This window comes from Hydra vulgaris, chromosome 11 (genome assembly GCF_038396675.1).
Source record: "Hydra vulgaris chromosome 11, alternate assembly HydraT2T_AEP".
NCBI classification, from domain to species: domain Eukaryota; kingdom Metazoa; phylum Cnidaria; class Hydrozoa; order Anthoathecata; family Hydridae; genus Hydra; species Hydra vulgaris.
The window spans coordinates 17,030,527-17,174,705 of NC_088930.1; the positions used below are offsets into that span (position 1 = coordinate 17,030,527).

Below are 144,179 nucleotides of genomic sequence, written 5' to 3' on the forward strand. Positions count from 1 at the left end.
CTACCAGCTTATAATTCAATACGCCAACCAAAAATAAACGGTTATGCTGGGGGCGTATGTATTTTTTATCTTAATGACGTTGATTGTAAGTTATTAACAATTGAAATTATCAACCAAAAACTCAAAAATATTTTTATAACTACTCTTTACAGACCACCTAATGGTAATTTACAGACCACCTAATGGTAATTTACAGACCACCTATTAATAATTTTACAGACCACCTAATGGTAATTTTAACACATTTGAAAATACTTAAAAAAATAGATTGTTAAAATGTAAAAAAGCACATTTACTTAACTGGTGGTTTTAACATAGACACTCAAATAATAAATAATGATTTTTACGCTAAACGGATTGTAAGTACTCTACTTTAGAACAGCGTAGGATAAAGCGGGGCTTATTGAGAATAGGGGCAAGATGGATGGATGAGCAAGATGGGGAATTAAAATACTTTAAAAACTATGCATCGCATTAGAAAACAATAAATAAATGATTGCTGTTAAGAAGATGTTAAATAGACACGCTATTGTAATAAGTTTTTTTGAGAATCCTTAAACATTGGGATGCTCTTCATATTTACATTTTCCAGCCTTATAGATAAAGAAGTGGTACGAAGCAGGCCAACAGAATTGTTCCGCTTACCCCAAAAATTTTTGCCTAAGAGTTTTTCTAGAAAACAGTTGTTAGATACAGTTAAAAGCTGCCCAAGATGAGTATTGTTATTAAGACAAAACAAAAAACCAAATAGGTGTTTGTTTGGAAATAATATTATATTATTTTAGCAATAATAAATTCATGTAATAAAATCTTGAATGTTGTTTTTATTAGATTTTAAAAGAAAACAATGCATTTTTAAATACGCTTTACTTGTAAAAAAAACGCAGTCAAAAAAACCTATTCGTGGGTTATCTTTAAATGACTAATTAAATTATTATTATACAAAATCCTTTCACTTAAATATTATTTTGAATTTGAATTATGTAAGAGTCAACCTTAGCCCCTATATTCATTTTGTGAAATTTTAAATATTGTTAATAGAAAGAGCAAGTAAAAATATCTCAAAAACGTTCAAAGTAACCCGGTTCAAAGTAACCCGGCTTACGGTACTGTCTTTGTACTCATAGTACAAACCACTAAACAGGATTTTAAACTTATAACCTATAACTCAAAAGCGTTATCTGCTGTTGAACAACGCTACTCTACATTGAAAAGAAAATATTTTGCTATAGTATATACGGGAACAACAAAACATCCTTGTTTAGACACCTTATCAAAATTTACAGCAATCACGAAGCTATTGTAAAGACGTTAAACAACTCTAATGCTACAGTACTACTCTGCATTGAGTGTAGGACATCATAATTGCGGGGATAATTATTTGAAATACATTGCATCCAAGAATAAAATAATTTATCTGATTATCCTAGTCAACAACTAGCTACTTGATATTCAAAGAGAAACCAAAGCCGATTTTATTTTACGGATAATTACTAAGTTAATAGCCACTTATACCTAACATTTAAAATATCCTTCTGAAATATAAAAGTTTCAAAAAGAGTAACTTACTTACCGTAATTTTCTCCAAGAACTTACAGTTAATCAAACTTCAGACATTATCTTAAAAACAAATCGTATTGCGCTTCCACGTACTAGAAAATGGTTATACATCGCGAATAACAGTAACATCAGACTAGAGAAAACTAAACTACACTACTACAGAAAAACACGTCACATACAACACACGACGGGTTTACTTTCCTTGATATAAGTATTAAGTAAAGCGATATTAAAGGCTGCGCAATTTATCAAACACTTGTTTAGTAAACAAAATCTAACAGCCTAATAATAACAACTAAAGCATTGGGAAGTTGGATATTGATTACCTTTGTCCTTTACGCAACGAATTTTACTTAGTTGTGCTCTAAGTAAAAATAAGATCAAAATTACATAGTACTATTAAAATAAAAGCAATCAAAATAAATGGAATACCAAAACAATTGTTAGCGATAAAAAGATTACATTCTACTTCATTCTAGATAAAAATATTTTTTAACAAACAGAATTCTCAACAAAAAGAACTGTGCTATGGCTATAGGGAAACTTACCAGCTGAATCTTTAATAAAATCACTAACTAAAACAATACAAGCAGTACACATTGAACGAAAAGACTGGAAGAAGCAGTTATACAACATCCTGTTGTTTTACCGTACCGCACCCAAATGTACGACCCAAATGCCACTATCTGATTAATGTACGTTAATATTTATAAAACGCTGGTTACGATAAAAAGTCCACTCGTCAAGTGTGAAAAATACCTTGGCGAATTTTTTGCTGAAGTCCATAACAACCTTCTGTGTGCTAGTGGGTTATTTAGGAACATCATATCCGCGCATTATTAAACATTTTCTTAAATCGTCTAAAGTACAAAAAATGTGAAATGATACTCCGTCTGAAGCGGCCATTCTAGATATTACTGCAGCAAAACTTTCGTCTACTTTTGAATAATACAAATTTTTAAAAGTTTTGCTTTTTCTATTTAAATTAACAGCATTCGTACCAGCAACACCTAAACTATTATCAAAATTGAGAAGTTCTCTTTGGATACACCTACACAAATTTTTTCTTGCTGATTCGACATTAGGGATTGCAATCCCGGGATCCCGTATCCCGGGATCCCGGACGTTTTTGGGTCCCGAAAATCCCGGGATTCTAAACACAAAATCCCGGGATTTTCGGGATTATAGCAGGAATGAACTAATTAAATTATTCTGTAATACAAAATGTTCAAAGTTGGTAACTATACTGAATTATAACGAGTTATATAATGCTGCTTTGCAGGTTTATCCTGTTTATGCTTTATCCTTACAATAAATGGAACAAATTTTTTAATAGACCTTGGTGTTCGGGAGTTTATCATTGAAAAAAGTTTCACAAACACAAATTAAGGCAGGTTTGTTTGACTCAACGTATAAAAAAACAATCGTTAAGTTTGTTGGCAAGACTTTTGAATATTTGCAAGATTCTGAAGATAAGATTTTGAAGTTTTGCAATGACTTTGGAATAACTGAAGAAATTAATTTTAATATAATGCTGCTTTGCAGAAAGAATGAAGATGATGAAAAAGAAGTCGCTTAACCCAATAAAACAAAGAAGAAAGCTGCTTCGTGCACAACGAAAAGGTTTTACAGATATAGTAAATGAAAGTAAAGGTGCATCTTATGAAGCAGGAGTGTTTTAGATATTGGTTTTTTGTTGTTTTATATGACCAAACCTTAAATGCTCTACTATTCCTCCGGGCATATTTTCAGACAAAAAAAGAAAGTTTGTAAATAAAATATGCATTTAATATGAATTGTTTTTTTGTTTTACATTTATTATTTAGCTACCATTTATTTATAAATATAAAATAAAGTTTTTCTTTAATTTTTGTCTCTCAATATTAACAAACAACTTATTATGTTATTTTTTACAAAGTAGCTTGTTGCTACAGCAGCTACATCGGTAGCCAAATTTAAGAAAGTTTATGTTTACAAATTTATTTTGAAATTTTGATTGTTTAGTTACTTTAGTCAAATACACTTTAAATGTTCAAATGTTATTTACATATCCAATTATTTGATGAAGGTTATTCTGTAAAGTCTGTAATCTTAAAACATAATATGGAAGGTACCGTATATATATTTCTGCATTATTTTAAGATCTTTATATACACCTGCTGCCTGTTACACAATTAAAACAATTTAAGGCGCCATAGAAAATTAATTTCAGTCATTAAGGCATAATGAAATTAAATAAAAAATTGATAACGTCAAAAAGTATATTCATATATGCAGTATTAAGTTCTGTTTTTTAGCAAATATCTCACATTATATAAAATCCCGGGATCCCGGGATCCCGGGATTTTATTTACTTCAATCCCGAAATCCCGGGATCGTAATTCATGCCCGGGATTGCAATCCCTATTCGACATCCAAGAGATTAAAATTGAGTATACACAATAAATATAAGCCACATTAAAACCGATAAAACTTACCTAATATGTTTTGAACTGGGCTTATATAATAAATGTTATATAATAAATGTTATTAAAACTAGTGCAAACTCGCGCAGCCTGATTAATTACAATTTCATAATAAAATTTTTTCGCTGTTATTTCAATAAAAACAAAATTTGTTACAGTTTTTTACTTTTCGCATTGGGTTACACTTTAAAGCAAAACAACAAAAAACTCGAATTCGAAAAAACCTAACGACATAAAAACCCTAATTATCTTCGGTTACTTTCTAGGTCGAAGTTTTTGTTCCGACACCGGATCCGAAAGTAAAATGGCCCTTCTTCCGACATATGCGCGTGCATCTAATTTTTCCTTAGTTGTACGCGCGTATTTAAACGTAAGTTATTATTAAATATTTTGACGATTTCACTTAGAATTCTTGTTTAATTTAACTTTATAATTTTTTTAATACATATTAAAATAATTTAAAAACTTAATTTAATTAAATAATAAAATACTTTTCTTTTGTTTTAAAGAATACCAGCCCCCTCAGTAGATGTATGTACACTGCGCCTATCCCTATTTAAGTCAGTAAATGCATGTACACGCTACTGCGCAAATGTCTATGTAAGTCTGTCGATGTATTTACACTCCACAGTGCCTATCCCTATTTGAGTCAGTATACTCCACTGTAGCTACATTTAAATCAGTCAATTTATGTATTCATTGATGCACTTATTCTATAAAACTTTGAAAGATGAAAATAAATAATAAATAAAACTACAAATAAACAACAACAATACTTAAAAAACATAAAACTTCTTAGAAATAAAACACGCTACCCTGACAGTCGCGCCTCAAAGAAGCAGATTTTATCACTCATTGCACTACATCAATATATTCCTACTAGGAAAAATTAAAGTATACAAACATTTTTCACCTACAAATAAGAGCTATTATGTAAGCCTTATTTGATCAGCAAACATGCGTATTGATATTGCGCATGTATTTCGGAAGAATAGCCACTTTACTTTGGGATCCAGTGTAGGAACAATAACAACGGCCTTCATTCTATTCCGCACTTTCAAGTTTAATAAAAACAAATGAATTTCAGAATTCCGAAATTCCAAAATCGGGATTTGGAATTCCGAATTGAAACATACTTAAAGACAAACAACTTCTTATGATAGAATGGGAAAAAGTAAGAATGTAATAAAAAGAAATTATTTGAAGAAATTAACAAATTAAAATAAAAAATAAATGGTTTAATACGCTGAAAAGTTTGTCGTTCATGAAAATACAATATTACAACTTAAAAGTAACAATAATAAGTAATAAGAATATTGTTAATTAAAAGTTCTTTTTCTCGCTTTTGCGTTTGCAAAATCATTGACAAGGTCTGTATTTTTGCTGTCTCTTTATATTCAATAGCTAGTATTGCAAGATTGCGTAACCTGCTTTGGCCAATAGAATTTCTTTTGTAATCCTTTATAATTTTCAATTTGCTAAATGACCATTCAACTGTGGCTACTGTAACTGGAAGTGTAAAGAACAACATGAAAGCAGTAAAGATTTCAGAAAATTCACTTCCTTAGCAGTTGTACTTTGTGAGAAGCAATTCTGAAAAAGTTTTTTAGACATTTTTTCATTTAATTCTTTTTTTATTAGAGAAATTGCATGTAGAAACTGAGTTTGAAACTCAGAGGATATCACTTCTGGGTAATTGTTTTTGAGGTTGGCCCATAACTTTAAAAGCTCTGCTTCTGGTAAACTAACAATGTTTTTGTGTTCAAGAAATCCAAAATAGTTTGTAATTGTTTGCATCCCTATAAAACGCTGCTTAATATGAGCATTTATTTTGTCCAAAACAAAATAAAATACTTCAACTTTGAAAAATTGTTTCTTTTCGTAAACGCAATAACCTGAGGCCAACTCATCAAAATGTTTTTTTTTGTGTGGTTGTCTTTTTTTGCCCGAAAATTAGTGTCAATTCCCCACTTTTTGGCTTGTTCTTTCGCTCGACCACTTCATCATTGTTTTCTGCCGTTGACATATTTGCGACACTGTCTTCTCTTTCTGTGCAAAAGGAATTAAGTTTTAGTAAATTTTTCAATTCTTCTTTTTATTTTTTAAGTTTTCTTTTATATGCTCCACTCATTGTTTTTGAATTTTTTTAAACCATCCAAATTTAAGTCCCCTACTTAGATACAATTATCGTTTTATAGTTTACAAAATTTTGATTAAGAGTTATTAACAAGATACAGTGGCTACGGTTTCGGATGTAAATAATTCATAATCTAATTTTAGCAAGATGCAGTGGCTACAGTTACGGAAGTTGATCACTTGAATCCAATCTATATCCAATATATATATATATGTATATATATACATATATATATATATATATATATATATATAAATAGACATCGCTTATAAAAAATTCTGAATCTAAACCAGCCTAACTAAATATTGTAGCAGATCTTTTAAAACATAAATTAACTAATGGTTTTGCCAGCAAAAGCAATATAAGAAAAACATTTTTTTTAATAATTCACAATATGATAAAATAAATTAGTTTATAAACTATAATTCATAATATATGTTTTAGTACAAAAAATGATCTGGTATTTTTTTTTAACTTCTAAATCAAAACTTCGATAATATAGATAAATTTTCTTTAGTTAGGTAATTATTGGGGCATTTAATAAGGTAAATTCATGAGAGAATCAATTTAAAATTTTATAGTAAGCATGGTTTTTTTAAATAAGCATGTTTTTCAGACGCCAGTAGATAAAGTTTGATTTGTAAATAAACAAATCAAATTAACTTTATCTACTGATAACTATAAATAGTTTTTTTTTCTGTGTATTTTTAAATGTGTAAGTCAACCTTTCTTAGTAAATATTTATTTTATTTTTTGATTGTTCTGTATTTGAAAGACCCGTTTAATACTTCGTATTACATATAATACATAAATCACCAACTAACACAAAGATAATTGTACAACTTAAATATAATGTGTTTTTTTGTTGGCAACGTCTAAAAATCAAAAAATCATTACGTTTTAATTAAGAGTTTAATTTTATATTAGACAATATTTTGTCTAATTTTTTTAGGGAAAAAAACTTTAATTTTTCGACTTTTAGTCAAAACATGAAGTTAGTCTAATTTTAGCGAGTTAAAAAGTTATTCGGCTATTTTTAGTTATGCTAAATGGTAAATCAATTAATTTTATAGTTGACAAAATTTTTGTTAAACTAAAACTTAGCTTAACTCTCAACATTTTTATATAGTTTTTATTTTTCTTAAAAGATTTTGTGAGACCTTTTGTAATTCATGGACTTAGTAAACTTTAAAATAAATTAGGCAAGTAGTTTTGTTTTATAATATGTTAATATTTATGCAAATATGACTTCAAATGATGTATAATTTTTAAAACAAGTTTAAAACAAAACTTTTTACAAATCTTGAGTGCAACTGAGTTTTTGCAAATATTAGGAAAGTTACGTTAGTGATGGATACGCAGGATCATATTTTAAAAAACTTTGAAATGACTTTTTAATGTCGTCCACATTGTCCAAAAACAGTTGTAAAAAAGTAGATTGATATGGTGATTTTTCTCCCATAAACTTGATAAAATCCAGTTTTGCTTTAAACACTTAAAATACAAAAAATATAAGTTCAAGTAATTGGAATAAAACAATGAAATATAGCAAATAAAGCATAACAAATCTAGCATATAAAACAAATCAACTTTGCAAGTATTCAGTAATCACTTGTATATGTGCATATGTATAAACCCTTTTTTTCGACTACTATTTAGCAGCAGCAGCAGCAGCAGTAGCAGCAGGAGTAGTAGTAGTAGTAGTAGTAGTAGTAGTAGTAGTAGTAGTAGAAGTAGTAGTAGTAGTAGTAGTAGTAGTAGTAGTAGTAGTAGTAGTAGTAGTAGTAGTAGTAGTAGTAGTAGTAGTAGTAGTAATAGTAAAATGCTCAAAACAAAAAGTCGGTTTCAAATATAAATTTAAAAACTGAATAAGTAAAAACTACCGTTTGTGATTTGATCAATAGTTGGTAAACCATTATTGGAGGAAATAGCTACGTCTTCTTTTACAAGTTTGTTTTTGGCACACTTCTAAATTACAAGTGGAAATTTTTTTCAACACTTACATTTGATCCCTCTATAGAACTTGACACTGCAACAATATTTGCAACAGTTGTTTAAGTTAAACACTGCAGCAATATCTACAGTGGATCTATATTTTTTTATAAAAATGATTAAATTAAAGCACTTATAAAACTCATGAATTTTTTAATTAACAAAATAATTTATACTACTTTACTTATTTAAAATCAATAAAAAGGCATACCCCATTCATTATTTTTATATCGCAGTCATCTTCTTTTACTGGTATAGAGTAACAAAATAAGAAACTTGCAAAAAGTGAAGCTAACATAAATAAAAACCTCATTTTTTAATTAGAAACAACCAGCAAGTTAAAATGTTAATTTATAAAATAAAATGAAAGATCTGTAAAACATCTGTTTAAACTTGGTAAGCCTAGTTAATTATGTTAACAAAAATCTGTTCAAACTTAAGGCTTAACCTAATAAGGCTAGTAAAATATTGGTAAGGCCAGTTAAATATTTATAAGTGTTGTTATCAACTTCAAGTTAACCGATTAAACTTGACTAAAATTAGTTTAATCGACTAAAAGTCAATTTAGTTAAGTAATAGTCTTTTCATTCAATTTAACTTTTTCAATCTTCATTTTTTGTTTGTTTATATAACAACAATACATAAACTATTATATTTTAACAACGTATAAATGCAACTAAATACTCACATGAATAACTATTATAACTATAAAATACTATATTTGTTTATTTATATTTGTTAATTTAGTTTTTTTTCAGACTCTTTTCTTAAGTTTTATCTTATTAATATTTATTAATATTTATATTAATATTTATATTAATATTTATATCTAATTAAACTTGTGTTTTGTTAATGTTTTTTGTTTATTCTGTTTAAGTTTTTGCTTTTCATGAAACTCTCATAAAAAGCCGCTCCAAGACCATGGGAAAAAATTAAATTGTGAAGCTCCGAAAACTTATCTACACAACCAAAGTCTCAACTTTGCATTGTAAATGTGATTGAACAGGCTTTTTTCTTTTATCTCTGTTTCATATTTGTATGTGTTTATGAACCTGGTTGTATTTTTATATGCAAGTATGCATTGTTATTATATATGTCTGAGCGTATAATTATATGTATCAGTGCGTATGAAAATATATGTGTACGTATAATACATCTACTTAATAACATGTGTTTATTTGTTACATATATATGAGTATGTTTGTGTGTATGTATATATGTATACGTGCGTGTCTTTGTGTGTGGGTGTGAGTATGAGAGTGACTGAATGTTTAAATGCAGGTATAGTTTCTTATTTATAGCACTTCCCTAAACAACCACCCTTATGTCTCTATTGTTATTGTTTAGGCATTAATATCTTTATAATTAACATAATTATTTCTATTTGTGTTATTGTTGTAAACTATTACGGTATTGTTTAATTATTATTGTTATTACAACTGCTACTATTAGCATTAGTATTTTTGTTATTATTATTACTGTATAATTATTATTAATTTTATTATTAAATATAAAATAAAAACCGTTATAAAAAATACAAGTTTAGCGTTGCAACGGCATCTGATGTCAAGTATACGTGATCCGATATTTGCAAATCGCCAGAATCAAAGTTAGATTGCAAAAAAATTTCTCCTATGCCTATAAGCAGAAACCAATTCACTTTTTTTGTTAAGTAGTAATCGGCTATCAAAGCTCATAATAAAATATTTTTCATTGATGCAAAGGTTACACTTTTTTGTAAATGGGTTATAAGATTGGCATCTTTTAATTATGTTCCACTTAATTGAAGGCATGTTACCTGCGTCTTTATGTTTCTAGATTTCCTTGGAAAGTTCTGTGTCATTCTTATACCTGGTTGAATTAAATGATTGTAGATGGTTCGCAAATCTGAGCTTGAATGCGTTTTCATTAATACTGATGTAAGATTTTTCCATAAGACTGGGATAGGGTGCTGCTAAAGTGGCTTTGTATACTAATTTTTTGATAGACATTGGAAAAATACCAACTAACTTGCACACCTCCGCTCTATCAAATGCACCCATGGTAACATCAAACAAACCGCTCGATTTTTTAATCCAAACTTGGTCATTGGTAAATAATAAAGACTTACACGCTTGGGAAATTAAAGATTTATAATTAGCATTAATGGAAACGTATTGTTTGGCAAAGTTTATGGAGTCGATAAGTAGCTTTTCATTAATAGAAGGGTAAAAGTCAACGATGTCGAAAATAAGGAGTTTATAAAAGTGTTTGGTCATTGATGTTTTTGAACCAACTTATTACATTTTTTGTACTATTCCACTGATTTAATTGCAAAATATTTCTTAAGTTGGTGTAAATATCTGATGAAGTATGTTTACTTATTCTACCAACTTCATTCCTAGCTGGATTAATCCTACTGTTCTTCTTAATTAGACGAACAGTAGGATTATTTAAAAAACAAGGTTTATGGTCTTTTAATGTAATGAAGCAATTGAAAGAACTGTTTATATTGATTTTGTTAAAAACATCACAATTCTTCAGAATAGTTTTTTCTCCTTTATTAATGTGATCTTTTATTATAGGGTTCATTTTTTTATAATTTGATGTAGTAGCGTTCATTAACAACTTATTGTATTCGTCTTTTGATAATTTGTATAAATTTGATGTTTTATCCGCGTAAGTGTAACATGAAATTTATATATAATATTGACTTACATCTTTTACAGTGACATACGATTTATTTAACTTTAAATATTTTTTAAATTTCAAATCTGATACTTCGGCTCATATAGTTGAAGCTATTTTCAAACTAAAATCATTATAAAAATTCGTTATTTACAATAATGATGCCATTGCTGCATAATTTTATAAAGTTTTTAAATAAATGATTTGTTGATGCACGTTTTTCTAACACTGATAAAACAGAATCATTTTTGACACTTTAAAGTTCTTAAGACAAAGCTATTCAATACACACGTGAATACAAAAATAATGAAGGTCATCTTAAATTTTCAGATATCTGCTTTTCAACTAATCATATAACTCACAAATATAACTTTTTTATATACCGCAAGAATGCAATAACGAATGTACTTGTAAAACCGCAATCATTTATATCACCACATATTGTAATAGCCTATTACAATATATGGTGATATAAATGATTGCGGTTTTACAAGTACATTCGTACTTTTCAAAATACCTATTACTAATAGGTATTTTTAAAAGTTTTCTTCCAAGAGCTTGTTAGTTATGCACTAGTGAATATATAGAAAAAAAAATTGAATTCCAAATTAAAATTTTTACGGAACTTTAAAACATTATAAACCATCCCAATCAAAAAACGACCATCAAATGAACGCAAATAATACCTTTATTCTTCCGTGGGCTCCGAAATTAGGCCTTATTCTTAAGTTTCGAAATCTAAGCATAAAAGTAGTTTTACGTTGCGGAAGATCTCTACTGAACGTTTTAGGCCATAATAAATTAAAGCTACCACCAAAACAGTTACTTGGGCGTTTACTAACTTGAATGTACATGTGGCACTTTTTATGTAAATTATTTAATAGAATTATTATCATTTTTTAACAGAATTATTAGCACGTTGACTGTTGTATACAGAGTTATAAAACCTACTTGTTGGTTGTCCATTTCTACCACTTAAAGTATGCCCATTTGTGCAGAGACTATTTATCTATTAGTCAAAAATATTTGTTTTCCAATGTATGTAGCTCTCTTTTTAAATGATTAGCATTTTGAATTGTATACTATATTGTTATTATTGAAAGTGATATAGCTTTTATGTTTCATATAGTTCCATGATGTTTGATGTTATAAATGTATTTGAATTCTTGCAGAACTTATTTTAAATTAAACTTAAACGATTTTCTTTACATTTAAACAATCCGACTTCTTTATTGATTATTTGGATTTTTGCAGAAATAAGTCTTCTAAGTAGATTGGGTGGTTATTTAAATGCGATTACTGTCTGGATACTAGAAAACACTATTTTAAGTCTTTCATTCAAATATAGATTAAGCAAAATATTTAAAGCAAAATTGCTGAAAAAATTACAGTAACTAATATATATAATATGCTATACGGTTTATCTTATTAGCCAAAATAATAAGATAATCTCTAATTAAGCTCAGCTTTTAAAATATAAGGTTAGCTTCAGCAAAATAAAATAAATTTGTTTTAAAATGTCCTTCTTGCCATACCATTTGATATCAAATCTCCTAAGAATTTATTTGTGTTGCTTATACGACAGAGCCGTGTAGGATTATGTTAAACCATGGACTTATAATATATATATATATATATATATAAGATATATATATATATATATATATATATATATATATATATATATATATATATATATATATATATATATAATATCTCTTATACGTCCATGGTTAAACAAAAGTTTGGAATCAAAGGTTCAAATCTTTTAAAGAACATTATTGATCAAAACTATATAGCGTTTTAAAGCAAGTTTAGAGCGTAAGTATTGTAAATTTTTGATACCTTTGTTTATGGTGTATATATATATATATATATATGTGTGTGTGTGTGTGTGTGTGTGTGTGTGTGTGTGTGTGTGTGTGTGTTTGTGTGTGTGTGTATTTGTGTATATATATATATATATATGTGTGTACACATATATATATGTATATATATATATATATATATATATATATATATATATATATATATATATATATATATATATATATATATATATATATATATATATATATATATATATATATATATATATATATATATATATATATATATGTATATAAGTGTATATATGTGTATATATGTTAGACATTAATAATATAAAATCAAAACCTAATATTTTAGTTTTTGCTGATAAAACAAGCAACATATACCAAATTGCCCTAGATAATCACCACAAATTACTGCGCGATAATATTTCTAATAACTACGCAAAAGCCCGAAAAACTTAGAAAATTCAATTAATTTAGAAGGCCAAAACATCGCTAAAACAATTAATTTAGATGCTAGAATTGAATCAGTCTCACCAGCGCAAGTGTTTATCACACTAAAAGATCATAAACCAAATTTTGAAAAAAAACTCCCTTGTTGGCTACTAGTACCTTCAAAAAGTGAACAAGGGCATGTTAGTAAAATTAAATTAGATAAAATAAATAATATTATTCGGAAAAAATTAAATTTGCAACAGATCAAAAACATCACTGAAGTTATAAATTGGTTTTCTAAAATTAGTAATAAAAATGAATGCACGTTTATACAATTTGATATTAATGGTTTTTACCCCTCAATTACAGCAGAAATTTTAGATAAAACAATAGAATTTGGAAAAACCCACACTGAAATTACAGACGACACTATTCGTCTAATTAAACATTGCAGAAAAACTTTACTCTATTTTAATAACGAGACGTAGAAGAAAAAAACCACGCACGAATGCTTTTATGTAACAATGGGAAGTTACAACGGAGCAGAAATTTGCAAATTTGTAGGCTTATCTATTTTAAATTCCCTAGCTAAAATAGTTCATTTTAATCAATTAGGCTTGTACCGCGATGATGGCTTAATAATAATGCAAAAAAAATATTATAGAAATTTCCAAAAACATTGGCTTCCAAATCAAGATAAACATTAATTTAAAAATTGTGAATTTTCTTGATGTCACATTTAACCTCTCAGAAAATTCTTATAGGCCTTATAAAAAACCTAATGATGAATTATCGTATAATAGGGGAGACCGGGGCTAGTTGGCTCGGTTTTTACTCTATGAGCTCTGTACCCCTGGCAGTACATTTTTTTAAAAATATTAAAGTGTAGTCTTAAAGAGTATGGATTAGAGTATCTTATAAAATTTGCATTCATTTAAAAAAAAAAATTCTTGGGGCCATTCCGGACCCTCAAAAAAAAAAAAAAATTTGCGCCAACTTACCCCACCCGGGGGTATGTTGGCGCAAACTATAAAAATGATTATTAATGCACTATTAAGTGCAAAATTAATAGAAATTTTTTTAAAATTAATTTTTGCAACAATTTTATCCCAAAATTTAATATTACTTTTAGCTGGTACCAAATATTAGTCCGTATAAAAGGCAAACAGTAACCCACCTTTTATCTGTGGAAAAAAAAACTAAACAAAATTTTTTTTAAATTTTTTTGTAAGAATAAATATTTTCAATATTGTTAAAAATAAAAAAAATAAAAAATAATAATTTTATAAAAATAAATATTTTTTTACATAGTAAATGCTATGAGCCAACTTACCCCGTAAAAAATTTGTCAACTTACCCCGAAAGCTTTTTTTTTAATAAACAGTCTATAGATCCTGAAAAACGGCAGCTTTTAAAAAAATGTCTGACTGGATATAGTAAACCAATTGTGACTGGAACTTTTACAATTTTTGTTTCATACGACTAAATATTTTCTTTGTAAAGTAAAAAGGAAGCGATGTTCTAAAAGTTACGTTTTTGTCCAAAAAACGCATAAATCTCAATATCTCCAATGCGCATGCGCGAATACTGACAATACTACAGTGAATGATGAAATGGTCAATGAGGAAGTTTCTGAGTAATTTTTGTCACTTTCTGATGAAAGGCTCTAAAGATAAACGCAGTTCGTCAACTTACCCCTGCGGCCAACTAGCCCCGGTCTCCCCTAATATAAATTCGAATCATCCCCGTCAAATCTTAAAACAAATTCCCATTTCAATTAATAATAGACTTAATCAAAACTCCTCTAATGAAAATATTTTTAACTCTTCCAAACGCGTGTATGAAGATGCTCTTAAAAAAGCGGATTTAAAAATTTCGAGCTAAAATTTGAAACAAAAATTGCGAAAAAGCAAAATAGAAATATAATTTGGTTCAACCCTCCGTACAACAAAAATGTTTCAACAAACATTGGAAAAGCGTTTTTAAAATTGGTTGACAACATTTCCTTCCCTCTAATAAATTGCACAAAATTTTTAACAGAAACACTGTTAAAGTAAGCTATAGCTGTACAAAAAATGTTGAAAGAATTATAAAAGGCCATAATTTTGCATTGATTAATAAAAATGAATTTCTCAAAGAAAAAAATACTGAAAATTGTAACTGCAAGCAAAAACTTGACTGCCCTATGAATGGCAAATAATATATATATCAACCATAATATATTAATATATTATGGTTACAAACTCTATTACAAACTCTGAGCTAAAAATTTATTTTTATAAAAATTTTGTAATTTTAAATCAATTTTTCAAGTGAAATCTACGCTTAAAAGAAAGCATGTCCTATTAAATCAAACTTATCAATATTTTATTATCCACCCATGAACACCTAGAGCTTTAACATGCTTATTATAAAATTCTAAGCCTTTATTTACCCATATTTTTGACACTTTCTTTTTTGGAAGATTTTATTTAAAGCATTAGCAACATCAACTCCAGTTTTACTATTCAATGGAACAATCCATCCATACTTAGAAAAAACATCTATCACCATTAATAAGGATTTTATACCGTCATTGAATTTAGAAAAAGATTTCACGTCAATTAAATCAGCAGCCCATATTTCATCGATTCCATTTACAATCACTTTTCTTTTTCTGAAATGTTTTACAACTCGTTTATGAAGTTCGTTTGCAAGTTCGTCAGTCCATTTTAAGTCTTTTTCTTTGATTGTTTGTAGTTTTTTTGAGTATTTTCAACACCCATATGAATTGGGTCTGAAAGACTTAGCCCAAATTTTGCTTTAGATGCTATAATAGGTTGTATAATACCTCGTTCAATTCTTTCACGTATTGATAGATTTTTTATAGAATCCATTTCTTCGATCATAATTTTATCAGCTAAATTTCTTTTTGCTGTGTCATCGAAGTATTAATAAGCAAGATCGTGATGGTAAGCTGCATTATCAACTCTATCTATAGGTTTACTCCATTCTTTATATGCGTCAGTAGAAGTTAATCTTTCATCTAAATTAGTACCAGGACCTGCAAATTTCATTCCAGGTAAATGCATTTCACCTGGAAACTTATACCATGGTAGTTTTATTTTAGGTGTTGCTGAATTAAAAGAACTCACTAAATCATTTTGCAAGTTTAGTGTATTTGTTTGTTTTCTACATTTAACGCAGTACATTTTTATATATATATAAATTTTTATATATAAAAATGAAAAATCTTATATATAAAAAATGGATATTATAGATTTGTCATGGAATGCGAATAACAATAAGAGAAATAATAATAAGTTGTTTCCTAAGTATAAGATGAATTATTGTCGGAAAGTCGAGTTGTGGAAAAACTACTTTATTATTGAATTTACTTTTGAGACCTGGTTGGTTAGACTATAATAATTTTCAAGTTTTTGGAAAATCTCTTTTTCAACCAGAATAAAAAATATTAAAACAATCTTTTGAAAAAAAAATTGCCAAAAGAAATTATTCTTGAACTATTTAATCTACAAGACCAAATAGAAAAATTGAATGCAAACTGAGCTAATAACTGAAAACATTTCAAAAAATTTAAATGAGAAAACAGATATGGAGTGTAAGCTTTTTGAAACGGCAGAAGATGTGCCAGATCCTCAAGATCTAAATACTCATAAAAATAATTTGATGATATTTGATGATTTACAATTAACAAAACAAAATAAGTGTGAAAAATATTATATAAGAGGAAGACATAGTAATGTAGATTGTTTCTATTTTGCACAAAATTATTTTATGTTACCTAGGCGAACTATACGAGAAAATACAAATTTTATTTGCTTATTTCCTCAAGATTCATAGAATTTAAATCACATTTATAATGATCATGTTTTAATATGTTTTGATATGGAAAAAGATGAGTTTAAAATTTTTTGTAAAAAAGCATGGTCAGAGCCTCATGGATTTGTTATTTTAGATCTATCTTCTAAAAAAGATTATGGAAAATATAGAAGTGGATTAAATTGTTTTTATATACCAAATTGTTGAAAAAAAGTTTAAAAAAATAATATTATCTTCTATATAAAAACAAAAATGACATGTTTATTAGTGAGCGGAAATAGCAGTATATTAAGAACTATTTATAACCCAATAATTCAACTTAGAGAAGACAGAGAATATGAAATGGCTCTAGTTCGTATAGGTACATCTTACAGTTTTCCTAATATTAATTCTTCAAACAACAATTTTAGATATAGCGCAGATAATGGATCAACCTGGAAGGATATAAACATTCCAGTTGGATCTTATGAAGTTCCTGATATAAATAATTATATCCAATCGATTATGATAGTAAACGGTGATGCAACTTCAGCAGTTTCAAATATTACAATTGTAGCAAATAGGAATACATTAAAAGCATCTTTAACTATTGCAACTGGTTATAAAGTTGATTTTACAACTTCAAATTCAATTAGAATTGTTTTTGGTTTTGACAGTGGAATATATTCAGCAGGTTCCAATATATCAACTAATATAGTAAAAATAATAAGTGTTAATAGTGTACTAGTAACAAGTGATATAATAGAATCATCGTATGTAAATGGAGCAACTAGTAACGTTATATATTCATTTTACCCAGATGTAGGTCCTGGATATAAAATTATTGAAAAGCCGAATTACGTAACTTATGCACCATTAATACTAAAAAAAATATCAAGAATGGAAAATAGATTGGTTGATCAAGATGGAAATCTTTTGGGTTTACGAGGAGAAGAAGGAGAAGAACTATTAGATTTTATATAAGAGTAGTAAATTAGTCTTAAAATTAATTTAATTGTAATTTTTTAAAAAATTATTTTACTTACATATAAAAATGAGTAAATATACTAATATTAAAGTAAATATTTCAGAGGGACAATTGAAAAAAACTAAAAGAGCAATTGATAAAGATGGTTATGGAGCTAGTATTAATGGTGATAATGTATTAGCTGTAACAAAAAGGCAATTGAATAAAATTACGAAAGCATATGAAAATGGTATTGATGTGATAATTAATTTAAGTAAAGCGCAACTCATTCACAATTCTAAAATAGAGGGTGGATTTCTTAGAGCACTATTACCTTTCCTTGGTACAGCTGGAAGATTTTTATTATCGAGCGTTGCGCCAGCTCTTACAACAGGTTTATTAACAGGAGTAGGTTCAGCAGCTGGATCAGCTATGGTTGATAAAGTTGCTGGAAGGGGTGTTGTGTACTTAAAAAAGAATGGAAGAGGAATTAAAATGACTGCTGCAGGAAATGGTTTATATTTGAGACCATGGAGTAAAGGTGGTTCTATAGGTGATGGATTGTACTTACGTAGTGGAAATGGATATACATCAACAGGATCAGGTTTATTATTAGGACCAAATTCACCATTTGCTAATATTCCATTTTTGAATATATTTTTATGATTTCTTAAAATTTTTTTAATCTTTATAAAAAGAAATGTCATTACATATTTTAGAAAATATACCACGTGAACTTCCAAAACCACTTATTTATTCTAAAGTACACTCAAAGATATTCAAAGATTTGGAGCATCCTTCAGTATTAATAAATGATAATAAGTATGAAATATTTGCACAACACAACATTACAATAAAATCTAAATCACATCAATATATTTTTTTAAAGTTTGGTGTAGTAGTTAATGAAGGTGTTGCGTTAGTTTCATTAAAAAAAAACTTAAATTAAAAATGTTAAGTTTACAAAACTCTGTAATATCAGAGACTGTTGATGATATTATAATAAATGTTGTTAATAATTCTAATTCTGATCTATTGATTAAAAAAGGGGATAGTTTATGTTTTGTGAATTTATTGTAAATATTTTTACTTATTAAAATGGAGTTTAATTGCAAAAAGCTGTGTAATAATATTTATTCAGATATACAAAATGATAAAAATATTAATCAATTGTATCCAAATATTCCAAGTGCACCTGATGAAGAAAATAAGATTATTAGTGCACATATATATCGCCTAAACATGATAAGTGAGATTCAAAAAGAAATAGAGAGTGAGAGAGAAAAGAGAAATATGTTAAGTAAAAAGTATCACAGAGCTGTAAAAATAATTTCAGCCATTGATAATTCATTACTAGCAAGCACTATGACACTTGGAACTATTAGAATTGGGTTTTTAGCAACAATAATTGCACCGCCAGTAGCTATCACATGAGGGCAAGTTAATAAAAAATTAAATTTAAAAGCAGAAAAGCATGAAAAGATTAAAGTACTTGCTAATTCAAAACTAAATACAATAAGTGACTATATTTCTAAAGTTTTAGTAGATGGAAATATAGATGACAATGAATTTAAACTAATACTTAGTGAACTTGAAAAATCTAAAGCCATGCTTGAGTAAATTAGAACAAATTCAAAAGAATTAATGAATGAACAAACTAAAGAATCATTAATTAAACAAGGAAGAGATGAAGCAATTAATATAATACAAAGCAAATTTAGTAAAAATGTAAACGTCAAAACATAAAACGTTGTGTTTTTTTATCTTTATTTATAAAAAAAGCAAAATGTCATTTCTAAAAATTGAAGATCCTGAAAAAAGAGACAAAATTGTTAAAGATTACTTAGATACTAAAAAAAGAATAAAGCAGAATGATTTAAATGAAATTATGAGTGAAACTAATTCACAATCAGGCTTAGAAAAATTGTACAAGCCATTAATTGATAGTCAAGATGGGATAAAAGAAAACATATATAAATTGCAAGATCAATCTGATAAATTAGCACTCACTTTTTCAAATTATTATCCTGAAGCAAAAAGAGAGATAATGATAACTGAAACTAAAAAACTTCTACCATCTCATGAAGAATAAAGGTATGAGACTAGGAAAAATTGCAACAGATTATCTAAGAATATATGCTAATAGTAAAAAATCTACAGATACTACATTTGGGATACGTGATGAAGATGGTATATTTTATATTGGAAAAAAACCAATTCATATTAATGATAATAATATAATTATTGATGATGAAAAATATTATGGTACTCCTGGCCTTTGGGAGTTGATAGCAAAGTTTAATTCTAATAAAGGAGTATATAGTGAAGATGATCTTAAAAATATCGAGATATATTAATACAAACAGATGCAATTACTTCTGAAAACCCATACAAACCAAAGTCGTCTCGTAGTGGAAAATACAGAGAAATAATGGCACCTATTTGGAAAGACATAAAAGAAAATAGGAAGCGTGTATCAAAATGAAATGGAATTGGAAGAAGAAAAAAAATACAAACTATAATTCTTCCTAGCGACCCTGATGCATTAGTTGAAAAGCTTGATTTATGTATAGCTGCATGGAGAGCAGGAAACACTGGAGCAAGAAATGAAGCTGTTGCAATTTGTGATGAATTATTAAGACAAGGTATAATAGATGGTTCACAGTATAAAGCAATACAAAATAATTTATAATATATATCAGTGTATAAAAAAAATATATAGTACATAAAAAAATGCTAGTTGTTAATAATAAGAGATATATAAAGAAACATGTTGTTGGAGGAAGTGGTATATTCGAAAGCATAAGAGATTTATTTAAACGAATAAAAGCGTCAAATGTAACAAGAGTGTCATCAGCTATGTTGAAGAAGTTGGCTGCTACTGATTAAGGAAAAAATGCAATAACTGCTGCTAAATCAGCAGGAAAAGAACTTTCATCAGCAATAGAAGCTGCTAGAAATGCTACAGTTGAAAAAGGAAAACAATTAATTGATAAAGCATCTTCAAAAATAGTTTCACAACCTATAATTAGTAAAAAAAGTAAAGAAATACTTTCAAATTTGGAAGCATATAATGATCTAATGAAATCTGGATCTGAGGTAACAACAAATATAAATAAATTGATGATGGGGTCTGCAATAAGATCATGCAAAGTATCAAATAAAAATGCTATAAGAATAGAAGATCTTGTTAAAAAAGGACGTGGCCTTCGACTTGCATAAATTTAGCTTTCGTAGATTTAGCTTTCGTAAAATTTTTTAAGAATTGTAAATCAAAAAAATTTTATTTATATTTTATATAAAAAAATAAAATGATGACTTCTGAAGTATTTAATTTTACAGAAATGCCAATTATAGATAATGGAATTGAAAGATATGAAGAACATGAATATGAGCCATGGAACAAATCTAAATAGTTCAGGAGAAATAAGAATCAACATTGAACAAAAAGATTTCTTCACACTTCCATCTAAAGCGTATCTCTTATTTGAAGGACAACTTGTTAAAGCTGATGGAATAGCTTATGCTAATACAGATGCAGTGGCGCTTACAAATAATGGGCTTATGCAATTATTTAGTCGAATAGCATACTAATTATCCAACCAAGAGATAGAAGCTGTTTATTATCCAGGTCAAGCAACTACAATGTTAGGATTGCCTAATTATGCAAATGACTTTCAATTAGCGCAAGGATTAAATCAATTGTGGTATAAAGATAATATATTAACAGCAGCACTTGCTGATAGTAACCAAGGGTTTTCAGTAAGACAAGCAATGATTAAGACAAAGTTATTTATGGGCTTAAACATACAATAACTCTTGTAAGACAAAGTGATGATGACGCAATTTTTAGGCTTGCTGCTGTAGCTGCAGGAAAAGTTAATCTTAATAAAATATCATTGTTTATGCCAAATTTGATACCAGAAGATGTAGAAAAGTTTAAACTTTATGGGGAAATTGAAAAAAAAGTGACAATTCCAGTAAGTTTTCGAATGCGTCAGTGTGATACTACAACTGTTCAACAATCTACTTCATTTAATTGGCAATTGGCTGTAAAGACATCTCCTGAAAATCCAAGATACATTATTGTCGGATTTCAAACAAGTAGAACTGGTGACCAAACTGCTAATGCTTCAATATTTGATCATTGTGACTTGAAAAATATGTACATTATGCTTAATAAATTATTAATAATGACAGATATCCTGCTGTTGATTATAATTTGTCATTTCCAAATCAGCAAATTTCGAGAATTTGCTGAATTGGATATAAAGAAAAATTTTATGGAATGAATGAATTGAACGCAAACAGCCATATAAGTCCTTCTGACTATAGAGATTTATACCCACTCTTTTTTTTGATATTAGCAAACAATCAGAAAGATTAAAATCATCAACAATACAAGTACAAATCAGAGCAACATTTAGTACAGCTGTACCAGCAAATACTAAGGCATATGCTCTTGTATTATCTGATAGAATGATGGAACTTCAATCATATGGTAATAAATTGAATGTTATTTATATTTTTGAAAATTAATTTTTTTTTCTTTATATAATAAAAATGCATTATACAAAAAAAAGTTTAAAGAACTTATTAGAAGAAAATAACATGTCAAAAACATCTGACAATATCGCTACATTGCTAATGATTGCTATGGAAAGTGGATTATTAGATAAAGAATCTATTATGGCTGAAGTGAAAGAAGTAAATGAGAAAAGATCAGTTGGAAGGCCTAGAATACACCCAGTAAAAGAAGTAGATCCTTAGGATCCATGCAAAGTAAATGAGAAAAGATCAGTTGGAAGACCTAGAATACATCCAGTAAAAGAAGAGAAAAAAGAAATAGATCCAAAATACGAAAGATTAAGATCAATTAAGAAAAAACCAGCCACTATTAAATTAACAAATATGGAAACAGGAGAAGAAACAGTATATAAATCTTTATAAAGTGCAATGCGTGGAGCTGGTCATGGATATAGATATCTTGAAATGCGTGATGGGAAGATTGATAATGGTTATATGATTGAAATATCAAATTCTGAAAAATTAAAAAAAATTGAAAAAAATTAAAAAAAAAATCTTTATATATAAAAAATGAGATCTGATAATTTATTTGAAAATAAAAATTCGATTGAATTTTTAAAAAATAATTTAGATAAAGTAGATTGGTATCAGTTATCTTCAAATCTAAATGCGATTGAAATATTAAAAAAAAAATTTAGATAAAGTAGATTGGTATCAGTTATCTTCAATTCCAAATGCGATTGAATTATTAGAAGCTAATCTAGATAAAGTAAATTGGGATTGGTTATCTTCAAATCCAAATGTTATTGAAATATTAAAAAATAATATTGAAAAAATAAATTGAGATCAGTTATCTTCAAATCCAAATGCAATTGAACTATTAAAAGATAACTTAGATAAAGTAGATTGGTTTATGTTATCTCAAAATCCAAATGCTATTGAAATATTAAGAAATAATTTAAATAAAGTAAGTTGGGAAGAGTTTTCTTTAAATCCAAATGCCATTGAAATATTAAGAAATAATTTAGATAGAGTAAATTGGTACTATTTATCTGCAAATCCAAATGCCATTGAAATATTAAAAAATAATATTAAAAAAATATATTGGGATTGGCTATCTTCAAATCCAAATGCCATTGAAATATTAAAAGATAATTTAGATAGAGTAGATTGGTATGTTTATCTAGAAATCCAAATACTATTGAATTATTATAAGCTAATCTAAATAAAGTAATTGGGATGTTTTATCTAGAAATCCAAATGCTATTGAATTATTAGAAGCTAATCTAGATAAAGTAAATTGGGATGTTTTATCTAGAAATCCAAATGCTATTGAATTGTTGAAAAATAATTTAGATAAAGTAAATTGGTATTGGTTATCTTCAAATCCAAATGCAATTGAAATATTAAATTATGAAAAATTAAAAAAATTAAAATTAAAATTAAAACAAATCGCTAAAGATCGAGGAATTAAATATTATTATAATATGCGAAAAAGTGATCTCATAAGAGAGTTATCGCACACACAGATAGTTACGGAGTAGCTACTTGATGAGCCAGTTCCAGATATATCATCAACAATTTTAGCTCCGTCACCTTTTCAACCTATAACACAAATTGGAAAAAAAATAAATGAAAAGATTAGTTATATTGCAGATTGGATTGTATCATATGTTCCAGAGCCAATTAAAAAGGTTGTGAATAAAAAATTTGATGAATTAAAATCTACAGTTTCAAATTTGTATCAAAAAATTTGGAATTAGACATCCGATAGAATTTAAATTATCACAATCAGCTGTTAAGAATGTAACAAATCAGTTTTCAGTTAAAGGAATAAAAGGATATGATGCTTTCATGAATGCTGCTAAAAAAAGTGCAATTAAAATACTAACCAAAAATCAAAGGCTTATATAGTTCTCTATTGTGAAATGGAGCGTACTGATATTAAAACAGGAGAAACTATAATCACATATGCTCCATTTAGAACGAATAACCAAGTTGTATTAGAAACAACAGATTTAGATGAGTTTTATGAAACATCAAATCAGAAAATTTTAGAATCATTATCATCTTTTCAACAGTTAGGATCAGGTTGGAGATTTGTTTCTGTTTAAAAGATGGATATCAATTTAATTGAGTATAATCCTTTTAAAGCTAAATCATACACTCCACTTGGTAAAAATTTAGCAGATAAAAATGCGATAATTAATATAAAAAATGAAGATAATCAATGTTTTAAGTGGTGTATTGCAAGAGCATTAAATCCAACAGCTAAAAATTCTGAAAGAGTAGATAAAGAGCTTAAAAATCAAGCTGAGAAAATAAACAGGGATAAAATAGATTTTCCAGTATCCTTAAATCAAATCACACAATTTGAGAAGAACAATCAAGATATCAGTGTCAATGTATATGGTTATGAAAATTCAGAAGTTCATACTTTGCATGTATCAAAAAATAATGATCGCAAACATTTAATAGATTTACTATTAATCTCAAATGGTGAAACGAATCATTACTGTTTAATAAAAAATTTAAGCAGATTACTTTCATCACAAACATCTAGACAAAATAGTAAAGTGTATTATTGTAGAAATTGTTTGTTAGGGTTTAATTCTGAAGAATCATTATCTAATCATAAATCGTATTGTGAAACACATGATTTAGTACGTATCGAACTTCCACCACCAAATTCAACAATGCAATAAATTCAACTAATCACAATAAATCAATGAGAGTTCCGTTTGTAGTATATGCAGACTTTGAAAGTTTATCAAACAAATTGACACTTGTGATCCCAATCCGAATGAATCTTATACTAAACAATATCAAAAACATATTCCAAGTTCATTCTGTTATTATATTAAATATTTTGATGAAAGTTTTTATCAAAGCAGTCCAGTCACATTTACTGCAAGTAGTGAAACATATGATGTTGCACAAATTTTTGTTGATAGTTTACAAGATGATATTAAGAAAATTTGTGATTGGATTAAATTTCCAAAAAAAATGATATTTACTAATGAAAACAAGCATGATTTTAATGCAGTAATATCATGTCACATTTGTGGAAAAGATCTTGTAAAAGATAAAGTACGTGACCATTGCCATATTACTGGAAAATATAGAGGTGCTGCTCATCAAAATTGTAATTTAAGTTATAAAATTCCAAAATTCTTTCCAGTACTATTTCACAATTTATCTGGTTATGATTCTCACATATTTATAAAGAAATTATCTGGAGGAAAATTGAGTTGCATACCAAACAATGAAAAAAATTATATTAGCTTTTCTAGAAAAATTAAAGTCGATGAGTATATTAAAGAAGGTAATAAATTTGAAGTTAAACGTGAGCTTCGTTTCTTAGATAGTTATAGATTTATGCCTTCTAGTTTAAATGCTTTATCAAAGAATTTAGCAAAAGACCAGTGTAAAAATATGGGAAAATTATATTCAGAGAAAAAATTAGATTTGTTACTCAGAAAAGTTGTATATCCATATAATTGGGTTGATTCTATTAATAGATTTAATGAGACACAATTACCACCAAAAGAATCATTTTTTTCAAAATTAAACGATGAAAATATAAGTAATGATGATTACTCACATGCACAAAATGTATGGAATGAGTTTCATTGCAAAACATTCAGAGATTATCATGACTTGTACAATGTTTCAGATGTGCTTTTACTAGCTGATGTCTTTGAAAATTTTAGAGATGTTTATATGAATTGTTATAAATTAGATCCTGCTTGGTATTATACATCGCCAGGATTAGCTTGGGATGCCGCATTGAAGAAAACAAAAATAAAATTAGAATTGCTAAGTGATTACAATATGATACTAATGATAAAGAAAGGTATAAGAGGTGGAATTAGTATGATATCAAATAGATTAGGAACTTCTAATAATAAGTACATGAGTGATGAGTATGATCAAAGCAAACCATCAACATTCATCCAATATTTAGATGCTAATAATTTATATGGATGGGCAATGAGTAAACCACTTCCAACACATAGTATTAAATGGATGGACGAACATGAAATAGAAAACTGGAAATCAATTTCATGCATACTAGAGGTAGATTTAGATTACCCTGAATATCTACATGATGAACATAACGATTATCCACTTGCACCTGAAAGGTAAATATTGATAAAGTTGAAAAATTAGTCCCCAACTTGAATAATAAGAAAAAGTATATAGTACGTTATGAAAATCTAAAACTATATGAACGATTAGGATTAAAGATTACTAAAATTTATAGAGACATAAAGTTTGAAGAAAGAGCATGGCTCAATGAATACATTGAACTAAATACAAACTTTAGAACTAAAGCAACGAATGATTTTGAAAAAGACTTTTTTAAACTCATGAGCAATTCAGTATTTGGAAAAACAATGGAGAATGTTGAAAACAGAGTTGATATTAGATTAGTAACAAACAGAAATGAAGCTATTAAACTGGCATCAAAACTAAACTTTGAAAGTAGAACAATATTTGATGAAAACTTAATAGCAATATTCAAGATCAAAGTTGTATTCTTACAAAGTACACGGAAAAGATAACAAATAATGTTAAGGAGTAAAGAAAAATGTTGTTAAAAGCAATACATATGAAAAGAACAAATTTAAAATATGCTAAACCAATTTACTTAGGAATGTGTATATTAGATATGAGCAAAACTCTAATGTATGAATTTCATTATGATTACATAAAGAAAAAATATGCTGATCGAGCAAAGCTATTATTCACAGATACAGATTCTTTAGCATACGAAATTAAAACAGAAGACTTTTATTCCGATATTTCTAAAGATATTGAAAGCAAATTTGATACAAGTGAGTTTAACCCAAAGCACCCAGCAATTAATAATGTAGGATTTAAAGTTGGTCTTAATAAGAAAGTAATAGGAATGTTTAAAGATGAGACTGGAGGAGCACAAATTGAAGAATTTGAAGGACTCAGATCAAAGTTGTATTCTTACAAAGCACACGGAAAAGATAACAAAAAATGTAAAGGAGTAAAGAAAAATGTTGTTAAAAAGTATATTACACATGAAGATTACAAAGATTGTTCATTAAATAAAAGAGATTATATTAGGAAAATGAATGTAATAAGATCATATTCACATGAAATTTACACAGAAGAAGTCAATAAAATAGCATTAAGTGCAGAAGGCGATAAAAGAGTTATTTTAGAAGATGGCATACACACATTAGCATATGGACACTACAAACTAAAAGAAAATAATTTATAGGACAATAGGGGCAATAGGACAATAGAGCATATAAGACAATTGAGCAAAGAGGTCAAAGAGATCAAAAATATAAATATCTTGCTATATAAAAATGAAAAATAACAATTATAAACTTATCAATGTTGAAGGAATAATTCTACCTAATGAACCTTTAACAAATTTTCAATTGATCAAAGCAGCAAAACAATTAAAAATAAAACATTTTAGAGGTGTATTTGTAAGAGATCAATTACCAAAAATACAAAAAGAAAAGAATGTGGAATATTAAATACAGGAGATTCAAGTACGCAGGGTTTTCATTGGATTTGCTGGTACAAAGACGGTGATAAAAAACTAAGTTTTGACTCTTATGGACTACCACCTCCTGTTGAAATTGTTAATTATTTAAAAAGTCCTGTTTATTATAACAATGAAAGAGTTTAACGTGGAAATACCTCATTCTGTGGACACTTGTGTTTATATGTTTTAAAAAAACTAGATGAGGGATATGATTTTCAGAATATTATTAATAATCTATGGTAATTTTTTTATATTTTATATATAAAATGCCTGTCAATATATTCGATACTACTACTACTTCAGATGTATATTTAGAAGGTTTAATAATATCTGAAGCTAATAACTTGTTCATTCGTAGAGATGGACAAAATAATGCAACTAGTATTATTAATATGAACTAGTAGAAAGAAACCCGTAATACGGGTTACGGTCGGTCTGTTACTTAATTTATAGTGGCTGTTTTCCACAATTTAAAGTTGCGAAACCTTAACTAATACCCTGTAAGAAAAACGCCTTCAAATTAAAAAATTAAACCATCTGTAAAATTAAAATAAATTAATTTACCAATTATTTAACGTTATTTGAGTAATTTACAACTGACATAGGTCATATCAGTGTATGGCAGAACCATTTTCCTAGACATTACTAAGTTCAACACAATACGTTTTTAGTTACTGACACAAAATAATAACACTTCATCATGCCTTATATTGACGAAAGATTAAAGCTAAATTCTTGTTATATTTTTTATAACATGAACTTTAATTAATAAGATTAATATGAAGTGAACGTAAATTATTTATGAGTTATTAATTTTTTTGTATCCCCTTGATACATGTTTCTTTAAAAAAGGAAATTGTCTTTAAAACGATAAATGCACACAACTAAATAAATTTATTATAAAAAACTAAGCAATTGAGTACAAATACGTTTCAAACAAAAAAAAGTCGATTTACAATCAAACATGTGTATAACAAATTGTAAAAAATATGTAAACTTTGATCTTTTATATTGCATTAATGCGTCATATGACAAACCTAAAATAAAAATTGAAACAGATAAGTAGACATAAAAGAAAAACAAAACAAAACAAAAAAAAAGCTGGAATACAATTTACTTGCTTTTCGGTAGCCTGTTGTCATACTTAAACTGCTGTCATGATACAACTTGTCGGTGTTGTTTTATGACGTTATTTCACGATGGCTTTTAGTAAACTTTAGTTAAATTTAAAAGACATTACAATAGATTTAAAATATTTTAATTCAAAAGCAAAAAAACAAATGCTTCAAGGAGCCAAACTATAAACATTAAAGATAAAAAATCAAATAGATATAAATAAATTGCATTTGTATAGCTAAATAGTCTTGGCTTATAGTAAATTTTAAAAGCAATGTTTTCAATAAATTAAACTACCAATTAATAATTTTTAACAAATAGAATGTAGCATCATATTATGATGATTGGGTAGTGAATCAATTTAACTATATTTAAGTTTAATTGGTGAAAAGCATATAAACTTTCAATTAAATAAGACAAAAACAAACCAAATATACAACAGTATATTATAAAAAATTACAAATTAATTTACAACCTTTTGGTTGCTGTTTTTTCTTCGGTGTCTCCCAACACCCCGGTATGGATGAGCCCTCAATTTGAAAGATGGCTCATCCATACCGCCATTGAGATGTTTATCAATTTTGAAAAACAAACTATTAAATGCTCTAGTTCTTGAACATGCAACATATAGTTGACCATGAGAGAACCCAACTCTATACCCCAACTCTATCAAATGTTTGACCTTGACTTTTATTAATTGTCATTGAATAAGCCAATCTGACAGGAAACTGACGACGTTTCAGAACAAAAGGTAAATTAGAATCCGATGAAGCCAACCGAATTCGAGGAACAAAAACCCGTTTACCACCGGAAACACCTGTCAAAACCGCTGCATCAATATAATTATTTTGAAGAGCACAAACTTTCATTCGAGTACCATTGCATAGCCCAGCTTTGAGATCTAAATTTCTAAGTAGCATAATTACACAACCAATTTTCAATTTTAAACAATGAGGTGGCATACCTGAAGGAGTTAAGCTGTTCAAAAACTCAACAGGAAAGCTATCTCTTTCATTAAGGTCATCAGTATTAATTTGATCAGCACTTAAATAAATTTTGACCTCACCCGGCAAGCATTCAAGCACTTCTTCATTGATTGATAATGATCAACATCAGTTGGTGTTAAAATCACGCGTTTACAATAATCATTTTGATCGGCATCTCAAAAAATCTTTTCAACAATCGATTCATTTTCTCTAATAATGCACTAATTTGGTATTTCAATGCATCCTTTAAAAGGATCCTCCTCTTTGACAGTTATAGTTCCATTCCCAAGTTTTAGTAGCCATTGGGAAAATTCACCTTTCCCATTTTGCACTCTCATATTTTCAGTTAACGCAAACTTCTGCACCCATTGCCAATGCAAAGAACATTTTATACACGATTCTACTATTTCAGCTGGTTGTCCTCTTTTCATAACAGGCAGAATTTGCCTGAAGTCACCACCAAAAAGAATGATTTTTCCTCCGAACGGAAAGTTGTTTTTGCAAATATCTTTTAACAACCTATCAATTGCATTTAAGGCATGTTTAGGTATCATGGATGTTTCATCAAGCAGGAACAAACTAACCTAATATCATCCATTTAAACTTCACTTTTAATTGAAAGTAGTAATAAAAAATCTTAAACGAATCCTGAAGATTGCGATCTTTCCTATATAATTTTTTTCTACTCTAAATAGCACACACAAATATTTTTTATATATAATAGACTGTCATTTAAAATAAATTATACAATAATCTTATGACTTTAAAATATATATATATATATATATATATATATATATATATATATATATATATATATATATATATATATATATATATATATATATATATATATATATCAGCTAGGAGATGTTTGAAAAAATATTAGCTTAGAAAATAATAATAAAAAAAATTATTAAAAACATGCAATTCTAATAATAAACATACTGCTAACAAAGAAAAGTTAAAAAAAAAACGTGGTAAACCTTTGTTGCAAACTTAAAAATTATTTCTTCAAAAAAAAAATTAGTAAACGTTTTTTTCAAAAATTCACAAAACTTTACAATATTTTGTTCTTCTATACCCACATTAATAAGGTGGAAAAATATGTTATCTGCGCCAGTTTTTTATGAATAAAAGTTGTTAAGGAGAAATTGTTGCCAGCTTCAATTGTGAATGTAAATGAATCATACAGTTTTATCATTACGATAATTAATTATCGTAAAAGAAGCGTGCCAAAATATTCTCGCTCAAGTATTTTTTTTCGGGGCCCCGCCTTCGGTATTGTGCTAACAATGAACTGAGGGATTATTTTTTGTACTAGTTTTTAGCACTTGCGCAGTATTTTCTAACATTTTGATTAGTACTTTGCCTAAGTAGGATGGCCAACAATTGGTTAGCGAATACTGGCGCAGAACTTCGCCTGTTGTAAGTAAAGGCGTAACACAAAAATTTCCGATCGGGTTGTACTCTCGTCAATAAAAAGCGCACAAATTTTATTTATTCTAGGTGTCGTAATGATATTACCTCATTCGCTTTTAAAGGATTGTTTTTTAATTTACGGGTAACTTTTTAATTAAATTGAAGTAAAATCCCTTCCCCATCCTTATAAAAGCTAATATTTGATTCAGGGTTGTTTTCTAAAAGAATATTTTTGTTTAATAGAAAAGCTTTTTATTTATGTCATTATCATTGAATTTCTAAATAAAAGACTGCTACCTTTTAGATGCAATTTTATAACCAAATTATAAGGAAGCCCAATGACTTCTTTATTATTTCACTAAACATTTTCAAATGTTATCTTTTGACTGTACTGCTTGAATACAATCAGTCACTTATTTCACTGAAACATTAGTATAAATAATTAACCCCTTACTCCCTCTCCTCAAGGCCTGGAAGGCCGCTAGAATCGATGGGGTAATTTAATTCTGACTATATTCCTCTATCACCTCTAAAACTCTGAAACAAGAACCTTAACAAACAAGGTCACAGCATTGAGAAAGAGGTTGAGTGCGGTACTCAAAAAGAAGAATCATGTATTTATATTTTTTTTATGCTGACAATAAGATCGTTAAAGTCAAAATAATTAATCGCAATAACAAACTTGAAATTAATTTAAAGTTAGAGGAATTTGAAAAAACAAAAAACAAAAACAGCGTAAAAAAACAAAGCTCTAGGTATAATCAGCATTTTACCATTACCGTTGTAAGTGAACATGGATTTTTAGGCCTCATGAACAACATTAAAGCAAATTATTAACTAAAAATTATTAAAAAATTATTAACCAATAATATTAACTAATCTTAAAAGTACAATGTGGTGTCCATTTGGAGTCAATTGTTTCTTTTTTTAGGATTTTTATTTACATTGATGATCTTAATAAACCTCCACAAATTTTAATTGTATAATATTTGCAGATGATACAATACCGTTTTGTTAATCTATCTCTATCAACGAACTTTTGATAGAGACTTCACCAACTCCAAAAAACTTAAAACTGTTGTGCTAATAAGTTATGATTAAACGCACAAAAAAATTTAAATAAATTTTATTTTTAAAGCAAGCAAAAAATACACTTCCATCAATTCTACTCTCAATAAGTATTGATGACAAAAAATTGAAAGAACCTAAACAATTAAAATTTTTGATGTGTGTATTTGACTTTAGTTGTGTCGTTATCTTAGTCAACTGCAATAAAATAATAACTATATAGCTAGCTAAAACGCTGTAGAGTGTGTTCACAAAACAGTTTTTTAGCGATATCAACTACCAATAGATTTTTTGCGATATCAACTACCCATAAATTTTTAGCGATATCAACTACCTACATATTTATTATAATTATCATAATTATCATAAATATGACGATATAAGATTTATAGCTATTTTTTAAAAAGCTCAGTGGCGTCGCTAGTAGGTGCGGGCCGCACTGGGTGACACCATTACAACGTGACTCAAGAGGGGTGACACCGAAATCAATAGAAAGGAAATTTTTTTTCCAAATAACAACACTGGGTGACACCAAACTCAGCGACGCCGCTGCTAGTACCTAACTATTTCTTAGCTAGTCGGTAGTTGAATTCACATCGATTTAAATGTTATCACACTTTGGCCAGGAACTCTGTTATTAAATTAAATCGGTGTCAACATTTGCTTTGCAAATTTATTTACATCCACTTATGAAACAACCAGATCCAACTTGTCTAATTTTTTAGCATAAAGTACATACAAACAAACGAATTGAATGAAAACATCGCGTTTTATCTTCACCAAATGACAAAATAAAAGTTAATGAATGCGCTAGGAGAAATAACAGTTGAGTGGTCCTTTTTTTTTAGAAAAACGTAAAGATGTGTGTCCTTATAGGGTAGCATCAATGAGGTCAATGATTAAAAACTATTAATGTTGTAAACCGCCTAGTGTCAAAAATTCTAGTGTTTTCCAAAATGCGATCACAATTTAATATCTTTATAATTCCAAATGTGTTTTTAATTTAAAATGCATCAAGATCATGTGTTATATATATATGGTAGTTACATCCAATTATTCACGAGTTAAATTGAAGATTATGTCCAGAGTTGTTAACAAGGCCAAAGTAGCGAGGCCTAGGCCAAGGCTAAGATTATACGTTACAAGGCCAAGGCCAAGACCAAGAGTAAGAGTTTTAAGGTCAAGGCCAAGAATAAGAGTTTCAAGGCTAAGGCTTACACAAACATTTTCAAGACCAAAGAGTTTTGCCTCACGTTAATGCCAAATATTAACAAAACTATAAGTAGCAAGTGCTGTGACAATAAAACCACATGTTGTAAAACTAGATCATGTTTATGCGTAAAACTCAACGAAGTCAATAGGAAAATATAATTGTAGATATATATGAAAGCCGAAAACAAAAATACTCAGAAATAAAGAATGAAAACTTTTAATTTTTAAACTTTATGGAATATTTTTTGAAGGCCAAGTCCAAAAAAATAATTACCAAAGTCAAAATTTTCCAAAAAGACCGAGACCAAGGCCAAGGGCTAACAACTCTGATTATGTCACATTTAGTGGCATAACTATGTAGACCAAATTTTGTGTGCCACATTGATCATTGATATATATATCAGCAATCAACTCTTTGTTATTTTCACTTTTTCTAATAAGTTAGGCACACTCTGGATACTTGTAGGCTGCATATATCTCTCATGCTAGGTTTGCAGTTTTTATGTTGGTTACCACTACCATCTAATAAACAATAATTTGTATTTATTAAAACTATTGCTTTGATTATATTCATTTGTTAACTTAACAACACGATATATCATATCTACATTATGCAGTCATCAGAGATAAGACATAATGGGTCGGATTTGGAGACTTCAACTTCGTAATAAACTAGCGTTTTATATTTTGTTGTTATAATTTTGATCCAGGCAAACACTTTGTATTTTAAAAAACTTTCGGAAAAATCACAAAAGACAATAAAGTCATTATTACATAACTTATTTTTTAGTTTTATCAAAGAAACAGCTTCACATTTTGTCATGTGAGAATTAAGACTTTAACAAAAAAGTATTTTAAAGTTATTTCTTAAAGAATGCATAAAAATATTTACGGTCGTAGTTCGATTTACTTTTTTAAGGGTTTGCTCTGGGCAGTGATGCAATGGCGGAGTCTGGAGTCCTGAGTCCCTGTTTTTTCCCGGAGTCCGGAGTCTTGCCCGTAACAAATCTTTTAGTATTTTTTAGCCAAACTTACGTAACTTGAAACTAGTTAAAGCACGAACACATTGAATAATGTTGCGTATGGCAATCCCTCCGGCATATAAATTATTAAAAAAATCTGCATCGTTTTTATGCTAAGCATCGCCTATAGCAGCCATTTCTTTTAAGGATTATAAGAGGCGAATCACAGCATATGCTATTCACAATATTTTGTTGTACACTGATAGCTAGTTGCCAAATCATGCTTGGGCTAGGGTTGCCTTGTCCTGGTTTTTTCTTAGGAGAACACATATAGAATTCTAATTTTAGTTTAGCGCATCGCTTTTCTACGTAAAAAATAGGACAACAACCTTAGGGACATAAATTTACACTCTTAAACTTACTGCAGCCATGATGCACTTGTTTGAGTTCTGGCTCAGAATCAAGAAGTCTGAGGTTTAACGCCTGGTTTAATTCTAAAGTAAGAGAAAGTATTTTTCTAAATCGGTTTTTAATTATACTATTTAAACAATTAGATATGGTTTTACTGATCAAAAAGCTTTTAAAGTTTTTTTTAAAACAGTTAGAAAGTATCATTTTACAAGTGTAGCAATTAAGTCTATTGAATATGTCTTGAGCACGTCGTCAGAATAAAATTCGTAATATTTGAGTCGCTGTAATTTATCATCTAAATTAAATAAAAACACACAACGATATTTTGGTTTAAATACGCGTTTAGTTTACAAGTTATTATAATAGCGATTTTAATAACAATTTTTTGTGGGTTATGTAACTAATTATGTAATTTTGGGAAGGGTATAAATTAGGAGAAGACCGATGCGCGGAAAAACCAGTTGAGCGCGTTAATCGAACTCGGGATTTTTCGCTTACCAGGCTCTAGTTAACAAGCTAACAAGTTCTTTGAATAAAACATAAAAATACCTTCAACCCAAATAAAAAAGAACTTCGCAAGCCCCTGGTTCTAGGATATTTTCAATCCCAGAACAACCCATTCATAAGTAATTTACCAAACTATTGAGACTTAAAACCTTTTTGATTTTAAAGTTTTCAAATATGTCAATAGTTTTCACATATGCTTGATGTATATAGTTTTCGCATATGTTTGTGACAAACTTCTTTATTTTTTAAACCAATAGAACAACTTTTTTATCATTTAATATTGTTACTTTAATTTTTAATTTTGAAAAAAACGATTAGTAATTAGAGTAAAACCGCGTCGAACACTTATCAATAAAAATTAAATAACTTTTTTATTTTTCGTTTTTTTTTTTATTTTTTATTTTTTTTATTAGATAGGTAATAAAAAACTACGAAAGATACTATAAATATATGTTGAAAAAAAAAAAAAAAAAAATTATCAAAAATATTAAATGTTAAGAAATAAAAATTGTGCGGTTTTCGGCGATATTCTGTTAAAACCACTCACTTGAAAAAACATTGAAATTTTTAAATTCTAGCTTTTTTTTTATTTTTATTTTTAACTCAACTTATAGTTAGGAAACTATATTAAAGTTTTTACATCTTTTGCAACAAAAAAATTTAGTTCCAACTACATATTTCTTTGATAAACATGTTTCTTTGCACAACCGTTCCCGACACATCGAATTTTCGCATTGCAACATTTCTGTGTGTAACTGTACTCTACACTTTTTATATTTTGCAACTTTTAATCATTTGGCTGCTACTTTTAATCATTTGGCTACTTGTTCTTCATTATTGTTTTGCTGAGGTTGTTCAGCATTGTTATGCTCAGGCATTTGAGTACTTGGCATAAAGAGCTCACGCTTTGCGTTAAGTTTAGCAACTTTCACGGCTTCCTTTGTTGTTTTTTCTTCATCTTTTTGTTTAAGGAAATCAATCATATTTTCTTTGGTAATACATTTTCTCCCAAGTTTTTACATGTTGCACTGCTTCAATTTTTTAACATGCGGTTAATTTCTTGCTTGAAAAAAATGCTTCAACTCTATATCGATACTGTTTTTGCAACGCTCAACACATGCTTGATATCTATCAAAACTTGAAGCTGGTGTAGTTGAGAAAGGTGGTAATTGGTATGTAGTTAGAGTAGGTGCTGCGGTGATTGCTAAAGTTGATGAAGGTAGATTAAAGGTTTGTGTGATTGTTAACACCTTATGATTTATGTTGTTTTTATTAAGTGGAAATAAGCCACTGGAAAGAAATTATTACAATTTGTAATAATTTCTTTCCATGCATGTTAGACATGACAATAGACATCTCTATCCAATGGTTGTAGAACATGTGAAGATTGCTCTGGTAAACAAATAAAGATTATATTGTGTTTTTTGCATTGCAATATCGCTTCTAAAGCTATGTGAGTTGTATGCCCATCTAATACAAAAGTATAAATACCACCAATTTGCTCAGCTTCGGGTATAAATACTTCTCATAGTCATTCAATAAACGTATTGTGATACATCCAACCTGATTTTGAAATTGAATATTTTGTGCCACTGGACCACCTTTTGCCCAAGACAAAAGTTTCTTTTGGCTTTGTATATTACAAATGGTGATGCAAAATGCCCATCAACGTTGCAGCGATTGTTTACAGTATAATGACTTTTTTCATTCTTACCAGTAAGTTTAAATGTACGTCTTTTCCCTTTTTGACACACTACGGTTGCTTTACTTTGCTCACCCGAAAAACCTTTTTCGCATATTTCAAATTGTGTTTCATCACAATGCTAAATATGCGAACTAGAAATTATACCAGTCTGTTGATATTGCTTGGCGACGCATTCAAAATGACAATCAAATATTTTTGGCGTACAAGAAGCAGTTTTTTTTTCTAACGGTCTTGTCACAGAGCACCGTGGAAGTGCATTTAACCAGGAAGTTCACGCCTCCTTCCTTACCGTGACGCGAAATATGTCTAGAGCTCGTTTCGATTCTGGATCTCCTGCTTATAAAGCAGGCGCTCTAACTACTGCGCCACGGCCGCAATCTCTTTTAGATGCTTAGTTATCCGCTTTTTTTTTTGTTGAAATTTCTTTTGACCATCTTTTCATAAATGCATTAAACCAGTCTTTATCAGGCTTGCCATTTTTGAATAAATACAATTGATCTTTGCGTTTAAGGTAGCCACATACAAATTCTAGGATTTCATTTCGGGTTAAACCATTACCCCAGACACCAAGTAATTGGAACGCATGCACCATCAATCTTTCTGTTTCATTTGAGAGTACCGTTGTTGTACCTGAGCCAGGGAAGCCTTTGTTGTTGTTATTTTTGCGATCTTTGAGCGTTGAGACTGGAACGCCATGTTTAAATGCAGCTTTTCTCAGAGATGTTTTTTTTTCCTTTCATATCAGTTAATGCGGCTAGTATATCCTCTTCCTTGTATGCTTTTGTTTTTTTAGTTGAGGTGTTAAAGTGAGTGAGTTAAATTGAATTGAGTGAGTTTTGATTATATTGTGAAATAATATAACTATTGATTTTTAATGAGTAAGAGTTTATTATATTAACAAATAGCATTATATTTCATTCATAATTAAACCGGAATTAACACTAGATTAATTAGATAAAGGTATTCGCTTAGTCACTTGCGAAAAACTAAACTTAGTAATTAATCGAGTGTGCAGTTTCATCAGAAAAAAGAGTTTTTTTTTTACTTTTTTGATTTAACTTTTAGTTCTAGCCGCATAAAAATTATACTATCAGAATTAAAATTAAGTTTCCAACAAGATAGTGCTAAAATTATTTTTATATCAGTTTCGGTTCAAGCGCTATTTTGTTCGCAATGATAAAAAAAACATATAAAAAATTTTGACTCCCGGTTGTATAAAAAACGAAAAAAATGGAGTTGAATCGGCATATCATTTTATAAATTCGAATAGAGGAGATAGTTCTGTATTTGAATCTATTTTTATTTTTTTCATAGCCATATCGTTTAGTTTTTATTTGATAATTTTGATCAGTGTGCGGAATATGGTGTTCGGTTTGACCCGATTTTACTCTATTATTTACAAATTGTAATTAAACTTCAGTTATCAAGCATTATAAACTTTGTGTAAAATAAATCATAAGTATTAAATTAAAATACATGCATGTTTAAAATTGTATTTGAAATACTGGAACTCTACAGATCTTTAAAAAATATGCATAAAAAATGTTTTTTTTTATGGCTAAAAAACAATTTTGGTTATTTTACGAGGTTATTGTTATAAAACTAATAATGCAAACAAATCAGACATTAAAAAAAAAAAAAAAATTTTTTTGATGAAGTTTAATACATATAAAATAGCCCGGTCATTTCCACTAAATTTTAAATTTTAGATGACCATTATTTGATTTCTGGTATTTACTACATAGAAAAACGAAAAAATGTATTAAAATTTTTTCACTACCTCCGCCAGTCTTTTAAAACTTTTTAGGTTTTTCTTGGAATTTCCTCGTTTTTGCAAACCTTTATTTTATCAAAACATTTTTATTTACATGTGCATTTTACTTAATTTATAGTAAACAATATAATATAAACCTAATAGGATAAACTAAACACCTAAATTATTTTTAATATATAAAATCAAATAACTCATTTGGAAAGTCTCACGTGATAAAAATCTATTAATAATAAAATAAAAAATAATAATAAAACAAATTTATTACTTCCATCTACATAATGCAAAATCTAACCAACTCGTATCATCTACAAATGAGACTAGATAAGGAGTTTTAGAACTTTCGGCTTGTCAATATCTCTGTACTTAGAGATAGATTTACAAAAAAATAGAGATATGGAAAACTCCAAAATTAAAGACTAGATATTGGTTAAGAACGCATTAACTTTATAAAACAAAATCTTTGGTAATATAAGCAAAGTATATTTATTTTTTCTATAAATGAATAAGAACTGTTGCCCAAAGTTAGAAAAAAGGAAGTTAAAAGCTGGTTAACTCTGACTTTAAAAACAACATTTGCAAGCCAAAAGTTTCAGAGCAATACAAAGATGATAATACAACTAACCTGACATTATTCGTAGATGGTATGTTTATTTTTGAGGCCATTAAATTTACATAAAGTGAACTTGAAGGGTGTCAAGTTAGTTATGAGAAATGGAGAAAATTTGAGTTCTTATAGAAGAAATAAGGTTTATAAACTACGTGTATTTAATGATCTCTTAGAGTTGTTTATAATTACTAAGAAGTATTAATGAAGATTTAAAGCTAAACATTCTTTTGTCAATAGCGGAACATTTATGACTAGCCTTAATTTTTTTTTTTGGTTTACATTTGTTGGTTGTTGTACAACTTTATATAACTAATAATAAAGACAATAAAATAAACTTACTATGATAGAAAATATAACAAATATAAAAAAGGTATCTGAAAGAAGACTGCGAGGATCTTGTCATCAGAAGCTTAAATAAGCATTTAACAAGGATATTCTCTGGTTGTTACAACTTTTAAATAATTTGACGGCCAACTAATTTAACTAATTCATTATCTAAAGTCGACTTTGAATTCGACTAAAAGTCAATTCAGTCGAAATATGGGAACAAATATATTTTTTTCTGAAATATATTGTACAAAAACAATAAAGTAGTTTTTATTTATTTATTTATTTTTTGATATCATATCGTTTAAATATTAATGAAACCAAATAATTTAAAAGCAGAGCCGCATTAACATCAGAAAATTTTTCCCCCTATGCTCCAATGATTTAGAGGCCCCCTTAAATTCTGGGGGTGTTACACCCCGGATGAAGGCGATTTTCAAGTTAAAGTCGGTTTTTTATACGAATTAAGTAAGCTAGTCGGATATTTGACACAATTCAGTCGGGTAAATTTTCGTCTTGAGGACCTTTTTTTTTTAGAAGCCAGTAAGTACTTTTTGAGGGTTCAAATCTTAACCCCCTCATTTTGTTTGTAGAATCGCCTCTGACTACTGATCGTGAATGCGTTTTAGTAATCGCAGCATTGCCTAACTAATAACAAATAAAACATTAGGAATTTAATACCAATTGTAACATTCAATATAAATGCTATATAAGCAACAGATATTATCTAAATCTTTATTGTACACTTAATCTCATAAAAAAATGAGAACATGAAAGCAACAAAAACTATCTTGATTGAGACTATTTCATGGTTATGAAGTTAAGAAATCTTCTATATAAAGCATATAATAAAGTTTTAAGTTAAAAAGTAAAAAAATAACCAGAAGTAACTTAAGATTAATCAAAGCATCTAAATAAAAAAAATTAAAATAATAAAAAAATCTGAAAAACGAATTCACACTAAACGAATTTTAAGTCTAATAGTTGAAATGCCTACCTTTAACCTGAAAGAAATAGCTATTTTTTCAGAAAGTGTCGAAAGTAATAATAAATAATTTATTGCAGCATGATAAAAACTTTAAATAAACTACTCTAGCATTTTAGGGACTTTTATATCCGTAAAAGCTACGAATAATTTTTTCGTAAGTTTATTCAACAAAAACTTTTTTGGGGGTCCTTCTTTTTTGACTCCGGATTAGAGTCCGGATATACACAATCGATAATTGTTGATTTAAGTTGCTTTGTTGCTCGGTCGGGAAAAAAAAAATTGAAAATGAAAGTCGTGGTGGAAAGTTTTCTCGTCTGGAAAAGATGAAATAAATAATAGTTCAATTTAGATACTAGTTTATACATCTTATATGTAGTATGTATAAATAAGTACATATTCAATAATTTTAGTTTATGCATAAATACGTTTAAACATTAGTTTCTACTGATGATATGTTTTACTGAGTTCCTGAGAAGAACAGGAAAAAATAAAAATTTTAAATTTAAATAATCTCCAGAATTTTATTTAGTCATATAAAATTTATGGTAAGTAATAAAATACTAGAAAATATTTAATTCTCCAAGCCAAGTTTGCAAAAGAATTTATTTTTCAATTAAAACAGAGACTCTTTGATAGGCTAATTATATTTATCTAATGCAAAAAAAAAAAAAGAAAAAAAAAAAAAAGAATAATAGTAATATAAAAAAAAAAGAAAAAAAGAAAAAAAGAGAATCAAGAAAATAGGGTGTTTTAGTAGTCTTGCACAATGTTATATATGTATGAGCCTCTTCAGTCAAGGTAAAGGTATACTATATATGAGCGCTCTTTACCTAATATATTATTATTCTGTCTATACAAAAAAAGAAAAATTCTGATAAAAACTGTGGGTAAAGATAGAAAAATATCCTACTATTGGTAGTATAACAGTAAATGTACTCAGTTCTGATCTAAAATGTAAGTTGCACTTACACAATTATTAATTTTAAAAAAAGGAATACAACTCTTCTATAATGTTGCAGATAGATATAAAAATAGCATTATGGAAAACCATTTAAATAAAAAAAACAAAGTTACACTTATTATGTATGTATATAATAATAATAATTATAACAATAATAATAATAATATTGTATTATTATTATTATATATATAAATATATATATATATAAATATATAAATATATATATATGTATATATATATATATATATATATATATATATATATATATATATATATATATATATATATATATATATATATATATATATATATATATACAGTGGCAAAGGAAGGTAAAGAAAGTTGGGAGGGAGGGGGAGACTGAAACAAAATTTTAGAAGGGTTAAGGCAACAAGAATCATAATTTCAATGGAAAAAACTGAGCTTTTCCATTGAAATTATGATTCTTGTTGTCTTAACCCTTGCCAAAAGTGTGTGTGTTGGTTAAGGGGCTATTGCCCCTCTGCCCCCTTTTTGTACTCCACTGTGTGTGTATATATATATATATATATATATATATATATATATATATATATATATATATATATATAAATATATATATATATATAATAATAATAATAATAATAATAATAATAATAATAATAGCACTGAATTCACTGAAATGTATGAAGTATGAAATAAGTACATACAATGACATACAATGGCACCAAATATAGTAACCATACTGAAAAGTATGAAATAAGACTCAATAGCACTGAATTCACTTTAAAAAATAGAGAAAGACAAACACAGACAAACAATAATATTAATTATTTTTTTAGTGTATTTAATATATATTTATATATAGCTGGTTTAACAAATATTTAGTACAGATAGATGCATATAATAGTATGGAGCCAGCTTCAGTTGATTCTAAAAAAAGAAGCATGAAAGCTGGTGAAAAGAAATTATCAAAGGAGCATATAGGCTTTCCAGCAGACTTTAGGTAAAAATGATTTATAATCATTTATTTTATCACAAATTTATATAAATAGAAAATATTTTCTATTTATATAAATTTGTTTATATAAATAGAAAATATTTTCTATTTATATAAACAAATTTATATAAATAGAAAATATTTTCTATTTATATAAATTTGTTTGTAATTATCCTAAAAATAAATATAATTTTTTGTAAAAAACTAAGATTGTCATCTATTATGTTGCACTGCTATTGACTTTTATCTAATATGTTGTACTAATATGTGTCATTATCTAATGTTCTTTTATTTAATTAACTTTTATTTGTGCAAATACTAAAAGAGTTAGATAAGTTTGTTTGATAAAATTGTTAAGTTGCTGGTTAAAGATTGTTTGTGTTGTATAACCTATTTTTGATCTTTTGGTTACCCAGTAATATAAATAAATTATAACTGTTTACCCAGTAAGATAAATTATGAATCCAGTTGGGTGCAAAAATCTTTAAAATTGAAGGCAGTTAAGGTGGGCCTTATTAGAGGAATGAAGAGGTATTGCAGAGAAATGCCTACATCTACTGTCCGCAAAAGACATAATTAGTTCAGTATCAACTAATTCAGGATTTTCTTATTATGGGTTGGTTCTATATTTATCTCTAATGATTGATGAGATAATATATTTCTCATTAATTTATAGACTAAGTGAATGAATAAGTGTATAATAATTATCTGTGATATGAAACTGGTTAAAAATATGTGTAAAAAGAAGAATTGTTTTGTAAACTTTTTTTCATAAGTGTCTATCATTAATTACGTTGTAAAGTACCTTGTAATCTCTCTGTCATAATTTTCTATCATTATTTACATTGCACTTATCTTGTAAACTCCCTGTAATTAGTGTCGGTGATTAATTTCATTGTAAATTATCAAATGCTTAGTTCAGAAGTTCAAATATGAAAGAATAGAGCCGTATAAAATTTGAAAGAATAGCTGTAAAATTCGAAAGAGTAGCTAATTAAGAAACTAAATTGATCAGTAGAAATTAGGAAACTAAATTGATCAGCTTTTTACCAGATTTGAAAAAAAATGTTTTTTAAAATATCCAAAAAAAAAAAAAAAAAGAAGAAGTCTCTAAAATCATTTAGTTGTACAGCATTTTTTTTTTCATTAAATTTCTTTAATTAGCTAACAAATAAATCCATTCTCTAAACTGGAAAAATAAACATTAAAAAAATAGTGTTGCTTTTTATTTTGTCATCATTTTTTAATTTTGAGTTTTACTTTTAGACATGTCAGCCATGTTAGTTGGGATCCTAAAGGAGGCTTTGAAGTATATGTTGTTTATCTTACATTTATTTATTAAATTTGTTTTTGTTTACTACAAAATAATTTTATATCAGTGTAGCAATTTTTTAATTATTATCACTATAATTAAGTTCTCCTTTTTTTTTAGATTAATAATATTGACCCACAATGGAAGAAATTATTTGGTGCAATTGGTGTAACGGAAAAGCAACTTGAAGATGAAGAAAAGGCAAAGTTAGCTAGCGAGTTTGTGGAATCTCATGATGGTACTAAAAATATTGATAATGTTTCTATAGTTTTACAAAACTAGTTTTTCAGTGCTAAAATCTATTGGTTATTTTTATTATGTCATTTTTTGGTAATTTGATGATATTTCCAGAAATAATAAAATTTCGATTCTTACTATATTTGTTTTTAATTCTTGCAATAATCATATTGAATAATGCTTAGGAGAAAAGAAAAGTTATGGCTTTCCAAAAATGTTTGGTTTCGTGTTCAGTATTTTTATCATTATTATTTCATTGTCTGTATTTTCATGGTTGCAATTTTTGTGCTTTTTTGTTTTGTTTTTTTAAGCTGATTCTCTCTTAATTTACCACAAAAAATTTAGCTTAGCATTTCTACTAAAATGCATTAGTCTACAGATATTATCGACATTTACAAGGAATGCTTCTCAGCTAAAACTGCTCAACAGTTACACTTACACTAAATACACTTTATTGTTATTGTTGTTCTTATTATTATAAAATTCTTTAAAGGTCATCTCTAATAAGTAAAAGGAGTTAGCAATCTTGATGGCACTGCATATAATGCAGAATTCCCAATTTGTTTAAATTTCCCAAAAGTTTAAAAGATTCAAAATGTTATGCTAGATACATAAAAATGCACAGTTAGTATGTAAAAAACTCTTAAATTGTTTAAAAATGTGTTAAACACATTACTTATAGTTAAGTATGGGTGTGGTGGGAATTGAACTCAGAATCTCTTGCTTATGAAGCGAGTGCTCTACCACTACACCACTACTGCATAATTATATATATATATATATATATATATATATATATATATATACATATATATATACATATATATACATATATATATATTTAAACACTATATATATATATATATATATATTTAACCTCTCTGAAAATTCATATAAGCCTTTCAAAAAACCAAACGATGAACTATTATATATTAACATTAACTCTAACCATCCACCTCAAGTTCTAAAATAAATCCCAATTTCAAATAATAACAGACTAAACCAAAACTCCTCAAATGAAAATGTATTCAATTCCTCTAAACGAATATTTGAAGATGCCCTAAAAAAAAGTGGTTTTGAAAATTTTGAACTAAAATTTGACCTGAAAAAAACAATACAAAAAAAACGAAATAGAACTAGAAATGTAATTTGGTTCAACCCCCCATATAGCAAAAATGTTTCTACTAACATAGGAAAAGTGTTTTTAAAATTGGTCGATAAGCATTTCCCGCGATCTAATAAATTACATAAATTTTTTAATCGAAATACAATTAAAGTTAGTTACAGTTGCACAAAAAATATGGAAAGAATTATAAAAGGTCACAATAAGGCTTTGTTAAACAAAAAAGAAATCCTAAATGAAAAAACTACAGAAAATTGTAATTGTAAACAAAAAATCAATTGTCCAATGAGTGGAAGTTGTTTATCAAAAAATGTGGTATATAAATGTGTTGTTTCCTCTAAGAATGTACCTGATAAACAATATATTGGCATAACAGAGGGTGAATGGAAAAAACGCTTTGCCAATCATAAGCAATCTTTCAAGAATAAAAAGTATTCAAAAGACACCATGCTGTCAAAATATATATGGGAATTAAAAGAAAAAAATATTGATGATTTTATACTGAATTGGTCTATCCTTAAAACAGCGCCTACATATAACAATATTTCCAAAAAATGCATACTATGCCTACAAGAAAAATTTGAAATAATTACACATGCAAATCAAGAATGCTTATTAAACAAAAGATCGGAATTAATTTCTAAATGTAGGCACGAAAATAAGTTTCTCCTAAAAAACTATAAAAATAAATGAGTTCAAATAATATTTACATTAACTACCCTTTTTAAGAAAACATTAAAAAAAATAGCATAAGTAATCATTTCTAAAGAATTCTTTTTATAATAGTGTCAGCAAATTCCACAAATGTGTGAAAATTTACAGTAGTTAAGACATTTGCAACTTCCTGTAATTTAATTTTTGGTATAAATTGAAGTTTTATTAATTTGATCATCCATTTCTGATGAATCTTTGTTGATGAAACACAGTGTTAAATGGAAAAAATTTTTGTTAAGTGATTTTCTACTAATATATACATATATATATATATATATATATATATATATATATATATATATATATATATATATATATATATATATATATATATATATATATATATATATATATAAATTAGTAAAAAATACTTATCTAACTTTTTCTTCTACTTGAAGTTTCACCATTGCTGGATCATCAGGAAGAGTTACTGAATCTCAAAAAAAATTCAATTTATAGAAAAAAATATTTTACAGGAAGTTTTAATTACTATATTTTTTTGGTTAACAGGAATTTACAGAAAGTAATTATTAAATAAATTTCTTTGGAATGGGGATAGTTTAATTTGGTCATTTGTTTTTATAATTTTTTAAGAGGTATTTATTTTCGTGTCTACATTTAGAAATTAGTTCAGATTTTTTATTTAATGAATTTTCCTGATTTAAATGAGTAATTATTTCAAATTTTTCTTGCAAACATAGCATACATTTTTTGGAAATGTTATTATAGGCAGGGGCAGATTTTAGAATAGACCATTGTAAATTATAATTGTTATTTTTTTCTTTTAAATCCCAAATATATTTTGACAGCATAGTCTCTTTTGAATATTTTTTGTGTTTAAACCATTGTTTGTGGTTGGCATAACGTTTTTTCCATTCCCCCTTGGTTGAGCCAATATATTGTTTATCAGGGTTATTTTGTGAGGAAACAATGCACTTGTAAATTACATTTTTCGAAAGGCATTTTCCATTTAGAGGGTAATCTATTTTTTGTTTACAATTACAATAATCAGTGTTTTTTTCTTTTAAACGTTCATTTTTATCGTAGTTGTGGCCTTTTATAATTCTTTCTAAATTTTTTGTATAACTAGTTGTACAAAAGTTTATAGTTGTACAAAAAAGAAAAAATTTAAGGTATAAAAATATTCCATATTTAATTTGGATTTTGCTTTTATTAAAATTAGATAATTGTACTGCTAAAGAAAGGGTTTAGGTTGACTCTTATTGCATTTTTCAAGTTTTTTTCATTTGCACAAACGTAGATTGCCGTTAATAAGTTTTGACATATCTGCATCCTTTCTTATACCTGAATTTAGTGTCAAACTTCTAATTAATTCTTCTGTTACTTCTGAAGGTCTTTTAATAGCTCTTTAATAAAAATCTGATTTAAATGACCCTGCATTTTCTTAATACTTTTTTTGCAACCTTTTTAATGTTCAGCATTATTATTATTGTTATTATGGTTATATAAATATTATAATGATTTTTGTTTAAAATTTTTGTTTAGGTTCAACATTAAATTTTTATTTAGGTTCACCTCCATTACCTGTATGTGACAATGGACAACCATCATTTGTTTCTACAAAAGCAGCAACACTGCCTTCTAAACCAACAGGTTTTTTTGGTTTATTTTTAGTTTTAATTTAGGTTTTTTCTTAAAATAAATTTAAAAAAAAAGCAACTTTGATTTCATATTGTTTGAATCAAAATTTTTATTAGGTTTTTAATGTTACTTTGCTTTGTCGATGAATGCTCTCATATATGTTATTAAAAATCTTCATTAGGTACAAAATTTTCTTCTGCTCCATTAGCATGTGATGACACTCAACCATTACCTGCTTCTAGAAGTGTTACTTTGCCTACTAAACCAGTGAGAAGTGGTAACTTTCAATATTTGTAATTTACTTTCAATATTCGTTCTTTACTTTTAATATTCGTTATTTACTTTCAATACTCGTTCTTTGCTTTCAATATTCGTAATTTACTTTTACTGTTCATACTTTACTTTCAGTATTCGTACTTGACTTTCAATATTCGTAATTCATTTTTTATAAGTTTAGCTTAACTTTAGTTTGGTTAAATATCTTGATACCCCAGAGAAGTGAGTAGGTTATGTGCATAGTTTTTGTAATAATCTGATACCCGCTACATAATTTATAATCATAGTCTTGACGTGGTAGTAGATTTTGTGTAAGGTTCTTAGAAGCTATTAATGAAATATATTATATTGACATTAACTTTAAAGGGATCCCAAACCTCTTAGGTATGTTGTGTTCATATTAAAGAGAATGATATAAAAAATGTTTTGCGCTAAAAATGCCAAATGTTTTGTGCTGTTTGGGCTAAATTTTTTTGATAAAAACAACAAAGATGTTTGTATGTCAACAACAAAGATGTTTGTATGTCAACAACAAAGATGTTTGTATGTCAACAACAAAAATGTTTGTATGTCAACAACAAAGATGTTTGTATGTCAACAACAACAGAAACTATAACTATTGTTATTGTAATTTTTTAAGAAATAATAACAATAACTATGATTTACAATTTTTGTTGTATTGTAATTCATCTTTATATTACAATAACAATTTGCAAAATTATTGTAATGTCAAAAATTGGAAATGTTTTAATATTCTCGTAAGCTTGAAGTAGGGTGCAACCAACATGTAATCTTGAAGTAGGGTGCAACTAACTTTTTATGATTGGTTATTTGGCAACTTTAAATATTAAAAACTCACGAGATCAAAAAAACAGTAAGCACCTTTTTTTTGCAAAGGATTTTACAAACCAAAATTAAATAATTGAATTTAAATGTTTATGTGAATACTATGCACAGTAGTCTCTCGCTTCATTGCACAAATTGAAACAGACACTGCAGTGCGGAATTAACTAGGAGTGCGCAAATAAGAAAAAGATAAAAAAAAATTTAGCAAACTTAATTATTAACTATATAAACAAATCATTATTAAGAAATATATTATGAATGACAGAAAAAGTCATGAATCGTATGCTGATATGCATTCTGCAGCTTTTCTCTTTTAATTTTCATAATTACTGACCGAATGTTTGATGGTAGTTGTTAGTAGCTATTCATTATTTTATCGTTGTCGTCTTTTAAAATTGCTTTAGCTTTTTGACATTTTAATTGCTTGCCAATATCGATCAGAGATAAATGTATAAATTCAATACCTAAGAAGTCTGAACCATCATCTATCTCATCATTATTAGCTTCTTCTTCATCAGAATTGTTATCCATAGCAACTGCATTATCATTATTTTCTTCGAGAGACAAACAATTTTCAACATCTTCCTTGATTGCTTCAATATATGTTGGAGAATCTTCAGTCAATTGATTCAAAATTGCTGATATCTTCTGAACTGATCATATTCCCTATTCCTTCAATTTCGTTCAGCAGCAAGAGCATATTAAAATATGCGAAGTCAGCATAGTTCAGTGTTAACAGGACTGGAAATCTGAAATAATTCTGCCTTGTCGAAGCAATTTTTGAGAGATGAAGGTTGAATTGATTTCCAAGCCAAATCGACTTATTTAGCAGCATCAAGAAGATGTGTGGGCTTCTCGTATTCAACTCCTGCTGCACCTCTTTTGCACAAAAGGCTACTTTCTTTCAGACATCCCTTTGTATTTACATTGAGGCTGTAATATGACAATATGTCTGAGAGATATAGATATTTATATCGCTTTTTGAGAGCCACAATAGTCCCCATATCACATGGTTGCTTCCAACTTGTGCAATTTGGAGGGAAGAAAACAACTTTTACAAGATTACGCTCAAACGCCTCAAAATGTCTAGGTGCATTGTCTAATAATAAAAGAACAGGCAAGCCAGTTGCCTGTTCTTTTATTATTAGACAATCGTTTAACTTAAGGTAAAAAACTTCATTGAACCATTTCCAACATAAAGAGACAAAAATACAGTATAGGCCATGTTCTACTGACTATACAAGCAGGTCGTGCAGCTTTTCCAATCATAGAACAGGGTATTCTGTGAGATCCTGTTGCGTTGGAATAAACAACTAAAGTCACTCTTTCTTTAGATTTTTTTTTACCTCTTGTAGTTACTAAGCTTTCAGTAGGCATTAACAGAGAATATCTTGGCAGCAAGCGAAAAAAAATTCCAGTTTCGTCCATATTATATACATTTTCGGGTCTGTACATTATAATAACTGAGTAAAGGTCCTCAAGTTGCTGAAGAAGAACAGGATCTTTGTCAACTTCAGCTCCTTCTCCAAAGAGATGCATCGATTTTAAGCCTCAACGGCGACGAAAGTTTGCAAGCCATTGCCAAGAAGCTTTAAATTCTTATTCTTTTATATTTAGTTTTTGCGCTATTTCTTTTGCTTTCATAATTGCTAACAATGGAGACACTTCAATCTTCGAACAACGCAATGCATCAATCCAAATATATAGCTCATTTTCTATTGCTTCAAATTTTCCAGACGATAATCGAAACACTTTTTTTCTAGTTTCTTCTGTCATTAGTAAACTTCTTTTTTCTATTTGATCTCGATTATTCCAGAGAGATCGAACTGAATTTTCAGTTACATTATATTCTCTTGCAATCGTTCGTTTGCTTTGTGCATCACTTTTTTTAAGTTTAGCTATTATTTCGACTTGTTGATCTTCTGATAATCTTTTTCCTTTGCCATTAGCCATAAGAAGTAAGGATAAAAAAGTTGGAATAAGATAATTGTGAATAGACAGCTAAATTTTAAATGAAGTTTTTTTATTAAAGTTTTTCGATGAGACTTGACTGATAAATCTTTAAAACTTATTATTATCTGTTTAAAACAAGATTTATCATTTACTTTTGTTCGAATTCGAATTATTTATCTATTTACATTCTGATAAAATCATTATCTCAAAATATTTATGATAAAAACTAGTTTATAACTTAACACAGGAAAATAATAGTTACGTTTTCTGATCTAATTACAACTTCAACAAAAAACTCAGTAAAAAATTGAAACAAATATTTTGGGCTTAAACGCGCAATTAACTAGGATGCGCAACTAATTGGGTGTGCAATTAAGCGAGAGACTACTGTAATATAATGAGAAATTATCGTTTTTTAACACTATAAGATAACAGTTCAAAATAAAATATGTTTTGATTTTTCAACATTTTAATGTTACTAGCTTTTCCTAATGAACTGAGAACCACAATTACATCACAAAAAAGCTTCTTAAACTACCGCGGTTCATGCATGTAGCATACATCTCTACAGAATTCTGCATTAGGAATTACTGTTCATAGTAAAGATAATAACAGTAAAACTTTAACCCTCATCAATAGAAACACTAAACAAATCCTTTGTTCTATGCACTTTTAACATTTTGAGTGGTCATAAAATTTGTGTAGCATTAAAAGATCCATCTGCAGCATGTAGAGCAGCACTTTTTGTCTTTAAACTGTAAGCCAAATAAATAAATAAAAAACTGTATACTAACAACATTTAGTTATTATTGTTACAAGTTAACAAGTAATTATCAGAAGAACATTCACAAATGTTTCGCAGATAGGCTATATAATAGTACCAATAAAATATCAAAATGATTGTAAAATAAAAACTTATTGTTATTTAAATATGAATTTCAAATTCTCAAAATGTCTGATAAAACTAAAGTCTGTTAAATAATAAAAATTGTGAAGTTGTTTAAAAATTTTGTAAAACTAAATTTAAAATGTTCTTCTGTTATAGCATGAAACTGTTATAACCAAATTATTTTTACAGATGTTATGCAAAATAAAGCAGAAGCAACACTATCTTTAAGCATTTTAAAAAAAGGAAAGTCAAAAGCCGTAGTAAAGAGACTTTCTAAAGAGGATATTGGTTTTGCATCTGACTTTAGGTAATGATTTTGTGTATACTTAACATTACTAATATAAATTTAATTATCTCAGGCAAATTTTTAAAATTAAAACTAAAATTCTAAATCCAAGTTATTTAGTTATTTATCTATTTATTTTATGTCTTCTGTTTTAGATCTTATTTATTTATATCTTATGTCTTATTTATATCCTTATCTGTTATTTAGTGTGTGCTGTTTTTAGTTTTTTTCCTGAAATAAAAGATAAAAAAAAAATTTGAAGGCTTTAATAATAAGTTTTCATAAATATATTAAAAAAACAGTAAAATATATGTTTACCCTTACGAAAACTTATCATGGAAAAACCGTGAAAAAAAAACATGGAATTTCATTTGCAGTTTGGAACATCATAAGATAAGGTTTTCCATGGGTGTACTATGGAAAAACCACAATCTATGGATTTCCATGGTAGCTGTATATCAATAGAAATACCATTTGTTGTTTTCACGAGTTTAAACACATAAAAACAACACATGGTATTTCTTGGAAACACCATGAATTATTTTCATTTGTTATTCTCATGGGTTTAAACACATAAAAATAATCTTTTTCCTTTGCCATTAGCCATAAGAAGTATATACTAAATCTTGGAAATACTATGAGTTATTTTCATAGGTTTACCATGAAAATTGCGATCTATTTATTTCCATGGTAGCCACATATCAATTGAAATGCCACAGATCATTTATCATTGAAATCAACATCAATTGAAATGCCATAGAGTCCAAATTATCATTGGTAATTTCATTGAATGTGTTTCTATATAATGAATATTACAATGTTATGTTATTATTGAATTTTCTTGATCTATGGAATGATGGAAATCAATATGCAGAATAACAGAAATGTTGGTCCAATCAAAATCCAACAAAATCTTTAAAAAGCCAATAGCTCTAATACACCTAAAATACTATAATTTGTCTTCAGTATATTATTTAATGCATACAATGCAGCATTACTAGTTATCAAAAAAATAACTGCATCAAATGCAAATGCCACATTTCAAGTAATATACATAATATTGTAATATTTATTATATAGAAACATATTTGATGAAAAATCGAAAGCAATAATTTGATACACATTGGAATTGACAAATAAAATAATTTTTATTAATAAAATAATTTTTGGAATAACAAAGTATCATTAAAATTAACAAATTAAATAATTTTTTTGCCAAAAGTAATACAATTTACAAGTTAATATACAGTTAATATAAGTTAAAATATATAATATGTAAGTCATTAGAAAATCACTGCATCGAATACAGGTGCCATATTTCCAGTAATATACATGTATAGATAATATCTATATTTACAGTAATATACATGTATATATAATATCATTGTATAGAAACATATTTGATAAAAAATCAAAAATAAAATTTGCCTATTGTGAAATTGCAGTTAATATAAACATTTATCGAAAAGGTAACTATAAAATCTGTTTCGAAGTACAGAAGGATTATTGATACTAAAAAAGAAAATCAAAATAAGATATAAATTGCATTTTTAGCAAAATGTTGTCTTGGCTTTTAGTAAATGAATAAAAGCAGTAAGTTTTAATAATAAAACTACCTATTATTCATTTTTAACAATAGACACCAACGGGTAGGTAAGCCAAGCTGCCTATCAACACACAACATCACAACAATAACATTACAACAATGGGCATTATTATTTGTTAACAATTATTGGATAAAAATAGGTTCATTTATTGGCATATTATTGCTATATATATAAATAATTTCATATCACTTTATATGTAGAAAATTATATAGACTGTATAAAAGTTATAACACACATCACAGCTAAATATTGCTATTAAATGCATGTCCTAAATATTATTCTGATACATTTTCATCAAAGATATTAACAATTTAAAGCAATCTTACCTAAAAAACAGCAATTTTTGATGGCTCCAATGCTTGCTTTACCGCTTTGGATGTGTTACTAACCCGACCTGTCACTGAACTTTGTGCTATTTCCTTCTGCGTGAATAATAAATCCATCACTTGCCTAGATAGATGAGTTGACCTTTTAAAACTTTCACACCAAACTTAAATCAACCTAAAAAGTAGCAATATATATATATATATATATATATATATATATATATATATATAATATATATATATATATATATATATATATATATATATATATATGTATTTATATGTTTATGTATATATATATATATATATATATATATATATATATTATATATATATTATATATATATATATGTATATATATATATATGTATATGCATATATATATATATATATGTATATGTATATGTATATATTTATATATATATATATATATATATATATATATATATATATGTGTGTGTATATATACAGAGGCTTTTCTAGGAAATTAATTTGTTTGGCGATATCCCCTGTGTAAATGCCAGGCGTAAGGAAATTTGCCGTATGTAGGGATTTTTTGTAAAAAAAACAAACATTATTTCCAGTAAAAAAAAAATAAGTTCTCAACTTCTGAATTTAGATGGCACCCAAATATGGTGGACGCTGTCTAAAAAGGTCTAAATAGTCCCTTATATATATATAGGGTAAGCTATTTTTGTTCAACCACTTTTATCAAAAAATGATAAAAAAGGTTGAGCCACTTTTTATCATTTTTTAATATTTAAACCTCTAAAGTTATTGTTTAAGCTGTAAGATAAAAGAAGTAATTAGCATTATAAAAACCACTTATGAAGTTTGAATGACAATTGCATAAAAAGTTTGCATAAAAATTACGTTAGATATTTACAAATGAGAATTTTGTGCTATTTACAAAGGTAATAAGTTAAGAAAAAAGAAATCATAAAAGAAACATTAAAAAAACTTTTATCATCCTGCAAGAACAAGAATATTTAGACAAAAATCATCATGACTCATCAAGTACATTACCGCTCATAAATATAGAAAGATCTAGATTATTACAATAACGATTTGCTGAAAAAAATTGAGTTTTATCTGAATTAAAGTTCACCAGCCACTGCGAACTCCATGCTGTAGCAGAATTGCAGATCTTTTTCAAGCTCAAATGCCCTCTTCATGCAATCAGAAAGTGTTGGCTTCTTATTAAGACAAGAATAAATGGTAGTATTATCAGCAAACAATGCACCTTAGATGTGAAAATAACTGGAAGGTCATTAATGTAAATTAAAAAGAGTATAGGGCCTAGATAGAACCTTAAGGAACTCCTGAAGTTACAAGATATGAAGAAAAGTGCTGTCCATTGAGGTCAGTTTTTATATTATGATTGGTAAGGAAGGATTTAATAATCTTATAAATGTTACATAATAAACCGTAAAAAGAAATCTTATGGACAAGGCCAGCATGCCAAACTTTATAAAAAGCTTTAGAAATGTCAAGAGTGATAACCTTAATCTCTCCACATCTATCTAATGTATGTTGAAACCTATCGGTTATTACTGTTAGCAAATCAGCTGTAGAGTGAGGAGATGGAAATCCATATTGATGATCAGAAAGTAAGTAATTAGATTCAAGATGAGAGATTAGGCGTTTGTTAATTAAAGGTTCAAAAACCTTGCTTATGATAGGACGAAGACTAATGGGATGGAAGTTAGATAAGTCAGATTGCTCTTTGAAAATATTTGAAAATAGGGATAACAAATGCCGCTTTCCAGCATAGTGGAAAACAAGACTCTGATAAGCACTTGTTAAATAGTTTTGAAAGTATAGGCGACAGCTCAGTCATAACAGATATGTTGTTCAGACCACAAACTGTAGAAGGGTCTAAGCAGGAAATCACTTTAGATACAGAAGCTGAAGTGATACAGATGTCAAGCAATGGATCAACCTGTTTGTCAGCTATATCAGGTAGAATGCAGCTAGTGGTATTAAGAGTTGATATTGATGAAAAGTTCTTATTAAATAATTCAGTTTTGTCTTTAGGTGAGGTGACAAAATCTGAACCATACAAGAAGAAAAACTTGCCTTGACATTTAAAGAAGCCAATTGTCTACAGAAAAAATTAAAAAATCAGGTACATTAAAGAAACGTTTAGATAAATGTAATCATATGATGAGATCAGGAGCAGCAGCCTCAAACTTACCAAAATGTATATTTTTTGATCATTTTTGCATGAAATAATTGTAAATAAAACAATTTATCTTTGAGCAAACACTTTACAAAATTGAGCCCATACATAGCCTGCAAGCAAACTAAGTTCTACAAATTTTATTTACATTATTGTAAAAAATGTAAAAAAGCCTAGCTAAACTTATTGTTATTCAATTTACAAACATTTTATACAATAAAACTATATTTTATAAACATTTGTTGCATTCGCTCATATTCAGTTTTCATTCTATTATGTTTTTCTGCTTGCATATTCATAGCAGCAATTTCTGCAGATATATATATATATATATATATATATATGTGTATATATATATATATATATATATATATATATATGTGTATATATATATATATATATATATATATATATATATATATATATATATACATAAACTCAAATATAAATATATCAACCCTCGGCAGTTAGGTCGGCGTTTGGCAATGCCGACCTAACTGCCGACCTAAATGTGTTTGAGGTCGGCAAAAAATTGCCGAACTCATTTCGATGTTTTATGGTAAGACCTTTGTATCAAATTTTTTTTGCCAACCTGATGCCGACCTCTTAAAGATTGAGGTCGGCAAGTTATTGCCAACTTCAATTTTCCTAATTCCGAGGGTTGATATATACATAAGCTCAAAAAGATTATTAGATATTTATACTGAATGTATGGAAAAAGAAGATTTATACATACCACACAAGTTTCGAAATGATAATATTCACATAAAATAGAAAGAAGAAACATCCGTACGCCGCAAACTTGATCTTCAACATTTTCAGTCTGAATGTGAAGATATTTGAATTTGCCATGACAAACTTGGATCTGAACTTCAAATGGTTGACAATGAAATAAAAGAAACAATATACAGTTATACCACAGAAAACCTAATACAAGAAGATCTGCATTCTACTTTCATACTTTATATGAACAAAGATGTTGATTTTACCAACAAAAAATGGGACCACAAAATTGAAGGAATGAGAAAAGCATATGAAAGACTAAAACAATATCAGTTAATGATTTTGTTTTAGTTTGTCACTAAAAACAAAATCATTAACTGAAAGAAATGATAAAAAAAACAGATAGTATCCAACACGCAACAAACAGTCAGGATTTTGAAATTGTGCAACAAATACAACAAAGAAGCACTTTTCTAATTAATGATTCATCTCTATCTGGTAATATTTTACCATCAAAGAACCACCAACGACCACAACAAGCAGTAAAAATGAAAAAATAACTCCTTAAATTATAAATTTATCCATAATGAAGTTATTAATGTTATAAATATCTCTATTACTCAAAGGTTCTAAGTTTACTCCCGCAACAAAAGTTAAATTATTTTAAGTGAAATCCGATTTAAAAGAATTTACAAGGAAATGGATCATCCATGAACAGTTTTATGATAAAGAATACAGCGATGAATTCTTAGTAAAAGATAAATCTAATCAGGAAATGTTCACATCGAGTCCTCTTTTATCAAGCATTGTATAACAAATAAATAACTTAGTTCCTGGTGAAATGAAAGTAAAGTATAGCATTACAAAAAAGGAACGTGATGCCTTAGAGTAACAGCAAAATAATCATTAAATCAGCTAATAAATGAGGCTGCTTAGTTTGGATAGATGTAGATTACTATAGAGATAAACTTGTGTGCCAAGACCATTTACTAACTGAAACATAAAAAAGTTGATAGTAACACAGATGAAGTATGTTTTAAGAAACTTAAAAATCACGTGGATAGATTTAAAGAATGTTTAACAAAAAAAGAAACTACTTATCTCAAAAACTATGAATGGAAAACTAGCAATTTTTATGTGTTACCGAAAATTCACAAATTTAATGTAATAGAAAATTTTATAAAAGAATCTAATAAAGAATATATTAAATGTTTATGCCCAGATGATCTAAATGGAAGAACAATAGTTGGAGGTTCTTTTTTGCCTTAGTGAACTCCTTGAAAATATCTTATCACCTCTTGTACCAAAATTAACAACATATATCAAAGATGATTGGCATTTCATTAGAGTACTTCCTAATAATATGGAGTACCAAAATACCACTTTATACAGTGTTGATATTTCTAATCTTTATACTAGTATTTTTTATGAACCGGGTTTAGAAGCAATTAAATTTTGGATATGTACACTACGGGATGATATACCTATTACATTTTCAAAAGCTTTTATTTTAGAAAGTGTGAGTTTTATTTTTAAGAACAATAATTTTACTTTCAATAATGAGTTTTTCAATCAACTAATTGGAACAACTATGGGAACAAAAATGGCTCCACCATATGCTTATTTAGTAGTAGGATATCTTGAAGAAGTAAAATTATCTACTAAAGTTTTACCAAATTTCTTCAATAAAATTGAATGCGAGAATATTCAAAGCAATTTCAAAAGATACATGGATGATGGTTTTATCGTTTTATTAAAATCAATTAATGTTAATTTGCTGTTAAAGTGTCTTAATTCTTTACACCCCGATATCAAATATACAGAAGAACAATCTAAAATTTCATATACAAAAACCACACAGTATCAATTTTTAAACTTTTTAGACATAACAGTTGTTCAACATGATAACAACATTATTGAAAAGATATTTTTTATAAACCTACAAATTCCCATGATTATCTAAATTACAATAGCCATCACCCTAAACACACAAAGGAAAATATACCTTTTACATTAGCTAAATGGATCATTTATTTTGTATTTAATCCAACAAAGATGGAAATCAGACTTCAACAACTAAAACAATTTTTAGTTTGAATTTTTAAAGCTCGACTGCAGTGACCAGCTCCTCAAAAAAGAGAAAAGAACAATATTATACCTTTTGTTGCTACAAATTTTGCAAATATTAATTTTGAACATTTGTTAACTACTCTACATGGTATTTTAAAACTGCCTGTTTTAGACAATAAATTAAAATCAGTTTTTGAAAACACTTCTATTGTACTATCACAACGCCAACCAAAAAATATTTTAAGACACATAAGTACATCAAGCTTTAATAAGAAACCAGTTTTTATTAACGATGAATGCAAGGTTTTAAAATGTGTAACAAAATGTTGTAAGTTATCCACTATGTATCTTCAGTTTGTTAACCATTTTATCACGCCATCTGGTTAAGTATAGTACATTAAAACTTCAATATCATGTAATTCAAAAAATTATTTATTTTTTATCATTTAATGGATGTGATGAAAAAACAACATACTTTGGTAAAACTAATAACCTAAGGTTATTATATAAGGTATTTATATATTTATATATATATATATATATATATATATATATATATATATATATATATATATATATATATATATATATATATATATATATATATATATATATATATATATATATATATATATAAGCAATTTAACAGCGGAAAATGAAAAAATAGTCAAGTTTTTTCTTTTCGTCATCTTTTAGCAAATGAATATTGATGTAGACACATAAAACTTTATTTAAAATATACCTTACATACTAAAATTGATTTATTTAAGTCATTTTTATGCTTCCAAAAGTTATGGTTTTTCTCATTATTGCATTATAAAAAAAGTATCATTGTAAAATGTTATTTTAACCATAAGTTTATTTGCATAATCCAAATTAATTTAGTGTGAGAATGGAGCTAACATGTTCAGTTTGTTGTTGGTCAGACTTATACTTTATAAAATATATATATTTCAAGAAAATAAAGAAAGAACTTATGCAATTTTTATGTAATGCAAGTTAACAGAAACATGATAAAGTTTTTTTTTTTCTAAAATTTATTTAAAAACCTTATATTTTTTAATAATATATGCAAAAGAATATTAAATATTTACTTTTTTTTTTTTTTTTTTTGTATAATAATTAACTTTTAAAGTTTTGAATAATGATGCTTAGTTAAAGCACATTCTTATTTTAAATTTGTGTAACATATGTTAAACTTTAAAATAAGAATTACATAATGAACACTTATGTCATTGCATAATTTTTATTTTGAAATATTTTTGTTTTAGTAAAAAAAATTGTTAGTAAATGCAATTAAGGGGTGTTGTTCATAAAGTAAGTCACCCTATATTTGTCAATTTTTAACCCCTTCCCTCCTGTAACAGACAATCAAATATACCTGTACCACCTTTCCCTTCTAAACTGTAATAGCAGTTTTTATGTCAAAAATGAAAATACACATAAACATAAGAAGTGTAAAATTTTCAACCAACTAAAGATTTTCTTATTTAAATGACATTATAATTATTAATAAAGTTGTCATACTAAAGTAATTTTTTAAAGTTGTTCTTGGTCTTGCGGAATTAACTGTTATCGATTTGATAACTTTTATAATTGTTATGAAAAATCACTCAAGAAGACTGCAACTAGTTTTTTAAAATTGCCTTTATTAATTACTTTTAATGAATCAGTTCGATACTTTTGCAATTCCTTTGTAACTCATAATAATAGATATAAAAAATCCACAATAACAATTGCTTGGTAACGTAAATGATGTAATGTAAGTTAAATACCTAGTATCAAAAAAACAAGTTTATTTTTCTTAGCTGGTCACTTTTAATAAATTTTTATATATTTTTTATTGGTATAGAGTTCTCAACATTTTGTTGAAAATTTCCAATACAAACCACTTTACGGATTTGCAGAAATCTGACCTAAAAGTTGGTGCAATTGTTTTAGCTTTTTGTCTGCGTAATGTAAGTTAAGTGTCATTTTGAGTAATAAGATTGCCCTCTTTTTGCCAGACTCAAAACTTTTTAGTTTTTTTTATTCTTCTGACAAACAGATTTCATATAAAATAGCTAAAAATTTAATTTACAGTTTAAATAGGCAAATATATGATAAAGTTGTTGCGCATGTAATGTAAGTTAAAAATGGAATTGCCCATATATATATATATACATATATATATATATATATATATATATATATATATATATATATATATATATATATATATATATATATATATATATATATATATATATATATATATATAATATATTTATATATTTATATATATATTTTGTATATATTTATTATATATATTATATATATATATATAGTATATATATATATATATATAGTATATATATATATATATATATAGTATATATATATATATATATATATATATATATATATATATATATATATATATATATATATATATATATATATATATATATATATATATTTGTGTGTGTATATACTGCAGAAATAAGAAAAAAAAAAATTTCATAATAAAAATTATGTAAAAAAAAATTATGCAAAGAAATGATTTAGCAAATGATTTCTTTGCATAACCTTCTCTCTAAGTTAGTCAGAATACTAAATAATACTTAAGGAACAAGAAGTTTTGTTAATTATTGGTAAACAATTTGACATTTCAAATCAGCGTATCAATGCAGATATTAGATTTGTCATTACTATATTCAATTAACAGGCACAAGTGAAAAATGTGCATCTACAAAGATACAAATATAAAAAAATTAATTAAAATGTAAACAAAAATAGAAACTGTGATATGCATAAAATCTGATTACTAACGTTGTGCCATTTTTTTTGTTGTTGTTTTGAATCTTCTTATTTAATTTTATTAGTGTAGATTCTTCTTCGAGTAAGTAATTATAACTTTTATTTGGTTAAGAACAAGTGCGCTCACTAAAAGGCTCTGTTGCAATTTCAGTTCATACTTAGAATATAATGTCTATCTGTTTATAAAATCATACTTAAAATATGATATCTATACAAAAATGTATAGATGGATATTATATTTTGAGTTTGATTTTTTTATAATTTATTATATAAATTATTTTATGTCTTACATTGTGTCATAATATAAAATCAAATATTTAATAGTATACTAATGCTTCAATACAATTTTATAAAGTACACTTAGAAATTCTATTACTTTATTATTTTACTACTATAACTTTTGCATTAAATTCAATTTTAAATACGTTTTAACATTTTTGCCAACAGTGGTGCCCAATGTGTCATTTTAACAATATAGGAGGGAAAGTAATAATGTTTGAGCTTGTCTAAAACTTTTGATTGTTTGTTATATATTTTGATAGCAGACAGACCATAGTGTTAAGACAAAAAATGATTTTATTTTAAATCAATGCAACAGCTAAATAATCTTTCTGAGCATGCACGAATTTTCAAAGTTGTGGAACAGATTTACACACAATAATTTGACACCTTTAGTAATTGAGTTTGTGGCATGTCTATAACTTAATTCTAAATTGTTTTATTTTGAAATAAGGATTGTGACAATTTTTTTTATTATTATTGTTTTCAGATTTTAATAAATATTTTTTACTGACTTGTAGAATTCAATCAAAAAGTGAGAAAATGATTTGATATAAAAAACTTTTATATCAAATCATAAAGTTATGTTACCAGTTATGTAATTTTTAACACATAGTATTATGAATATTATTGATTATATGGAAATTAAACTTTATACCTATAAGTTACTAAAACCAATAAAACATTCTGCACGTATTTGCACAACTTTTTTTTTTTTTTTTGTTACAGAATCGCTCCTTTTATTACCCAGGTGACTCTTTTTGATAAATGGGTGCAAATCCTGAGAAATTTTAAGTTTGATGCAATGATGAGTTACGATATTGACGATGTTGGAAATGTCTGATATTGCTTTAAAGAGCTTAAAAACTAAAATTTTTTTAACAAGTGAGAAAAAATGAACCAAACAGAAAGACATTGGCAGCACTTCAGAGACACCTACTCTACTTGGATAATTAAATACTTTTAATTTACTAATCCTATAATTCATAGTGTGCCAAAAAACTCCCAACAGAATACCACAAAAATCAGACCTGGCCAGTAGTAAAAAGGATTCAGCTTGCATTGTTAAAGGAATTTCAATTTTATCTCCTAAACTGGGTAGATTTTGAAAAAGACTTGACACATTTTGAAAAAGTTTCTAAAGAACCAGCATCATCGTCGGCAGAGAAAGTGCTTGCACTAATAGCTGACCTCTTTACTCCTCATTACCAATGAATTCATGAGCAAGCTAATAGCTTAAATCGCAAGCTACATTCTTTGTACCACAGAGTTAAAGAGGCCACAATGTTGAGTTATCCTCAAGAAGTTATAATAGCAGAAGAAAGAAAAGATACTTCTACAATCTGAAGAAATACTTCTACAATCTCTCATTGACCACACAGTTTTTCGTTTTTGTCAAATTCAAGAAGTGATCAAGATATTACATATACATAAAGCTAAAAAATATGGGAAATGTTGAGTGGGCATGTGAAGGGTCAGAGCAGAAATGATATAAGCAGAGGTTTAGTGTTTCTATGGTTCCCATATAAATTTTTCTGTGACATTATCAATACTTAAACCATCATTTGAAAAAACTCTTTCACATCATCTACTAGGTTTTGCTGACCTATCAAACTTGTTTTAGAGATGGGATCAACAGATTTAAGAACACTATAGTATATTATTAATATATAATTATAATTAATATATAATTAATATAACAAAATAGTATAAATAATAGTATAAAACAACAAACTGAAATGCTTTCACCCACCAAAGTATCTCTTGCAGATCTTAAAACAACAATAATACTAATGTTGAATTATTCTAGAATACTTAAACTCATGTCATAAAATCAACTTGGATAAATTCGAAATCTTCACAAGAACAACTCCAGTCCTATACATTGAATAATGTGTATGGTATCCTATATCTGTTAGCCTTTATAAAATTTTGTTTAATGGCAGAGAAATTATGGAAACTTCCTATTGGACAATATTTGGAAGAGGCTCAAGAAGTTAAAATAAACACAACAGGCAGTATAGGGAACAATTTATAAAGAAAACATCACAAATAGGTATAAATAAGGATTTGTTAAACAGGCTTTTGAATACTTCTGATCCAGCTGTAGCAAGTTTGAGAGGATGTTCAAAATCTAAGAAGCATAACAAAATCCTAAATTGTTTAATTTATTAGAAAGCAAGCTAGGAGAGACAATGTTAAAAAGTAAAGATTCTATGGATACATCTGAAGACTCATTCGAAGAATATATCACTACTATAATATGTCACTATTAGTGATCCCGACTAATTTAGTAATTTATTTATTTGATTAAAATTGTTTTTTCTTATTTAAGTACTTAAATGTAAAAAAAAAAAGTTATAAAATTAAAAAAAAAAGAATAAATTCTTGATTTACACATTTAATTTTTATTATTCTGCATTTTATGATTTTTATGTCCATAATTGTGCTAGACATAAGCAAAATTTATATTTGCATTCAGAATTTTTTCCTTCCTAATCGTTAAAATGACACACTATGCAGCGCCAAGAGCAATCCTTTTTTTTTTCTTTTTTTTTAAACATCTTAACTTCCAACAAGGCTGCAAGAAATCACTATTAGAGTTGGAAATTACTATTTAGAGTACTTAAGAACAGTCACAGTAAAGAGTGAGACTTAATTGAATGAAGAGTAACACGAGAATAAATTTTAGAAGATTGCACAAAGTTCGAGCTCTTTAAGGCAGTGCCAATTATAGTATTTATAGGAAAGAGAAAGAGAAAGAAAATTAGGAAGATGTGACAATGGTTTAAGGTTGGATGCAAGAGCAGGTCCAACTATGTTTACAATCCATTTTTGCACTTGTCTAAAAAAGAAAGGGCATTTGATGATCTGCTCCAAATATTGCAATAGTATTTCATACAAGGGCGGATTAGAGATTTACGGAGATAAATAATAGAATCCAGAGTAAGAAAGTGGTGAGCACTATAAAGAGATGCAACCTTAGATGCTAATTTTGCAATGAATTTGAAATAAGGTTTCCTTATTTCAAATTCATTGCAATCATGCAGCCTGGGACAGTAACTGTTTGGTGCCTCATATAGATGTTATAATTTGTGACGTATGGAGGACTTTGTTTTTATTTCTTATTCTTGTACAATGTACTTTGAAATCTGTCCCGAAAAAGAACCAAAATAAAAGTTTGGTGTATGTGGCTAAATCATGGTTTTTAATTCATGGATCATGTTGCATACCATGCATTTTTTATAGTAACTGCATGGGTCTTCATAGTTACCTCATAGGTCTGAATTATTATTTCATGGGTTCCAATAACTTTCCCATGGTTCTTAAAAGGATCTCTTTAATGCTCATGGGAAAGTTATTGGAACCCATAGAATATTTATTGGAACCCATGGGGTAACTATGAAATGCATGTTGTGCAGCATAACCTATGAATTAAACACCATGGTTTAACTATCGAACCCTATAGAGTTTATTGGTTTTTAAGTGAATTACATGGGTTACCCATGATAATGCATGGGTTACCCATATTATTTCATGGGTTACCCATATTATTCCATGGGTTACCCATATTATTCCATGGGTTACCCATATTGTTCCATGGGTTACCCATATTGTTCCATGGGTTACCCATATTGTTCCATGGGTTACCCATATTGTTCCATGGGTTACCCATATTGTTCCATGGGTTACCCATATTGTTCCATGGGTTACCCATATTGTTCCATGGGTTACCCATATTGTTCCATGGGTTACCCATATTGTTCCATGGGTTACCCATATTGTTCCATGGGTTACCCATATTGTTCCATGGGTTACCCATATTGTTCCATGGGTTACCCATATTGTTCCATGGGTTACCCATATTGTTCCATGGGTTACCCATATTGTTCCATGGGTTACCCATATTGTTCCATGGGTTACCCATATTGTTCCATGGGTTACCCATATTGTTCCATGGGTTACCCATATTGTTCCATGGGTTACCCATATTGTTCCATGGGTTACCCATATTGTTCCATGGGTTACCCATATTGTTCCATGGGTTACCCATATTGTTCCATGGGTTACCCATATTATTCCATGGGTTACCCAATTGATATTTCCATGAGGGTAGTGAGAGTTATAATTTAATTAGTGTTAATCAGTTAAATACAAAGCAAATACGTGGTTCAAAAAGTGTTTAGCATACAAATACAAAATATATTCAAGCAAAAGTATTTAGAATACAAAATACCTAATATTAGAGTTTAAAATGCAAAATATTTTTTCAATTATTGAATTTGTTTTAAGTAAGTTAAATTTTAAAACAACAATTATATCTAATCTATATGCTCATTGGTTTTCAGCAACAAATTCTTTTTTTAAATCTAATAACCAATTTTGGTTAAGCACAGCAAATAAGGCTCCATTAAAAAAAAAGGATGTGCAACTGAAGATATTGTTTCAAAGATGCTGGCAAAGATCTAAACAAGTAATTATCAAGATATAGCAATAATAATAATAGTTGATAAATAAATAGTTATCTTTAGGTGCTCATCAGGTTTCAAGTTGAGTCAGTTTGTGCGGATAAGAGTTTGTAAGGATAACTTTTACACCTAGCATGACTTTTTTTCATCAATATATTAGGTTATTTTGACATAACATCTTCTGTTTAATTTTAGGCTTGTGTTTTCTGAGTCAGTTAGCATGCTATATTTTTCCTAAATATTGCAAGAATCTGAATCTGTATCATTATCTACCAACAAAATTTTTCTTTATAGATTTAATATTCTTGCAAAAAACAAAATCAAAAGTGAAATGTTCTTTATCTTTACAAAATCAAGCTCTCCATTTACAAATTCTAACTATAACTTATTTGGATTTAAAACTCCCAAAAATTGACATTCAAACCAAATAAATACATTAACAATAATTAATAATCAAAATCACTTAAACCCACATGATGTCATAATACATTCAGATGATGTCATAAAATATTTTTGCATTTTTCTTAACAGTATTATAACATATAATTGTATATGCTAAACTAATAAATTAATAATTATATTTTTTTTTAAGTAATAAAGATTAAAAAGCATTTTAGTAGTATTTTAAAAGACATTGAAAATACAAAATGCAACCATAATTGTATTTAAAATATAAATACATTAAAAGTATTTGAAATACATATTTTAAAATACTTTGTAACACTGAATTTAAAACTAGAGTCAATCCTAGATTTACCCTTAAACCATCTGTAAAGTGATTTTAAGTTTTTTTTAAATAACTCTTTTACAAATGTTTAAGCAATTTTAATTTTTTTTTTTTCTACAATTTTGTTATGAGTTGTTAAAAGACATTTTAGCGAACTTTTGATTAATGGAAACTAGATAACAACTTAGATTAAAAGTTGTCCCAAAATCATCAATCATTAAAATATCTAAATAATGTTTTATATAGCAGATTTTACAATTAAGCTGTAACTTTACAGCTTCCCTAGTAAACTTTTTAAAGCCATTTTTTAATATAAATTTACTTTTTTTTGTATTCACCTCTGTAGAACTACTATTATTGTTTTTTTTAATGTTGTTACACCCCTCTATCAGCTCTATGACTCTAAAACACCAAAATTTTCAAAAAAGGAACAAGTTAAGAAAGGCATTACTAGGGATTTAAATTTCTTTTGTTTGTTTACTAAATCAAGCAATAACCTTTGCTAATTGTCTCACTTTGCCTTTTAAAAGTTACCATTTTTAAAGTGTCTAATTTAAGTTTGTATTGAAAAATGTTACAATATTTTTAGATAATTTATTATCTCGCGTATTTGTTTATACCATTTTGACTCATGACCAATTGATGAAAATTTTTCATTGGCTTTTGAACTGAAAGTGATGATTTGTTCTCAGCCAATAATGTAACAATATTCTGGCGTAATAAAAAAAAAATTAGAAACATTTATCATTAACCATTGAAAATAATAAATTAAGATTTCTTATTTGCGGTTTTGGTAATTTGTAGTCTTGGTGTTTTAAAACTTATAGATTCATGACCTCAGTTAAGATTTTTAAGTTATAACTAAAAACACTGTTTTTAGTTATAACTTAAAACAACTTCTTTATCATATTTAAAAAAAAGTTAACATTTTGCACAAAATTTCCTTCATTTTTTTTCCCTTTGTATCTTTATTTTAACTTTAATTTTTTTTTTATTAATTAACGTATTTACAAAATACGTTAAAAGAAATTGTTTTTTTTTTCAGATCCCACTATCAGGATTATATTGCTTATCTTTTAGGCATATTGGTCATGTAGGTTTCGATAGTTCATCTTATGCCCAAAGTGGTTTTGAAGCAAGTATTTATTATATAAGTTATTCAATCCAATATTTATCATTTTAAGACATGTTGTCTTGGCAACTCTTTGTCTCGTTAATAATACAGTTTTATTACTATGATTTTTTTTATAATATCCAACTTTTTGATATCAGAGCGAGAAAAGTTTTATTAAATATTATCTTAAGTAATTCATTGTTTATATCAGCTTATATCAGTTATATAAAAATTGATTTGTTTTGTTCATTAGTAAAGCATCTAATATACATAGAATATAATACCATATTACACATGTTTACATATAACATAAAATATTATTATAAATAAAGTAACATGATATAATAACATATTATTGTGTATTTTAGTTGGTGTTATTTTTTAGTCTAGTGATGCTGAAAACTCTATTAATGAACAGGAAGAACCTGACCAAAATTATTTAATACCATGTTATACATGCTTCCATATAATAACATAAAATAACATTATAAATAACATTACATAATATAAACATATTATTGTTTATTTTAGTTAGTGTTATTTTTTAGTCTAGCGATGCTGAAAATCCTATTAAAGAACAGGAAGAACCTGACCAAAATTTAGGTAGAGAATCTTCTTTTAATTATTTGTATTTTCTTAAAATTTGGCTGCTATTTTTTATTACAATTTTAAATATAGATGTTTTTAGGTGTACATGTTTATTTTTTTTTTCATTATTGCATGTATAACAAGTTATTGGCATGAAAATTTATGAAATTTCTAGATAGTTAAAATTTTCAAATTTTTTTTAATTAACTAATTTTTTAATTTCTGATCTTCATCATCATCATTATTTTCATGATGATGATGATGATGATCAATATCATCATCATCATCATCATCATCATCATCATTATCATCATCATCATCATCATCATCATCATCATCATCATCATCATCATCATCATCGACTTTAGCCTTCCTCATTTATGCTGTTTCTTTAATATAAACAATCTAGAGCATTTTTTTTCTTAACTAAAGCTCATTCATAAAATATATAAGACACTCTCCTCAATTTTATTAACTTCTACCACTACCATTTTCTACTGAAGCTGCTACCTCTCTACATGCTGATACCTAAATTACTTTAATCTTTTCTAACAAATGTTCTTCCATACAATGTTTTTTCTAATCTGTCTAAGACTATGCTTCTATTTCTTGTCTTGCTAGAGTCACACCACACATCCATCTGATCATCTTCTCCCAAATAATACTACACCATATAAATACTAAAGTTTGTATAACATTAAAAGGATATTGTATGCCAGCATCTAAATAAATAGCAAACATATATGTTTATATCCATAATATATATGCATTAAGTGCATCTAGGAAGCTTTTGTCCCTTATGGAATTAATGTTTAGAAGCTTTTATTATATCTCTTCAATTTAAAGTCAAGCCTCATTCTACTCCACATTTTTCACCATCTTGAGCAGTTGCTTTATTAAACATTAATTTATTTTTTTATCTTTTTTACAAGAACAACTTTCTTGTAAAAAAAATTTAAAAAATCAAGAAAAGAACAAGAAAAAACAAGAAAAAGAACAAATGTTCTTTCATTATTGCAAGAAGACAATGTAAAAAAGTCCTGCCAGATGTTAAACTCTGTTATTCTCATTTTACTAAATCTTGTATCATATCTCAGATGCTAGGTTCTAGAGACTTTAGATTAGTCTTCAACAATGTCATTAACTAAACTAAATCTTACATTTAATCTCTAATTCATGGGTCTGATCTTTTTACATCTCCCCAGAATAAAGCAGAGTTATTTACAAAGAAATCTCACTGTAATTTGACTCTTGAATCTAATAGCCATACTCATCCTGCCAGTTAAACAGATTAATCAATTGTTAAACATCAAAATCACTCTGGATTCCAATGCTAAAGGTAATTCTCAATTTAAAACTTTTACAGTTTGTGCTCCGTACAATATTTCCATAGTCTTTAAAAGTGTTCTCCAGAACTCTCTTCAATATTTGCTAAACTTTTAAAAAGTGCTAAATAAGTGCTTCCAATTTTCCAAAACTCTAGAAAATACTTTGACCTTTCAAACTATTCTACAATTAGTCTTCACTCTGTTATTAGTTTCTTTATATAAAGAGAGCAGCAAAGATATTTATTGTATAAAAAATTTGCTCCTGTAATGTTTCTTATCTACAATAACAATCTTGATGAAATTTAAAATGGCTCTATTTGCTGACGACTCAACTTTATATTCTTGTCTTGACAAAAAATCTTCACTATTTAGTCACTTAAAACAAGCAGAACAACTTACAACTTTTTAAGTCTTCAGTTATACATTTCCTAGTATTTTAACATACTCTCTATTTTAAAGTAACTCATTACTTAATAGTGGTTGGTTGCAATCTTGTTGGAAGTAAATTAGAGTTTAAAAATATATAAATGCATGTCAGTATTTAATAAAAAGTAAATGTAAGCATAAAATTATAATATATTAAGTATTTTAAATTTTTTCTAGATGCGGCTATCAACCCCTACTAAATCTTATAATTTTGCCGAGGCCAGGTTAGCAAAAAGTCCTAATTTTAGCCAGGGCCCCTGGCTAAATTTACTAGTTACAAACATACACATATGTAAGTGACATGTATGTATTTATATACACTTGTAAGCTTATCCAGCTTTGCATATTTATTGTATTCAATCTTTTTATTTAATTCTAACGTACTAGCATAATCAAGTTTCCAAAATCTAGTTTGACATAAATTTCATCATCATAGTGAGGTTGCCATCAAATTTTGTCAGAATGTTTTTTTTCCACATGTTTTTTGTTTTTTCTTGGGCAAGTTTGTTGTTTCTTACTTTTCATACTAATTTAGTGCTTTTTTTTGGTATAATTTATGTATTTTATTTTTATTTTGAGTAGCCAAAAAATTTTTCGATTTGTATAAAATATATTTTCCTTTTAATTGAAATATAAGATTATATAAAATGATAAAAATCTAAAAAAATCTAAAATAATATTAACTTATTTTTTATTATGAGCTGTTGTTCGCACATTTAAGGCTGTCATTATTTGTCTTGCTTATTTGTCTAGCTTGTCTCATTCATTCTTTTAAATATAAAATGAAAATAATAAAAGCAAGAATTAAGTTACTGAGTAGACATCACTTTTTAATTTGCATTCTGTCAAATTTTTAATTTTTATTCTGACAAATGTTTCGTATTCTGTCAAATGGTTGATTTGTATTTTGTTAAATGTTTAATTTGTATTCTGTCAAATGTTTAATTTACAGCTGCTGTAGCTTTTTTGGCTTGTAAAAGTTTATTTTTATGAAAATTAAAAATATATTTATGAAAATTGGAACAGCATAGAAAAATTTCAAAAATTCTATAGTTTTTTTTTTTGTAAATAATTAACTGATGTAATACTATTCTAAATTTTATTTCTGAAAAATTTTCTTTGCAACTGTTCATAAACTGGTTACACACATGCACAAATCAATTTTCTTATGTTAAATATTAAAAGCACTTTCATTTAGATTTTACTCTAACTTTTTAGTGTTTGAATACCTTATAATATATTGTTGTCAAAGACAGTCTTAAAGCCTTTAATTTTAAATTTCCAAATATTCATTCTAAATCATAGGTTAAATGGCGAAATGATTTACAGCTATTTTTAAGTGCTGATTCAAATCGTCATTAGTGTATCTGTTAATAGTTCAGCAGACATAAGTATTGTTCAGCAAAATTTTAAAATCCTTACTTTTTTTAAATAAAATTACTTTTTAATTTTTTAAAAAATTTTACCGGCTGGTAGTCGGGTTTCCCAAATTCTGTGGTAGTTCTCAGAGAGGCTGATTCTATTAACAGCAGGGCATTTCCAAAAAATCACGCACGGAAACTTGTATATGTTTTGTCTATTATTTTCATAATAATAAAACTGGCAATCTTCAATTTGCTCTTATTTAATTCTAACCTATATAATTATTTTGTAAACAAAAAAGTGGTATACATTAGTAATGTTAACAAAAAATAAATTAGGTTTGAAACGGAATCACGCACAGTACAGAAAAACTAAAATTTTAGTTACTAGATAAATAAACTTTAATTCCTCAAAAAATATAAGTTTCAGTGTTATATATATATTTTTAAATGATGTTTGAAACATTAGTAAAACTTTCCAGAAAGTTACAGGATTGCACTATGTATCATAGAGTCAAAGCAATCGTTTAAATGCAGTTCATGAATGATCACACACAGAAGTCACGCACGGAAATTGCAAATTGGTTAATTTCATATAGATATTTTTAAGAAAATAAGTTGCTTGTGAGTATTTTAAGTGAAATATTATACTTCTACGGCTCATACTTAGTATATTTTCAATGATAAATGGCAGTTATCAATTATTTCTAGCTAAAGTACAACGTTTTGAAAATTGTTGTTTATCTTCAAACATATTATTTCGCAAAAAAAATAAAATGATCAAAATATATATATTTAATTTATTCAGGTATCCTAAAATATGATAAAAATATTTTTGTTATAAAAGTTTTTTAAGCAATTCATAATAGTTTACATATTGCTTTAAGTCTCAGCTTTTAATTGCTAAAACAAAGAAAATTAATTAAAAATTATTCACAGAAATGGAAATCCCCAGCTGTAAAGTATCATAGTAATAACAGTACCATGTTGGGAATGGATTGTGTCCTTGTTCATACTTTTGGTGTGCATTGTTGAGGTCTTATTTGGAGCTTTTTGTTACAGTCTAGGGTTTATTAATAGTATTAAGGCAATTGCTTGGACTATTCAATAGTGTACTATCTGTGATTTGAGTTAAGTTCTTTATCAAATCCAAGAAGGACTTAAGTACCAAAAACTATAAAACATAAAAAGCCATTGTCATCACCAAGTTCTCTACACCATTCACTAATATTTGTGGTCTTCCAAGTAACTTATCTTCTGGCGACTCTTGCCTCTTGCAAAGTTAATCAGACCTACTTTCTTTTTGTGAGAATAATTTAAGTTCAGCTGTCTCATCTTGTGATCTTAGTGTTGAGTGTATTGGAAGACTCCAATAGTTATATGCTTGGCCTGGGCATTTACATTCATACAAATTCACCCATTTGTTGGAAACTAAGTTTGAATCTAAAGGCTATTCTTTTATAAACCTAAAGACAAAGTTGAATTGTTTGCTAAAAACTTTTCATCAATCTCATCTCTTTATTCCACTAATCACATCCTGATTTGGTCAACAAACAAGTTTATCCATTGCTTGACGTTAGTATCATACAGCTTCTGTATATTAAGTGATTTTCTGCTTAGACTCTTCTACAGCTTGTGGATTGGGCAACATACTGTTATAGTCTTGAAGAAGTGTTCTCCAGAGCTGTCATCTATACTTTCAAACTATTTAACTAGTGCTTATCAGAGTCTTGTTTTCTAGCCTGTTAATGGTAATAATTGATAGGTTTTTATTGTGCATTAGCGGAAAGATTATGACTATCGCTCTCAAGATTTTGATCAAGTCTTTTATCAAATTTGGCATGCTAGTCTTCTTCATAAGCTCTCTTCTTACAGTGTATCAGGTAACATCTTTAAGACTATTGAATCCTTCCTTACCAATCGTAGTATAAATGTTGTCCTTAATGGACAACATTTTTCTTTATATCTTGTAACTTCAGGGTTTCCTCAATGTTCTATCCTCGGCCCTATACTTTTTTAAATTCAGATTAACAATTCTTTATCTTATATTAACAAAATCTCCCAGAAATTCTCACACCTAAGGTGGCATTTTTTGCTGGTGATACTACCATTTATTCTTGTCTTGATAAGAAGCCAAAACTCTCTGATTACTTGGAGGGGGCATTCAAGCTAATTATTTTGGTAATTATTTAGGTGCTCCGAGAAATCCTAATGGTCTTATCACAGAGTATTGCGTAAAGGTATTTAACCAGGAAGTTCATACCTCCTTCCTTACCAATAATGCATATGTGGCCAGAGCTGGCTTTGAACCATGGACTTGATAGTCCATAATTTTTCTTGATAGACTACATTACTTAGTTGTATTTATAGGTTAGGCCGCTTACTTTTCTTACTATATTTCTGTATTTTCCTTTATTATTTTTAAATTTTCCATTCAATAATAGTATTTTGTTTTTAAAACTTTTATTTGGGCCACCCTGTACTTTGTTTACTCAAGCATTAAAAGTCAAGACTTGATTTATTTTCATAATAAATTCAATCCAGTCTTTTATTCAAATAGTCTGTAATGCAGCTTGAATTAGTGTATTTTTATGCTAATTTTAATTACTTCATTAATTATGCTATTTATTAATGAAGTATTATAACCAAAAATTATAATTTCTATCTTTATATTGTTTTTTAATCAAGCTGATTTTTGGTCTAGATACTTTTTAGAGATTGCTTTTAATTCATTGTTTGTTATAGAGGGTTATTACATTTGTTTCTTATAATTGTTTTAATATTATTTTGTTTTTTTATTTGCAGAGTATTCTGATCCACTAAAAAACAATGACCAGGTATTTTAATATCTAAAAAACTTTAATTGTTTCCTGTTTAAGTTCTAGTTATAAAAATATTTTATTTATCCTATCAGTATTTGACATCTCCTCAAAGTTGGACAGTTGAAGATGTAAGTACATGGTTGCGTTCTATAGCATTAGAAGACTATGTTGATGTGTTCACTGTTAATGCCATTGATGGAACAGAGCTAATGTGTCTAAATGATGATAGTCTTTCCAAGAGTTTAAATATTTGTAAGTAATTAGTTAAATGTAAATTTTTTTTAAATATATTTTATATATATATATATGTACATATATATATATATACATATACAACCCCCGGAATTAGGAAAATTGAGGTCGGCAATAATTTGCCGACCTCAATCTTTTAGAGGTTGGCATCAGGTCGGCAAAAATTATTTGATACAAAGGTCTTACCATAAAACATAGAACCAAGGTCGGCAATTTTTTGCCGACCTCAAACACTTTCAGGTGGGCAGTTAGGTCGGCATTGCCGAATGCCGACCCTAGTTCCGAGGGTTGCATATATATATATATATATATATATATATATATATATATATATATATATATATATATATATATATATATACCTACATACAGGGTGGTCATGCCTCCTAAAAAATCCTAAAATATCCTAATATTTGAAAAACATCCTAAAAAGCCCTAATTTCTCCTTAAGTATAGATGATTTTCTCAAATACTCCTGAATTCTCCTAGTTTATTTTTCCTGAGTATAAAGCATAAACTATTATCAGCCAATCAACAATAAAGTTAGTGAAATGGTTCAGACTTAGAGTTAGTACTGATGTATACTGAGAGAAAATAACATTTGAGTAAATGTATATTTAGTATTTTTGTAATATTTTAATAATTTAAAAATTTTGTTCTAATAAAATTTAAGTTTTTTTTTCTTATTTCTGTCTAAGTTCTGAACATCAAAATTATTTTTATTAAAATTTTATTTTACTTAAGTTGACCTAAAATAATTTAGTATTTTTAGAATAGAAAATGTCAGTCAAATTTAAAGCTAAAATTTAAGAGCGGTTAAAAGACAATAATTATAAAATTTTTTATTTGGTCAAGTATTATGTTATTATATTAGGTATGTTTGATGATTTTTTATTTCTGCAAATTCTTTCTTTTAACTACTCCTTTTTGCCAAAAGTTTTTTTTTCTAAAAATATAATTTTGTAATATATTTGTTTTTTTTTTACTTTTTCAATCATCACTATTATAAAATTGAGAAAGCCACTAGCTAAACGCTAAAGTTATAAAATAAATTATTCTACATTGTTTAACAATATTTTTTGCAAAATATATTCTGATTTTTTTAGATATGACCTAGATGATTGCTGTATGTTTAAAGGTTATATCTGTTGCAGATCTGGATACAAACACATTGAAAATACATGTTAATGAAAGAAATATGTATTTTTGAATGTTATATGTAATGTGTGTTTGAAGGTTATGTCTGTTGCAGATCTGGATACAAACACTTTGAAAATACATGGTAATAAATGAAAATATAAACAATATATACCTGTGAGTGGAAGAGTCAGATGGATTTGGATGTTAGATATTGGGACTCCTCATTAGAGATGGTAAAAACAAGGTATTACAACTCTGAATATTTGGGAAAAGCTGCTGTTGTTAACACTATGATAAATTTCCATATATGTGTTAGTGGTTTAGAAGATAAAATGCTCCAGGTTTCCATGGATGGTCCAAATGATAATGTCTTTCCTTTCTAATTTGAATGCTAAAAGAAGTGAATATGAACTCAGTCAGTTAGCATCAATTGGATCATGCGGCCTTCACCCCAATGCACTGTTCATTTAAGAATGGTACAAATGCTTCAGGATGGAAGTTGAACAAAAGCTGTCTTTGTTGTATAAGATTTTCCATGATAGCCCTTCCCATCATGCTGATTTTGAAAACCTTACTCAAGGTCAGTCTTCAGACTATGCTATACAGTTCTGTAGCCATCAATGGATTGAAAATGAGAAAGTAGCAAAGAGAGCGATGGAAATATGAGATTATTAAGAGTATTGACTTTTGGAAAAATTTACCAAAAAGCAAGAAAGCTGGTCAGTGTAAGCATGGGCAAAATACCAGTTAGTAATACCTTTCTTCATGTTATTAAGATGTGTTAAATTCTTTTATTATCATGTTATTAAGATGTGTTAAATTCAAACTAACAATCCTATGACAACTTTTCTCGTGAAAACACTTAATTAACTGAGGCTATTCTTATCAAAATCAGAAAAGAAGTTTTGTCTGAAGCATCCACAACTTTTAAATTATTAAAAGTTGATATCAGTGATGTCAAAAATCAAGTATTGGTCACAAATATTGATCTTGGGTTTGGAATAAAATATGAGTTCAGCAATTGAAATCTAGAAAAAAAGTTATTGATGCACAAATATTATAATTTTAAAACAAAGGTTCAACAGTTTTTAGTTACAATGTGCAAACATATGGTTGAAAAAAGTCCACTAAAATCATATTTTGCTAGATACTTATTATTTTTATCACCTTTGTACACGGTGGAATCTCATGAGATGTGTGAACTTTATATTGATAAGTTGTTGCTGAAATTAGTTGCTTATGAAAAGGTATCACCTTCAGCTGCTGATTAAGCCAATTTGCAGTGTTCACAATTTTTAACTTCTGTTGTGAAAGTGAACAAGGAGAAACTTTTTAAATTTAAAAAAGAAAATGATAGATTGGATTCTTTTTTGGTTCATTAAACAGATGCTTCAAGAATCAAGGAGTTAATAAGAATTTAAAAATTATTAATATTGTTCCATCACCAAGCACAAGTAGATTAATATAAAGTAGATTTAGTATAAATGCCCAAAAATCTGGATGATAATATGCTAACTGATACTCTTGTTGTACAGACAATTGTACATAACCACATGTTCAGTGAAAATATAAAATCATTCCAATTGGCTATGATAACTAAACTTATGGGACAAGTCAAGGATGCACAAAAACTATACTTTAGCAGTCAGAAAGAGAAATCCCCTGAAGGCCTTAAAAACTGACTGTAATACTAAACTGAAACATTTTAATAAAGTGATCACACCCTTGAAGGTACCATACTTCAGTTCAGATATGATGCAGATGAGTATGCATTGCAAGCGGAAAAGCAGAAGTTATTGATAGAAAGTCAACCTTTCTAAAATCTAATGTGCTAAAGAGGGTTGCCTCTGAAAAACAGGATTTGCGAGAAAAAATGACAGCAGAAAAAAAAGTATTTATTAACAAGAAAGCTGAGATTAAGATTTGAATGTTTTTCAATCATTTTTTTTTTTCTGGTTTGATTTTTTTTTTTTATGACTGGATAATATGAAATATAAAGTTTAGTTTTTGAAATTGGCTGTGTATTTTAATGATTTTTGATTATTTATTGTTTGTTACTTAGTCATAAAGTCATCTATTTGGTGCAATGTTAAATTTGATAAATTTCTAATGCAAGTATAAAATTGATTTGTTTTAAGTTAATATATTTGTATGTGTAGAGATGTTAGATTATTTTAAATAACAGTGTTTGGGCCCTAATTTTATCTTATTTATCTTAGCTAGGCATTCTTACAGTTTTTAAATAAAATAAAAATGTTTTAGTGCCAATTTATTTTTGAAATCCTCCTAAAATCTCCTAAGATTTTTATACTTTTTTTTTCAAATTTCCCGGTAAATCTCCTTAAAAATCTTAACAAATCTCCTAAATTATCCTAATTTTTTTCAGTCAAAAAAAGTGTGGCCACCCTGTATATATCAGGGCTTGTTTTAAATTAAAAAATGCTTAACGCAATAGCCTAATGTGAATTTTGACGTCATAAAATTCTCTTTATTTTTCTTATTTTTTAAAGACATTTTTTAAATTACTGAAATAATATTAATTACCACAAAACAAGTTAAATGTTATTTAACTTCTTTTTTATTATTATTAATGAAATTAAATTAATATTATTAAATAATTAAAATTATTTAGTAATATTTATTATTACAATATTACAATATTTAGTAATATTTTTAAATAAACTTGACTGTTAAGTTAAACCCAAGCAACTACTAAGAAGATAATCATTTTATGAAACACTACTATAAAAATTACTAATGTTATATAAAACTAGATTTTAATAAATATATACATTTTTTCAAGAATCCAATTATAGAAAAAAAAATCTATAAATCATTCATTTATTGCAGTTTATGGCAAAAACTTATGAGAAAGTAAATAAAAAGATTTGAAAAAAAAATTTCAAATGACTAATTACAACTGAAAGAAAACTTTTTTATTAGTTAAATTCATAGTTAAACTTAGTTCTTAGTTAAATACAGCAGTTATCATATACTATTATATTATTTTTAAAATAATATACTAAATATTTTCATTAAAATAATAATAAAATAAAAACTTCTATAATTTAGGTAGGGTTGAAAATTTCCGAAAGTTTTCGGGAAATTTTGCTTGATATTAAAAAAAAAATTTTATTGCAATAAACTTACAGTTATTAAATAGTTTTATAAAATTCATTTCTTTTTTTCAAAAAAAAGGGGTTTTTTCATCATAGTATTTGGGTATTCTTTAAATATTTCAACAAAAAATATAAAGTACTATAGACCCACAATTAAAGAATACACATCTTTTAGTCAAATTTTTATAATCAAGTTTTAAGAATGGTGCGTTTTAAAAAAAAATCAATACAATGCTCAAGTTGTTATATGTTTTACATTACTTTTGTAAAACAACAAAAAGTAGATGTTTTCCGGGTTAGCTTTTGAGCTTGTGTATAACATAATTCTAGCTTTTACTTCTCTCAACTACAATGCAATATATTCACAAAATACAAAGAACAAAATCTTTTTTAGATTAACAAATGTTATCGTGTATTTAAATTGTAGAGTATTTTGAAGAAGCAAAGACTTTTTTTATGTGTAAAGATTGAATGCAAAGGCAATTTTAGGGGAAGGGTGTGTGGGGGAAAGGGTGTTCTACCCTCACAAAAAAGGTGATTTTCAAGTTATAGTTAGTTTTTGATGAATTTAGTCAGCTAATTGGGTATTTAACACAATTCAGTCAGGTGAATTTTAGTTTTTAAGGATATTTATTTTTATTTTTAAGAAACCAGTCGGTACTCTTTAAGCATTAACCCCCCCCCCCTCATCCCCTACCCTCTTTTTATTTGTAGAATCGCCTCTGATTGCATATAAAATTTTTAAAAACGTAGGAAGATTTTTATGTATAAAGGTTGCATTTTAAATCATCTTTATAAAAGGTACATGTTATAAATGCACCTAGCTGTGTTAGATAATAATTTATCTAAAAATGATATTAGTAAACACATTTGATTTGAATCTTAAATAAAATAATAATAAATTAGTTTGCTTGGTATGTTTCTTATAAAACACACACTCACACACACATGTACACAAATTGGCCACTTGGCAGTATTGCTTGAAAAATATGGTATACATTTAAACTTTTTAAATGTATACCGTATTTTATACTTTTTACACATTTTAAAGTATAGATTAATTTTTTAATTTATTGATTTGTAAGGTCAAAAGTGCTCTAGCGAGGTTGTAACAAGTGAGACTTAAGTCTCAAAAGCACTTATTTAAACATAGCGGTGAAATTTATGACCTCTAATTAGTTCTTTATTTTTATTGCATACTATATTTTTAAATAAATTTTTGAGACAAAATTGTAAGATACTGTAAATATTCAATCAAGTCTTTTTTTTTATAGTTTTACAGTTTTTAATAACTTGTTGGCCAATTTATTAGATATTAAAAAATGTCCCATCCCTTTTAGGGATAGAGGTGACAATTATATTTAGCCTTAAACAAAGCTTGCTACAGCAATGAACATCAATATGCTTACCAAATAACAGTAGAAAATTTTGAAAACAAATTATCATAGTTGCTACTATAGTTATAATAAAAAAACTTAACAAAATACTGAGAAAAGCGTTTTTCAAAGGGGGCTTTCTAAAATTTTTATAATCTGCTTCACAATATTTTACCATGAAATTTGAATTTGAGTTGAATATATATATATATATATATATATATATATATATATATATATATATATATATATATATATATATATATATATATATATATATATATATATATATATATATATATATATTAGGGTGGCCCTTATTTTTAACTTTCAAATTGTTTAGCTCCCAACCCCATTTCTTGTTCCAATCATGAAAATAATGATCTATACAAAATTTTAGCGTAATCGGACAACTGTAAGTCGACCCTCATTGTCCATGAAGTTTCGAAATTTTTGCCATGAGAGTCATTTTTGAGGTGAAAAGTTTAAAAACTGTTTTCAAAACTGTTTGTGCTGCTCATGTTAAGTGACTTTAAGATTGCTTCTTTTTAGACAGTAAAATGGCATCAAGTTAGTCTGGGAGTTAGTCACAGAAGTATAGAAAAGATTTTCATGTCTGTCTTGTTGGCTACATTTCAAATCAAATCATCGGAGCCAAATTGCCTTCGAACCGGCAAGTTTACGTGTTTTCTTCTACAATGTAAGACTTGTAAAGCTTACAACAAAGAAAAGTGGAATACTGGTGATTCAAGAAGTTTCCATTTTTTGGCAAAAAGCACGAATTCCTACTAAAAGAACTGACCACTGTGTTGAGAAGTTACTGAAACTGTATGATGAATGGAAAGGCTTACAAAAGAGTTTGATGAGAGGTGCAGGCAAGACAAAGAAAAAAGAGATATCTTTGTAGACAATATGGATGATCTGTTTGACATTGCATCAAGCAGTGAAGACATTGATAGTGGTGACAACAGTGAAAGTTCACCTTCCATTGTTCAGCAAATATCAATAGCAGGAGCAGCAGCAAAAGTTCCAACAACGCATGCTACATTGCCATTTTTCACTCCCCGTCAAGCAGAAGTTTTTGATAGATGCAAAATTACTGACAGAAATGGGGTTTACATATTAATGGCTGCTGCAGATGCTTTCGGATGTGATACTGAAAACCTGGTGATAAATCGCACTTCTTTTCAACGTCTTAGAAAAAATTTAGAGAAGCAAGACACTTAGAAATTCAGTAAAACTTTAACCTAAATGGTTGCCAACAGTTAGTGCTACACTGGGATGGAAAGCTGCTCCCAGCAGTAATAGTAACTTTTCAAGGCAAGGAGCAAGTGTTGGGAGTCCCTGAAATCCAAACATCTTCAGGTGAAGAGCAAGTTATGGCTGCTTATTAAGCAGTGGAGAAGTGGGGTTTAACCGACAAAATTCAGGCAATTTGCTGTGATACGACAGCAAGCAACACAGGTTGAGTAAATGGTGCCTGTACAAACCTAGAAAAATTGTTCAATCGTGACCTATTGTACCTCCCTTGCCGTCACCACATTTTTGAGTTAGTTTTGAGGAGCTGTTTCGAGTCACTAATGGGTGCAACTTCTTTCCCGGACATGGCGCTTTTCAAAAGATTTAGAGAAGCCTGGACGAAACTCAACAAGAACGTTTATATAACTGGTAGTAATGAAGTGCCTGATGATGTCCGCTCTACCATTCTTGGATTTGTTGAACACTACCTTTTTACACAAAAACAGCAGAGAGATGATTATCGAGAATTGTTGGTGTTAACAATGATCTTTCTTGGTGGCATTCCGAAGAATGGAATATCGTTTCATATACCAGGAGCTGTAAGTCATGCTAGATGGATAGCAAAGGCAATTTATGCATTCAAAGTATACCTGTTTCAAAATCAATTTCATTTATCTCATACGGAGAAGAACTCTTTAAGAAAAATATGTATGTTCCTTGCTCGAGTGTACGTTCAAGCCTGGTTTCTATCATCAGAAGCAATTACAGCGCCATATCATGATTTTCTATTCATGTGCCAACTGATTAATTATCAAGACATAGATCCACATATAGATCCTTATAGATCCACAAGTCAGTAAGACTGCTGCAAAGAAATTTTCCCATTACCTCTGGTACTTAGCTCCCGAAACTGTTGCTCTCGCCTTATTTGATGACAATGTTCCACCAGCAGTTAAGGCAAATATGTGTCAAGTTTTGCTCGAAAAAAATCAAGTCAAGAGATACATTCTTCTCGAAAAAGACTTTTCTTCCTTTCCAAACATCAAGTTTCCATCTCTGTTAACTCCTGATACAAAAACATTCTTCAACAGATTTTCTCTCAGCACCGATTTTCTGAACAAAGACTCTTCAGTATGGAAGGATGATCCTGGTTACAAAAGTGGAATTGAAAAACTTAAGAAAATAGTGGTTGTGAATGATGTTGCGGAAAGAGGAGTCAAACTCGTTCAGGATTATAATAACATTCTCACCAAAGACAAAACTGAGAAACAATTTGTTTTACAACATTTGTTTGCCGGTTTGCCGATTGTTGTCGGAGACCGTAAAAAGTACCCAACTGCTACTAAATCCTGCATTATGCATATTATGTTTTAACTTAAGGGTGTTTGAGGGTTGCCTTGCAGTTGTCCAATTGAGCTAAAATTTTGTACAGTTCCTTATTTGGTTGATTGGAACAGGATCAGGAGTTAGGAGGTGCAACATTTTCACTTTCGAAAATTTCAATACAACTAAGGGCCACCCTAATATATATATGTATATCTACTATAGCATATTTATGTGAGCACTTGCTCACTTTTTTTGCTTATCTAAATTGATATGGTTTATTCAGAAAAAGTAGAAAAAAAGAAGAAGAATAAATGAAAAGATTGCTGCCTCAAGCCAAACCCTCAGTCGATGTAGCAGCACTCCGCTGCTACATCGACTGAGGGTTATATATATATATATATATATATATATATATATATATATATATATATATATATATCTTATACTGCTGACTAAGGTGAGCAGTGTGATGTCATACTAAAATAGCCTGCTGCCTCAGGCTTCAGTACATATATATATATATATATATATATATATATATATATATATATATATATATATATATATATATATATATATATATATATATATATATATATATATATATATATATATATATATATATATATATATATATATATATATATATATATGATTTCAGTGTAGACATCGTGTATAAGAGTGTATGTTATATTAATAAGAAAACATCAAACAATACGAATTCTCTTAATACAAATAATAATTTATTTTGAAAATAAATTATTATTTGTATTAAGAGAATTTGTATTGTTTGATGTTTTCTTATTAATATAATATATATATATATATATATATATATATATATATATATATACATATATATATATATATATATATATATATATATATATATATATATATATATATATATATATATATATATATATATATATATAGACACACACACACATATATAAATATAATTCTTCTCCGTTTGAAATTTAATGCAAGCGCACAAAAAAGCGCTAGTCTGATAGTCATTTAGATTGGCATGCGTGATTAAAAAAATTATTTAGATTAAGCAAAACCAGTCAAAAACATGATTTCAACAATTACTATATGAAATAGTTAAAAAAAAACCACTAAACCAAACGTTTTATTTAAATTCTAGATAAAATAATAAAAAATAAAAAACGTTTTATATAAATATTAGGCAAAATAATTAAAATAAAAACCGAAAGAGACAAACATGATTTTTAAATTCTAACTGAAAGAACTAAAAAAATAATATTATTAAAAACGTTAAATTAAATAAAAAACGTTTGATAAACAAAATTAATAAAATAAAAAGAGGAAGTATAAACCTTTTATTTAAATTCAAAATGAAGTAATTAAAAAAGACCAGCAACACAAACTTTTGGTTTGAATTATTGGTAAAATTAAATAATAATAAAAAACAGCAAAAAAAAATTGTTTAAATCCTAAAAAAACTACTTGTATCAAGAACAGCAAGGCCAACTTTTATTTAAATTCTAAATAAAATAATAATTACATGAATGTGTTTTCATGATTATTACATAAAAAGTACTTGATAAACAAAAAGGATTTGTTGCAATTTTAAAAAATCAAAAGCGAAAAGGCTTAAGCATGAAAGCACTGGCTAAACGGAGAAGAATAATATATATATATATATTATTCTTCTATATATATATATATATATATATATATATATATATATATATATATATATATATATATATATATATAAATATATATATATATATATATATATATATATGTATATATATATTTATATATATATATATATATATATATATATATATATATATATATATATATATATATATATATATATATATATATATATATATATATATATATATATATACACATATATACTACTGTGATCAAAAAGTGAGTTTTTAATTTAAACTTCCGGCCTTATTCGAATCGTCCAATCTTTTTTATTTTTAAGTTGGTAGGAATGTCATTAACATTTGCGCCAAATTACATGTCAAACTCATAATTATTATTTTTTGTTTACGCTTGTTTCTGAAGTACCAAAAGTGCATTCGGCGATTTTCACGATGTCTAATTTTGTTGAGCAAAGAAGTGCTATTAAATTTTGTTTGCGGAATGATATTTCTGCTGCTGAAACGTATCGAATGTTGCAAAAGGCCTTCGGTGAAGAGACTATGTCTCAAAAAAATGTTTACAAGTGGTACAAAGACTTCAAAGAAGGCCGAGAACGTGTTGATGACTTGGAACGCTCCGGACGACCATCGACTTCGATTGATGATCGCCACATCAACAAAATCAAAGAATTGGTGCTTGCAAATCGTCGGTTAACCATTCGAGACCTTGTTGACATTGTTGGAATATCATTCGGTGCAAGCGATTTTAAAGGATCATTTGGGTCTCAGAAGACTCAAATCACGTTTGGTGCCGAAATTTCTCAATTTCTTTGAAAAAGAGCGTCGCGTTAAAACGTGTGAAGCAATGCTTTCTGACTATCAAGACGTCTACAAACAAATTATTACTGGCGATGAGACTTGGGTCTACGCATACGACCCTGAAACAACCGACCAATCGAGTGAATACCGTGAAAAAGGCGAGCCGAGACCGAAGCAACCACATCAAAGTCGCTCAAAAATCAAGGTCATGTTGACTGTTTTTTTTTATTATTGTGGTGTCGTGCACTACGAATTCCTTCCAACTGGCCAAACTGTCAACAAGGAATATTATTTAAGCGTTATGCGACGTTTGCGTGAAGCTATTCGCAAAAAGAGACCGGAATTATGGGCCAATAACTCTTGGATTTTGCACCACGATAATGCGCCTTCGCACACAGCACTGGTTCTTCGTGAGTTTTTCGCCAAAAACTCTACCCATGTTACTCCACAACCACCGTATTCGCCCGACTTAGCACCGTGTGACTTCTGGCTGTTCTCAAAGCTCAAGAGACCACTCCGGGGAAATCGTTTTGAGTCCATTGAAGAGATCCAACATGAATCGGCACGCGCATTGAAGGCTATCCCTACCGAGGACTTTTCGCCATGCTTCGAAGACTGGAAAAAACGTTGGCAAAAGTGCATTGGGGCCAGGGGGGATTATTTTGAGGGGGATGATACAGATTTGGAAGAATAAATAAAGATTTCTCATTTTATAAAAAAATTCACCTTACTTTTTGATCACAGTAGTATATATACATATTTATATACACTCTTGCATAGTAATTTTTTACTTGTACCATAAAATGTAAGCGTTATGTTTTTTTTTAAATGTTAATTTAGAAGGTCGCAAAAAGTTTAAAAACTTATAATAACTTTTTTTTAATTGATAGATTGCCTGTATGAACCAAATCCTACCATTGATGTAGCAGCATTCCTTGCATGTTCTACCTATTTATCAGTTGATGTAGCAGCACTCCTTGTATGTTTTAACTATTTGTTACTCCATGTCAGGCCTTGTTTTGAGATTTTGATTTTACTCAATAAACATATTTACATCATTAAAAGTTTAATTAGGTCAGTTGCGTACTTTAAAGTACCGCGTTGTAATTAAATTAAATTTGAAACCACATTAAAAATTGTTGTCTTTATCTTAATAAAATATCTTTAAATAAAAAAATATTGTTATAAAAATAATTATAAATAATATTTAAATATGTTGTTTGGGAAAAAAAAATCTTTATTTTAAAAAACTTATACTTATTTAAACTTAAAATTTTTTTTATTAAACATTTGTCTTATGTTATTTATCTTTTAAATAAAGGGGCAATTCTTTACGGTTGAATTTCTTTACAGTCAAAAATAAATCAACAAACTATCAACATATTTTTTTCAACATTTTGGTTTTAACAGTCTTTTTATACTTCTTATAAAATAGTTAATCATTTCTAATCCACATTCTTTTTATGATCAATTCAAAAAATTAATGATAAAGAAAAAACTTTTGTTAAAAAGCAATTTCAAAACTGAGAAAATCATCTTTTCATAAATTTATTTAAAAAATTCTCAAAAAATTTTTAATAAATCTAATAATTTTGCTTACAGGCTTGTTTATGGTTTACCTGGCAATGAACTTATATACAGTTATAAATGTGTTATTTTATATTTATGTTGTTATGTAATCATTTATGGCTTCTTTTTAATGTCTTCTTTGACATTTTTGTGTAAGGTTTATAACGTTTTTTTAATTAAACTTTATGTCTGTTGACAATCTGTGCAAAAGCAGATCAAAATATTACGAAGAAAAAGTTTAGTTTGTATGCAGCTGTTGTTTTATGCTTTATATTTTAAACATATATACATATTAACATACAAGATATGGCATTGAAACATTTAATTACTTATTCTTACAATTAGGAGATATATAATACTACAGTTAATGTCCATGAACAAAAAATTAGTAATGCAATATCAAACTACTAATTAATCTTCCTTCAGAGATGCATTTCCAATCATATGATTCTGCCATCTTTAAAAGTTAGATCACCAATTAAATTGAAAAAAGCAGAAAATATTACTAAAAATATTTTAAAAAAGTTATTGATACATGCCCAAAACTTAGCAAAATAAAAATTTTTTACTAGGAAAAATGTTATAAAATCGTATTTGTTATAATTTAGAGAAAATTTTGACACCCAATCATTATAAAATTATTGAAAATGTTACTGAGACATTAAAAAAACAAAATAAAAAAGTTACAAAATTAAAAAGTAGCATATAAAAGAAAAATTCGAAAAACTTTATGAAATAACTATAAACAAAAACAAACAAACAGATTGAATGAAAACATAGTTAAATCTGGAATTTTAAACTTAACGCAAACTTGGTTAGACACCCCACTACTAGTCTTCTGAATCTTTTCACAATTTCAGAATTGTCTAATGTGGCCAGTCGATAATCAAAATCGTAAACAAAAACAAAATAAGATTATCAAACTCCTCATTTATCTATGAAGCAAAATCAATTGATTCTAATAAAAATCAACTCTCTTTTGATGTAATAGCGTTATATCCTTCCATTCCAATTGACAAAATAATTCCTATAACTATCGATATCTTATGCAACATCATTGATTATTGTAAAAAAAGAACCAAATTAACCCTTATTTATATACATGAACTCTGCCTCAACCAACATTATTTTTTATACAAAAACAAAATAAGATCTAAGATAATAATAAAATCAAAACCAAAAGAAAATAATAAAAAAAAATTGAACTTCTTGGATATAACTGTAACCAACACTAATAACTCATACTATGAACTCAAAATCCACTGAAAGTTGGCAATCACTAATATATAAATAAAACAAATATCAAACAATCAATCTTGTGCCATTAAAATATAGTTTTTAGAAAACATATTTGCAGAAAAATAAAATCTTGTAACAATTGCCAAGAACTATTTTCAGAAAAGAAACAACCTTTCTAATATAAGTTATAATAAAACAGAAACAAATAAGTATACAGTTAAGCTTCCATAGCTCTCAAGAATAGATCCAAAACTTGTGAAAAAAAGTTTTTCCCAGCTGTCTTTTAAGTTTCAAATGAATTACTTTATATGCTGAAATTTTCACCTGTTTACTTTTCACTTTAACTGACTAAATTTCTATACTACCACCGTCTAAGTATTTTAAACCAAGTTCAATCGGCATTGTTTAAAATGTTGTTAGTTTGATTATTTGAAATGCTGATTGTCATTTCCTGTGGTTAATCATTTAGTCCTAATTAGCTTGCAGCGTCATTGTTTACATAGTCTGTGCTTGCAACATCCAACAAAGCAATGGCAATAACCATCTTTAGTGGACTTTGTGGTTACATAGTCTGTGCTTGCACCATCCAACAAAGCAATGGCAATAACCATCTTTTCCACCAGAAAGGTTTCATTATAACTTTCTTCGGGAAGACTGGAATAGTTCTATGTAAACTTCACAATCTTTTATATGTTCATGAGTTTAACAAATAAAATAATACATTTTTAGTTTTTTAAACTCACGCAAAGTGCTTATCTTTAATTGTTTTGTTAATTTATTTTTCATAACTGAATTATCTATATTGATTTGTGTAGCAAATTTTCATTTGTTTATGTCACATTATTTTGTTCTATTCATAATTTGTTTTAGCTGAACTCTGCTTCTTTAATGATAAAGTTTTTTTAAAGTTTTAACATTTGCTACCTTTGTATTTTCAAATACTTCAATGCTAAAGTTAAGCAAGGGTTTGCTTAATATTTTGCCTGAACATTTCTGTAAAATGTTTCATTTTACATTTATTAGACTCAACTCTATTTTGGTTATATCTTTTCGTATTGATGCCATAGCTCTATCCATAAATCCATTATTTCTTATATCTGATAATCAGATTTCTTTTGTTGTTCTTTCACCTCACATCTGCTTAACATATCATCAATTAATTTCATTCAGTTTTGTTTTGTATTTGTTAAGAGTGACTTAATCATTTACTTTTTTCTACTTAAGCTTTTTTATATTTATATTAGCATCGTTATTTTAATTCTTTTTTCATTCAACGGTTAATTTTTATTCTTTTCTTTTTGTTTCTATTTTTTCTATGCCCATAATTTTTTATGGATTCATGACCTTTAATAAAATTTTTGTTTACTTTTTTTGTTATTTTGTAATATTTTATACTTTATTGTTTGTTATATAAATGTTTCAATAACAATTTACATTTTTTAAATTGTTATTGAATTAATTGTAATTGAACATTTATATAATTTAAATTTTTTCTTGACTTCTTTACAATGACTGGTGACAATCATAAAATGTCATAAATGACGGTTTGACAATAATATGATTTAATATTGTTCACCATACAATGATGGTTTGACAATAATGTGATTTAATATTGTACACCATACAATGACAGTTTGACAATAATATGATTTAATATTGTTCACCATACAATGACGGTTCGACAATAATGTGATTTAATATTGTACACCATACAATGACAGTTTGACAATAATATGATTTAATATTGTTCAACATAACTGCGCACTGCTAACAAGTTTCAATTTTGAGAATAAAAATGAAATAATTGGTATAATGTTTAACATAGTGAATATAAATACAACTAATGTATATTAGTTTTAATTATATTAATAGTTAGGTATAGATATAATTAAAACAATGTACTATAATATATGACTTCAGTACAGGGGTTGTCGCTACATTGACTAAAAGTTTGAATTAGGGCAGCAATCCTTTTTTTCATTATTCTTTGTTTTTTTCTTTTTACCAAGAAAAAGCTATTTGTAGGAGTACATTGATTGAGAATTTGGTATGGCAGTATTTATGTATGAAGGACATTCATTATGGGATAAAATTTTTTTTAAGTTTGTTTTTTTGTTTGTTTTAAAAATGTCTTATAGTTTCCATTTTACTCTTTAGCCATGAAGCATATTTATATTTATATATTATTATAAATAATATTTATTGTAGTATAGTAGTACTATAATATATGAATTGCTTTACACTAAAAGGTCAATAGGCCAAGATTGATAAACATTTATCAGACAAATAAAAAATGAGATTATTAATGAATAAAAAAATCCTTTATAATATTTGTTTAAAATAATAATAAATTAAAATTAATTTAATTTTTTTAATGTTTTAGCACCTCTTGGCCATCGAAATAAAATAATGAGGGAGATAAACCAGTTAAAACAACTGAGCTATTATAATGATGGCATGGTTGGATGTAACAATGATAATGATGTGGTTCCTAGTGATTTCTTATGTCCTATAACCATGGAAATAATGGTAGATCCAGTTATTGCTGCAGGTAAATTTTAAATGTTTTATAATAAAGGTATTATTTATATATTATTCATACCTCCAGTAATATTATTACAAATTAATTTGCATTTTTTTTCTTTGTTAAAAGTATTATTATTAAAATATGTAATTCTTTTAACAAAGTATTATATATTTTAACTAGTTGTAAAAACAATTTACAAATCTTTTGACGACTTTTTTTTGTGATAAATACATGTAGTTAAAGAAAATTTAACTTAAAATTTTTATGTTATGGTCAATTATAGTTTGCACGTAAAAAATTTTACATGCTCAAAGCCTACAATGTTGAGTCATATCTTGTTACATCACTGTTACTCTTCGATCACAATCATCAATACTAACAATATATTTTGATATTTGTCATAAAATAACTTAACGATCAGCAACAGCATATATTAAAGAAATTGTTTAGTTGAAAAAATTTTCAAAATTATTTTTGATGTTTTTTGTAAATTTTTTCGCATGTTAAAAGAAACTATTTCTGTCAAAATTTATCTAATAAAATGTTGGTGATTATCATGATAGTTATCATAATCATTATGATAGTTATCATGATAATAACTATTGATTATCATGATAATCGTCATAATCATTGTGTGTTGGCTGATAATAGTAACCAGCCAGTATTTTAATTAGTTCAGCTTATATTTCTATTTTTGCTGAATAAATATTTCTGTATTTGCAGAACTGATTAAACCATGGTTATACCATAGGCATGATTGGGGTCTTATACGTATTTGTATTTAAATTTGTAGTTTGTAAAAATTGGCTAAATTGGCGTTAATTTATTCGTATTGTATTTGATCAAAAAGTTTGTTAAATATTTGAATTTGTATTCGTATTAGCAATTCCATAAACTAGGTTAACTAGTGTGTATTTGGGAAAATCCAAGAGGTTCGTTGTTGTTGCTTTTTTTTTTTCATTTTTAATACTAAAATAAAAATTTGTTTTTAAGGGATACTTGTTAGAAAACTTTTATATACCGCTTTATCAGCCTTGTTTTGAAAAAAACTTTGTATTTTTTGTTAACCTAAAATACAAATATTTGTAATTGTACTTGTACTTGGAAAACGCCGGTTGCATATTTGTATTTGAATTTGTATTTGAAAATCTAGAATTAACGTATTTGTATGTGATCAAATGTGTTTGACCCCAACCCTGACCATAGAGTATTAAAAAAAATAAAAAAATCTGAAAATCTAAACCTTTGTATTTTTTACCGTATCTGAATTTTTTTGTTAAAAATTTTTAAATTCATTTTGTCACTAAACGTAACAATTGGCATAATTATTTTAACTGTTATAAGAAATAAAAAGCAAATAATTATTGTAATTATGCAAGAAAAAGCAGATAATGATGCTTGTAATTACTTAAGAAAAAGGAGCAAGTAATAATAAAATTATGCAAGTAATTTTAAATTTATGCAAGTAGTAAAAAAATTATGTAAGTAATAATAATTGCACCTACGCAAGTTATAATGATTACAAGCATGATCGTATTTATGCAAGTAATAATAAAAAATATATTTCAGAAGTTCTTTTTTCCCAATGCTTTTATTGGCTCCTCGTCTCTGTCTGTTAATCTGTCTGTTAATCTGTCTGTTAACATCAAATATTGCAATCAATTTTTGAGTCACTTCCTGATGATAAAATTTCTTTAAGTTTTACATACATACTTTTGCTTGATGACAATACAATATTCAATAATTAGTTTTGCAATTAATTTAGTTAATTTTAATTAAGTTTTTTTTTATATGGGAAGAAGAAGAATAATTTTTATATGCGATTATCAAAACTTCATGAAAAATAAAATAGTAATATCAGAAAAAATTGATTACAAAATTTGTGTTTTAATAACATATAAAAGCATTGGGTTTTAAAAGTTCGTTTTTAATTTTACTTGTTTTTTATTTTATTTTTGCGTGTTTTTTTAAGATGGTTTCACTTATGAAAAAAAATCAATCCTGTCTTGGTTTTCATCAGGAAAAGTAACAAGTCCTATGACAAACATTCCTTTGTCTCATACAGAGTTAGTCCCAAATCGGTCGTTAAAAAACGTAATTGAAAAGTTTTTCGGACCTTGATGAAGAAGTAAACAGAAGTCAAAATATATTATAAAAAATTTATTATATTTCAAAGTAACAAATTTTATATAGAATTATTATTAACAATATCTTATTATTTTTTATATAATTACTTAATAAAGATTTTTTATTTTGAGAACGAGGTTTGTATTTCAAAGATAAAACTTATATTTTCAGAACGAGTTTTATATTTTAAAAAAGACATTATTAGAACTTTTATATAAAAGTTTGAAGTTTTATATAGACTTTTATTTATAGTATATAGAATTTTTTTATAATTTTACTTTTAAAATAAATATTTGATATAACTAGTTTTTATTTGAATCTCAAATATATAGTAATTTATTTATGTTTGAACCTCAAGTACTTGTTTATATTACATAATTTATATTACATAATATATTTTTGATAAACCATATATAATAAAAACAGTATTTTATAATTATTATTATTAATAATATTACCTATTATTGTGTTTAGTAAGTTTGATTTATTCCTACAAATAAGTTAGTAAGGCACCTTAAGTGATAAATTCAGACAAAGATTCCGAATTTACAAAAATTTGAATTTTTAAGAAAGAAATTGAAAAAAATATTAGGAAATTTGGCGAGTTGGAATGCTTTCAAGACTCAAACCTTACAAAAACCCCAAGCAACACAATTTAATTGGTATCGTGCATATTTCACTGGATTGGCGTTGTTTTGGGCTACTGTTTAACCACGCATTTCATATTTCTGAAACCTTTACAAAGTTACTGTTCATAAAACGAAAAAGCTTCACGTAAGGCCATTGAAACTGTAATCAGAATCATTCACTGAATTTTACCAGGCTTCGGTTTTAATTTATAACAAGAGTCGAAGCTCAAATGAGAAGGTAAGAGTTTGATAACGTCTGCTTTAACGGATTGTTTTGAAAATTTCAGGTTTCTAAAAAGACATTTCAAACAAAAAAGGGACGACTTGACTTCCTAGCGGCTGTAACATATCAATTTTATGCTTTACACTCAGCTACGCACAACTTTAGTAATTGAGTGAAAAGCTCATTTAGCTAAGTAGAAGGTAACAGGCAAAACTTGATCTTTGCAATTAAAATGACGAAAGGTTGTAGAAAAGTGAATATAACTAATTACTGGTATCATTAATAAATCTGGTATTATGATTTTTTCTCCTCCAGCTAATTTTCATACAAAGAACGCTAACCAAGATCTAAGAAAACTGGTTCAACTCCAAAAAGAGCCTCATAACAAGCAACTACAGACCAAGAAAAATATGCTTTAGAAAACAAAAAAATGAGCAACCGTGGCGCAATGGTTAATTGTTTTGATCGACTGAAATTCGGTATCGGTCGGAATTTTAATTTAAGCCAATACCGAAAATTTCGGTTTCGGTACTTTTTATAAGTTCGGTAAGAAAAAAAAATTTCGGTTGAAAAACATACCGAAAACCAAAAAGCTCTTTAGCATTTTTCATAAATTATTTTAAGTCCATCGTTCACCAATTATTTAATATTTTACTTAATAAACAGCGCTTATCCACCCGCTTTTAAAAATATTAAAACCACAAGCAATCAAACCATAGCAGTGCGCGTCATTTTTTTCACTTGGATATTAGCTTCTTATTATTTTTATAGATCTTTTTATGAGATTTTATTATTTATATATCGTTAATAAATTCGTTCGTATTCCATAAAATAGGAAAGGGTCGTCAAAAAAGTTGGGTTTGCAAGCATTTTAACATCTCGAATAGTAACGCCAAATACGTCATTTGTAACATTGGTAACGGAAAATCTCGCAAATCTGATAATCCTTAGCATAAAACCGTCAATTTATTGTCTCATTTCAAAACTCACCATCATATTATTGCCTAACCCAGCCCTGCTTCTGCAGAAATTTCGGTGTTCATTTTGGTAAAATATTTGGCAAAGTATTGGTTTCGGTTTTGTTTTTGAAGTATCATACCTTAAATTTTGGTTTCGGCGTATTTCCTGTTTCAGTAGACCACTAGTTAGTTGTGCTCCAGAATCGAGAGAGCTAAGATTCGATACCAACTCTATCTTTGCAATCTAGTTTGCAATCGGTAGTAGAGTTGAAAATTTTTCTTTGTTTCAAAAACATGTGTTTTATCTTTGTAGTATTTGAATATTCTTTAAATATTTCAACCAAAAATATAAACTAATAAAGACCCACAAACATACACATCTTTTAGTCAAATTTTTATAATCAAGTTTATCAATTAAAGAATCGCGAATTTATTTAAAAAAAGCAATAAAAGGGCAGGATTGAAAAATCGTATTTTTCAAAAGGAATGACCTTTGTAAACTAATCGGAAATTAAAAAAAATAAAAACGTTAAGATAGAGGCAAAAATACCAAACAAACTACCTATAAATATCTATTTAATTTTGAGAAAAGACATTGTTAGTAGAATTCTAAATTTTTAGTTATAGGCATTAAAAACTTGTGTCACGGAAGGAACGATAGGTTCCTTCTGTGACACAAGTTTTAATGGCTGTAACAAAAAAGTTATTTTTCCACATGCAATATCTCTACCTGAAACTAAATAGGTCTTTATAGATTGCATGTTGGTGTTATTGCCCCTTTCTAAACGTTGTTATTTTATTTTTGAATTTCCAATTTAGTTTATAAAGGTCATTCTCTTTGAAAAAAAAGGTTTTTCAATCCTGCCTAAAACGCTCCATTTCGCGGCCTCAGAACAAAAGGTTTTAACTCACAATAGATTCTATTGTTAGTTAAAACCTTGTTGTTTTGATGTCGCGATATGTTTCTTTTACCTATATGAATTTTGTGGAACAACAAAAAGTAGATGTTTTCCGAGCTTCTTTTTTTTTTAATTATATTTTAGATGCCCCAAGAAGTCCTTACGGTCTTATCACAGAGCGGAATTGCATTTGAAAGGAAATTCACATCTCTTTCCTTACCAATGTTATTAAAGTTGCCCGGAGGTGCTACTAAGGCAAGCGCACTAACCACTGCGCTACGGTTGCTCTGGTTAGCTTGTGCATTTATGTTATAAATGCCCAAGTTGTGTTAGATAATAATAATTTATCTAAAAATTACATTAGTAAACACATTTGATTTGAATGTTCAGTAAAATGATAATAAATTAATATGCTTGGTAAGATACTTGTAAAACACGCACACACATCGAAAAATACGGTGTTCATTTAAATCATTTTAAAGTATTGCATAATTTATTGATTTATAAAGTCAAAAGTCACTTGGCAAAGTTGTGGTAAGTTAGACTTAAGTCTTAAAAAGATTTATTTAAACATAGCGGGGGAATTAATAACATTGAAATCATTACTTCTTTATTTTTATTGCTAACTGTACTTTTAAATGGTTCAAATTTAAGAAAAATGTTTCTTTACTTTTCACCGTTCATTAAGGTGGTCGTCTAGTAAAAAAATAAAAAATACAATTTGTTGGAAAGTTTATTTTATTTTTCAGCATAAAGAAGTTATATTTGTATTATATAAAAAAAAAATTATTTACGTTCTTTAATGCTGAATCAGCAAAAAAATGCTGTACATTCGTTTTGCATGATGGTTGGTTTGCATGCAGGATATACATAAAATTAGTATGTGAACCAGTAAAAACTTATAATTAAGTTTAGATCCTTAATGGTAGCTCTACGTATTTGGGGAAATTAAAAATGGGTAAAGTTTAACAAAACCATCCCATAATTCCTAAAACACTCAAAGAATTAAATAGATTCTAGTTCACATACTAACTTATATACAGATGAACAAACCCTGAAAATTTCTATATTGGCCCAAAACAACCAAAAAATATAGTCGCTAAGGACGTTGCTAAGGGAACAAACTAATACATGTCATTATAGGTAGTAAATTTTGGAAAAATCTAATTAAAAAACATGTTTAAAAGTATATATTTTCTGAAAGAGCAAAAATTTCTTTTTTAAACTACACCGATAACAAAAATTTGATTTTTTTACATATTTTTTACTAGACGACCACCTTAATCAATAACGTCGTTAAATCAAGAAAAAAATTGTAAAATACTTTAAATATTCAATCAAGTCTTTTTATGTACAATTCTACAGTTTTTAGTAACTTGTAGGCCAATTTAATAGACAATAAAAAACGGCCCTACTTCTTTAGTGGTAGGGGTGCAAATCATTTTTAGCCTTAAATAAATCTTGCTATGACAATAAAGGTCAAAATGCTTAGCAAATAACAAGATAAAATAATTTTAGAAAATTTTGAAAACAAATTATCATAGTTGCTACTTATAGTTACAATAAAAAAGCTCAACAAAATACCAAAAAAAGTGTTTTTTAAAGGGGGTTTTCTAAAGTTTTTATAATCTGCTTCACAATATTTTACCATAAAATTGTCCATAATAACTGCAACAAATAAAACACTAAATTTAGCTATTAATTAACAAACTTGTATTTTATTAAAAATTTCCAAAATTCCCGAAAAATTTTGCGAGTTGAACCTTTTCTGGGAAATTTTAATCCCTAATCGGTAAATTGAAGGCATACAAAACTACAAAAAAATAATAGTAGTAATAATAAATACTCTTACGCGGTGCTCAGTGACAAAATCGTTATACTTCATGAGTACCTTATTAACCTAACAAAAAATAAGATGTAAATTGAAAAAAATAATAAAATAAAAACTTAAAGAAGCTTGAAAGACAAGCTAACCGTCAAAAAAACTTATATTAAAGAATGGACGTAAACATGCATTTCTTTGTATTAAAATAAGGTCGTAATTTTGTTAATACTAAAATAAAAATCTTTTTAGGAACTATGAGAGTTAGACAATTAAGGTTACAATAAAAAATCAGTTAGGAATAGTTTGATTGGCGATTTTAAACATAAACTAAAAGTACGACTGAATTCTTGGTTTTTGTTAGAGTGTCCATACAATGGACAATAAATGGTTCACCCAAACAATTTCTTTTAAGTTTTTTTACTTATCCGTAAAAAAAATTTTTTTTAGCTTATAGTTTTTTGGAATTACAATAACCAAGAGTTTTAGTCAGGAAAGTCTAAAAATTTAAGTTTATTGATACAAATTTTTAATAGTCTTATAAAAGTTAAAAAACAGTTCCGGTACTCGGTTAAAAAACAGTTTCGGTACTATATACTCGGCAACAGGATTTTGGACTATCTTTTCATTGTGTATAATCAAATAAAAAAAAAAAAAAAAGCGTAATCAAAAATTAGTTAGGAAGAGTAAGGTAACAATCAGAAAAGGGGTAGAAAATGGGTTGGTGTGGGGGTATTTAGCTATTACAAGTCATCCATATGAAGGTTTTTTCAATTTGAATACAAATAGGTTAAGTAATGGTACACTTCAAAAGTTCAACTTAAACTTTTGTAAGCCTGAATGATCTTTAAGATCATTCAGGCTTACAATATAATTCAGTATGTCCTTCTCCTTATGCATGAAATATACATGATAATTACGTAGACAATAATAATAATAAAAATAATAATAATAGTAATAATAAAAAGATAAATTTATTATGATAAATGAATAATAACACTCCTTTTAAATTATTTAAGATAAAAAAAAATTAAAATGGACCCTGTGGTATTTGTAATGTAACTGACTACAATCTCCTAATGTAATTTATAGAAGCAACATCTTTGATAACTCTACGGAATCTTTACGTAAATAGCCAATTTCGTCCTCAACTGCAATTGAATCTAAAAAATCCTTCTCGGTCGACATCAACATTAATGTCTCAAGCTTGTTGTTACCTAATTTTCTAAACGCAATTGTGAGAATGAATGTGTAAGTAGATATTCGTAAGCCAAAAGCAGATTTGAACAAGCAGTTTGCATTTAAGGAATATTTGCATAAAATACAATGGCAACATTTTAAATTTTTTTTACAAGACCCTTTCACAACGTTCAAAGTTCTGGAAACCTCTATCATTCTTATTTTCAGTAGCTTTTGTTGAAGTATCCTCTGAAACTGAGTTCAATTCTTCAGAATCTTCGTCACTAGGACTAAGTGCAAATTTATCTCGTAGTATTTTTGAGAGCCTATTTGTCTGCAGTTCTTGTTTTGCTGACTCTACCATATTCCAAGCACTTAAATAATCCAGACCTCTTGTTTGCAAATATTCGAAAGCTTGATACAAAATAGCGTATACACGTAGAAGAAGAAAGGCTGCAAGAAGCACATCAAATTAACATTACTTGCCATGCAGTGCTGTGACTTCAAATTTTGATTTTGCATCAAATTTGGAAGACATCCTAATACAATTAAAAACTTGCAAAACAGCATAGAACAGCTCCACTTGTGGAGCATCATAAGTTCCAATGATTCGTTCAAGCGCCACCTGTTTTGACCACCAACGTGTTTTACCAATTTTTTGTAGTCTTTTCAGTTTAACAGATCCAACTTCTTGTCCAATGAGAACATCCGTTCAAAAATTCATTTGTTTGTAAGAATTGCCAAAGTAAGTCGCTGTACTCTGCAAGAGACCAATTCAGGACCTGGGCGTAACACCACATGTATACAGCCTTTGGTGAAACTTTGTTAATGCAACGTTGAACTCCATGATATTCAACGAACCACGCATGTTTGCTGCTTTATCAAAAGATTCACCCACAATTTTTTCCATTTTTAATCCATTGCGTTCAAGCTCTGATTTCGATTGTTGGTATAGCCCTGCACCTGTTGCATCCGTAATCTGTCTTTCACGTCTTCTCCATTTACATACCGCAAGATTATCGTCTCCTAATCAATCACCAACGTATCTTGACTACCTTCTATTTGATCACGGAATTTCTGATCACCAATTTCTTCGATTATATAACTCTTCATCAAGTTTGAAATAACAGCTAGAATATTATTAACTGTGGTCTTTGACAACATTGTTAACAAGTCTTGACGTCCACGTGATCTTCCCTTTCCTTTATGTATCAAACATTCTTTCCTCTTTAGTCTTGTCTGAATAGCTTTTTTATATGATTATTAAGTGGAACATCGAACTCTTCTATCAGTAATACTAGTTTCAAAAAGTTCCCGTGATCAATAGGTTTATCAAATTGTAAAGAGATTCACGCTGGTTACCTCTGGATTGAAACGCTTGTTTCCCAATGAAAATAACTGCTGCAAAAATTGGTTTGAATACTTCAAAATTTAGTTTTAATACTTGCACTTTCTGCTTTTTCCACTTGACCTTTGTTAAATAAAGAGCTTATATCTTTTTCTGTTGTACAACTTAATAGTGCAATTACAGCAGCGTTATGTGATTTAGATTCTTTGTGATCCTTGATTTTTTGGTTTATGTGGTAGAAATTTTTCAACCCAAGAGTAAAACTAAAATCTTCTTTTAAAACTGTTATGCATGCATTGCAGTACAGTGCCACAACTTGATTGTCTTCAACTCTTGCGGTTATCCAACGTCTTTGTACATACTTGTTATTAGAAATCAATTGTTGGTACTCTTTTTGGATCGTACGGTAAATGTTTTACAACTGTATGGTTTGGCTGAATCATGTTATAATTTACTAATGCTATTCTTTGGTTACGCTGTGCACTGTCAGTAAGCCGTATATAAATCAATTTAGTTGTTTGGTACACTGATGTTTATGGTTGAGACAACTAGAGTTAGCATTACCTGCTTATAGATTAGTTAGCATTACCTGCTTATATATACATCATTTATACTTTCTTCAATAACTACAGCAGTAGGTTCTGACGTACAGTCTGTTATAGTTTTTACGGGCAATTTGCTAATGGTAAAATCTGATTGCTTATGTTGTTGAGGACTGGATGACACTGTATTTGGCATGGTACTTGCTTCACTGATTACGTTAGGCGTTATATTTGATAAAAAAGCATTTTTCTCAATTGACACTGGGTTTGTCTCGGGAACAGTTGTTTCTTCAACCACATTAATAATATTGCTGCTGTTTAATAAGAACGTTCATTATTAAACAGCAGCGTGCGTCGTTTAGGATCAAAGCCTGATTGAAGCAAACCACGTTTCTTCTTTTCTTGTCTTCCTTGGGAGCCGCTAGACTATCTCTTAGCCTAACATAATGTTGTGTCAGGTTTTGTAGTGGCCTATTCATTAAAAACTGAAGAATTTGCTTGCTGTGAACTTCCGAACGAAGTTTCCATAGTAACCTGCATAATGTTTAATGCGATCATTATCTCTAACAGTTAGCGACTAATTATTCATAAATGAGAGCTAAAGCTCTCGCTTCCCGCCGAGGCCTGCATGTTACTACAAGCTTACAACGGAAGCAATTTACAGCTCTCGCAAAAGTATTTTTTTTTTCTCTCTAAAGTATAATTATCATTGTAGCTAAAAGGAAAAACGCAAAGTCAAAAAAATTTAATTAATTGGATAATTATCAGGCACGGTTCTTGCAAAACAAAAATTTTACGTTTAACGAATATTTCACGTTGCAATAAATGACACTTGTTATGTTAGGGTGTGTCGATTTTTTTTTTTTATCAATTTGAAAAACGGCAAGATGACTTTTGGTGAAGAATTTTACGGGGATTCCGAATCCGCAAAAAAAAATTAAAAAAAAGAATGTCTTGCTGGGTGGGTCAGCACTTTTTTTAACGGAAAAATGACTAAAATATGACTAATTAACGGAGGGAAATAATAATTGAAATTTTTTTTTTTTTCAATTTTTGAAAAACTTAATCACTATTACGTTGAACTTTAGGAAAATTTCATATTTGGTGCAAAATTTATAAAAATAACCACAGAAAGTGAGTTTTTGTGAAGGGCATTTTTACAAAAATAATCCACTTTTTTCATATTGTAGACAAAATGTGACGGTAGAGTTTTAACGACAGCTGTTAAATTAGTTAATTAAAATTGTATTACTTAAGCAATATAATTATATTATCTAATAATTATTCACAATTACTGATAAATAAGTGACAAGTATGATACTAAAATTAAATTTTGACTATAAAAGCGATTAAATAAGATTATATATTATAAAGAAAATTTGATTATATATAAACATACAAAATAAAAAAAATTGTAGAAATTAATATGGCATCTTTTAACACAAAAATAACAATAAAGACAAGAAACATGAAAAAAACCTCAATAACTGAGTTAATTGGTACTGGAAAGGAGTTGCTACTATCTGAACTTCCAACATATAGAGACACACTTCGATATGCAGTCCTTTTAAGAGAACAGTGTGATAAAAACTCCAGAACCTTTTTAATAAAAGATATGGCAAAAAAGGTTGCATGTGCCGTTATTACCCAGTGGCAAAAAGCAAACGCTAATTTTAAAGCTCCTATAATTTATTCTGAAAAAAACATTGTGTACAAAATTATAAAAGCTTGGGATGTTGCATTTTTAATATCAGCAAACAGAGAAAATAAAGAAAATAAAAAAGACTTTATATTGAAATTGGATAAACTTTTTGATATTTTAAATTGTAAGTGTATAATTTCTGATTGTAAAGAATTTGGTTGCAAAGTTATTTGTAAACAACAAGCCCACATTACATGCAACTGCTCTAAGGAATATAAAATTCCTATAATAGACGTTTTTTATATTAAAACCGAAAGAGATAAAGTCGGTGCTAAAGGTTTGCTTCAAATATCTTCCAAAGATATGCCTGAACACAACAGACAGGTTAAAAAATTATATAACCATTCTAATAAAGAAGCTTTTAAGAGAAAAAGGGCAAACAGCATAACAACAAATACAATTTTAAACAATGATTTTTCAATGACTGAAGATGAACTTACTAATGAAGAATTTAACACAGAACCTAGTACTTCAAATTCGAAAGTAAAAAAGTCTAAATATAATACTAAAAGTGTACGAAATGTCGCAATACATAGTCTAAGGTAAAATATATACTTTTTATTTTAAATTAAACAAAATTCTTTATTTAACTATCTAAAAACAAATTCTATTTTTAGATACGGAGTTTCTTCTAGAGCTGCTGCGGCTTTGACTACAGCTGCCTGGATTGATGCTGGATTGATTACTGAGAAAGATACACAGTTTATTGTTGACCATAAAAAAATTGTAAGAGCTCAAGATAATGTAATGAATGAGTTGAAAAATAAAATTTTAAAATATATAGGCAATGGGAACATCAATTGTATTTTGTTTGATAATAGAAAAGACGTTACCAAAGTAAAGCTAGAAGTAGAAGGATCCAGTCGGTTTTATCCTGGATCTATTAAAGAGGAACATTACACTACATGCATGGAACCAGGTGGAGGATTTTTGTTTCATTTTACTCCACAAAAATCATCTGAAGAAAAAAAGCATGCCGAAATAGTTGCCGATCATTTAGTCGAATGGATGATTCAACATGGTGTTGACAAAACAATTCAAGCATTGGGAGGCGATTCTACAAATGTTAATACTGGATGGGAAGGAGGTGTCATAAAATTTGTCGAATTAAAACTTGATAAAAAGTTGAACTGGCTAATATGCGCTCTTCATACAAATGAACTACCCCTCAGACATCTAATAGTTGAATTAGATGAAAAAACACTTTCAAACAACAAATGGTCCGGTGATTTAGGAAAACTATTGGATACAGTTACAGATTTGGAAATAAACAAGAACTTTGAAATGGTAACTTTAGGTGAACCACTTATTGTTTTGCCAGACAAAATAGTTAAGGATCTTTCGTCTGATCAAGCTTACGGATACAGAATTGTAACAGCAATAAGATCTGGAGTTTTACCTTAAAATTTAATAAACCTTGAAATTGGTCATGTTTTTCATTCAAGATGGCTTACTACTGCCAATCGTTTCTGTAGATTGTGGGTTTCAGTTCATTTTTTAACAGAAAAGAACCTTAGAAACCTACGCTTAATTATTGAATTTATAGTTGGTGTTTATTTTCCTTGCTGGTTTCAAATTAAGGTAAAACATTCCTGGATAGATGAACCTAGGCATATTTTACTCCAATTGAAACAATTAAAATTTCAAAAAAAAGAAGTTTTTGGAATAGTAATAAAAACTGTAAAAAGATCTGCATGATTTGCATTTAGTGAGTGCATTATTCAGACTCTTTTATGTTCCAACAATGAAGAGGAACGAAAGTTCGGAGTGCAAAAGATACTAGAAATTAGAGGGGAAGGAGATGATAACACCCAGTTTGGAGATGATTCAGTAAGAAGTCGCAAAACACCATGCATAATTACTGATGCTGATAAATTAACCAATCTAATTGATTGGAAAGATTCATTATACGAACCACTTCTTACTACAAGCCTCACAACCCATGAAATCAGAAATATTTTTACCAGCCTATGGTTGTTCCAGATTGGTCATGTCATTCACAATCCATCGAACGTTGTGTTAAGCAGGTTTCTTTTTTTATCTAATTATAAGAATACAATAATTTATTTAAAATTGTTCCATAATGAAATTATTTTTACTGTTTTATATAGGTTACAGAGGCTTGTTCAAAAACATATTCGCATGAAAAGAGAGAAGGATATATAAGAGCACAAGACGTCAGCAGGAGTTTCATGAGCAAAAACAATTCTAAATTTAACTTAGCTGGAATTACCAATTTTAAATAAAATTTATTAACTGTTATTTGTTACTTATATGTAAATTTAAAAAAGATTTTTTATACGAAATATTGAAATTAAAATGCAAATAAATAATTTCTTTCTCTAATTTTATTTTAACTTTGTATTTTGACATAATTTTGTCATTTTTTCTATAATAAAGCGGATCTTACAAGATATAATAAAGTGGATCTTATTTTATTTTTACGGATTCGTATTCCTTGTGCAATTCTTTACAAAAATAAAATACCCTTATATTTAAAGCATAATAATAACTGGAAAAGACGGCACACACTACAGCTACATGGAGTGTTTAAAGTATAAAAAATGGCATTAATTTTTATAAAAATAACATTCACAAAAACCAACTTTATGTGGTTATTTTTACAACTTTTTAACCAAATATGAAACTTTCATAAAGTTCAATATTGTTTATATTGAGTTTATCAAAAATATTACAACTTCTATTTTTTGTAAATATATTTTCTCTTTAAATAGTCACATTTTAGTCAGTTTACCTTTCAAAACTAAGCGTTCCCCGTCTAAAATCTAATTTTTTTATTTTTTTTGCAGGTTCGGATTCCTTATAAAATTCTTCACAAAAATGTACACCCAATATTTTAAAATTCGATAAAAAAATAAACGTACTCTACCGTCACATTTTGTCTACAATATGAAAAAAGTGGATTATTTTTGTAAAAATGCCCTTCACAAAAACTCACTTTCTGTGGTTATTTTTATAAATTTTGCACCAAATATGAAATTTTCCTAAAGTTCAACGTAATAGTGATTAAGTTTTTCAAAAATTGAAAAAAAAAAAAATTTCAATTATTATTTCCCTCCGTTAATTAGTCATATTTTAGTCATTTTTCCGTTAAAAAAAGTGCTGACCCACCCAGCAAGACATTCTTTTTTTTAATTTTTTTTTGCGGATTCGGAATCCCCGTAAAATTCTTCACCAAAAGTCATCTTGCCGTTTTTCAAATTGATAAAAAAAAAAAAATCGACACACCCTATTGTTATGTGTATATTATTGTAACATTAATGTTGCAAACATATGCTTGTAACAAGTATAAAACCAATTATTGTATTTAATAAGCAATTTTTATATAAATAAACAGCTCTCGTAAAAAGTATTTTAGAGGAGCAGCTCGCATGGCTCGCCATGTTCGTTTTAGGAGAGCTTTCCTCCACTCTTGTGCTCATTTACTCTCGCTGAAGCCTGAACATGAATACATTCAATGATTATATATACAGTAAAATCCCGTTAACTCGGACTAGAGCCGTGCTATAACTTTTCGGGGCTCTGTGCTGTAACTTTTTGTGGTACTTAAAAATTTTTTTTTTATCTTTATTGAATTCATTTTTATTGGGTTTTATTTCTTAAAAAAAAATTATACAAAGAAATCAAAAAACAATTTTCCTAGCTTTTTTGCGGTTGCATTTTCCATCGACAGTATTGTAAATCCTGAAAGTCTTTCCTGTGACATTGTAGAACGCAAATTATTTGCGTTCTACAATGTCACAGGGTTTTTTTTTTACGTTTTTTTTTTTTATGTTTGTTTCTATTCTTTTTGCGTTTTTTTTGTATTGTTCAGTACTTTTTTTTTTTTTTTTAATTTTTTATTATTATTATTTTTTGATACCTAATAGATTGCAGTTACTTACATTCATATAAACAATCTTACTTATATATTTTATCGCCATATCAATTCACCGTAACGAAAACCACACATTGCAAATGTGCTGTTTGCAAAGTTAATGTCTATAAAAATCAGAAAGCTATTCTTTGTGATAACTGCCTCAATTGGGTCCACCTAAAATGTAGCAACCTCAATGATATTGACTACCGATTACTAAAAAACTCCTCAAAAAATTGTTCATGGTTTTGTATAAATAGCTTAGTTAGTATATATCCCTTTAATAACGAAACTATAACTGACAATGAAAATCTTACTAATGGTGATACTAAAATAAGCAAAACTTATCAAGTATCAGGTTTTCCCATTGAGAGTCTTCACTCAATCTTGATGATTTAAAATGTATAGCAGCTGACAAATCCTCTTTCAATGTCTTTCATATCAATATATTAAAAATCTACTTAAATCAACAAAACTTGAATTTGACATAAATGGTAACCATTTTGAAATCGGAAACCAGATTGAGTAAAAAAAGCCCATAAACTAGCAACTTAACACTTAATGGGTATTCCTATGAACATCATCTGAATCACATGCAGGTGGTGCATTATTATATATAAATAACTGGCTCGCCTATAAATCCAGAAACAATCTCCACATCTATAAACCAAAAGAACTAGAATCTATCTTCATTGAAATTATAAATCCAAAAAAATCAAGTATCGTTGGTTGTGTTTACAGGCATCCAAAAATGTCTTTAGACAACTTCCTATCATTCTATCCTAATCCATTACTCAAAAACCTAACAAAAGAAAATAAAACTGTATTCATTTTAGGGGATTTCAACATTGATCTGTTGAAGTATGACACAGATTCATATCCTAGAGACTTTTTAGATTCACTCACCTCAAATTACTTTCTACCTCACATTGTCCACCCTACTCGTATCTGTAAAACATCAAAAACACTGATAGACAACATCTTTTCAAATATTAAATCAAATAAATATAAAGCAGGGAATCTTACCACCACAACCTCAGATCATCTTCCTCAATTTCTGATAGCTTATAATATTCTTAAACCGCTACCTAATAAAAAGCTCTTAATCCAGGAAAGAAACTGGAAAAGGTTCAATGAAGTTGCATTTAGAAACGATTTTCACAATCTTAGTTTAGACAGAGAACCAAAAATAGACCCTGATAATTGTACTCAGTCTCTTGAGAATACTATTTCCAACATTAATCTACTGCTTGATATCCATGCGCCTTTGAAAAAGTTTTTTACAGACAAAACATTAAACTCAAGACTAAACCATGGAAATCTGATGAACTCAAGCACTCTATACAGCACAAAAATAATCTCTTTAAAAAATATATTAGGTTTAAAAAACAAACAAATAAAGCCATATTTCATAATGAGTATAAAACATTTCGTAATAACCTCCAATCTAAACTCAAAGAAAGCAAAAAAAAAATATTGAAAACATAAAAAATGTAAAAGCAACCTGGAAAGGCGTTAAAAACATTATTAATATTAAAAGTAACTCTCAAACAACTTCTAATGTAATCTTACATAACAATAAAACAATAACAAACCCCTTTGATATTTGTAATGCTTTTAACAACTACTTTACTAACATTGGTAAGGATGTCCACGCAACAATTGCTTCATCCATAAATCGTTTCACATATTACTTATTAAATCCTTTTCAAAAATCTTTCTCTATAAAACCTACTGACAAACATGAAACTTCAAAAATTATTAACTCTTTAGACGCAAATAAAGCTTCTGGACCAAATGGTCTGCCTGTTAAAATTCTAAAACTATTAAAAACGGAACTCTCAAGAACTCATTCAAACATATTTAATATCTCGTTCTCAAGTGGTGTTTTCCCAGAAAACTTAAAAACTGCCGAAGTTGTACCTATTTTTAAAACTGATTCAAAACTATTAATGCCAAACTAGGCCAATTTCCCTCTTCTCCAACATTGATAAAACTCTTGAAAGGCTAATGTTTAACCGCTTATACAAATTCTTCAATGAAAATAAACTGTTTTGTGAATTACAATTTGGTTTTCGAACAAACTACTCTACATCACTTGCTTTATTAAGTCTAACAGAAAAAGTTAAAAATTCTTTGGATGATGGAATGTTTGGATGTGACATTTTTATCGACCTGCAAAAGGCATTCGTCACTGTAGATGTTGACATTTTACTTTATAAGCTATCCTACTATGGTATTAGAGAAGTCTCAAACTCTTGGTTTAAACCTTTCCTTACTAATAGAATTCAATTAGTATCCATTAGTGGGATGAGCTCAGACCTAAACGATATCAAAGTAGGCGTTCCTCAGGGATTTATCCTTGGTTCTTTACTGTTTCTTATTTATATAAATGACATGTCTAAAGCTTTAAAATTTTGTAGAGTCCAACACTTTGCAGATGACACAAACCTTCTCTATTTTAGTAAGTCTATAAAAAAAATTAACAAATATGTTAACTATGATCTTAAAAAACTATGCCTCTGGCTAAATGCCAACAAAATTTCCCTCAACTCCAAAAAAACTAATCTAATATTATTTAAAAGTTGTCACAAAAATTAGATCAGCAGCTCAAAATTAAGTTAAATGGGAAAAAACTTTGGTGTAAAAAATTTGTAAACTATTTGGGTATAAAGCTAGAGGAAAACTTAATCTGAACTTACCATTACAACGATTTATCTAGTAAGTTGAATAGATCCCTTGCCATCCTGTCAAAGCTAAGACATTTTATACAACAAAAAACTTTAAAATCTATTTACTATGCTTTGTTTCACTCTCATCTCACATATTGCCTTCTATCATGGAGTCAAAACATAAGTATTGTAAACCGCCTAATTATCATGCAGAAAAAAGCAAGCAGGGTTATTGAATTTCTACCAAACAATTCACATACATTCCTATCTTTTAACAAACTACAAATTTTAAAACTGCATGATATAATCTAGTAAATAAGCAATCCAATATAAGATTCTTAGGAATCATTGTTGATGAAAAATTATCCTGGCTTCCACATATAATATATATCCAGTCAAAAATCACCAAAATAATAGGTTTGATGTATCGAGTTCGCTCCTACGTCAATAAAAATAGTCTTAAATTAATCTACTTTGGGCTAATTCATAGCCTCATCAGCTATGCAAACATTTCATGGGCAAGTACTCAAGCGGCAAAGATTAAAAAAATTTATAGTCTTTAAAAACATGCCTGCAGAATCATTTACTCAAAAAATAGGCGTGAACACGCTAAGCCTTTAATGAAAGATATGAAAATGATGAATGTGTTTGAAATAAATATCTACCAGCATTTAATTTTCATGTATCGTTATAATCACAATATCTCTCCTATAAGCTTTAATAACAAGTTTAAAATAAATAAAAATGATAGCTATAATCTTAGAGCGAATATGTCCAACACATATAAACTGCCTCGGATAATAAACAAATATTCAGAGTACAGCATTCTATATCGAGGTCCAAAAGTATGGAATACTTTTCAAAAAGGATTCAAAGGTACGGTAAATTCGTTAAGTTCATTCAAGTTTTTAACAAAAAAAGAAATTTTTAAAATATAAGAAACGTTTTTGGTTAATGATACTTTGAATAATTTCTCATAAATCTGTTTTTGTTTTATTTCTACTTTTGTTGGTTGCTTATCAATTTTATTAGCGAATTACGCGTTTTATTACGATATTTTATTGAAATTTTATTACGCATATTGTAACATATTACGATATTTTTTTGAAATCTTGTTATAGGGGCTCTATGAAAAGATTGTGATAACGTACTGTCATCCTCATCTTCTTTGAGCCCCTATCTGTTTTACTTATTTTATTTATTGAAATTTTATATTACGAAGTTGTAAAATCTTATATTATATTAAAACAGAGAAAAAAAAAAAAAAAAAAAAAAAAAAAAAAAAAAAAAAAAAAAAAATTGAAAATTGTTTATTTATTTACAGCTGCCTAAACAAAAAGCTATATTTAATCTCCTATATTTAATAAATGGTTTACTCTACGCAGTACAATTAGCTGTCAACTTACAAGAAATTCTTGCAGAGGTGCACTGAGTGTGCAAAAATATAATACAAAATCCTACGGCAAACATTCCTTTAAACACTCTGCATTAATGGACTGGAATCAAATTCAAAATAAATTAAAATCAATCCTATTTAGCAACATTAAAAAATATGTTCTCAAAACCAAATTAAGATACTACTTGCTACATCAAGATAAATAGAAACAACAGTAGTATCACTGGTGATAATAGATAAATCACCATAAAAAACATATAAGATACAAATATGAATGTAGACTAATTGCAACCTTCTGTTTTTGTATTATTTATTTTATTTGCTTCCTTTTTTTTTTCTTTTCTTTTCTTTTGTTTTGTTTTGTTCATGGTCGCTCTCCTCGATTTAGTCTAGCTATATGAGAGTGAACCATCAAGAATGCAGACTGTACAAATATTTTTTATAACGTATAACATTCTTATGTAAAACATCTATATTTCTGGTAAATATATTGCTTTTTGTTGTTGTTGTTATTTTTTATGTTGTTCACACTGCATTAACGATAATAGCTTGGTATTGAAAGAAAAATTTGTAAAAAAAAAAAGATATGCTTCAAATTTAATATTTTGCTGTAGTGTTTGTGGATATAAAAAGATTTCTATACATCTAAAGTTTGTAACCGCACTCATGATACTAATCTTTGTATTGTATATAGCATGAGATCAATTGGGCAAAGGTATTCAGGACTTGAAAAGTTTTCTGCATTAATGAACCTCCCAAGTCCGATGAGTAAAAAAAGTTACAATGGTTTTGTATAGGTTATTACTGATGCTGTTACTACAGTTGCTAAAGAAACAATGCTTCAGGCTGCAGAAGAAATAAAAGGTAATAGCAACGACATTGTTGATACTGAAGTTTCAACTGATGGAACTTGGCAACGTAGAGGATACATTCCACTGAACGGAGTTGTGAGAACAATGTCGATGGATAATGGAAAAGTGTTAGATGTTGAGCCAATGAGTAGACTTTGTAAGCAATGTCAACTACGCGAAGATTTAAAATCTAAGAACTCAGAGAGCAACAAAAATTGGTACAAATCTCATAGTTGTAACGTAATTTTTATTGGCTCAGAAGGAAGTATGGAAGTGACTGGTGCCAAACGCATATTTAGTAAATCTGTCAAAGAATACGGAGTGTAGTATATTAAATTTTATGGAGATGGTGACAGTAAAAGTTATCCAGCTGTGAAATTTACTTATTCTGGTGTTGAAGTTGAAAAGTTAAAATATGCTGGGCATGTTCAAAAACGAGTTGGGGCATGTCTAAGTATATTAAAAGAAAACACATGAAAAAAATCTGTGCCCGTTGAAAGTTAACAAACAGTCTTATTGATAAGCTTCAGAATTATTATGGGATTGCGGTAAGAAGTAATAAAAACAATCTATAAGGCATGAATAAATCCATTCATGCTACACTTTTTCATGTTGTCTAATCAAAGGAAAATAACTGGCACACTCACTGTCCAATTGGTGAAAACAGTTGGTGCAGATATCAGAAAGAAAAAGCAACAGGCAAATCAACGTACAAATCAGGTGCAGGACTTCCACTATCAATTATAAAACATATAAAACCAATATATGCAGATTTATATGAGGAGTCTTTGTTGCGTAAATGTTTGCATAAGCAGATACAAAATTAAAACGAAAGTCTAAATGCAATGGTTTGGGATTGAATCCCAAAAACAAAGTATGTCAGCCTAACACAGTTTAAATTTGGTTCATACGATGCTGTAGCAAACTTTAATATTGGGAGAAAAAGTTCTCTTTTAATTTATAAACAGTTCATTTATAAACATGACACCTGGGAAATATAAATCAAGCTTGTGCGATAATCAAAATTTAAAACGTATTGATTTAGCTGGATATAAATATCTAGAGTCATCAAAGAAGCGGCGAAAGGTTCTACGAGGGTTGTCAAAAGCATCAAAGGACATATATGAAAACTTTGAAGGAAGTCAATATGTCCTTGGGTAATTCTGAAACTTTATTTTAAACATAATTTAGTTATATTTTATATTTTTTGTGAAATTTAAAATCTTTTTTTTCTGTTTTTGCGTTTTTCTCAAAACAAGGTTTTTAAATGCCCCGACTGTGATAACTTAGGAACCGTTTGGTGTTTAATGATGAAATTTTCAGTAACTATCCGATTTTATTCCTTCTGTGATTTAAACCTCGACTTTTATGAAATACTTGACAGAACAAGTTCTACGCCTATTTCAGTTGCCTAATTTTGACCAAAATTCATTAAACGACAATGTATTTTCCCCCTGAAGAACTAACTGTCATATTTTTCATAAAATATTAGGTTCAGATCACAGTTCAAAGTGTTAGTTAAAGGGAATTGCAATATGACAGTTTGAATATATGTAGTTCTTCGGATAAGTTAGCCGGGGCATTGACTGTTTTTCGGTTATTTTTTTAATATTTTCTTAGTTACCATGGCAACAAAACGCAATTTAAAAAAATTTTTATTCTGAAATATAAAATTTTGACATATATTGTTTAAAATCAATTTTATTGTTTGAACATGAGTTTTAACTTTTTGGGGATACTTCCCCTTTTAAAGGAAGTGAATGAAGTATTTTTTTTTTTTTTGTCGACTACTTTTTTACTACAACTTGCTGACTGCCTAATAAAGTTCTAAATTTGCCGACTACTAATCCGAATTTGGCGATTATTATTCGTTGAGGGGCGGAGGAGAATTTGACGCCAAATTTATAACAATCTACGCAACATTTGTGACACAAAAATAGATTGTTATGACAAGAAATCATTTTAATATTTTTGAATCTCAAGTAATATTTTCTAAAAACGTAAATACATAAGTAGGACAAAAAATTTAATTTGAACAGGTAAAATGCAGTTTGCTTTATTTCCGATAACAAAAGGGTAAAATTGACCCAACCAAGTGAAAAAGCGCACATGGGATACGCGTGGGTTTTTTCCATATGTAACCAATGTGGGGATTATTATTTTGTCCCATGTGGGTTTCATATGGTAAATCCCACATGGGTCCCATATGGTAAATCCCATGTGGGATACGCGTGGGTTTCTACCATATGTAAACCATATGGGGATTATTATTTTGTCCCATGTGGGTTTCATATGGTAAATCCCACATGGGTTTTATGTGGTAAATCCTACATGGGATATAGGTGGAAAATACTACATGTTATAGATCTTAAATGCCACATATTTTAATCCAAATGGTATAAAAGTAGTCAATACTAGACAAATGAAAGTCCGAATGCTTCTATGATAATTTTTAAAATTCTTTTAATTTAAAAATTACTTAAATAGTAATTTAAAATTAATCATCGAAGCTTTCAGAGAGGCTTAATTTAATCTGGTATTTGCTACTTTATCCCATTTGGTATTCAAAATGTGTAGCATTTTTGACCTTTTACATGTGATGTTTTCCACCTATAACCTGTGGGATTTACCTTAAACTATTATGACGAAATTTTATAAAATTAAAAAATGTGTTGCAAAATGAAATTATTTTAAAATAAATGCTATTAATCAATACATCCAAAATGAATATTAAAAATATTATTTTTTCTTTTGCGATTTACGCGCCGTTTTTTGTCGATTGAATTAATTAAATCCCTTCGGCTTGCATAATACCAAGGTTTTTAGTATCTTCTAACTTTCTTCAAACACTTTCTAAAAAAAATGAATAAATACAAATATATATATATATATATATATATATATATATATATATATATATATATATATATATATATATATATGTATGTATATATATATATATATATATATATATATATATATATATATATATATATATATATATATATATATATATATATATATATATATATGTATATATATATTTATATATATATATATATATATATTTATATATATATATATATATATATATATATATATAGAGAGAGAGAGAGACAGAGAGAGAGAGAGAGACAGAGAGAGAGAGAGAGAGAGAGAGAGAGAGAGAGAGAGAGAGAGAGAGAGAGAGAGAGAGAGAGAGAGCAATTTTAATAAGGAACCTTATTAGTCGAGCAATTTTAATTATTAACCAGGTTGAAGTCATTAATGACTACAATATTTCACAAATAATTATTTCCTAATTTATTACTTACAATGACTAACGTATTATGGGTAATTGAACACATATTATGCGTAATGAGCTTGAACCCATGAGGAGAATCCTGAAAAAAAGTGATCAATTAGGATAAGTAGTTAAACAAAAAAACAAAAACAAAAATGTAAAAACCTACTTTTTCAATGATGTAGACGTTGGATGCAAAAGTATCTTTACTTTTTCGTCACACACACGGCCTTCTATGATAACAGGCCTTGACATCGCGCAAAATGCAGTAAAAACTGAAGGCCGATTAAACTTTCACTTTTACTTATATTGATATATTTTTATATTAGGTAGGGTTCAAAGGCAGTCTATGTTTTCTAATAATAATCTCTAGTAAAGACGGAAATATAAAAAGAAAACCAAAAAATTGTTAAAAGATAATCATATTTTTCGTATTTCAAATTTCATTAAGAATATTTATGTAATATTAAATAGTATCAATAACAAGCAGAACTATAACAAAGTATATATCTATATATTAGAAAGATAACTGTATTTTCAGTTTTTTTTGCTAAAAATGGTAACAATAAAAATCACCAACAATAAAAAACACCAACAAAAGTTGATTCAAGCAAAAAAAAAGTTTTATCAATATATCTCAACAGGGTAAATATTTAAAAATCCAAACATATTGAGAGACATATAGGCTAATGAGAAAATAAAAAACATAACAAGTAAATAGCATAATAAATTACAAAACTAATTTTCACATAAATTATGATAGCTTTAGTATTTTGGGAGTGGTAATAAGTGAGTAATTCTTTAGCAGAATATTAGAATATACTTCCATATTTATAATAATAATTGGTAGAATCATCATAAATTTTTATTTCGCTTTTTTGCACAAAGCCAGCTATGTAAACTATAGCCACTAATGTAGATTTATTAAATGAGCTTTCAATGTATATTATCCGGAAGTTCTTTTTCATCAGTAGAAATATCTCTAAAACATATGTCACAAGTATGACCATCGATACCATCAACAGGAATATCAAGTTGTAATATCAATTTAGTATGTCGAATATAAATTTTTTCAATTACAGATTTAGCGTTTATAAAGGAAGTACCTCCAGATCCCTGTCAAAGCTTAGAAAAAGCTTTTTCAAGTGGATCTGTTGAAAACCAACCTAATAAGACATACGTTGCTCCATTACTCAACAAAGTTTCTACGAGATCAATAAAGCCATAACATGAATGCACTATTGCATTGCTAGTATCTAGCGTAAGCTGTTTTCCACACTTACCTGTAGGTTTCATAAAATTTGACAGTTCAGCAATATCTCGTAGCAGTTGTAACTGTTGATCACCAACTGAGTGGATTTCTCCGCATAATTCATTTCTAAACCGAATGCCAGCACCAGGTGCTTTGACATTAACAACATTCGAAAAAAAATTATTTTTTCAATAAATACAGCAGTACCTTTAAATGCTTTATTTTCAATCTCTGGATGCGTTCTTAATGCAGCTACTGTTTCTTCGCAAAAAACAGACAAACAAAACTTTACAGATTGTCCCTCTATTGGTTTTGGATAAACTGATTTAGCTGTAATTTTAGAGAGTTTAAAAAGACTATTGCACTCAGTTTTATATAAAGTTTCTAAATCATTCCACTTAGCCAAAGCCAGTTATTTATTGTTCAGAAATTGAAGTTCGTCAGTCTTTTCTGTCAACCAATTGTTTCGTATAGATTTTAAGAGATGCACATAATCATACAATAAATATATACCTGATGTTGTTAACCATGGTTTACTATCAACTGTTTTAAACATTCCAAAAAATCTTTGATTTACACGGTTACCATCAGTAATTATTACCAGTGTCTTACTATTTTCAATATTATTTATCGTATCAACAATTTGTTGACATTGAGCAAACTGAAATTCAGAGGAACAATTTGCAACAGGTTGAGCTCTACATATAAATTATGGACCTCCAAAAAGACATTTAATCATAAATGATAAAATTGTTTTAGCTAACTTTTCAGGGTAGTTTACTGCTTGACCAAACAAAGCACCTCTTTGGTCAAGTAATGAAGCTTTGACATAGATCTCATCAATTAGTATATGGAAGCTCTTTTCAATGGATTTAAATTCATAAAAATACTATTTATGAAACTTAGGTCCTCCATTGAGCTTATTTTTGAAGTCAATCGTGTTAAAGTCCTTATACTTGGCAACTTGAAGTCAATACACAAACAATCATATAAACTTCGTCGCATAGCAAAATACTAATATGCTCTACATATAATATCTGAAGTATATAAAAATTCACCAACATTAACTTTTCTCATAGCATCAAGGTGTTCGAATAAATAATGGAACACCAAGTTTGTACATTTTTGATTGTATGTGTAAACTTTTTTTATTAAGCTGGAAAACAATAACATCGTTATTATCACTTAACAAAGATTGAATATCAACAAATATAAGTTCATCCTCTTTTAGAAAATCATTTAACTCATCTGGTAAAATGCTTCGAAAACCGCTTGAAGTTACAGTTTTTCTTACTTTACTTGCTGGTGTGGTTAAACAACTAGGCGGAATAATTTTAAAAACAGATGGTGGGTTTAAAGGTCGTTGCTTACCATACTTGCTTTCAAAAGGTGCTTCATTTGGCCAATGAAGTTGACATACTGCTGTATAGTCTGTAACAATAAAACCAGTTCTTGGGATAGCTTCACTACATCTTTTTCTCTCCTCTAGATTCTTCGGGAACTTATAAATTGATATTTTTGTTGTAGTTGAGTATTGATATTTTTGTTGTAGTTGTAATTGATATTGTAGCTGTATAAATTGATATTTTTGTTGTAGTTGAGATAGTTCGACTTGCAAAGAGATACACAGCATTTTAAAGGCATTTTAATTATTAAAAAAACTTACTGTTAGTTTGACAATATTATTACCTTACAATGTAACGCCTTGAACCTTACAACGTTATCGTCTTGAAGTTGCGCTATCTAATTTATAAACCAATCAAATTTTAAAGATTTATTAAAAAAGTGTGAACACAAACTTTCGTTTTATGATAAAAGATGAAAATGTAAACACAGTATTAGGAATTGGCCTTCAGTTTAACAACTTTGTTGCGCGATGTCAAGGCCTGTTATTATAGAAGGCCGTGGTCACACATAATACAATATTGTAAAACTAATAAACAAACATCTAAATTTCTATAAGTAAATTTATTCTTTGATCATTGCCTTCATATCCTATCTTATTTTCATATCATAATCTATTATGGTATTATTTATATAACATATCACAACAATATTATTAAACTTGTGATGTTCAAATACCATATGAACATTCTCTAACATGTTCATATGATATTTGAATATAGTTCTTGAGAATATTATCTGCAAACAATTGACTGATGCAAGTTCAAATGTTGTCAAAAACCAAGCATGCATGCATGGGACACTGCAGTGTCCCACAAAGAAATGCTGGTTTGAAAGTCAAATTTTCTTTATTAAAAAAAATATTAAAATAGGGGGGGGGGGGATAGGGAGGTTTCTGTAACTTTTTTTAGGCTCCAAAACTTTTAACTTTATATATAATAAGGTTCATAAAACTTAAGGGACTTACGAACTACATTGAGGAACAAAAACAGGATATTTACAGAAACTTTTCAATTTTTAATCTGGAGTACCACAGTGTAATTTGGAAAAAAGTCTCTGGGCCCAGTATTCAAAGTAATATGATCTAAAGTAATATATAAGTTAAATAAAATGCTTTAAAATGCATGCAGTTATACATATAACTCCTGATAGTTAACTATATGTATAACTAGTTATACATAAAATTTATTATATAAACTTATTTTTTAAGTTTATGCTTGAACAAATTAGTACCAATTAATTCAAATTCAAGATTTAGTTCAAGTTCAAGTTCTTATTTGTTCATTGTTTTTCACTATTTTATATTTATTTGTTCAAATTTGTTAACTAGTACTAATTCTAACTACAGTAAGAATATTTATCATTGTTGAACGTGATTTTATTAGTAACTTAATTTTACTTTCAACATATTTTGACAACATTATTGTAACACCCTTTACATTTTAAATGAAGACGGCTTTACTTTTCTATTGATGTTAAATTTATTACATTTCAATAACTCAGATTGAATCTTAACTGAATTATTGTAAACTTTGTAAGGGTTTGCTGTATATAAAAAGGTGTTGTAAATAAAGTAAAAATAATATATATATATATATATATATATATATATATATATATATATATATGTATGTATATATATATATATATATATATATATATATATATATATATATATATATATATATATATATATATATATATATATATATATATATATATATATATATAGTATTTAGGCTATGGGATCATCCATAAATGATGCAGTAGATAGAGGGGCAGTGTGAGTTTAACAATAATTGACAATGGGGAGGGGATGTTGAGACCAAAATAATGTCAATTAAAAAATTGAATTAAAAAAAAAGTAAAACAATTTATGCTAGCTATGAGCAGGTTTTAGAGGTATTTACACCAACAATGTGGTCTAAAAACTTCTTGCTTTTGTTGCTTAAAACTGTAGAGGATCATAGGAAAAACAATTTAAATTCAGAAATTAGCTTGCTTATCTGAAAGAACAATTTGTGTTTTTTTTTTTACTTTTAGTACTGTTGAGAATAAATCTATAATTGAACAAGAAAAAAATTGATGGTATATGCATTTTTTATATTATATTAACAATTCAGATATACCATCATAATATGATAACAAAAATTGACATTATTTTCAATAGAAATGGCAAAAAATTGACTTAGTTTGATTAAGGGTGAAGGTGTTCAATAAACGGGTCATCATCTGACATCATTATGCATAGATGACCCTATGAATTAGGTAAAATAAGTAATCAATTTGCCATATTTCTCTTAAGAAAGTGTAAGAAAAAAGCATTGTTATGCTGAGAACCTACCTATTGAGCAAGCTTTGACCACCTATTTTATAAATTTGAGAGACAGAAGTGGAAGTGCGAATCGCAAAAGAACAAATAACAATGCTCTAAATTGATTTTAACTTTGTAGACTAACATTAATATAGTATTTAGAAATAATAAATGAAGTTTAGATGATTTTTATAATTTGTATTTATTTCCATTAATTATCAGTTGTCAGTCTCTATTTTATAAAATGAATTAGAAAACTATTTATTTATAGTATAATAATAATACATAAATACTAGTTTCCTAATGCTATTATCATCACAATGTTAATGGTATTCGTTTTAAAGTGAAATTTTGTATCAATTTTATTGTTTTAATGTTATATATATATATATATATATATATATATATATATATATATATATATATATATATATATATATATATATATATATATATAAATAAAGTAAATAAAGTAAAAATAATATATATATATATATATATATATATATATATATATATATATATATATATATATATATAATATTTTTACTTTATTTACAACACCATTTGATATACAACAAACCTCTACAAAGCTTACAATAATTCAGTTAAGATTCAATCTGAGTTATTGAAACGTAATAAATTTAACATCAATAGAAAAGTAAAGCTGTCATTATTTAAAATATAAAGGGTGTTGTCAAAATATGTTGAAAGTAAAATTAAGTTACTAATAAAATCACGCTCAACAATGATAAATATTCTTACTGTAGTTAGAATTAGTACTAGTTAACAAATTTGAACAAATAAATATAAAATAGTGAAAAACAATGAACAAATAAGAACTTGAACTTGAACTAAATCTTGAATTTGAATTAAATGGTACTAATTTGTTCAAGCATAAACTTAAAAAATAAGTTTATATAATAAATTTTATGTATAGGGTAAAGCGGGGTAATAAGATCAGAGGGGCAATAAGACCTTTTTGAGCAGAGCTAATACTAAATTCCTTTATGCTATTGTGTAAATAATAATTTACTAAGTTTTTCATGATATATATTTGCTTACTACGTAAACAAGTAGTTTAAATCATTTCTTGGACTAACAACTAATTTTTTACCATGATTAATTTGGTTTTCAATATCGACGTTTTTTACGGCAGTTTTTAATTTTGTTCGAAGTTTATGAAAAACTTTTCGAATATCGGTGCTCCTCAGTTTTTAATTAAAAAGTCTATAACAAGTTGTTTGCTTTTATTTTTCTTGAAAGTAAAGTACTATATAAGTTTAGTAAGTCTTTTTTTAAAGTTACACATTCTACTTAAGTAATATTTAGACATAAAAATAATAATTTAAATATTTATTTATTTTATTAAAAATCATTGACTCATTGAGCCGTCCAATCAAGGTTTTGACATTTTAAACATATACCTTTAAAATTATCTTGCACACAATTTTTTTTTGTTATACTAGCAAAGGTAAGACTTATTTGAGATACTTATTACAAAAAATTTTATTTATTAGTTTACTCAGAGTATAAAACTTTTATTTTAAAACAAGTAGGTCTTAATGCCCTCCCTGACTAGTAAAAAATGGCAAAACTCTCTAATAAATTTAAATCAGCTATAAATTTCATACTATTTAGTTAAAAAATTATGACTAAAATTAAAAGCAACTTTTTAATGTAAAAATAAATTTTGTAAATGTATTTTTGAAAATAAAAGTTTTTTTTTTTTTTTTTAGAATGGTTCGAACATACAAAAAGTTAAAGCAGGGAGGAAGGAAATCCTACTCAAATAGCCAGGAAATGAAAAATGCCTGCAGTTCTGTTTTGAATAAAGAAATGTCAATAAACCAACTTAAAGAAATGTCAATAAACCAACATAAAGAAATGTCAATAAATCAACTTGTTTCTCCGCGCAACGGCCTTGTTCGTCGAGGTTCGTGTTTCGGAGTAATAGAGTTGAGAGAGGGTTATAACCACTATTAAGTAGCCTCCTCATCTGTAGTGGCCTTCATGGCCTTGAGGAGGTGAATAACAAAAAAAAAAAAAAAAAAAAAAAAAAAAAAAAAAAAAAAAAACCAGGCATCCAAACATTTTAGGTGTGACAGGAGAGCTCTTTCGAAAAGAGTAAACGGTGAACTATCAGTCGACTCTCATCCAGGACGAAAAACAGTTTTGACCTCACAGCAAGAAAAAGAGCTGTCAGAATGTCTTATTTTAATGGCTGATTGGGGATGGGGTTTTACTAGAGGTGAAGTAAAAGATTTGATACAAGATTTTCTTAAAACAAACAGTATTGATACACCATTTATAGATTCTCGACCAAGTAAAGACTGGTTGCATGCTTTCTTACAACGAAATCCCAAAATTACGCCAAGAAAAACTGAACATTTAAGCAATTCAAGAAACCATGCTGAAAATCCTGAGACCATCAAAATTTGGTTTGATCTAGTCGAAAAAACATTAAAAAATGCAGGAATTAATAACCTTCCTAGTCAAATATTCAATTCTGATGAATCGGGGTTCATCACTGACCCAAAGAAGCAAATTGTATTAGCAAAACGAGGTGCTTCTCGAGTGTCGCAAAGCATTGGTGGGTCAGGCCGGGAGCAAATTACTGTCAATTGTGCATGTTCTGCTAGTGGGCATATATTGCCACCATATATTATCTACAAAGGAAAAAATTTGTATATGGACTGGGTTAAAGGTGGCCCTGATGGAGCTGTTTATACTACTAGTAGTAAGGGCTGGATGGAGTGCCCTCATTTTTTAGAATGGTTTCAAAGCATATTTCTAATGTATACAAAGCATCTTGCAAACCGCCCACGTGTTCTTATATTTGATGGTCATATTTCTCATATTAGCTCCCCACTTATTGATTTGGCAAAAAAAAATAATGTTATTCTCCTACGCATTCCTGCTCATCTCACCCATCTTCTTCAACCTTTAGACACATCAGTTTTTCGACCAGTAAAAAGTAAATGGCAAAGTTTGCTTATAAAATATGCAAGAACACATAATGGACCAGTATCCAAGAAACATTTTCCAGGGCTACTACGTACCCTTTTTCAGAGTTCCTTTACTATGGAACAAGTCAAAAGTGGTTTTAAGGGAACTGGCATTTTCCCTCTTAACAAAGATGCTATTGACACACGTTTATTTAATCAGTGTTTTCAGTCACATGTAAAGAAACCTACATTCTCCACTAATCATCTCACAAGATCATGTTCAATGCCTAATCTTCAAAGCATTTGTGTTAACGATGCTCCCATTTCAACATCAATATCATCGGCTTCATCATTACCAGTTTCTACATCGACTTCCTCTATCAAAGATTTTTTTCTTAAGCAATTACAGTCTAAATGTGCAGAAACCTCTCTTCATGGAAGATCTGCACGGGTTAAAAGGTTTCGCTATGGTGAAAGTTTAACATCAGAAGCATGTTTAAAACGAACAAGAGAAGCTTCAAAAAAACAAAACAAAAAATTGAAGAAAAAAAAAAATAATAATAAAAATGATAATGATGACAACAGCAATATTGTATGTCCTGAATGTGGTGACTGTGGAGATAAAGGGGATCAGTGGGTGTGCTGCGATGTTTGTGACATTTGGTATCATGTAAAATGTACTATGATAACTGAATTAGATGATGTTAAAGTCATGGAGTGGAAGTGTAGTAATTGTTCTAAGTTTTTGTAAAAATATAATCTTAAAAATTATTATTTTTTAATTGACTCCTTTTTAAATATTTGTTTTCACACAGTTTTATGATATTTTTAAGTTCGTCAACAGCTTTTTAATCTTATTTAAGTATTCTAAAATTATGATCAAGTAAAGTATACAACCCCCTCATTTTAGGGAAGGTGAAATCTTACATGATTGTAACTTTTAAACATAAGGTTATTTGATCAAATTAAAAAACCTGCTGATAAATTTAAATGTTTTATAAGATAGCACAAAAAAAAAATTATTAGCTCAATGGCCACATTTCGGGTAATAGTGTCAAAGTTTTGAGATATTTCAGTTCCCAGCCTCAAATTACCACAATATTACACGTTAAGGATAGAAACTTAAGATAAATTAAAAAATAATGTAATATTTTGTCTTTTCTGTAAAATAATGTAATTATTTTACAGAAAAGACAAAATATAGGATAATGGTCTCTATAAGTTTGCATATTTCGACGATATATGAAATAAAAAATAATTAAGTTTATTTCATTCGTTTTTGACTCAAAAGTTAACCATAATGTTTCAAATAGCTTTTACTGAAGATTTTATAAAGTAACACTATGTTTTTGTTATTATTAAGAAAATAAAGTTACTAACGAGTCAGAATTTTTTGCTACTGGATCACTAATGAAGAGCACATATCAAGTGGAAGGGGGGTCAAGACTTTGTAGTAATAGGGGAGGGGGGGAGGGGAAGGCATGCTTTTTCAATTTGGTGGATCCTGACCACCTATGAATTTAGGGGGGGGGGGGTTAATTTTCAGTTTGATGATTTTTAAGCAGGCAAGTCCATAATTTTTTTTGATGATTTTAAAAAGCCTCTTTAGTTTACTCACTTAATTTAAACAAAGTGCTCTGTTAATATAAAAGTTTACAAAAAAAAAAAAAAAAAAATTAAATATATCTTAGGGAGCGATTGCCTCCCCCTTTCTATGGATCCACCCTTGGCATAGATCCGTGGTTAGTCATCACACACCACTAATTGGATTTGAAATTTGTTTTATTTATATAATGAGCTATCCATTATATAAATAAATAGATTTAACTTGGTATAAATTATATCGTATATAAAGAATTACTTCAATAGTCAAATTATAATGTATACCTGTATTACTTATAATTTTTTGATTGGCATATTTAATAATAACTTCTTGAATACTCATTTTTAGACCACATTTCTCATACGAATTTAAATTATAATTAGTTAAATTGTTCCAACAATAAATTTCTTTTTTTTTTTAAATCTTTTTTTCTCCCCAAACAGTTATATAGGCCCTTTTATATAGACCCAAAAGTTCACCTTTCGGAGCTAAAATAATTGGGGATTTTGTTTTTGGGAAATATCATACATTTGTGTTTACTTGAACAAAGTTTTAGCTTTATAGTATTTTATTCCTGGTCGAAATTCTACTGTACCGTATTTTACCGTATACCGCATAAAAGGTTTTCGAATAAGTGGAGATAGAAGTGATAAATAGGTGTGTTATGACATATTTGACATTTTATATAATGTTGAAGGCACTTTAATTACAAAAAGGGAAAATATTTAAATTATCGAATAAAATTTTAACAATTGCGCTAAGTCTTGGTAAAAATATATACATTTTTTGCGATTTTTTTTTGTAACTTCTTACCAGTCTTGGCACTATGCAAAACTTTTTTTTTTCCGTATAAAATGCTATGCCTCGTATACAAATATGTTGTCTGTCACTAGGAAAAAAAATATTAGTGAAATTCATAATATTCATTTTTTACAATAGAAAAACCTGAAAGTATATGAAAAAAGTGGTCTTAATGCCCTCCTTTGCCCTACTAGAGATATATTTATTTTCACATATAGTATATGTGAAAATAAATATATCAGATATATCTCCAGAACTAGATATATATCTATTACCACATATATTATATGTGATAATAAATATATATTTCTTGTACTGTTTGCCCTGATATGTTTTCAAGTTCATTAGATGAACTGTTACCTGAAGATCTTCCGTCCCTGGAAAACAAGTAAAAATCATTTAAAAGAAATCTGTAAAGTAAATATATATTCAAGTGATAGTCAAAATTGAGTATCAAATTTGATTGGTTTTTCTGGTGATATTAAGTTCAGTGATACTTATTCTGAACCCAAACCAGTGTATGTTGTACAAAATTTATTAAGAGATGCTCTAAACAATATACTACTAATTCTAATGCAGCCTAGAAAATTTGAAAAATGTGAAAACAAAGGCTTGAAGTAGATATCAACTTTACAAATATTGATGTAAATGCTGATGGACTTCCTATTCAGTACTCCGATATTTAGCAATTGGAGCCAATTTTTTGTGCAATAGTAAAATATAGTATTTTGTCTTTTTCCAGTGGCTATTTATATTGGAAATGCAATGCCATCAAGTTTTCATGATTTACATTTTTATTTACAAGATTTTGTAGCAGAAGTTTTAATCTAACAATTAATGGGTTAATAACAATGAAAAAAATATGGATTTATTTTCCTTTGTTTTATTTGTGATGCTTCAGCACATGCATTTGTTGATGTTGCTCAGGTCACACATCGAAAAATAAGTGTGATTGGTAAACTTCAGTAACAGAGTAATTTAAAAAAATGAGTATATATACAAATAATAATGCAATTTTAAGAACTGATGCTGAATTTAGGTCAAATACTTACCGATTGCATAAATATAGAAACATTCAATGTTAAATAAATAGTTTAGATATGATTCTTTTATTTGCTATATATGCGCAATTTACATGCTCAGAAATGACTGATTTTAAATCAAATGCTGGAAATTGATCAGTCCACTGCTTCTGACTTAGTTAGAAGCCCAAGTGGTCTTTTTGACCTAGAACATTGAAAGGCAACAGAATTTCGTCAATTTATCTTATGTACAAAAAATATAGTGTTCAAGAAAATTTTTGACAATGAAGTTTAAAATCTGTTTGTTGCATTTGCTGTAACTGTAAGAATTTTAAACAAAGAAAATGATAACAACAGAAATAAAACAGCCATTTGCTAAATGTCATTTTGCTACTTGTATCCATAATTCATTTAAGATCTGTAATTTTTAATACTCATAACTTGTTTCATATTGTTGGTGGTTTAAATAATATAGTTGTTTTGTAAACAATACATCTTTAAATGCAGATGTATCGTTCTGCAAACGATACATCTGCATTTAAATTTACAATATTATAAAAAGTAACTATGAGAAATACAAAATATAATTTAAATGATTTAATGGATGCTCTATTCTTTTAAATCCTTCAGGGTAATATATAAAATGTACAATTTGCAAAATTTTAATTTTTAAAAGAAACAAATGCTTAATGTAAAGGTGGAATCTTTATATAGAGTACTTGTTCCTTTAAAAATTTAAAATAAATTTATAAATTAAAATAAAATTTTTATTTGAATTTATGTATTTGTTGTATTTATGTTAAACTTGTTAATGATATGTATATTATTAATGTTGCTATTAATACGAATTTTATTAAACAAATAAAAATTAAAAATTTTTATATTCTTATTAATCTTTGCTTTTACTTATCCAATTATACAGTGCTATACAAAAGTTCTTTGCTGTTTGTCTTATTAAGGATGACGATGAAGACAAAATGAGCAACAAAGAATACAGAATGGTAAAACTAACTCAACTGAAACTTTTAATATTTTTGTGGGTGTGGTATGTGTCTATAAACTAGCTGCATGCATTCAGATGTAAGAACTTTTCCTTTGGTTAAACTAATTTCTTTTTTTCTGATATAGATTTCTTAAATTTGGAAGAACTATCGAAAAACATCAGAAGTTTTGTTTTTCTTCTAAATCGTCCTTCTTTATGATGTACCACTAAAGACGAATGCAGTCAAATCTTTCAATAAAATGGATTTCAATTGTTTGCCTAATAATGTAATTTTTGAGTATGACGTTGTATAGTGTAATTTTAGTTGTATAAACAATAATTATAAGAAATTGTAAGAAATAATATGCAAAATAATAATATGTAAGAAATAAAATGGCAAACATACATTCGTGAATAACACATAATCTGAAAAGCTTTAAATGCGCATTTAACACCAAGAAAACACCGTATTGAATAATATCTAATTACTGTGTTTGATGCGTATTTACAAGAGTTTCAAATGCGAGTTTGATACTCGTAGGATTCGCATTGCATACTCGCTTTTAAACGCATCTGAAGCGTATTTCTAATGCGTGTTTGACACGATAAAATGGCTAACATACATACCAGAATAATGCGTATTCAAACAAGTTTTAAATGCGCATTTACAACCTAATGTGCCGGCTGGGTATCGAGACTCCTTACTTCTTTTCAAAAGCTTCAACACCAAATGATCTTTCTTTTATTTGTGAGATCCATTGAGGTACCGCATATTCATTGAGTACCGTCGAATATGATGGTGAAGCACTAACTATCCTGGATTTCGTTGACAAATGCACAATAATTTGAAATACCTTGTTGCTTCAAAGAATGAGAAAGGATGCCTTTAAAATGATTACATCTCGATTTTTTGATTTAAAAAAAAACAGCCGCAAAGAATTTTTAGTAAAAAACTCTTTCCGTTCGACCATGGGCCAGGATCGCGTTACTAACCTTTTTATTATTTCGATTGAAAAAGAGTTGGCTAAAAAGGTGAGCTACGGTGATATAATCGATATTTGGGGGGTCAGAAAAGCTCAAAAAGTTTATTTTTAAACCCCTTATTTACCTTTCTCGAAGATTATGTTGATTGACTTTTTGTTCATTGGTTTTAAAACTAATGTCAATCAAGACAATAGTGATACAGAAATATGCTGTATCAGAAATAAATAATTGCTGCATTCACAAAAACTAAAACTATTTAGTTTCTTGGTTTGAAATAGGGGCGCCGTTCTCCATTTTTGACCCGGGCACCATTGGCGCACTCGAAGACCCTGATGCATATCATAAAATATTCCATTACAAAATGGCAGAATAGACTTTTGGTTTTTAAAGTACCTAATACAATAGTTAATAATTAACATAATTTATAATATTTTCATAATTTATAATACAACATTTACAATTTTAAATTTTAAGAATTTACATTCACACATTAAACAAAAACTTAAAAAAATTTCGTCAAAAAAAACAACTAACTGTTGTACAGTTATCCAGAAAAATAGATTAGTTGTAATTATGCGTGTTTATCGTATCGAAGCTTTATTTTATTCGTTAACATATCAAAATATTCAATTAATCGTTTGCTGTACTAAAAATTTCGAATAATCTTCAAAAAATTTACATATACGTACATTTAAGTTACATTATAATAAACAAACCATCATCTGCTTTTAAGAGTAGCCAAATACGACATGTTCAATGACGCTAAAACATAGGCCAAAACCAAAATAAAACTTTTAATTACAAAATATAATTCAATTTTTTGTAACTGGTAATATTGAAAGTTGATTGTTATTAAATATTCTCTGTGCAATTTTTTAAAGTTAGATGATATTGTACATTATAGTAACTAACTGTAAATAGTTTGTATTTAGCAGTCAGAAAAAAATGACAAAAATATCAAAATTTACACTGTTAACGCAGTCAAAACCGCAAACATTAGCAAAAAACCGTTAAACGTTCAATCGCTAATTACGTATTATTTTTTACGTAATTAGCGATTACGTAAATATTTTTTCCACAAATGAAAATTTTTTAAAGTTATTTATCAAATAGTTTTACAATGCACACAAACAATTTTCCACTTCAATAACGAACTTGATTAATTCTGGTGAATAGTGATGTATAGTGTTAATGAATCATAAACTATCACAATTCAATCCTGTAGGTTCAAAGTAGCTTTTAATAAAATTTTTCAATGATCGATTAGGAAGAAGCGACGTGTTAGACAATGGAGCATTTGTCATAGGACTGGTTTCATTCCCTGCGCCTAACCACTTAGATATCGATGTTCTCTCATACGTATAACCGTCTTAAATTTTAATAAAAAAAACAAACAAACAGTTAATACATACAAAGTAGTAATAAATATATATTATTAAACTAATTTTACAAAAACTTAGGAGAAAAAAAAATATATTGAATTTTTATTGACCACGACGCAGAAATTTTTAATCATAAGATAGAGATCTCAAAATTCCAATGTTTTCGGAAAGATATTGTTTTCGTAAAAAGAGGGAAAATCTACGGGTTATTTTTTCTTAGTCCTCAATTTCCATCAATTTATTATTTATGGTAGTATTAAAGCACCTTTATTCATTATTTAGGCTAAAGTTAGCAATAAGTGGTTACATTAAGTAAAGAAAACTCAACAAAATTAGACACATCATGTTAGTAGGCATGGAACTCTAGCACATCAAAATATGAAAAAACCGTTTTAGTTATGCATTATTATGCAACTTAGAAATTAAATAATTCAAAAGTTATTTAAAATCAATTAAAAACAAACAAAAAATAGTTCATAGGAGTTAAAAAATATTACTATAGAAAATCATTTTTATTTACAAAGCTATGGTCTGTCAAATTACCAAATAAAAATTTCCAAAACGGATTTTATAGTTTTACAAATTCTTCAATCACAATTCGCAAAGGGATAGATATATAAATATTTACAACTATTAAACAAATTATTTGTCAAATAAATTAAAAGTCCATAAAAAAGAAGGGGAAAAATTATTAAGTTTTTTATTATAAATATAACGAAGAGCTAAAATAATTAAACATTTAATTTAATAAATTTGGAATTAACCTTGCTAACATTCTTTTGGTGAAAGTTTTAAAACGTTCTTTTGAGTCTGGTGAATCAAAACGCAAAAGAAAAGCGGAAAAGGAAGCAACACTCTCTTTGTGTTGCACTTTCTTGCAACACAAAAAGATGCTTTATTAAGTTACAATATAACTTATATACAAGTTTATTTATAAGTTAATGGTGGCGGCTCACGTTCCTCGCCATCACATTCGGCAACATTAACTTCATTTGCTCAGCAGCTGTATTCATTATTCTCTCCGTTAAACCCTGCGATAAGCTATCGGCTGGTTAAAAGTAAAACGGCAGTTTTTAACGCCAGCGATAAAATAAACTCGTATTCTTGAGTCTCCGTTTGGTTAACGCAGGATTTAGTTATCGGAAGGGTGTTAACGTCAAAATCTAACACCACCATACCCTACCACACTACCATACCCTAAAGTACCACCCTACATTTAAAACTACTATAGGAGGAATTTTCTATTATATTAAGAAAAATAAAAAATGATATCCAATCAAAACAAGCGTGAACAAATAAGAGTAAAGTTACAGTTAATCGGTCTAAAATAATTTTATTTTTTCGCTTGTTGAGCTCTCGTGTGGAAACTTGCTCAAAGACTTTCTAAACATAAACAATATTTATTGGCTTTAGTACATACATCGACTATCTTATAGCTTGCTGCTACAAGGGAGTGTTGCTATATCGACTATGTTATAGCCTGATGCTACAAGGAAGTGCCGCTACATCGAGTCAGGGTTTGGCATTAGACAGCAGTCTCTTTCTTTTTATTACTTTAATTAATATTCCTAATGTTTAAAAAGCCTCCACCTCCACTCCAATTTTTTTAAATATTTTGAATTTGTTTTTGCTTTTCCAATCTATGTTTTTGAAATAAATAATAATACTGTATCATATCACTGTATGATATGTACATAGTCCTGTATTACATGACTGTAGCAATAAAACATGGGTTGGGTGGGCAATGAAGCTATATGCTTTAAGACTAAGCCCTGTAGAGGTTACATGAAACTTTCTTTGTTGGAACCATACCAAGCAAAATTAGAAAAATTTGGGCACAATTTTTTACCAAAATTATCCATGATTTTTTGTGTGTAGCACTTTATATTAAATATTATTTAAGAGTTATTTTTAGATATTTTTGAGATGTTGTTATTTTTTGTTTTTAGAGAATATCAAATTATTATAACAGAAGCACGCACGCTACGTAGTTAGTGGACGTGTTTTTACTACTTAAAAAAAAACAACTGGAAATTTATATATCGTATTTACTTGACTCAAAAAAATGGTTCAAAAATCTGGATTTGCTGAGTTAATGAAACGAGTCGAAAAAGTAGAAAAGTTGCAAGGAGATATCAAAGAATATCAAGAGAAGATTAAAATTTTTAAGATTAAATTAAGTCTAACTAACCAACTCTTATATATTTAAAGACTAACAATTTATTATTTTCTAATCAATATGGTTTTAAATTAGGTAAAAGTTCCACAACTAATCTCCTAGAGTACATGGAAATAGTAACGACAGGTGTTGCAAATAGTAAACCGTTTGATATATTTTATACTGATTTTAAAAAAGCTATTGACAAAGTTTCACAAGGATAGGAATAATTAAGGATAGGAAGCAAAGAGCTGTTCTTGCAGAAAGTGTATTATCATGGATGGACATAGTAAGCAGTGTACCACAAGGTTTTTGTGCTTGGTACAATTTTATTTTTAATATACATCAATGATCTTCCAAATCAACTTATAAAACAATTGTTATTGCATGCAGATGATTGTAAAGTAATAGCTGAAGCTAATAATGAAACGGATGCACATTTACAAAATGACATTGCTAATGTAAGAAAAATGGAAAATAAACTGAAAATGCAATTCAATTTTGAAAACTGTAAAATCAAACATATTGGTAACAAAAATAAAATTTATAAATATTTTATGACAAACAATAATATATAACGCACATTGCTACAATTTAGAGGTTTTAAGTTAATCTAAAAGGTACTCAAGATGTTTCAAAAGATAACAATACTTTGAGTGTGCATGAGATGTATTCTATTGAAAACAAAATAAAAAGCGTTCCTTTTTGGGATTTATACGCTTTTTTAAATAATCACTTTCCAGAACAAATTTTTACTCAGTGGCAGACTTAGCCTTTTTTGTTGTTTTAGATACTAACTTTCAAGCATAGAGTAAACTCATAACATTTAAATGCTTATACTTGCGTCAAAATAAGGAAGTTTTGGAAAAATATCGGAATGATTGGAGCCTGGGAAAAAAAAAAGCCCCTTAAATTTTTTCTCCTGCTTTCAAGGTGAGAGCAACAAGTTCATAAATTTTTTCTTTTATTAATCTTACCTAAATTCATATATATTTGAAAAATTTCAAATTGTTTGTAAAAATCTTTCAGCGTTCAAGAATTATAGCGATACTAAATTTGTAACCCCCGCAAATTGAGGGGAGTTAAAACTTAAAATGGCCATCATTTTTAACGCTAAGAAGTCATTTCACAAAATTTGAAATTTCTTATTGAAAATGATTTTAGTTAAAAATACTTAAAAAAATAATTTGTCAACTCTTTGCTCTCACGTTTGGGGCAGAGGGGGAAATTTTTTTAGGTTTTTCGTTCCCATGCTTCAATCATCCCAATATTTTGCAAAACATCTTTATTTGACATAAACATATAAATGTTTGGAGTTTACCTTATGTCTGGAAGTTTACTTTCTCAAACACCAAAAAATGCTGAATTCGCCCCTGTCTCAACTATCTCAATTCTTAGAATATCTCTGGAATGAAACAATATGGAGACAAATACAAAGTAATAACTTTTGCAAACATTTTTTATTTATGATTACTTCTTATATTTACAACCATTCAATATTTTTTACTATATAATAAAATATTTACTTCTTCATACTAGAGTAGGTTACGGCCAATTTAGGAAGCTTTTCTCCATGGCAATTGCTCCGAAGCTGTGAACCTTTTCATTGTCTTGTTAATTTTTTTGTGAACAGTTTCACAGCTTTGCTCACTGAAATTTCCCAAGGGTTTGTTTTTTCTTTCTAGAAACATGATGAGGTGTGACTGTATGATGTGAAATTTCCAACCTAGGCAAATCTTGTGTGTCGTATATTCTATCAGATACTGATGCAAGTTGCACATTTCTGAATATCTCTGCTGAATTCAAGGGAAAGCTTCATTCCAAAACATCCTTCTGTCACTAAAATGAACAAGTTTAAAAAAATTATGTTTATAAAAACTAATAAATATAATATAAACTATAGGTGGAAAAGAATTAGCTAATTATACCCTTTTTGAATTTCTTTAAAGTCTCAATACAAGGTATCATCAGGAGCTATAGTTATAAGTTCATCCAAACAAGAAAGTACTTTTTGACAGTTAGGTCCATCAAACTCTCCTCCATTGTAACCATGCCTTTTTACAGTTTCATTAATTAAGAACTTTTTAGTTGAATCCACAGCCATCAGAACATCTGTTATTTGTGTAACAAAAAAATGTTCAAAGAAATGGCGGAACTATAACAATAACAAGAGTTACTCTTCAATTAGGTCGAACAACATTTTATAGTTTTTCATGTGCTTATAAAGTTCACCATCCTCAATAAATTTCTGATGCCAATTAGTCAAACTTTGAAAAGTCCTCAACTTTCCATTTTTGTCATCTTTTTTTCCTTCACAATAATAGCAAGCATATTTTCCCTCGTGTGCCTTTATGTTTTTTTGTTTTTTTTTAAACATCTTCGCTTCCAACAAGGCTGCAAGCAACCACTAATTAAAGTGTTAGTATTAAAAAGACTATATTAAAGTATTAATTTTAATATTTATAAAATAATAAAAAGCAATCACTTTTCATAAACTATCATGCAATTACACAAAGTAAAATAATGTTTAACTTAAAGAAATGCCCAGTAAACAATTAGCTACTATGTGTTTTAGCTTAAGTAACTTAATAAACCTCTCCAAATTATAATTAATTTCTTGTACTCCAAGTACAAGACCCAAAATAAGAACTGTATTAACCCCTGTATTTATCATGTTTCTTTTTTCTGATTGTAGCTCTTCTGGGTTGAAGACGTTTATTATGACTTTCGATGAACCTTGACCCTCATCAATACCAACTCTTATAAATATGGTCGAACAACATTTTTATAGTTTTTCATGTGTTTATAAAGTTCACCATCATCAATAAACAAATAAAGCAATTGTTGGGATTAAGTTTTCTGTGTTCACAATTTTCTTTTATTACTTCCTACGGTTCAGGAACAAATGCAATATCTTTCTGAATTGTATCTAAAACCTTGCAGTTTCCATTGTTGTGTGTTTGTTGAAAACTGCATAAAAACTCCTTCATAAAATTGATTTAACTAGAAAGATTTGTCCTTAATACTTCTTGAGAGATTAGGTTTGATACCTAGCAAATAATACGAGAATAATTTATAAATATGTAAGTAATATGCTAAATTAAGTTCATGTACATTACTGTTACCTCCATGACCCAAATCTTTACGTATATCAGTCATTAAATAATCCATTGCTGACATGGGAAGATCAATTTTCTTTTTTATAGTAAATAATGTATCTGAAGATATTTCTAAAATAGGTTTATGCACATCTTCAGAGTAGAGAATAACATGAAGAGTTTTACCACCTACAAAAGATATATTTCCTAAGTCAAATGTTCTATTTACTAATGTTTGATATAAACATATCTATATTTATTATTATTAAATCAATAATAAATATAGATAGATAGAAAAATAAAAATACACAATTACTAGTTGCTACAGTTAATTCTTTATTATCAGATGTTTTATACATATCTTTTAGTACAGAGGAAATAACTTGCTGGGAGGTTTTTGAGTCTTAAGAAAGAATGAGCTTATGTAGATTTTGCACTATTGCAGATTTTGTGCAAGGGTTTCTGATACTTTTACCTAGCCTTTGGCAGCAATCTGTGCAAAAGGATGCATTATTCACATCTGAGGACTCAGACTACTTACTAAAATCCTCAATAAACTCAGAAAGATTGATTTTTCGATGACTCCTTTTCTCTTTAGCAATACAGCAAATGGGACATACGCATAGACCAGTATCCTTTAATCTACATAGTTTACGTAGTGATCTTCTTCTAATCTTCCACAAATCTTTTATGTTTTGAGAAATATTCCCTTCAGTCTAAAATTGTTTAACATAGTATTTTATATAAGTTTATATATATTTGCATTTTCATGTATCATCAATAAATTAGCATTAATAACAAACTTTTCTTTAACCTTTTATAAATGAAGACATTTTTTACATGTTGAACAAACTCCAGATGGTAGAGAATTTATTTCCAAACTAAACCCTGGATCGACATAAAGAATAATGAGTTCTTGTAAAGCTGGGTTATTCTCTATTTATGACATTTTACGCCTTTATTTAGACAGCAAAAACAAACTATGTTCCTGTTTTCTTTATGAAACCTTTGTCTTGTTAAGCTCATTTTGACCCAATACTGGGTGATATCTTTAGCAAATTTTTTAAATTTTAATACCTAAATGTTAAGTAAATTTTCAAACAGCCTTTATGCAGAGGCCTTTTCAGGTCCAAAATAAAGCTTAAAAGAACAGCAAAGCCATATTTATATACTTAAGACAGATTCGGAATCTGCATTTTTTGGTGTTTGAGAAAGTAAACTTCCAGACATAAGGTAAACTCCAAACATTTATATGTTTATGTCAAATAAAGATGTTTTGCAAAGTATTGGGATGATTGAAGCCTGGGAACAAAAAAACCTAAAAAAATTTCCCCCTCTGCCCCAAACGTGAGAGCAACGAGTTGACAAATTATTTTTTTAAGTATTCTTAACTAAAATCATTTTCAATGAGAAACTTCAAATTTCGTGAAATGACTTCTTAGCATTAAAAATGATGGCCATTTTAAGTTTTAACTCCCCTCAATTTGCGGGGGTTACAAATTTAACATCGCCATAATTCTTGAATGCTGAAAGATTTTTACAAACAATTAGAAATTTTTCAAATTAATATGATTTTAGTTAAGATTAATAAAAGAAAAAATTTATGAACTTGTTGCTCTCACCTTGAGAGCAGGAGGAAAAATTTAAGGGGGTTTTTATTCCCAGGCTCCAGTCATTCCGATATTTTTACAAAACTTCCTTATTTTGACACAAATATAAACATATAAATGTTATGAGTTTACTCTATGCTTGAAAGTTAGTATCTAAAACACCAAAAAAGACTGGGTCTGCCACTAAGTAAAAATTTGTTCTGGAAAGTGATTATTTAAAAAAGCGTATACATCCCAAAAAGGAACACTTTTTATTTTATTTTTAATGGAATACATCTCATGCACACCCAAAGTATTGTTATCTTTTGAAACATCTTGAGTACCTTTTAGATCAACTTAAAACCTCTAAATCGAAGCAGTGAGCATGAATTAATTACAACTTAATTGGGAAATAATTTAAGCGTATTTGTTTTAAATGACTTAAAATAGGAACCACAAATCAAAATTGCATTATCTATTGCAAAATATAAATTTGGTATATATAAATATACAAATCATTTAAGCATAAAGATAGTGAACTAATAAAAGTGCTATAGTGTAATTTTATACAGCAGCATTTAGAATTTGCAATACAGGTATGGAGTCCTTATCTTGAAAAAGATATAAACATATAAGAAAAAATTCAAAAACGAGTAACAAAATCTGTACCTACGCTACATCATCTATCATACAATGAAAGACTAGAAAAAACGAAATTGACATATTTAAAGCAATGAAGAATATGAGGAAATCTCATACAAATGTACAAATGGTATTATGATATAGAGAAAATAACTTTGAAAATATCCCCTCAACATCCTCGCTCTTTAAATTTTTCAGGTCTGTCTTCAAAAATACGAGGTAACAAACATCAGTTATTCACCAATAAGAAACAATTTAAATTGAAACCGTCAGGGTTTTTTGACAAATTGCACAACTAAATTCTGAAACAAATTACCAATTAAAAAAGTGGAAGTTAAAAATCTCAACTTATTTAAAGCTAAACTAGACTTAATCTAGTATATTTAACTACCTTGTTTTGTCTGTAAAAGAGTTAACATGTTAAATCTTAACAGTATTGTATATATTATATTATATTATATATATATATATATATATATATATATATATATATATATATATATATATATATATATATATATATATATATATATATCGTTTGATTTAGTGTTGTATTAAAATAATACAAAACTCTTGTTCGTTTAAAAGTGCTCAATATTTAGGAAATTTATTTTGGTTATATATAAATTTCAAAACAGAGGGATTTATAATTATAATTAAAAACGATAAAGAAAAAACTTTTATTATGGAACTTTAAGTTTTATGCCTAACGGCAATCATCTGCCATATATTACAAAATTAAAAATTAAACGTTAAATTACAATTAGAATTACGGTGGTGTGAGTTCTAATGACTCCATGGAAACAAAATTTTAACGCATATGTAAATTTAGTATAACGTGACGTAAACCAACCAGGATCAATCTTCGGTATCAAAAGAGGAGATAAGGAACTTATTTTTGTGCCTGCACTTCAAGATTATTTCGCTTCTTGTATTTAAAAGGTTTTCTCCTTTATACATCAAAATTTAGAACTTCTTGTTCAAACAAAGGTTACAAACTCTTGATGTTGGGTTGTATGGTTTGTATTTTTTAACAATCCTCCATCTGACAAAAGGTGTAAAGTTATTTTCTTTTAATTTCCATACTTCTTTTGATAGCTCTGTATCATTCTTGTACCTAACTGCATTAAAAGATTTTAAGGGGTTTGCATACCGAACTTTAAAAGGTGTTTCGCTAACTCCAAAATACGCTTTTTCTTTATATTCCGGATTATTTGATTAGATGGTGGCCTGATAAACAATGTTGTTGGAAAGGCAATGGTTGTTCATGGGACATTTGGTTTTTTCAATGCAAATGCAACTGCATTGAAAAAACCAAATGTGTATATATATATATATATATATATATATATATATATATATATATATATATATATTTTATATATTATAATTAAAAAGTTGAGTAAAATTTTTTGTATGTTTAAAGGTTCATTTTAGTCCAAGTAAAGTTCATTTGAAAAGTAAAATAACTTTTGAATAGTTAGTAGTCAATTTCTTAAACAGAAAGAACACAGTACAAGGTACACAAGAACACAGTACAAACAGAAAGAACACAGTACAAGGTACACAAGAACACAGTACAAGGTACACAGTAACATAACTCATTTTGGAGTTATATTTAGTTTAACTAGTTTTACTCATTTTGGAGTTTATAGGTTTATAGTTCACTCGGAGAATAAAATTATGTGATAAACAAAATCGCAACTTTTTAAATTGTGTTACATAAAATTACTAAGTTTTAATATTTTGATCGGTTTTGCAAAAATCAAAGAAAATAGAGTTATGAGAAAATGTGTAACCCATAAGAGTGAAGAGACATAAACACAAAATTTAAAAAAATGAAACCAAGTGTTAAGTAAACACAAACTCTTTAAATTTTTCGCATTGTAACATGGTTTGGTTGCTGAGTAATTATTAAAATTAAATTTAAACAATTACTCAGCAATCATTATTTAAAATATCACCAGCTGTGATTTACCAAATAAACAAAACCATTGACTGTTGGCATCCCAACGTTTAGATGCGATGAGAAAAACAGCACAAAAACTAGCTAAACAGCAGGATGAGAATACCATTTCCCTTTCCATTTTAAAACGGGCCGTTTAGAGTTTTTCCTCAACATACACTCAAATTCTCCCTTAGTTTAACAGAAAGAAGCGAACACTGCTGCAGAATGAAGAGGATGCACAAATATTTTCCCAAACGCCAACATGTGTTCAAAGTAGTCAGATGACTTTAAAAAAAGTGGTAGATGAATCAGCTAATTTAAAAAGAGAATATGGTTCAAACAATGCAAATGAAAGCCAAAATCTGGTTTCCTTAAAGGAGTCTCCGTTACCGTCTACTTTTTATTATTTTACAAGCAAACAGGTTGATAAATGTCCCTCTTCTAAACCGATTTTTTATAAACAGTATGCGAATGGCATAACTGCTATCTTTAATTCTTAGTATGAAGCCCAAATTTTTAATCATTTTAATAAACAACATATAAATTTAAAATTTACAATCGAAAAAGAACAAAAAACCAGGTTGCCTTTTTAGATATACTTATTAAAAAATCCTTTTTGACATCAGTTTACCATAAAAAAACTAATACAGGTCTGTTACAAACTTTTATTATTTTGGTTCCTTCTAGCTACAAATTTGGTTTTTTACATTGTTTGATTGATAGAACATAAAAAGATAAAGACATAAAAAATCTTTCTTTTGTTTCATACAGTAACCAATTTTCACAAAAAGTTATTGAAAATTAAATAGTATATTGATAAGAAAATGAACTTATCTGTTTTTATCTTTGTTAATAACTCAAATAAAGGTATTTCCATTTATTTCAAATTTTATTTTATTTCCATTTATTAAAACTTATTCTAATTACACCAAAATAAAACTAAAAAATTGTTAATAAATATTGAAAAGATGTTCTAATTAGGGTTAGGCGGTTTTTCAGAACCGGTTTTAAAAAACCGGCTTTTAAAAGAAATCTGACACATTTGAAAACCGGTTTTTAAATTACGAACCGTTTTCTATTTTTTAACATTTATGTAATATATTGTTATACAATAACACTTTGTTAAGTTAGTTTAGTAAGCTGTTTCCTTTGTTTTTTTAACATATAGCTTTAACTTTTTTCCTGCAGTAGATAAGGATTTCGATTGCATTTTTGCAAAATATTACATAATAATTACCCAATAGAAACAGTTGCTTGTCTAAAAATACATGGATGTAAATACAAAGTTTTAGGAAAAGTTTTGCCAAAATGACTTCCTGAAAAAGACTTATTTCTTGAATAATTTGAATTTAATATTCATTTATATGTATTCATAAAATGTATTTATATGTAAGATTATATTATGTTAATGAATTTGTAAATGTAATAATTTATTATGTTTATCTATTAATAATATATATAATATTATTATGATATTTATTTCTATTTATATGTAATATTGTAGTATCTATTTATATGTGTTTTCTATACCAAGTTTTATAATTTTGCAAAATAGATTTTTGAAATTTGTTACTTATAAAATTCGAGTATGCTTTATACTAAACTCTATATGTAATTAGTTTCCCTTGATTAGTTTATATTTTGTATTAGTAAGTATTTTGTTTATGCTATACCATAGCAAACATATACCATAGCCTATAATATATTATGCAATAGCCTATATTATAGCCTATATAGGCATATTACCATGGCCTATGGTAATATAAGCTCATATCAACGTGGTAGTATAATTTTGAATTACAATTAAACTCTAGAGTAATGGATCTCATTTATGCATTTTATAATGTAGCCAAATTTGAAATTATTGCAGAATTAGATTAAATACTAAAAACAAGTGGAAAATATTTTCTATAACTTTAGACAAGTAGACAAGCAAAAAAAATCCAAGGTATTTAAACATGTACATCACTTAGCAGAGGATTTTAATTTAGGATTAGTTCCAATAGCTGGTTCCTGTGAGGCTCAGAGAACATTAGAATTGATATCTGGAAGACTTAAAAAATTCAACTTGAATCTCAAAACTGACATGTTGCTGCAACAAATGACAGTACTGCTGTTATGATAAAATTTGGCAAATTATCATCTGTAATTAATCAACTATGTTATTCACATGCCATTTTATTAACTTGTGAAGCTTTATTTGCATTTCTATTAAATGAACTGAAAAATTTTAAATCTAAAATAAGTTTGAAATTATTAAAAGCTTTAGAAGAACGAATTACGAAAGCGAATTACGAATAACGAAAGAAGATAAGTTGAATTAGCAACTCTTTTACTGTATTTGCAAAATCCTGGAAACATTTGCAGCCCAGCAAAAAAATCATACTTTTTTCAGCTTTAAAAATCGACATAATTAAATTGTCTGAAAAGTTATTGTCAACAATACTTCAAAATTTTATTGTACACCGATTCAGATCAAGAGGAAATTGAAGAAACTACTCGTCAGAAAAAAGCTTTTTTAAAAGAGGTCATGGAAAATTCAATTAAAAAATTTCTTGAAGAGCCTGCAAAAAACCTCACTAACCCAAAGACACTGAAAGCTGAGTTTTCATTATTTGAGGCAATGCATAAAAGAACCAAAAACTAAGACTTATATTTAAGTTATTTGATGCACTTAAAACTGTGAAACCGAGTTCAGTACCAAGTGAACGCATATTTTTAATTGCAGAATAACCTTTTTACTTAAGAAAAAATTACGATAAGTGAAATAAATATAATATATAAATTAAGTATTTTTTGTTATTCAACTTTTATTTAAAAAAATCGAAAACCGGTTAGAACCAGTTTTTTTGGGAAATTTGGAACTTGAAAACTGATTTTTCAAAAAGTTGGTTTTTGTCCAAACCCTAGTTCTAATAAAACTAATATTTAGTACTAATAAAATAAAAAATAACTTTTATTTAAAAGATCCACTTCCTAAACTACTTAAATCTCATGTTGTTTACAAATTTTCCTATGTTGGCTGTAATGCCAGGTATATTGGAGAAACTTCCAGACATTTAATAATTAGAATTAATGAGCACCTTGGGATTGTATAATATAATATAATATAATATATATAATATAATATATATAATATAATATAATATAATATAATATAATATATATATATATATATATATATATATATATATATATATATATATATATATATATATATATATATATATATATGTATGTATGTATATATATATCTTACTTTTTTTATCTTAGTCAACTTCAAAAGAGTATTATTTGAAAACAATAAAAGACTGATTGATCTTTTTATTTTTAATTTAATGATTAAAAAAATTTACAAATGTCAAATATAAAAAAATGTTTCTTATTTATTATCTTTAATTTATTTAGAATACAATAAGAGTGACATATATAAGATAAAAAAAGGTGTGCAAAAGTATTAGGGCACATTCAATTTTTTGAAGATTCTAAAAAAATATGTTTTTATGGCCACCTTTGTTTTTAAGACAAGAGTTTTGAGCTGCACCAAGTAAGTAAGCCTGCTTTGTTTTTAAGACATGCCAAGAGTTTTGAGCTGCACCAAAGAAGTAAGCTTTTTTACAACTTGTGGTCCATCCATTTAACTGCAAAGATTCTCAATAGGATTCAAATCAGGTGAGTGAGCAGGCCAAGACATCAGATTCAATCATTTTTCCTCCATATATTGCTTGATTGAGTGTGCTGTGTGGCAAGAAGTATTACCTTGTTGAAATTGCCAAGTGAAGACTGTTTCTAAAACAACCATTGAAGGCTTTATATAATCTTCTAATATCTCTCTATACAGATATTGAAGCAATCAGTGTAAAGATACACCAGCCCAGTGTTAGATCTAGCAATGCAGCCCCAAATGCCAATTGAGCCTCCTTAAAGTTTTGACAAGATAAAACGAGGATTCTTATTTTTCTTTCTTGTATTGAGACTTGCCACTTTTTTTCAATTGATATGCTCTTTAAAACCATATTTTTTGTTGTTGCAATTTTGAAATTTTAATAATTTAATATTTTAAAAATTTTAACTAAAATTAAAAATTTTTGTCGCTTCAATTTATACTACTTACATTTTTTATTGACTACTATTATTCAGCAAAGAATAATTAACAAAAATTAATTAGTGTGCCAATAAAAAGGAATTTAAAAAGTGTGCCATTTGAATGAGTGTGCTAATACTTTTGCACACTTATTTTCACTCATTTTTCAGAGTAGCCATTAAACCTCTAACTAATACATAAAAGAAAAAAAACAGGTTGACAAATATTTGACATTACTTTTTTTTATTTGGTCTCACCTTTTATTCAAAATAAAAATTAGTTGGAAATTAATAATAATTTTTGATTTATATTGATTTGAAGTTGACTATGAAAGAAAAGTTATGAATGCACTTATACTTTCTGGAAGCACTGTATATATATAATAGTTATGACTTTTTGGTCATAACTATTATATATAAAGTAGTAGAAAATCATTTGACAAAATTTTTTTTTTTTTCTCTCCATTTTTTGTTAAGATCTTCAATTTGCTCTCATTTAATTCTAACCTATATAAATATTTTGTAAACAAAAAATGGTATTTTATATATATATGGTACATTAGTAACGTTAACAAAGAATAAATTAAGTTTGAAACGGAATCATGCACATAACAGAAAAACTCAAATTTTAGTTACTAGATAGAATATACGTTTCAGCGTTATATATGTTTTTTAAAATGATGTTTTAAACATTAATAAAGCTTTCCAGAAAGTTACAGGAATGCACTATGTATCATGCACGGAAGTCACGCACGAGAGTTGCAAATTGGTTAATTTCATGTAAATACTTTTAAGAAAATAAATTGCTTGTGAGTATTTTAAGTGAAATATTATACTTCTACGACTCATATTTAGTATATTTTCAATGAGAAATGGCAGTTATCAATTATTTCTAGCTAAAGTTTTAAAACTTTTTTAAAGTTTTAAAGCATTTTAAAAACTGTTGTTTATTTTCAAACAGTAGCGATATTATTTTGCAAAAAAAATAATATGGTCAAAATATATATATTTAATTTATTCAGGTAGCCTAAAATATGATAAAAATTTTTTTGTTATAAAAGTTTTTAAAAAAAATCATAATAGTTTGCTCAGTCTTTAGTCTCAGCCTTTAATTGCTAAAACAAAGAAAAATAAAAAATCACGCATTGAAATGGAAATCCCCAAAATATAACTAGATAAAATAACATAAAACAGATGTAAAAAAAATATCTTTA

The 144,179-nt window shown here is 27.8% G+C and overlaps 5 protein-coding genes and 2 long non-coding RNA genes across 14 annotated transcripts in view; 2 read left to right on the forward strand and 5 right to left on the reverse strand.

Moving 5' to 3' along the window:
* Window positions 1-7,409: 7,409 nt before the first annotated feature.
* On the reverse strand, window positions 7,410-8,526 carry LOC136087474 (uncharacterized). Its single transcript, XM_065810303.1, has 3 exons — window positions 8,366-8,526; window positions 8,046-8,130; window positions 7,410-7,656 (listed from the first exon to the last, which is right to left on the reverse strand). The coding sequence occupies exons 1-3, from the start codon at window positions 8,465-8,467 to the stop codon at window positions 7,502-7,504; spliced, it is 342 nt and encodes a 113-aa protein (XP_065666375.1). The 5' UTR covers window positions 8,468-8,526; the 3' UTR covers window positions 7,410-7,501.
* A 16,585-nt stretch (window positions 8,527-25,111) lies between these two features.
* LOC136086885 (uncharacterized) lies at window positions 25,112-27,643 on the forward strand. Its single transcript, XM_065809382.1, has 4 exons — window positions 25,112-25,122; window positions 25,275-26,528; window positions 26,651-26,934; window positions 27,042-27,643. Exons 1-4 carry the CDS (start codon window positions 25,112-25,114, stop codon window positions 27,641-27,643), a joined length of 2,151 nt encoding a protein of 716 aa, XP_065665454.1.
* A 2,048-nt stretch (window positions 27,644-29,691) lies between these two features.
* On the reverse strand, window positions 29,692-36,589 carry LOC136086886 (ATP-dependent DNA helicase pif1-like). The gene is made up of 3 exons (XM_065809383.1): window positions 36,431-36,589; window positions 30,247-30,608; window positions 29,692-30,082 (listed from the first exon to the last, which is right to left on the reverse strand). The coding sequence occupies exons 1-3, from the start codon at window positions 36,587-36,589 to the stop codon at window positions 29,692-29,694; spliced, it is 912 nt and encodes a 303-aa protein (XP_065665455.1).
* Window positions 36,590-42,777: 6,188 nt separating this feature from the next.
* Window positions 42,778-93,821, forward strand: LOC100211223 (SH3 and multiple ankyrin repeat domains protein 2). Of its 5 annotated transcripts, XR_010641815.1 has the most exons (13): window positions 42,778-42,953; window positions 44,214-44,256; window positions 44,380-44,497; window positions 47,840-47,947; window positions 48,117-48,212; window positions 52,089-52,206; window positions 68,448-68,502; window positions 69,030-69,084; window positions 74,990-75,021; window positions 75,099-75,258; window positions 86,802-86,890; window positions 91,103-91,270; window positions 93,219-93,324. XR_010641815.1 is itself a non-coding variant. In XM_065810304.1 (12 exons), the coding sequence occupies exons 1-12, from the start codon at window positions 42,859-42,861 to the stop codon at window positions 93,365-93,367; spliced, it is 1,197 nt and encodes a 398-aa protein (XP_065666376.1). In that variant the 5' UTR covers window positions 42,791-42,858; the 3' UTR covers window positions 93,368-93,821. The 5 variants fall into 5 exon arrangements, 4 of the variants coding, with proteins under 4 accessions (XP_065666376.1, XP_065666378.1, XP_065666377.1 ...); XM_065810304.1 differs by lacking the exon at window positions 86,802-86,890 and having other exon boundaries at window positions 42,791-42,953; window positions 93,219-93,821; XM_065810305.1 differs by lacking the exon at window positions 86,802-86,890 and having other exon boundaries at window positions 42,792-42,953; window positions 47,864-47,947; window positions 93,219-93,821.
* A 20,326-nt stretch (window positions 93,822-114,147) lies between these two features.
* Window positions 114,148-118,759, reverse strand: LOC136087475 (uncharacterized). Its single transcript, XR_010641816.1, has 2 exons — window positions 114,787-118,759; window positions 114,148-114,325 (listed from the first exon to the last, which is right to left on the reverse strand). It is a non-coding gene; the product is annotated as an uncharacterized LOC136087475 (long non-coding RNA).
* Window positions 118,760-128,470: 9,711 nt separating this feature from the next.
* Window positions 128,471-144,179, reverse strand: part of LOC100202909 (WD repeat, SAM and U-box domain-containing protein 1) — a 72,217-nt gene continuing 56,508 nt past the window's right edge. The window contains exon 10 of one of the 4 annotated variants that reach the window (XM_065810308.1): window positions 128,471-129,434. In XM_065810308.1, the coding sequence (XP_065666380.1) occupies window positions 129,262-129,434 (173 nt within the window). In that variant the 3' untranslated portion in view covers window positions 128,471-129,261. Of the gene's footprint in view, window positions 129,435-130,503; window positions 130,645-144,179 lie in introns of those variants that run through there. The other 3 variants (XM_065810310.1, XM_065810309.1, XM_065810311.1) reach the window with 3 other exon arrangements.
* Window positions 133,047-134,892, reverse strand: LOC136087476 (uncharacterized). Its single transcript, XR_010641817.1, has 3 exons — window positions 134,731-134,892; window positions 133,534-134,655; window positions 133,047-133,444 (listed from the first exon to the last, which is right to left on the reverse strand). It is a non-coding gene; the product is annotated as an uncharacterized LOC136087476 (long non-coding RNA).

Excerpts from the sequence above, each read along its gene's own strand:
- LOC136086886 (XM_065809383.1), bottom strand. The coding sequence starts at position 36,589 with ATGATTGATTTCCTTAAACAAAAAGATGAAGAAAAAACAACAAAGGAA. Across the intron at positions 30,609-36,430 it reads AAAACAATAATGAAGAACAA|GTTAGTTTGTTCCTGCTTGA; the intron begins GTAGCCAAATGA and ends GGATGATATTAG. Across the intron at positions 30,083-30,246 it reads TGCATTGAAATACCAAATTA|TGCTGATCAAATTAATACTG; the intron begins GTGCATTATTAG and ends AATTTATTTAAG.
- LOC136087474 (XM_065810303.1), bottom strand. The coding sequence starts at position 8,467 with ATGAGGTTTTTATTTATGTTAGCTTCACTTTTTGCAAGTTTCTTATTT. Across the intron at positions 8,131-8,365 it reads ATATAAAAATAATGAATGGG|AAGTGTGCCAAAAACAAACT; the intron begins GTATGCCTTTTT and ends CTTGTAATTTAG. Across the intron at positions 7,657-8,045 it reads TATTGATCAAATCACAAACG|TGTTTAAAGCAAAACTGGAT; the intron begins GTAGTTTTTACT and ends TTGTATTTTAAG.
- LOC136086885 (XM_065809382.1), top strand. Across the intron at positions 26,529-26,650 it reads TATCCACTTGCACCTGAAAG|AGACATAAAGTTTGAAGAAA; the intron begins GTAAATATTGAT and ends TAAAATTTATAG. Across the intron at positions 26,935-27,041 it reads CAAAGTTGTATTCTTACAAA|GAATGTGTATATTAGATATG; the intron begins GTACACGGAAAA and ends CAATTTACTTAG.
- LOC100211223 (XM_065810304.1), top strand. The coding sequence starts at position 42,859 with ATGGAGCCAGCTTCAGTTGATTCTAAAAAAAGAAGCATGAAAGCTGGT. Across the intron at positions 42,954-44,213 it reads GGCTTTCCAGCAGACTTTAG|ACATGTCAGCCATGTTAGTT; the intron begins GTAAAAATGATT and ends TTTTACTTTTAG. Across the intron at positions 48,213-52,088 it reads TACTAAACCAGTGAGAAGTG|ATGTTATGCAAAATAAAGCA; the intron begins GTAACTTTCAAT and ends TTATTTTTACAG.